This window comes from Meles meles, chromosome 7 (genome assembly GCF_922984935.1).
Source record: "Meles meles chromosome 7, mMelMel3.1 paternal haplotype, whole genome shotgun sequence".
NCBI lineage: Eukaryota > Metazoa > Chordata > Mammalia > Carnivora > Mustelidae > Meles > Meles meles.
This window is the reverse complement of record NC_060072.1, coordinates 94,752,420-94,896,598: the sequence shown is the minus strand read 5'-3', so window position 1 is coordinate 94,896,598 and position 144,179 is coordinate 94,752,420. Positions and strand designations below refer to the sequence as shown.

At 37.2% G+C, this 144,179-nt stretch overlaps 3 pseudogenes; all 3 read right to left on the bottom strand.

Annotated features, from left to right (window-relative positions):
* Positions 1-32,171: 32,171 nt before the first annotated feature.
* Positions 32,172-33,186, bottom strand: LOC123946447 (annotated as a pseudogene).
* A 21,812-nt stretch (positions 33,187-54,998) lies between these two features.
* On the bottom strand, positions 54,999-55,939 carry LOC123946069 (annotated as a pseudogene).
* Positions 55,940-58,704: 2,765 nt separating this feature from the next.
* On the bottom strand, positions 58,705-139,389 carry LOC123946446 (annotated as a pseudogene).
* Between the last annotated feature and the right edge of the window lie 4,790 nt (positions 139,390-144,179).

Genomic DNA, 144,179 nt, shown 5'->3' with positions numbered 1-144,179 from the left:
GCTTTTTTTTTTCCATTTTATTTATTTTTTTCAGCGTAACAGTATTCATTGTTTTTGCACAACACCCAGTGCTCCATGCAAAACGTGCCCTCCCTATTACCCACCACCTGTTCCCCCAACCTCCCACCCCTGACCCTTCAAAACCCTCAGGTTGTTTTTCAGAGTCCATAGTCTCTTATGGTTCGCCTGCCCTCCCCAATGTTCATCTTTGATCTCCTGGTTGATCCAAGCATTCTTAAGCAAGGTGGTCTTTAGCTTCCAGGTGTTTCAGTTCCTTCTGAACTATTCCTTGTGATTGAGTTCCAGTTTCAAAGAATTGTGATCTGAGAATATGCAGGGAATAATGTCAGTCTTTTGGTATCGGTTGAGTCCTGCTTTGTGACCCAGTACGTGGTCGATTCTGGAGAAGGTTCCATGTGCACTTGAGAAGAATGAGTATTCTGTTTTTTTAGGGTGGAATGTTCTGTATATGTCTATGAGGTCCATCTGGTCTAATGTTTCATTCAATGCTCTTATTTCTTTATTAATTTTCTGCTTGGATGATCTGTCTATTTCTGAGAGAGGCGTATTAAGATCTCCTACTATTATTGTATTCATATCAATATGACTCTTTATCTTGATTAATAGTTTTCTTATGTAATTGGGTGCTCCCATATTGAGGGCTTAGATATTCACAATTGTTAGATCATCTTGGCGGATAGTCCCTTTAAGAATTATGTAGTGTCCTTCTGTATCTCTGACTACAGTCTTTAGGTTAAACTCTAATTTATCTGATATGAGAATTGCTACCCCGGCCTTCTTTTGAGGCCCATTGGCATGAAAGATGCTTCTCCATCCCTTCACTTTCAGTCTGGGTGTATCCTTAGGTTCAAAATGGGTCTCTTGTAGACGACATATGGATGGGTCCTGTCGTTTTATCCGGTCTGCAACCCTGTGTCATTTTATGGGCGCATTTAGGCCATTCACATTGAGAGTGATTATTGAGAGATAGGTTTTTATTGACATCGTGTTGCCTTTGAAGTCTTTCTGTCTGTAGATTGTTTCTATATTTCTGTTCAATGATATTCTTAGGATTTTTTCTCTTTTATACGACCCCCCTTAATATTTCCTACAGTGTCGGCTTGGTGGTTGCATAGTCTTTTAAGCCTTGCTGGTCTTGGAATCTCTTTATCTCTCCTTCCATTTTAAATGTCAGTCTTGCTGGATAGAGTATTCTTGGTTGCATGTTCTTCTCATTTAGTACTCTGAATATATTTTGCCAGCCCTTTCTGGCTTTCCAGGTCTCTGTGGAAAGGTCTGACGTTATTCTAATGGGCTTTCCTCTGTATGTAAGGAGCTTCTTGTCCTAGCTGCTTTTAAGAGGGTCTGTCGTGAAACATAATTCCTCATTCTAACTATAAGGTGTCGTGAGGACTTTCAAGAATCTAAAATCTTGGGAGGAAATCTCTCTGCCTCTAGTACATGAACGTTGTTTCCATTCGTGCAATTGGCAAAATTTTCATAGACAACTTCTTCCACTATATCTTCTAGACTTCTTTCTTTTTCCTCCCCTTCATGGATTCCAATAATTCTGATGTTGGAACGTTTCATGGCATCATTTATTTCCCTGATTCTGTTTTCGTGGCTTCTGAGCTGTTTGTTCCAGGCTTCCTCCTGATCCTTTCTCTCTATCTGTTTGTCCTCCAGATCACTAATTCTCTCTTCTGTCTCAGTTACCCTAGCTTTTAGAGAATTTAGATTAGATTGGAACTCATTGAGAGCATTTTGAACATCATCCCTGGTGGCTTTCAGTTCTGCCCTAATCAATTCTGTTTGGTCATCTATGGCTTTCTCCAACCTAGCTATTGCCTGGATAGTTGTTAGTCTGAATTCCTTTTCTGATATATTGTCTATGTCGATAGCCATTAGGTCTGTTGCAGAAGGCCCATCCTCTGTATTTTTCTTCTGTTGGGTATTCCTCATCCTAGTCATTTTGGTAAGAAATGATTGAACAGATGCAGCTGGACTTATCGATTGTGGTGCAGTCCATCTGCACCCTGGAACGCTTCTGTGCAATCAGGATTCCCCACCCAAATGAGAGAAAAAAGGATAGAAAAAGAAATAGAGAAGAAGAAAGAAAAAAAAAGGGAAAAGGATAAAAAAAAAAAAGAGAGAGAGATAGGAAACAATGGGAAGATAAAAGAGAAGACTCAGCCCAAATGGGCCACAAGGTAAGATTTGTGAAGTATACAAACAAAAAGAGACAAACAAAAAGACTGATAAAAGTATATGACAAGAGAAAAAACAATTTATATAAGCAAAAAAAAAAAGGGAAGAACCTCATCAGAAAGAAACCCAAGTATAAGATTTATATATTATCAGGACAAACACAAATTCACAGAAACATTGACAGAAGGAAAAATTGGGAGAGTGGTTATAAATTCTCAGTGTGGGTGAAGAAGATTATTTTGATTCTTCCTGAATTTATCTTGATGTTTTTGTTAAGGGACTCAACTTTCCTAAGTTACAGGGTGATTTGAAACTGGTTTGCCTATAGGGGTAGCATTGATTGGGGAAAGGGGATTACCTTGAAGTTTAACTCTATGTGTATAGCAGAAAATAAAAATTAAAAAAGAATAAACTGGACTAAACTATGTTAAAATTAAAAAAGAATTAAAAAAGTAGAAAAGCAAAAGAACCATGGGTGTATGTATCAAAAAGTTCAGGTTAGAAGGTTATTATAGAATTTGATGTACTGGACATCTCAGTGTGGTGTTAAATAGGTTAAAAAATTATCTGTACGTATAAAAAAAGAATCAGAATATTGGTGAAGAGTTAAAAATAAAAGTTGTATTTATGAAGTAGTGGTGGTTGTTCTCTTGTAGTCTTTTTTTTTTTTCTTCCTTCCTGGTTGGTTTTCTGGGGGAGGGGCCTGCCACATGGGTTTTCAGACAATGATGTTCCCTGAGATAGGTCCTCCTGCTCCCTTCACGGGGGTGGGCTCTGAGGAAAGTGTTTTTTTCAGGCTTTTGTTCTCTGGGGGTTTTTATGTTCTTTCATCTGCTTTCTCGCCTTGACAGCTTCTGATGGTTTTTGGAGGTTTAGAGGAGAGCAAACTGCACCCCGACCTCCCTCTCAGAGAGAAGCCTCAGAATGTTTTGCAAGAACTGCTGGCAGAGTCTGTTCTGAGTCACTGTCCCTGGGGGTGCAGGAGCTGCTCCTTATACCCAAAACCAGGGCAGCAGTGGCTGTCTGGGCAGCTCCAGACCACCAGAGAGGTTCGGAGCAGAGATCGCACACTGAGATTTTCCCGCTGTCCTGGGCTGGGAATGTCTGGTTTTTCTGGATGCCAGAGCTCCAGACTAGCACCTATGAGCACCTATCCCAAGGGAGGGTGTGGGACGTGTGTGTTTCAGGATTGCCATTTGGCCAGGCTCCCAGCCCCTCACGGGAGCCAGACCCCACTCGTTCTCGGGCACGCTGGCGTTCAGGCGCACTGGCGGCTCAGGGACGGAGACCTGATTTCTCTGCCACACTCTCTCTGGCTCAGCACCAGCGGAGGCTGTCCTGGGTCCGGGGACTTAGGTTCCCACTATTACCCCCCGCGATCCTTTGCTCTTTGTTTTTTGAGTGCTTTCAACCAGACTCCAAGTTAATGCTGGTCCCCAGACGCAGGGCACTCTCGTATTGGGGTATTACTTTCCAATCCGTCAGCTCTGGTAGCTCCCTCCCCCTTTTGCTTATCTTCCGATATCAGTCTGACGCTCCCAGTCAGCTTTACTTGCTACTGGTGTCTTCTGCTCCTGTAGAGATCCACACGAGTATAATTCTGATCTCAGGCTGATTTCATGGTTGTTCGGAGTTCTTTGGTAGGTAATCAGCTCCCTTTAGGGTACAGGTTGAAATGGTGCCTCCTCCTATTTCCCCGCCATCTTGACTCCCCCTCAAAATCAGGACTTTTAAAAGTCTGTTCCACTGAGGGACACTGCTCCAGAGGCTAAACCAGGGTGAAGCCCAGGCAGGCCCCAGGTCCCGCAGGGTCACAGAAGGATTGGGGGTGTTGGAGTGTCACAGAGCTCGCAAGTATTAGAACAGAGAAGTTGGCTAAAGAGACAGAACTGAGGACTCAGCTCTCAGCTCTTGGTTACCTTGAACTGGTCGCAGTCTGGGGGAGCTCCGATCGCGGTTATAGGCTGGGGATCCGGGAGTGATTGGGTGCCGTCCTCTGGGGGCGCACTGAGGAGTGGGTGGCCGGGCTCTCGGCTCCTCCGGGCCGGGGACTAGGAGGCCGCCATTTTCATTCCCGTCCTCCGGAACTCTACAGAAAGCATTCAGGGAACAGAAGATCCCAAAGGGAACCTGAGCGGATTACTTAGATCGGCCCCCGTAAGAGCGGTGCAATCCCGCCTCGGGCAAAGACACTTGAGAGTCACTACAACAGGCCCCTCCCCCAGAAGATCAACAAAATATCCAGCCAGGATGAAGTTCATCTATCAAGGAAAGTAGGTTCAATTCCTAAGACAGCAACGGAATTCAAGAGGAGGAGAAAGCAAAACACGGAACTCATGGCTTTCTCCCCATGATTCTTTAGTCTTGCAGTTAATTCAATTTTTTTTCTTTTTTCTTCTTCTGCTAAAGTTTTTAAAACTTTTTCCCTTTGCTTTTTTAACATTCTTTGACTAGTTTATCTAAATATATATATTTTTTCTTTCTTTTTTATATTTTTTCTTTATTTGTTTTATTTTTTAAATTTTTTTCTTTTTTTTTTCTGAACCTCTTTTTATCCCCTTTCTCCCCCCCACAATTTGGGGTCTCTTCTGATTTGGTTACAGCACATTTTTCTGGGGTCTTTGCCACCCTTTTAGTATTGTATTTGATCCTTCATATCCTCTTATCTGGACAAAATGACAAGGTAGAAAAAATCACCACAAACAAAAAAACAAGAGGCACTACCAAAGGCTAGGGACCTAATCAACACAGACATTGGTAATATGTCAGATCAAGAGTTGAGAATGACGATTCTGAACGTTCTAGCCGGGCTCGAAAAAGGCATGGAAGATATTAGAGAAACCTCTCTGGAGATATAAAAGCCCTTTCTGGAGAAATTAAAGAACTAAAATCTAACCAAATAGAAATCAAAAAAGCTATTAATGAGGTGCAATAAAAAATGGAGGCTCTCACTGCTAGGATAAATGAAGCAGAAGAAAGAATTAGTGATATAGAAGACCAAATGACAGAGAATAAAGAAGCCAAGGAAAAGAGGGACAAGAAGCTACTGGACCACAGGGGGAGAATTTGAAAGGTATGTGACACCATAAGACGAAACAACATTAGAATAATTGGGATTCCAGAAGAAGAAGAAAGAGAGAGGGGAGCAGAAGGTCTATTGGAGAGAATTATTGGAGAGAATTTCCATAATATGGCAAAGGGAACAAGCATCAAATTCCAGGAGATGCAGAGAACCCCCCTCAAATTCAACAAGAACAGGTCCACACCCCATCACCTAATAGTAAAATTTACAAGTCTTAGTGACAAAGAGAAAATCCTGAAAGCAGCCCGGGAAAAGAAGTCTGTAACATACAACGGTAAAACTATTAGATTGGCAGTAGACTTATCCACAGAGACCTGGCAGGCCAGAAAGAACTGGCATGATATATTCAGAGCACTAAACGAGAAAATCATGCAGCCAAGAATACTCTATCCAGCTAGGCTATCATTGGAAATAGGAGGAGAGATAAAAAGCTTCCAGGACAAACAAAAACTGAAAGAATTTGCAGACACCAAACCAACTCTACAGGCAATATTGAAAGGGGTCCTCTAAGCAAAGAGAGAGCCTAAAAGTAATAGATCAGAAAGGTACAGAGACAATATACAGTAACAGTCACCTTACAGGCTAATAATGGCACTAAATTCATATCTCTCAATAGTTACCCTGAATGTTAATGGGCTAAATGCCTCAATCAAAAGACACAGGGTATCAGAATGGATAAAAAAGCAAAACCCATCAGTATGTTGCCTACAAGAAACTCATTTTAGACGCGAAACACCTCCAGATTTAAAGTGAGGGGTTGGAAAATAATTTACCATGCTAATGGGCATCAGAAGAAAGCTGGGGTGGCAATCCTTATATCAGATCAATTAGATTTTAAACCAAAGACTATAATAAGAGATGAGGAAGGACACTATATCCTACTCAAAGTGTCTGTCCAGCAAGAAGATCTAACAATTTTAATATCTATGCCCCTAACGTGGGAGCAGCCAATTATATAAACCAATTAATAACAAAATCAAAGAAACACATCAATAATAATACAGTAATAGTAGGGGACTTGAACACTCCCCTTACTGAAATGGACAGATCATCCAAGGAAAAGATCAACAAGGAAATAAAGGCCTTCAATGACACACTGGACCAGATGAACATCACAGATATACTCAGAACATTTCATCCCAAAGCAACAGAATACACATTCTTCTCTAGTGCACATGGAACCTTCTCCAGAATAGATCACATCCTGGGTCACAAATCAGGTCTCAACCGGTATCAAAAGATTAGGATCATTCCCTGCATATTTTCAGGCCACAATCCTCTGAAGTAGAACTCAATCACAAGAGGAAAGCTGGAAAGAACCCAAATACATGGAGACTAAACAGCATCCTGCTAAAGAATGAATGGGTCAACCAGGAAATTAAAGAAGAATTGAAAAAATTCATGGAAACAAATTATAATGAAAACACAATGATTCAAAATCTGTGCGACACAGCAAAGGCAGTCCTGAGAGGAAAATATATAGCGGTACAAGCCTTTCTCAAGAAACAAGAAAGGTCTCAAGTACACAACCTAACCCTACATGTAAAGGAGCTGGAGAAAGAAGAAGAAAGAAACCCTAAACCCAGCAGGAGAAGAGAAATCATAAAGATCAGAGCAGAAATCAATGAAATAGAGACCAAAAAAAAAAAAAAAAAAAAGAAAAAAATCAATGAAACTAGGAGCTGGTTCTTTGAAAGAATCAATAAGATTGATAAACCCCTGGCCAGACTCATCAAAAAGAAAAGAGAAAGGACCCAAATAAATAAAATCATGAATGAAAGAGGAGAGATCAAAATTAACACCAAAGAAATACAGATAATTATAAGAACATACTATGAGCAACTCTACGCCAACAAATTTGACAATCTGGAAGAAATGGATGCATTCCTAGAGACATATAAACTACCACAACTGAACCAGGAAGAAATAGAAAACCTGAACAGGCCCATAACCAGTAAGGAGATTGAAACAGTCATCAAAAATCTCCAAACAAACAAAAGCCCAGGGCCAGACGGCTTCCCAGGGGAATTCTACCAAACATTTAAAGAAGAACTCATTCCTATTCTCCTGAAACTGTTCCAAAAAATAGAAATGGAAGGAAAACTTCCAATCTCATTTTATGAGGCCAGCATCACCTTGATCCCAAAACCAGACAAGGATCCCACCAAAAAAGAGAACTACAGACCAATATCCTTGATGAACACAGACGCAAAAATTCTCGCCAAAATACTAGCCAAAAGGATTCAACAGTACATTAAAAGGATTATTCACCACGACCAAGTGGAATTTATTCCAGGGCTGCAGGGTTTGTTCAACATCCACAAATCAATCAATGTGATAGAACACATTAATAAAAGAAAGAACAAGAACCATATGATACTCTCCATAGATGCTGAAAAATCTTTTGACAAAGTACCGCATCCCTGTCTGATCAAAACTCTTCAAAGTGTAGGGATAGAGGGCACATACCTCAATATTATCAAAGCCATCTATGAAAAACTCTCCGCAAATATCATTCTCAATGGAGAAAAACTGAAAGCTTTTCTGCTAAGGTCAGGAACACGGCAGGGATGTCCATTATCACCACTGCTATTCAACATAGTACTAGAAGTCCTAGCCTCAGCAATCAGACAACAAAAAGAAATTAAAGGCATCCAAATTGTTAAAGAAGAAGTCAAACTATCACTCTTCGCAGATGATATGATACTATATGTGGAAAACCCAAAAGACTCCACTCCAAAACTGCTAGAACTTGTACAGGAATTCAGTAAAGTGTCAGGATATAAAATCAATGCACAGAAATCAGTTGCATTTCTGTACACCAACAACAAGACAGAAGAAAGAGAAATTAAGGAGTCCATCCCATTTACAATTGCACCCAAAAGTATAAGATACCTAGGAATTAACCTAACCAAAGAGGTTATGAATCCATATGCAGAAAACTATTAAGTACTCATGAAAGAAATTGAGGAAGACACAAAGAAATGGAAAAATGTTCCATGCTCCTGGATTGGAAGAATAAATATTGTGAAAATGTCTATGCTACCTAAAGCAAGCTACACATTTAATGCAATCCCTATCAAAATACCATCCATTTTTTCCAAGCAATGGAAGAAATAATCCTCAAATTTATATGGAACCAGAAAAGACCTCGAATAGCCAAAGCAATATTGAAAAAAGAAAGCCAACGTTGGTGGCATCACAATTCCGGACCTCAAGCTCTATGACAAAGCTGTCATCATCAAGACAGCATCTTACTGGCACAAAAACAGACACATAGATCAATGGAACAGAATAGAGAGCCCAGAAATGGACCCTCAACTCTATGGTCAACTAATGTTCGACAAAGCAGGAAAGAATGTCCAATGGAAAAAAGACAGCCTCTTCAATAAATGGTGCTGGGAAAATTGGACAGCCACATGCAGAAAAATGAAATTGGACCATTTCCTTACACCACACATGAAAATAGACTCAAAATGGATGAAGGACCTCAATGTGAGAAAGGAATCCATCAAAATCCTTGAGGAGAATGCAGGCAGCAACCTCTTCGACCTCAGCCGCAGCAACATCTTCCTAGGAACATCAGCAAAGCAAGGGAAGCAAGGGCAAAAATGAACTATTGGGATTTCATCAAGATCAAAAGCTTTTGCACAACAAAGGAAACAGTTAACAAAACCAAAAGACAACTGACAGAATGGGAGAAGATATTTGCAAACGACATATCAGATAAAGGGCTAGTATCCAAAAATCTATAAGGAACTTAGCAAACTCAACACCCAAAGAACAAACAATCCAATCAAGAAATGGGCAGAGGACATGAACAGACATTTCTGCAAAGAAGATATCCAGATGGCCAACAGACATATGAAAAAGTGCTCCACATCACTCGGCATCAGGGAAATACAAATCAAAACCACAATGAGATATCACCTCACACCAGTCAGAATGGCTAAAATTAACAAGTCAGGAAAGGATAGATGCTGGCGAGGATGCGGAGAAAGGGCAACCCTCCTCCACTGTTGGTGGGAATGCAAGCTGGTGCAACCACTCTGGAAAACAGCATGGAGGTTCCTCAAAATGTTGAAAATAGAACTACCCTATGACCCAGCAATTGCACTACGGGTATTTACCCTAAAGATACAAACATAGTGATCCGAAGGGGCACTTGTACCCAAATGTGTATAGCAACAATGTCTACAATAGGCAAACTATGGAAAGAACCTAGATGTCCATCAACAGATGAATGGATAAAGAAGAGGTGGTATATATACACAATGGAATACTATGCAGCCATCAAAAGAAATGAAATCTTGCCATTTGCGACGATGTGGATGGAATTAGAGGGTATCATTTTTAGTGAAATAAGTCAATCGGAGAAAGACAACTATCATATGATCTCCCTGAGATGAGGACATGGAGATGCAACATGGGGGGTTAGGGGGATAGGAGAAGAATAAATGAAACAAGATGGGATTGGGAGGGAGACAAACCATAAGTGACTCTTAATCTCACAAAAGAAACTGGGGGTTGCTGGGTCAGGTTGGGTTGGGAGAGGGGGAGGTGGTTATGGACATTGGGGAGGGTATGTGCTATCGTGAGTGCTGTGACGTGTGTAAACCTGGCGATTCACAGACCTGTACCCCTGGGGATAAAAATACATTATATGTTTATAAAAAAAAATTGGAAGGGGAGGCTAACCATAAGAGACTATGGACTCTGAAAAACAACCTGAGGGTTTTGAAGGGGCGAGGGTGGGAGGTTGGGGGAACAGGTGGTGGGTAATAGGGAGGGCACGTATTGCATGGAGCACTGGGTGTTGTGCAAAAACAATGAATACTGTTACACTGAAAAAAATAAATTAATTAAATTAAATAAAAAAAAGAATGAAATCTTGCCATTTTCAACAACATAGATGGAGCTAGAAAGTATTATGCTAAGATATATATATGAGTCAGAGAAAGAGGAATACCAGATTATTTCATTCATATGTGGAATTTAAGAAACAAAACAAATGAACATAGGGAAAGAAAGAGGCAAGCCAAGAGACAGTCTCTTAATTATAGAGAACAAATGGATAGTTACTAGAGGGAATGCGGGGAGGGGGATGGATTAAATAGGTGATGGGGATTAAGGAGGGCATTTGTGATGAGCACTGGTTGTTGTATGGCAATGTAAATCAAAATACTGTACATCTGAAACTAATATTATACTGAATGTTAACTGACCAGAATTGGAATAAAAATTTGGAGAAGAAAAAAAAAAAAGATAAAGATTACAATCTGAAGCTGTGGGTCATCTGAGTGCCCAAGAGAATGAACTCTGTAATCATTGTATGGTTTCTCATGCTGCCTTTTATTTTTTTTTTTTAAGCAAAATCTACTGTTGGGAAACAAGACAAAAAGGAAGAGTATGTGAATAGTGAAGGAATTGAAGATTTAAAGATTTTAATGTTTGTATTAGTAGCTTCAGTGAAATGAAGCAATGGAACTTTTTTCCCTGTGTGCAGTTTTGCAATATCCACTCAGTCTGTTAAAGCACATATATTTTACACATCCTCTTTTGAAAAGGAAAACCATATTCATAGGTCTATATTAAAAGTCCCCCATGAGTGACTTTACATAACACCTGTACCTGTAAGCAAATTGTCTATATATTAACATATTTCTTAATTTTTATTTCTTAATTTTTATTTTATTTTAATTCCAGTGTTGGTAACACACACTGTTATATTCAATTCACTTGTACAATATAGTGATTCAACAATTGCATACAACACCCAGTGCTCATGAGGACCCATGTACTCCTTCTTAATCCCCATCCCCTATTTCTCCCTTTCCCCCTCCCATCTCCCCTCTGGTAATCATCAGTTTGTTCTCTACAGTTAAGAGTGTCTTCATTCCATAAAGGAGGAAAGAACATCCAATGGGAAGAAAGAGAGTCTCTCCAACAAATGGTGGTGTAAACTGGTCAGCTACATGCAGAAGAATGAAAATACACCACTCTCTTACACCATCCACAAAACTAAACTCGAAATGGATTAAAGATCTAAATGTGAGGCCTGAAAGTATAAAAATCCTAAAAAAGGGCACAGGCAGTAATCTCCCTGAAATTGGCTACAGTAACATTTTTCTAGATATGTCTCCAGAGGCAAAGGAAAATCATTCTTGCAATACTCGTTATCACATCTGTAATTTAGATATTGAAGCATTGTTTTTCAGTTTCCAAGACTGTGTGTTCTTAGGACTGAATTACCTAATTCTGAGTTTTAACTTTGATTCCACTTACAAACTTCATCTGATTTCATCTTCTGATGTCTCTGTTATAATTCCTGAGCTTAATAAGAACATGATTTTTGTTATTCTTAACATATATACTTTTTAAAAGTGACCAGAAGAAATAAGTGTATTTCCTGTCTTAGATATATGAGCCTAGAATTGCCTTGGTTGTAAATGAGAGTAAAATTCTTTATTTGTGTGAGAGAAAAAAGAAGCCAGAAATATCATTTAATACATGGAAGAAGCCATATAAATAACATAGTTTTTACAACATAGTGATCCATTCATATCATCTTCATGTTCTTTATTTAAATTAACAATTGATTTCCTTTTTTTTTTCATTTTAAACTATGTTCACTTTGTTTTGTTACTCTCCAAATTTGAGGACAAGAGGAGTTTGTAAGGGAATTTTTTGATCACAAAATATCTCGTTGTCTTCTTTCCAGAAGAGTAAATAAGAAGAATTAATAAAATTCTCTGTAAAATTTACTTTATAGAATCTATAAATTATTAAAATGTAATCAGTATAGGGCACATGGGTGGCTCAGTCAGTTATACATCTGCCTTCGGCTCAGGCCATGCTCACAGGGTCCGAGGATATAGTCTGGCATCAGACTCCCTGCTCAGTTAGGAACCTATTTCTCCCTCTGCCTACAGCTCCCTCTTCTTGTGCTCTGTCTCTCTGTCAAATAAATAAATAAAATCCTTAAAAAAAGGTAATCTATATGTTGGCTAACTGAACATAAAAAGAAAATTAAAAAAATTATTAAAAAATGAAGCTAATTTTGTTTCAATTAAAAAAAAAACAGTTAACCAAAATAACTAAGTTTCTTTTTTAGTAAATTCAGTGAATTTGGTTTTGGAGAAATTTTCAATGCAGAAAACCATAAAATCTTTTTATGATTAAAAAAAATGTAACCACTTTTTAAAAAAAAATTTCTTTACAGTGTAACAGAATTCATTGTTTATGCACCACACCCAGTGCTCCATGCAACATGTGCCCTCCACCACCTGGCTCCCCCAACCTCCCACCCCCCCACCCCTTCAAAACCCTCAAATTGTTTTTCAGAGTCCATGGTCTCTCAAGGTTCATCTCCCCTTCCAATTTCCATCAACTCCCTTCTCCTCTCCATCTCCCCATGTCCTCCATGTTATTTGTTATGCTCCACAAATAAGTGAAACAATATGATATTTGACTCTATCTGCTTGACTTATTTCACTCAGCATAATCTCTTCCAGTCCTGTCCATGTTGCTACAGAGGTTGGGTATTCTTCCTTTCTGATAGACGCATAATACTCCATAGTGTATATGGACCACATCGTCCTTATCCATTTGTCCGATGTCTTGCCAAGAAGGGCATCTTGGTTCTTTCACAGTTTGGTGACCGTGGCCATTGCTGGTATAAACATTGGGGTACAGATGGCCATTCTTTTCACTACATCTTTATCTTTGTGGTAAATACCCAGGAGTGCAATTGCAGGGTCATAGGGAAGCTCTATTTTTAATTTCTTAAGGAATCTCCACACTGTTCTCCAAAGTGGCTGTACCACTTGCATTCTCACCAACAGTGTAAGAGGGTTCCCCTTTCTTCACATCCTCTCCAACACACGTTGTTTCCTGTCTTGCTAATTTTGGCCATTCTAACTGGTGTAAGGTGGTAATCTCAATGTGGTTTTAATTTGAATCTCCCTGATGGCTAGTGATGATGAACATTTTTTCATGTGTCTGATAGCCATTTGTATGTCTTCATTGGACAAGTGTCTGTTCATGTCTTCTGCCCATAAAAAAAATGTAATCTTATATGACTTTTATCCATCATGTTCTGTTTTTATTCTTAGAAGCCAATATTTTATCTATGCTATAAGTTCTCAATAATATTTGCTGTATTATTTTCTTCCTGTAGGGGATAAGTGTCAAGCTTATATTGTGCCTCTTTTTTTCTTTTAATTTTTCCTGACAATCAACATTTCTTTCTTTAGGAATAAACACACTTATGTTATAAGACACCAGCAAAACTGTCAGATCAAAAGACAGAGATTGCTTTCATATTTGAAAAATGACTGAAATATTAAATCATAAAATTAGTAATTATAAATATACTAATGTGATAACTTGGAGATCCCTGCAATTTATTTCAATAAAATAACCTCTGGAATGGGAGGTAAGCACATTCACTGACAGGTATGGAACATACTTACTTTTTGTTATGTCTAATGATTCAAATCATAAATATAACCCCAGATTTTCTTAATTTACTTAAAATGTGAGAGGCAGTGCACTCATAATCTACTTCAGGAGGTTTCTGTCATGAGTTTACCCTTGCCTCTGTCATGTAAAGCCTCTCACACTGAGAAAATGCAGGCTTGATTGCACACAAGCTTTCTATAGCCTCTGCTCTAATCAAAGGAATTTATTTTTATCACTTTCATCTTTCCATATTACCATAAACATCGTTCTGAACTGAACTCCAAGAAGTACTATTGTAAGCCTGTGAGTTCTTTAAGAGATTTCCAGGGGGTAAAACCCTATGACTGGAAGGTAAAATATTTCACAGCTCCCTTGATAAGATGAAGATTGACTGAATACTATCCAAATACTAAACAATCTTACCTTCTCTGGTCCTTGTATAAATCCCTGAGAGACCAGAGTGAAGAAAGGAAAAGTTGCAAAAAGAGATAAACTCAAGAAGTATAGTGATGCCATGACACGCATCTTCCTAGAAAGCCAGCAATGCAGTGATATAAAAGCAAAAGTGTACTTACCAGCAACACAATCAGACTAGTTTCCCTTTGTCTGTACTTATTTTTCCTCAGTCTACACTCAGGAGATAGTTTATTCTCAATTCCTTTGAGACTGGTTAAATAAATAGCTGAGGTACACAGTAGTGGACCCTTCTCCAAAAGTAGTAGCCAGACTTTATTAATTGATACACCTCCACCTGTGAAAAGTAGAATGAATAAGCATATTATTTTATTTATTTATTCTTGTTGTGTATTTTTGTTACTAAGTTTAAAGTTAAAGTAGGGCTTTGAAATGAAAATGTCTCAATTACCAAGTTCATTGTTAAAAAAAACCCCCAAAAGCTTCTGCACAGCAAAGGAAACAGTCAACAAAATAAAAAGGCAACCCACTGAATGGGAGAAGATATTTGCAAATGACAGTACAGACAAAAGGTTGATATCCAGGATTTACAAAGAACTCCTCAAACTCAACACACACAAAACAGATAATCATATCAAAAAATGGGCAGAAGTTAGGAACAGACACTTCTCCAATGAAGACATACAAATGGCTATCAGACACATGAAAAAATGTTCATCATCACTAGCCATCAGGGAGATTCAAATTAAAACCACATTGAGATACCACCTTATACCAGTTAGAATGGCCAAAATTAGCAAGACAGGAAACAACGTGTGTTGGAGAGGATGTGGAGAAAGGGGAACCCTCTTACACTGTTGGTGGGAATGCAAGTTAGTGCAGCCACTTTGGAGAATAGTGTGGAGATTCCTTAAGAAATTAAAAATAGAGCTTCCCTATGACCCTGCAATTGCACTACTGGATATTTACCAGATACAGATGTAGTGAAAAGAATGGCCATCTGTACCCCAATGTTTATAGCAGCAATGGCCACGGTCGCCAAACTGTGAAAGAACCAAATGCCTTTCAACGGACGAATGGATAAGGAAGATGTGGTCCATATGCACTATGGAGTATTATGCCTCTATCAGAAAGGAAGAATACCCAACTTCTGTAGCAACATGGAAGGGACTGGAAGAGATTATGCTGAGTGAAATAAGTCAATGTGGTTGAATAAGTCAACCACAAAATGGTTTCACTTATTTGTGGAGCATAACAAATAACATGGAGGACATCGGGAGATGGAGAGGAGAGTTGAGGGAAATTGGAAAGGGAGGTGAACCATGAGAGACTATGGACTCTGAAAAGCAATCTGAGGGTCTTGAAGGGGCGAGGGGTCAGAGGTTGGGGGAACAAGGTGGTGGGTATTAGGGAAGGCACGTACTGCATGGAGCACTGGATGTGGTGCAAATACAATGAATACTGTTATTCTGAAACAGTAAAGAAATAAAAAAAAAAAAACACCCAAAAAACCAAACCCAAAAAACATTTTCAGACTTTACTATTAGGCTTTGCCTACTTTCTTCCAAAAGCCATTCAAGATTAGATCCTCTGCCAGATCTAAAAGCCTCCTTTATCTTGTCAACTCTCAGTCCCAACCTTCTTACTATATCCACAATCCATGGGACCAGTTCTGGATCTCATTATTCCCTTGAAAATGTCTGCTCTGTGCTCAACAAACTTACCTATTCTTTCTTTTTTGTTATTAATTTTTTTTAAGAAGCATGAGTATAGTTGACTTACACTGTTACGTTAGTTTCAGGTACACACTTAGTGATTTGACAAGTTTATACATTATGCTATGTTCATCACAAGTCTAGCTAACATCTGTCCCCTTACACTGGTATTACAATATCATTGATTGCATTCCTTCTATTGCGTGTTTTACTCCCATGCTTACTTATTTCATAACATCTCCCTCTCCCCTTCACCCATTTTACCCAACCCCCCACCCACCTCTCCTCTGACAACCATCAGTTTGTTCTCCATATTTACATGTGTGGTTCTGCTTCTTGTTGTTTGTTTGTTTGTCTATTTAAAATATTTTATTTATTTATTTGAGAGAGAGAGAGAGTGAGAGAGAGCAAGAGCAGGGGCAGGGGAGAAGGAGAAGCAAACTTCCCACTCAACAGGGAGTCCCATGTGGGCCTCCATCCTAGGTTCTTCAGATTATGATCTGAGCTGAAGGCAGACACTTAACTGACTGAGCCATCCAGGTGTCCTGTTTATTCATTTTTTTTTAAAGTAGCCACTATGAGGAGAATCATATGGTGTTTGTCTTTCTCAGTCTGAGCTATTTCACTTATGATAATACCTTCCACAACCATCCATGTTATTTCAAATGCAGAATCTCACCCTTTTTTATGGCTGTGTATTATTACATTATATATATATATACATACATATATGCATATGTGTATATATACACATACACATGTATGTATACACATACATATATACAGAATATATACACAATATATGTATATCACCTTATTTTATATACATGTATATACATACACACAATTGTATATATTATATACACAATTGTATATAATTATATTTTATATATATATATATAAAATCACCTCTTCCCTGTCTATTCATCTATTGACAGACACTTAAGTTGTCTCATATCCTGGCTCTTGTAAACAATGTTGCAATAAACACAGAGGTGTGTATATTATTGAAATTAGTGGGTTTTGGGGGCACTGGTAAATACCCAATAATAAAATCATTAGGGAAAAAGTACTTTTGACCTAAATTCTTTAAATTCTTAATTTTCTGAGGAAACTTCATAATGTTTCCTACAGTAGGTGTAACAATTTACATTCTCACCAACAATTCATGTGGGGTCTTTTTTCTCCACATCTTATCAGCATGTGGTTTTTTTGTCATTTTGACTTCAGCAATTCTAACTGGTATAAGGTAATATCTCAGTGTGGTTTTGATTTGTATTTCCTTGTTGATTCATGATGTTGAGCATCTTTTCATGTGTCTGTTGGCTACCTATATGTCTTTGGGGAAATAGCTGTTCAGATCTTCTGCCCATTTTTTAAGCAGATTGTTTGCTTTCTTGGTGTAGATTTCATAAGTTCTTTATGTATTTTGGAATTAAACCCTTATCAGATATATCGTTTGCAAATATTTTCTGTCGTTCAGTAGGTAAACTTATTGTTTTGCTGATAGTTTCATTTTTTATGTAACAACTTTTTATTTTTCTGCAGTCCCAGTAGTTTATTTTTGATTTTATTTCCCTTACCTTAGGGGATATATCTAGAAAATTGTTGTTACAGTCGATGTCAGAGAAATTACTGCATATGATTTCTTCTAGGATTACTTATGGTTCCAGGTCTCACATTTAGGTTTTTAATCCATTTTGAGTTTATTTTTTTTTAGAATTTTTTTTTTTTTAGTTTCAGTACTTGGTATTGGAAAGTGGCCAATTTCATTCATTTACGTGTAATTGTCCAGCACTGTTTACTGAAAATAGTGTTCTTTCTCCACTGTATTTTCCTATCTCCTTTTCATAGATTAATTGACCCTATGATCACAGGTTTATTTCTTGGATCTATAGTTTGTTGTAATGATCTATGTGTCTACTTTTGTACCATAGTGTTTTGATTATTATACCTTTGTAATATATCTTGAAATCTGGGATTGGGATACCTCCGGCGTTGTTCTTTCTCAGGGTTGTTTTGGCTATTGGTGTCTTCTGTGGTTCCATACACATTTTATGATTATCTGTTCTTGTGAAAAATGCTATTCGTATTTTGATAGGGATCGCTCACTGAGGTCTCAGGCCACTGGATGCAGATCCTAGTCCAGTCTGGGCTTTTAAGGTAGATGAGAGACAGCAACACTGCAGCTCTTTAGTGTTTTTAAATTACATCTTTTTTTTTTCTTCCCAAGGACAGAAGAATCTATTCCCAGTCCCTCAGTACTATCCCTCCCATTTAAGTTCCCAGTAAGGTGGTGGGGGCTCCCTTTGTTACTGTGTCTCCCTGTTTATTCTGTGATCTTGCCTTTGTCTTTGTCATTGGTTGCTCAGAAGCTGTTCAGTCAGCCTTAGTTCTTCAGGATGAACTGTACTACTAATAGGCATAATTTGATGTGGTCTGTGGAGGAGGCGTGTTCAGGGTCTTCCCACCACACCATCTTCTCCTATCAAAGAAGCATTTTAAAATCTTGAAAACTCAGAAGAGTACTTGAAACTTTAACTTTTCATTTTTAATTATAAGTGTGAATTGCAGAGAATACCAGAGGAGACTTATATATAACTTAGCAGTTTCACTGTTGGTTAAGTTTTAGGAAATCAGTTGCTACCAATATCACATCATTAGCTGCAATGCTAAATCCATTTGCATGCATTCCTTTGCATAGGTACAAGTACTGGTAGAACATATATGTGAGTACTAAATTTTGATAGATATTTCAAAATTTCCCTCCCACAGACAAGAATAAACTCTATTGCAAGCCAAGCATCACAGACATTAGAAATCACATATTTTACAAATGGAAAGATGAAACGAAGCCACAATACACTTACTACTAAAGACAGTCATGTAAAGACCAGATCACAGAGCCCAGATATTAAGGGAAAAGAGACACTATATCTTTGTAAACTTGGAAAAATTAATTAACCTTTCTGAACAGTAATTACTCTACTCATAAAATGAGAAGACTAATAGTCTTAACTCCTAGGATATCCTAAAGATAAAATGAAATAATGAATGAAAGTGCTTATAGACTAGTTAGGATACAGGAGGTTCTTAACCATAAAATGTTTACTCTTTTAATTTTATATCCCCCAGTTGTTAGAAAAGTTGAACATTCTTTTAAAATATATTATTTATTTATTGGAGAGAAAGAGACAGAGACGGGTGCCTGGGTGGCTCAGTCATTAAGTGTCTGCCTTCGGCTCAGGTCATGAACCCAGGGTCATGGGATCGAGCCCCACATCAGGCTCCCTGCTTAGCAAGGAGCCTGCTTCTCCCTCTCCCACTTCCCCTGCTTGTGTTCCCTTTCTATTTGTGTCTCTATAGAATAAATAAATAAAAATAAAATCGTAAGAAAAAAAAAAAAAAGAAGAGACTGAGATAGCGGGAGAGAGCACCAGCAGGGAGTAGAGGGAGAAACAGACTCCCGCTGAAAAGGGAGTCCAAGGTAGGGATCTATCCCAGGACCCTGAGATTATGATCTCAGCCAAACTCAGACACTTAACTGACTGAGCCACCCAGGCTCACCCAAAGGTGAAAATTTTTTGTACCTACTGTAGTTTTAGTGAGTTAAGCACAGGGGTAATCCACATGCTCCTACAGATATGTTTACAAACACATATATTTTAATGAAAGAAGATTTTACTTGAACAATTGATCAAACATAGAGCCATTTCAATGAGTTAAGCATAAGGCAATCTCCATATGCTTTTACACTTAAGTTTACAGACACACATCTTAATGAAAGACATGTTACTTGAAAGAATGATTATACGGTGTATAATAAGCGCAGGGCTCTTCCCATATGTGTCTACACTTAAGTTTACAGACACTTATAGCATAAAGAAGATGGTGCTTGAGAGAAAGATTATAAGCAGTGGAGTTTTGATGGCTAAAGCACAGCAAAATCCCCATATGCTTCTATACTTAAGTTTATAATCACATCTTCTTTTTTAAACTTTTTATTTAAATTCCAGTTAGTTAACATACAGTGTAGTTTTAGTTTCAGGTGTACACTAGAGTAACTCAAAACTTCCCTACAACACCTGGTGCTCATTCCAAGGAGTGTTCGCCTTAATCTGCATTAACTATTTCACCCACTCCCCTACCCACCTCTCCTTTAGTACATATCAGTTTGTTCTCTAAAGTTTAATAGTCTCTTTCTTGGTTTGTCTCTGTCTATTTTGTTTACTTTTGTACATTTGTTTTGTTTCTTAAATTCCACTTAGGAGTTGAAATCATATGGCATTTGTCTTTCTCTGACACACTTATTTCAGTTCGCATACTTTAGAGAGATAGAACGTTTTTAAAAATTCTATATCTTATCCATGACTTGTCTATTCCTATCTCATGTTCACTTTTTGGGGATTATGTCTTATTTAATAGTAGGAGATATTTATGTACTTGGATATAGACCCATGGTGAATTTCTTTTCTTGAATCAACTTTTCAGAACCTCTCCTTATTTATGAGGTGTTTCTACTTAGAAAAAAATGTATAATGAATTCTTGGTGACTTATTCTTCTTAGAGCACCTTTCCACACATTCATGTGCTCATTGTTTCTATGGTTCTGCTGTTCCCATTTGCTTCCTAATCCATCCAGAATTTATTCATATGTAAGATATGAATCTTTTTTTTTTTTTTTGCTTTTTAAATACATGGTCAACTTCTCTAATATCATTAGGATAGGGACAATATGAGAGGTTGGACAGTGAGTCACTTAAAGCACCAAAGCCATGGTATCCCCTGCAAGTAATATTTCTAGCTCAGAGAACATGGGTCTGAGAAATTCATACTTCTCATTTTTCAGGAAAAGAAGAAAGGTTTCTTGGTATCCTCAATATAAGTGTCTAATTTTAGCAAGGCCATAGCACAGTAGTAGTTGACCCTTTTCTGCAATTTCACTTCACCCCATCCACCCTCACCTTTTCCATTCCAGAATAACTGTGGTTTTCTTTCCTTATTGTTTTAATGATCTTACTTTTTCTTTTCCTTTAGGATGTTCATAGTCACATAAGGTCTTTCCCCTTTGGCACCTCAGTTCAATTCTACTCATTCATCAATGATGCTTTATTTGTTTGTTTGTTTTTATTGAGTATTGCTGACACACAATGTTACAGTAGCTTCAGATTTATGATGTTGCAATTCAGCAAGTCTATACATTGTGCTATGCTCACCATAGAAGTAGTTATCACCTGTCACCATACAACAGGATTACAATAACATTGACTACATTCCCTATGAAGTACCTTTTATTCCTGTGACTTATTTATTCCATAACTAGAAGCCACCCTTCTAGAAGCCACCCATTGTGCCCATCACTCCAACATCTTTCATCTGGCATTTGTGATTTTGTCATAATATGTGTTCTCTGTATTGTTCTCTGTACTGATGGTCTGTTTCTGCTTTGTTTTCTGGTTTACTTCTTCATTTTACTTTTTGGATTCTACATATAAGTGAAAGCATATGGTATTCATCTTTCTCTATCTGGCATATTTCACTTGGAATAGTATCCTCTGTGTCACTTGATACTGTAAATGGCAAGATCTTATTCCTTTTTTGAATAGCTGAGTAAAATCCCATGGTGTGTATATGTATATGTATATGTATATGTATATGTATATGTATATGTATATGTATATTTCTTCTTTCTCTATTCATCAATAAACATACACTTAAGCTGCTTGCATATTATTTATTTATTTATTTGACAGAGAGAGATCACAAGTAGGCAGAGAGGCAGGCAGAGAGAGAGGAGGAAGCAGGCTCCCTGCTGAGCAGAGAGCCCGATATGGGGCTCAATCCCCGGACCTTGGGATCATGATCTGAGCCAAAGGCAGCGGCTTTAACCCTCTGAGCCACCCAGGCCCCCAGCTGCTTGCATATTTTGAGCATTTTGAATACTGTAAAAATGTATGGGTAAATATATCTTTTGGAATTAGTGTTTTTGATATATTTTTATTATTTATAATAGTAAGCAAAATGATTGATGTTTTATAACTACTGACTTTATATTTATAATTATAAATCACTTACACGGAACCTACAGATACTTTAAAGGAAGACACAACTCAGCCATGATGCAAAGAATGTTTAACAAATAATCTCAGCATTTCCTATAGGTGTGACTTTGATACAAGAAGATAGCAGATTACATATTTTAACTTTCGTTTTTCTCTTGTTAAATCTTCACAATAACACTAGTTCATATTAATCAGAACTTTGATTTCTTTGTATGAGACAGTACTATAAGGGTCAAATCTTTGAAGGTTTGTATCTTTCTGGCTCTTAGGGAGTAAATGAAGGCGGTCAGCATGGGGTCAACAGAGTTATTGAGAATAGCTACTTTTTTGGTCAATGAAGCCCCTTTTCTCCCTGCTGAGTAATTAGCATATATGGAAATGGCAATGACAATCAGGCGAGAAATATAAGTGGAATAAAACTTTTTCTCTCACTGGTGTGTGTGATATATATTTGGACAAAATCACAATGCTAAAGTCAATAGCAAAGTAACCAAAATGAGGGAAAAACAGATTACTTCTAGGAATCATGTCTCTGAGAAGATAGTTACACACGCAAAAGGTATGCACAGGTAGTTATCCATGATATTGGATGCACACTTCTCCAGCTGGAACAGAAAAATAACACCTGGAGAAATGGCCAGGAACCTTCCCAGCCATGCATAGAGCACAAACAGGATGTATAGTTTCCTGTTAATGATGGTGATGTAATGAAGGGGTTTACAAATAACAACAGAGGGGGGCACCTGGGTGGCTCAGTGGGTTAAGCCTCTGCCTTCAGCTCAGGTCATGATCTCAGGTCCTGGGATCGAGTCTCACATCGGGCTCTCTGTTTGGCGGGGAGCCTGCTTCCTCCTCTCTTTCTGCCTCCCTCTCTGCCTGCTTGTGATCTCTCTCTCTGTCAAATAAATAAATAAAATATTTAAAAAGAAAAAAAAAACTGGGGCACCTGGGTGACTCAGTGGTTTAAGTCTCTGCCTTCGGCTCAGGTCATGATCTCAGGGTCCTGGGATCGAGCCCCACATTGGGCTCTCTGCTCAGTGGAGAGCCTCTTTCTCCCTCTCTCTCTCTCTCTGCCTGCCTCTCTGCCTACTTGTGACCTCTCTCTCTGTCAAATTAAAAAAATAATAAAATAAAAAGAAAAAAAAAACAAATAAAAACAGGGGGGGGGGGGCGCCTGGGTGGCTCAGTGGGTTAAAGCTTCTGCCTTCAGCTCAGGTCATGATCCCAGGGTCCTGGGATTGAGCCCCACCTTGGGCTCTTTGTTCAGCAGGGAGCCTGCTCAACACCCCTCTCTGTCTGCCTCTCTGCATACTTGTGATCTCCATCTGTCAAATAAATAAATAAAATCTTAAAAAAAATAATAACAACAGATGGGTCAAGGGACATGGCAATTAGAATGGGAAATTCATTCACCTCCATGAAGATACAGAAAAATTGTTGGATGGTACAGCTGTTATGAGAAAGGATTTTATCCTTGGTGATGATTGTCCCCAGAAATCTACAGATACATAGAGTAGTAAATGAGATTTCTAATATAGAGTAGTTTCAGCTAAGAAACACATAGGGGGCTGTAGATGGAAGTCTACCAAGTAATGATAGCCAGGTTGCCAAAGACACATAATATGTATGTGATAAATAAGAAAGGTAACACCTCAACCAGAAGATCAGGATCATCAGAAAGGCTCAGCAGGAAAAGCTCTGATCATATCATTGTTCATTTCCCTCTTTGTCTTTTTTCTTTTGTAAAGATAAGAGACAACATTGATGAGTATAAACATATTGAAAATAATACAACAATCAGAGGGAACTTTAACACCCCACTGGTTGCAATAGATAGATCATTTAGTAGGAGATCAAAAAGGTAACAAAGGTTTTGAATGACATATGGGACCAGATGGACTTCACAAATATATTCAGGGCATTCCATCCTAAAACATCAGAATACACACTCTTCTTGAGTGCACATGGAACATTCTCCAGAACAGATCATATTACTGGTTCACAAATCAGGTCTCAGCTAGTACCAAGTGATTGGGATCATTCCCTTTATATTTTCAGAGCACAATACTTTGAAACTTGAATTCAATCACAAGAGGAAATTTAGAAAGAACTCACATACATGGAGACTAAAGAGCATCCTACTAAAGAGTGAATGGGTCAACCAAGAAATTAGAGAAGAATTTAAAAAATGTGGAAACTAATGAAAGTGAAAACAGAACTGTTCAAAACCTTTGAGATGCAGCAAAGGTGGTCCCAAGAGGGAAGTATATAGCAGTACAAGCCTTTCTCAAGAAACAAGCAAGGTCTCAAATACACAATCTAACCTTACACCTAAAGGAGCTGGGGAAAGAATAGCAATAAAGCCTAAAGCCAGGAGGAGAAGAAAATTAATAAAGATTAGAGCAGAAGTCAACGAAATAGAAACCAAAAAGAATGGTGGGACAGATCAATGAAATTTGAAGCTGGTTCCTTGAAAGAATTAAGAAGATAGATAAACCCCTGACCAGTGTTATCAAAAGACAAAGGACCCAAATAAATAAAATCATGAATAAAAGAGAAGAGAGCACAACCAACACTGAAGAAATACAAACAATTATAAGAACATATTATGAGCAACTGTACGCCAGCAAATTAGGCAATCTGGAAGAAATGAATGCATTCCTAGAAATGTACACACTATTAAATGTGAACAGGAAGAAATAGGAAACCTGAACAGACCCATAACTAGCAAGGAAATTGAAGCAGTAAAACAAGAGTCCAGGACCAGATGGTTTCCAGGGGAATTCTAATAAAACGTTTAAAGAAGAAATAATACCTATTCTACTGAAGCTCTTTCAAAGAACTGAAATGAAGGAGAGCTTCCAGACTTTTTCTATGAGGCCAGCATTACCTTGATCCTACAAGCAGACAAAGATCAAAAAGGAGAATTACAGACCAATATCCGTGATGAACATGGATGCAATAATTCTCACCAAGATAGAACAGTACATTAAGATATAACCAAAAGGTTCTGCCAAAAGGATCCAAAAGTATACATTAAAAGGATAAATCACCATGATCAAGTGGGATTTATTCTTGGACTGCAAGCGTGGTTCAACATTCACCTATCAATCTAAGTGATACACTACATTAATAAAAGAAAGGACAAGAGTGATATTATCTTCTCAATAGATGCAGAAAAAGTACAGCATTCTTTCTTTCTTTTTTTAAAAAATTTTAATTTATTTCTTATTTTTTAATAAACATATAATGTATTTTTATCCCCAGGGGTACAGGTCTGTGAATCACCAGGTTTACATACTTCACAGCACTCTCCATAGCACATACCCTCCCCAATGTCCATAACCCCCCTCCCCCTCTCTGAACCCCAACTCCCCCCAGCAACCCTCAGTTTGTTTTGTGAGATTAAGAGTCTCTCTTTGCTTAGAGGACCCCTTTCAATATTTCCTGTAGAGCTGGTTTGGGGTTTGCAAATTCTTTCAGTTTTTGTTTGTCCTGGAAGCTTTTTATCGCTCCTATTTTCAATGATAGCCTAGCTGGATAGAGTATTCTTGGCTGCATGTTTTTCTCATTTAGTGCTCTGAATATATCATGCCAGCTCTTTCTGGCCTGCCAGGTCTCTGTGGATAAGTCTGCTGCCAATCTAATAGTTTTACCATTGTATGTTACAGACTTCTTTTCCCGGGCTGCTTTCAGGATTTTCTCTTTGTCACTAAGACTTGTAAGTTTTACTATCAGGTGACAGGGTGTGGACCTATTCTTGTTGACTTTGAAGGGGCTTCTCTGCACCTCCTGGATTTTGATGCTTGTTTCCTTTGCCATATTAGGGAAATTTTCTCCAATAATTCTTTCCAATAGACCTTCTGCTCCCCTCTCTCTTTCTTCTTCTTCTGGAATCCCAATTATTCTAATGTTGTTTCATCTTATGGTGTCACTTATCTCTCGAATTCTCCCCTCGTGGTCCAGTAGCTGTTTTCTCTCTTTTGCTCAGCTTCTTCATTCTCTGTCATTTGGTCTTCTATATCCCTAATTCTTTCTTCTGCCTCATTTGTCCTAGCAGTGAGAGCCTCCATTTTTTATTGCACCTCATTAATAGCTTTTTTTATTTCAACCTGGTTAGATTTTAGTTCTTTAATTTCTCCAGAAATGGCTTTTATATCTCCAGAGAGGGTTTCTCTCATATCCTCCATGCCTTTTTCGAGCCTGGCTAGAACCTTCAGAATCGTCATTCTGAACTCTTGATCTGACATATTACCAATGTCTGTATTGATTATGTCCCTAGCCTTCAGTACTGCCTCTTGTTCCTTTTTTTGTGGTGAATTTTTCCGCCTTGTCATTTTGTCCAGATAAGAGTGTATGAAGGAGCAAGTAAAATACTAAAAGGGTGGCAAAGACCCCAGGAAAATGTGTTTTAACCAAATCAGAAGAGACCCCAAATAATGCGGGGAGAAAGTGGATAAAAAGAGGTTCAGAAAAGAAAAAGAAAAAAGTTAAAAAAAGAAAACAAATAAAGAAAAAATATAAAAAAGAAAGAAAAAAAATATATCTATTAGATATACTCTTCAAAAAATGTTAAGAAAAAAGGATAAAAGTTTAAAAAATTTTGCAGACGAAGAAAAAAGAAAGAAAAAAAATTGAAAAAAAAATTGAATTAACCGCAAGTCTAAAGAATCGTGAGGAGAAAGCCATGAGTTCTGTGCTTTGCTTTCTCCTCCTCTGGAATTCTGCTGCTGTCCTAGGTATTGAACCTGCTTTACTTGGTAGATGAACTTCGTCCTGGCTGGATTTTTTGTTGATCTTCTGGGGGAAGGGCCTGCTGTAGTGACTCTCAAGCGTCTTTTCCCAAGGCGGAATTGCACCACCCTTACTGGGGGCCGGTCTAAGTAATCTGCTTGGGTTCACTTTTGGGAGCTTTTGTTCCCTAAATGCTTTCCATAGAGTTCTGGATGACAGAAATGAAAATGGTGGCCTCCCAGTTTCTTGGCCTGGAGGAGCCGAGAGCCTGGGGCCCCACTCCTCACTGTGCCCCCAGAGAACAGCGCCCAATCACTCCCGTATCCCAACATCCAGCCTCACTCCGAGCTCACCCAGCCTGAGAGCAGTTCAAGGTAACCCCGAGCTGAGAGCTCAGCCCTCAGCTCTGTCTCTGTAGCCAGCTTCCCTGTTCTAAAAGCTGTGAGCTCTGTGACACTCCGACACCTCTGATACTTCTGTGACCCTGCGGGACCTGGGGCCACGCTGACCCTGCGTAGGCTTCACCCCAGTTTAGCCTCTGGAGCAATGTCCCTCAGTGGAACAGACTTTTAAAAGTCCTGATTTTGTGCTCCGTTTCTCTGCCTCTTGCCGGGAGCTGGCCCTCCCCTGCAGTCTATCTTCCCGTCATTTTGGATTCACTTCTCCACCAGTCCTACCTTTCAGAAAGTGGTTGTTTTTCTATTTCTAGAATTGCTGTTCTTCTTTTCTTCAATCTCCAATTGGATTTGTAGGTATTTGCGTGTTTGCAGTGTTTAGATAAGCAATCTAGCTGATCTCCTGCTACCTGATGTAGTCTCAGCCTGCTACTTCTCCGCCATCTTGACTCCTCCTCCCCATTCTTTCTTGATTAAAACCATTCACAGAGTAGGGATAGAGGGAATATACCTCAATATTATAAAAGTCATACACAAAAAATGCAGGCAAAAATCATTTTCAATGGGAAAAAACTGGGAGATTTTCCCCTAGGGTCAGGAACATGGCAGGGATGTCCACTCATACCACTGTTGTTAAACATACTCCTAGAAGTACTAGCCTCAGCAATCAGACAATGAAATGAAAAGCATTCATATTGAAAAGGAGTAAGTCAAACTCTCTCTCTTCACAGATGACATGATAGTTTACATGGAAAACCCAAAAGACTCTACCCTCAAATTACTAGAACTCAAACAGGAATTCAGCAAAGTGGCAGGATAGAAAATTGATACACTTAAGTCAGTTGTATTTCTATACACTAACAATGAGACAAGAAAGAGAAAAGAAGGAGTTGATCCTATTTACAATTGCACCAAAAATAATAAGATATCTAGGAATAAACCTAACCAAAGAGGCAAAGTGTCTATACTCATAGAATTATAGAACACTCATGAAAGAAATTGAGGAAGACACAAAGAAATGGAAAACCACTCTGTTCATGGATTGGAAGAATAACTACTATTAAAATGTCTATGCTACCTAGAGCAATCTATATGTTCAACACAATCCATGTCAGAATACCATCAACTTTTTTCACAGAGCTGAAAGAAATAATCCTAAAATTTGTATGGAACCAGAAACGTCCTTGACTAGCCAAAGGAATGTTGAAAAAGAGAACCAAAGCTGGTGACATCACAATTCCAGGCTTCAAGTTTATTACAAATCTATACTCATCAATACGGTATGGTACTGCCACAAAAACAGAAACATAGATCAAGGAACAGAATAGAGAACCCAGAAATGGACCCTCAACTCTGTGGTCAACTAATCTTTGACAAAGTAGGAAAAATATGCAGTGGCAAAAACAGAGTCTTTTCAACAAATGGTGTTGAGAACATTGGACAGACATATGCAGAAGAATGAAACTGGACCATTTCCTTACATCACACAAAAAAATAGACTGAAAATGGATGAAAGACTTCAATGTGAGGCAGGAATCCATCAAAATTCCAGGGGAGAACACAGGCAGCAAACTCTGTGACCTCGGCCACACAACTTTTTTTTTTTAAAAGATTTTATTTATTTATTTATTTATTTATTTATTATTTATTTATTTTTTATTTTTTTCCCATTTTATTTATTTTTTCAGCGTAACAGTATTCATTGTTTTTGCACAACACCAGTGCTCCATGCAAAACGTGCCCTCCCCATTACCCACCACCTGTTCCCCCAACTTCCCACCCCTGACCCTTCAAAACCCTCAGGTTGTTTTCCAGAGTTCATAGTCTCTTATGGTTCGCCTCCCCTTCCAAATTTTTTTTTTAATAAACATATAATGTATTTTTATCCCCAGGGGTACAGGTCTGTGAATTGCCAGGTTTACACACTTCACAGCACTCACGATAGCACATACCCTCCCCAATGTCCATAGCCCCCTCCCCCTCTCCCAATCCCACCTCACCCCAGCAACCCCCAGTTTATTTTGTGAGATTAAGAGTCATTTATTGTTTGTCTCCCTCCCAATCCCATCTTGTTTCAAAGACAGCCTCTTCAATAAATGGTGCTGGGAAAATTGGACAACCACATGCAGAAAAATGAAATTGGACCACTTCCTTACACCACACACGAAAATAGACTCAAAATGGATGAAGGACCTCAATGTGAGAAAGGAATCCATCAAAATCCTTGAGGAGAACGCAGGCAGCAACCTCTTCGACCTCAGCCGCAGCAACATCTTCCTAGGAACATCGGCAAAGACAAGGGAAGCAAGGGCAAAAATGAACTATTGGGATTTCATCAAGATCAAAAGCTTTTGCACAGCAAAGGATCCAGTTAACAAAACCAAAAGACAACTGACAGAATGGGAGAAGATATTTGCAAACGAAATATCAGATAAAGGGCTAGTATCCAAAATCTATAAGGAACTTAGCAAACTCAACACCCAAACAACAAACAATCCAATCAAGAAATGGGCAGAGGACATGAACAGACATTTCTGCAAAGAAGACATCCAGATGGCCAACAGACACATGAAAAAGTGCTCTACGTCGGCATCAGGGAAATACAAATCAAAACCACAATGAGATATCACCTCACACCAGTCAGAATGGCTAAAATTAACAAGTCAGGAAATGACAGATGCTGGCGAGGATGTGGAGAAAGGGGAACCCTCCTCCACTGTTGGTGGGAATGCAAGCTGGTCCAACCACTCTGGAAAACAGCATGGAGGTTCCTCAAAATGTTGAAAATAGAACTACCCTATGACCCAGCAATTGCACTACTGGGTATTTACCCTAAAGATACAAACATAGTGATCCAAAGGGGCACGTGTACCCGAATGTTTATAGCAGCAATGTCTACAATAGCCAAACTATGGAAAGAACCTAGATGTCCATCAACAGATGAATGGATAAAGAAGATGTGGTATATATACACAATGGAATACTATGCAGCCATCAAAAGAAATGAAATCTTGCCATTTGTGATGACGTGGATGGAACTAGAGCGTATCATGCTTAGTGAAATAAGTCAATCAGAGAAAGACAACTATCATATGATCTCCCTGATATGAGGACATGGAGGAGAAGAATAAAAGAATAAATGAAAGATTTTATTTATTTATTTGACAGAGAGAGAGATCACAAGTAGGCAGAGAGGCAGGCAGAGAGAGGAGGAAGCAGGATCCCTGCGGAGCAGAGAGCCTGATTCAGTGCTCGATCCCAGCACCCTGAGACCATGACTTGAGCCAAAGGCAGAGGCTTAATCCACTGAGCCACCCAGGTGCCCCGGCCACACAACTTCTTGCTAGACATGCCTTCAAAGGCAAGGGAAACAAAGGAAAAAATGAACTATTGTGACTTCATCAAGATAAAAAGCTTTTGCACAACAAAGGAGACATTCAACAAAACCGGAAGACAAGCAACATAATTGAAGAAGATATTTGTAAATGACATATCAGATAAAGGGCTAGTATCCAAAATCTATAAAGAACTTATCAAACTCAACACCCAAAGAACAAATAATCCAATTAAGAAATGGGCAGAAAACATGAACAGACACTTCTCCAAGGAAGACATACAAATGCACAAAAGACACATGAAAAAATGCTCAACATCCCTTGGCATCAGGGAAATACAAATGAAAACCACAATGTGATACCACTTACACTGGTCAGAATGGCTAAAATTAACCACTGAGGAAATGACAGTTGTTGGCGAGGTGGCAAAGAAAGGGGAACCCTCCTACCCTCTTCGTGGGAATGCAAGGTGGTGTAGTCACTCTGGAAAACAGTATGGAGGTTCCTCAAGAAGTTAAAAATAGAGCTACCTTATGACCCAGTAATTGCACTACTAGGCACTTAGCCAAAGATACAAAGGTAGTGATCCGAAGGGGCATCTAGACCCCAATGTCCATAATAGTGAAACTATGGAACGAGCCCAACTCCACAAGTCCTGTGCTGTATTTCTCAGTTGAATATATTGCATAGAGATCATTAGGAATGGTGCAGCACTAATTAGGATTATAGTATAATTTATATTACTAAATAATGTCTTATATTATTTAGAATACCTTATTATATCCATAATCTTCTTTCACTTTCTCACACACACACACCCACACACACACATGCACACACACACATCATCCAAAATACTTTAGGCACCTAATACTTTAAGTTGAATGAGTGGATGAGTATTTTAACTGCTGAAATTCTAAGTTTTGCTCTGTTATGAAGTTTTTATTTTCTACAAAACTTAAATGATTTTACTGTTTAGGCATTTAAAATTTAAATACATGCCCAGTTTCAAACTAGTCCAAAGCTAAGAAAGGAGCTATACATATATATTCCATTGTAGTCAGAAAGCAGAGCTTACATTCCATGGAAATACAGAAAGTGAACTTCCTACACATCTAAAACAACTATTTCTTCACTAATTTCTACAGTATTTGTATATCTGTGGATGTATGCATGCATGAATTTACCCTGTATATCTGTCTATATCTACTGAGTCATTATGAAATTTGGAAATATGGAGGTCCATTTACATTTTTAAAGATCTATGCTTCTTTTAAATTTTAGCAATAGGTAAATTATATGGACATACTCTATTAGGCAAGCAATATTTTGGGGTTTTAAATGAAAACATTCACAATTTTCAAAAAAATATATGGCATTTGAAAAATTTTTCCTAGAGGAACTGCAAGACGGTGAAGGGATTTCTGAAAAAGATCAATGAAAATCACAAATTATATTGTCTGTATAGAATAAGGAAAATATCATGTCAATAATTATATAACATCCCTTGCATTCTTGGTGATGGTTGTTTTCCCAAATAAATCTCAAAGTACACCTTTCCGAATTAAAATAATTACTGTTCAAGAAGTTTCAGCTAACAATGTGTTCAGAAGAATGAGAACCAGACAGGCATATGAAGTTATATTAATTGAATGGGAAGTATATTAGATGTGCTTGTGAACTGTTAGAAAGAAGTAATGAATAGGATGACAGGAAGGTCATTGTAAATCGAAGAAGTTGCGCACAGTTCATTTTTGCATATTTTAATATATGTGCTGCCGAAACGAGCACATCATTTTTGTATATTTTAAATTGCCTGCAATGGGTGTGTCTAATTCATGTACCGTAGCATTCCATTTGCTTGAGAAAAATACAATCTTCCTTGCCCTGTCCATGAAGGCTCGCTTGACTTTCTCATTCCTTAGACTGTAAATAAAAGGGTTTAACATGGGGGCTACTGAGGTGTTTAGCACAGTAACTCCCTCTGTCTTTTGCTGAGGGTGTAATATAAATAAAATGCAGCTGCCATAGGAGATGGAGATGGAGATGACAATCATGTGGGATGAACAGGTGGAAAAGGCCTCTGTCCTCTGACTAGCAGAAGGAATCCTCAAAATTGTTCTGATGATATATATGTAGGATAGAAATATTAATGCCAATGTGAACATTAAATAAACACAGCACAGGAAAACCCTGTTATCTCTAGGAATTTTGTGTCTGTACAAGAAGTTGCAGTAGGGGAAAATAATCACAGGTAAAATGGTCAATAATATTAGAACTACAGTAATTAAGGTGTAAGAGCAACATGAGAGCAGGCAATATGATTAAGAATGAAATCAGCGATGAAGAGAAGACAAAGAGTTTGCAGACTCTGGGATTCATGATGTTCATGTAATGCAAAGGTTTGTAGATATCAATAAAATGGTCATAGGACACCACAGCCAGGAGGTAAAATTCAGTGACTCACAACAGAATGAAAAAAAATAACTGAGCAATACAATCATTAAAGGAAATGGTTTTATCTCCTGTAATCAGGGTGCCCAGGAACTTGGGTATGCTGACAGTGGTGAATGAAACCTCTAATAAGAAGTTTCTGAAGAAGAAATATATGGGTGTCTGGAGGTGAGCATCAAGCAGGGTAAGATTGATAATGGTCAGGTTCGCAGTGATGCTGAGCATGTTGGTGATGAACAGAAAGACAAAGATCACTCCCTGAAGCTGCGGGTCATCTGACAATCCCAGGATGATGAACTCTCTTAGTTCTGTGTGGTTTCTCATTCTCCAAATAAGTTGCTTATTTGTTGTTCTCCTGTTGTTTCTCCTCCTAGACCTCTAGGAGAAAACACAAGGAACAAATTTGAAGAGAGGGTTAGCAAAGGTCTAAGTGTGGAGCCAGAATTTGGCTGAAATACACCATGTTTCCATCTACAGATGAGAATTTACTTGAATTGATAATAACAAGAATCCATTAATTTCCTCTCTTTTACCAGTGAAATCTTCAGTTAAGGCAAGTTTGAAAATATTCAATATCACAGAGCTAAAATTGCTAGAGCAAGGAGTTTTCTCAGGCTTTTCTGACTCCAGATAACACATGGTAGGTTTAAAGATGTGCCTCTCTGCTCTTAAATTCCTCATATCAAAGAGACCAAATGATAATTGTCTTTCTCTGTTTGAATTATTTCACTCAGCATAATACCCTCTGGTTCCATCCATATCTTTGCAAATGGTGAGATTGCGTTTCTCTTGATGGCTGCATAGTATTCCATTGTATATAGTATTCATATATATATATATATATATATATATATACCACTTCTTCTTTATCCATTCATCTGTTGATGGACATCTACCCTCTTCCCATAGTTTGGCTATTGTGGACATTGCTGCTATTAACATTATTAACATTTGGGTGCATGTGCCCATTCCTTTTTGAGGGACCTCCATACTATTTTCCAGAGTGACTGCCCCAGCTTGAATTCCCACCAACAGTGTAGGAGGGTTCCCCTTTTTCCGCATCCTCGCCAGCATCTGTCGTTTCCTGACTTGTTAATTTTAGCCATTCTGACTGGTGTGAGATGGTATCTCATTGTGATTTTGATTTTCATTTCCCTGATGCCAAGTGATGTTGAGCACTTTTTCATACGTCTGTTGACCATCTGAATGTCTTCTTTGCAGAAATGTCTGTTCATTCTTCTATGTAGGCCTTTCTTATAAAGTTATTGTGAGTATTAAATGAGTTGATATGTGAAGCATTTGGGGAAATGCTTTACATGAAAATAAAGCTATATAAGGATTAGGGCGCCTGGGTGGCTCAGTCAGTAAAGCATCTGCCTTCAGCTCAGGTCATGACCCAGAGTCCTGGGATCAAGCCCCACATCAGGCTCCTTGCTCAATGGGGAGCCTGCTTCTCTCTCTCCCTTTGCCTCTCCCACTGCTTGTGCTCTCTCTCTCCCTCCCTCTCTTTCTCGGTTTCAAATATATAAAGAAAGAAATATTTTTTAAAAAGCTATATAAGGATTGCTCAATGGAGAAATCCCTTGGTGAAAAGCTTCAGGATTAAGATGGTGTCCTGTATTAAAAGCTTTGCCTTAAAGCAATAGTAATGAATAAAGGAACAGCAAGAAAATCACGTAGGAGCAATGACAAAAACAAAAAAGTGAGGTGGAATCATCTTGTTGTACAGTATCTGGGAGGCTCTGGGCAAGTGAATTTTAGCTTTGCTTTTCCACTTTGTGAACATGGTGACCTCTCCCCACTATGGTTTGTCTGTGTCCTGCACTCCATCACACCCTCAACAAATCACCGCTTTCATTCAGCTAGGATATGGTCACCCCATTTGAGGCATGTTAGATATTTGTAACACTTCATCATTGCTACTAAAGGCTACTGATATCTACTTTGATTCTCTGCTGTTCCTCTGTGAGAGTAACTTTTCTGACAATGACTGTGAAACTTGCATTAAATAGAATATGTGTATGTAAGTAGCCTTGTGGGTAGCAGATTTCAGTGACACTCCAAAACCCCTTCTTCCTTATTCCCACAACAATAGGTTTATTACTCTTTGTGTGAGTCTCATAAAAATCTTTCAGTGATTCTTCCTAGTCCGTGACACATCTGTGCTGAAATATCCTGTGAATACCCCCACTATGTTGTGCATGTCTGAAAGTTAGGACAGAGTCTGACCTTCAAAGCCTTTGCAACACAGTTAAGTGTCTGGAAGAGTCATATCATAGAAGAATTAAAATAAACATTTGTCTTCTTCATTCATTCATTCGTTTTGAGTTTGTTCTTGCATCACAGACACCCATCAGGTGAAGTTCTCTATTGTATGCCCAATTCTTGGCTGTGTAATATGTAGGTTGAATCTTTGTTTTACAAGATCTGTTCACATACACAATGAAATATTACTCAGTCATCAGAAAGGATGAATACCCAGTTTTTACATCAACATGGATGGGACTGGAGGAGATTTTGTTAAGTGAAATAAGTCATCAGAAAAAGTAAATTATCATATGGTTTCACTTATTTGTGGATCATAAGGAATAGCATGGAGGACATTAAGAGGAGGGAGGGAAAAATGAAAGGGGAGAAAATGGAGTGGGAAATGAACCATGAGAGACTATGGACTCCAGGAAACAAACTGAGGATTTTAGAAGGGACAGGGATAGGAGGATGGGTGAGCCTGGTGATGGGTATTAAGGAGGGCACAGATTGCATGGAGCACTGGGTGTTATACAAAAGTAATGAATCATGGAACATTACATCAAAACCTAATGATGTACTGTACGGTGACTAACAAAACGCAGTTAAAAAAAAGAGATGTGTTTTCTTAGTTTACCTACTTTTCAAGATGTATATATTCACTGGGCCTAAAATCCCCATATCAAATAAATTATCACAAAGGACATATAGAAGAAGCCATTTTTGATATATAATTAAAAGTTTATAAGACATTATTTTAAAATTACTTTCATTAAATTTCTTTAGCATTCATTCCTTTAATTAATTGTATTTTGCTCACCAGCATCTCTCTTCCTTCATCAGGGTTTTTCATTGATAGCACTACCTTTTCATAACAACTTGAAGTCTTAAAATACATTTTTAATAAATAGGCAATTTTTGGTTTAAATCTCAAGATTGAAATTTCTGCATTATTTTATTGAAATTGGAGATCCAGTTTAAAAATAAAAAGTATATTATAACTCTTCCATAGGTAATAATGTGTTACTGCACTGTATTTTTACCCTTATTTCATTTTTTTTTGCATATTCTTTTTTCCTTTTAGATTTCCTATCAATTTTAAGACTGTTCTGAAAAATAATACCATGACTGACTTACATATTTTGGTTACTGATAAAACCTTTGAGGGAATATATGAAAATCTAAGAAAGAAGGTATTAATAGATAAGGAAAGGTTCATGTGAACAACACTGAAAATCAGTACTAATAGGTCAATTTTTTTTAAAGATTTTATTTTTTTATTTGACAGAGAGAGAGATCACAAGTAGGCAGAGAGGCAGGCAGAGAGAGAGGAGGAAGCAGGCTTCCTGCAGAGCAGAGAGCCCGATGCGGGGCTCGATCCCAGGACCCTGAGATCATGACCTGAGCCGAAGGCAGCGGCTTAATCCACTGAGCCACCCAGGCGCCCCCTAATAGGTCAATTTTGTAGGAGCAGAGAACATAGTTAAAGAAACTGTCAGAGAAAATGGTCCAATATCACAGAATTGGGGGAGGTATACTATAATACTTGTGTATAAATGTTTATGAAAATTCAATGGACAGTATTCATTTACCAACATCAACTAAGCCTGATGGATGTTATTCATTCATTCTTTCATTCAGCAGGCTTTGGGGAGAAAAAAATCTCAATGTTTAACAAAGTGCGTATGATTCCTCAAGCCTGAAGCCACCCCAAGGATGTACTCATGCAGAGTATGAAAGATATCTCTAAGCATTTAGTTCATCTTTTTATTTCTGAACACAGATCCATATTTCCCTTGGAAGAACATGGTTTAGGGTCAACTTAAATTATCCTCCACCCATTTGGTCAAAATCAAGGACCGCTTCTAAGAACCCCTGAGGCATATACTTTGAGCTATTCCAAATGAAAGTTAGCAATAATACTTCATATTTGTTAAATAAGATAGCCACAAAGTACCTTCAAGGTTTCATTCTGAAAATACCACTGTTCCATTCTCTATTTAGTCATCAATAATCAAATAAAAAGGAAAAATACATAAACTCATAATAAGATCATGGCATAAAAATCCTATTTATTTCTTACTTATGACACTCTAAGGTAAATTGCTATTGCAGAAAGTATATGGTCTCCACAGTTATAAAAATGTGGGTTAAAAATATAAATAGGCCATTTAATAGATTTGTGATTTTGAATGGTACTTCATTTCCTTAGGCATCCATTTTCTCCCTTTACCTTGTACATGAAATTTCAAGCATGTTTTGGGAATTAATTGAAATAATATAAATGAAAGTGCTGTATAAACCATGTGGCACTAACTATGCTTTAAGAAGAGCTGGTTTATTTATCTTCTTATAGTTAGAATTGATTTCCAACTTTGGGCAGAATATTCTTAGTAACTGTGTTTAAGAAAGGCATTATGTATTCCAGTGACATACTAGGGATTTATATATTCTACCTCATTCAGCCTTCATGACACACTTATGCAACTTTATCTTTTTTAAAATTAATTTATTTTTTTCAGTGTAATGGTATTCATTGTTTTTGCACAACACCCAGTGCTCCATGCAATATGTGCCCTCCCTATTACCCACCACCTGGTTCCCCCAACCTCCCAACCCCGCCCCTTCAAAACCCTCAGGTTGTTTTTCAGAGTCCATAGTCTCTTATGGTTCGCCTCCCCTTCCATTTTTTTAATAAACATATAACGTATTTTTATCCCTAGGGGTACAGGTCTGTGAATCGCCAGGTTTACACACTTCACAGCACTCACAATAGCACATACCATCCCCAATGTCCATAACCCCCTCCCCCTCTCCCAACCCCACCACCGCCCATCAAACCCAGTTTGTTTTCTGAGTTTAAGAGTCATTTATGGTTTGTCTCCCTCCCAATCCCATCTTGTTGCATTTATTCTTCTCTTATCCCCCTAACCCCCCATGTTGCCTCTCCACATCCTCATATCAGGGAGATCATATGATAGTTGTCTTTCTCCAATTCACTTATTTCACTAAGCATGATATCCTCTAGTTCCATCCACGTCATCACAAATGGCAAGATTTCATTTCCTTTGATGGCTGCATAGTATTCCATTGTGTATATATACCACCTCTTCTTTATCCATTCATCTGTTGATGAACATCTAGGTTCTTTCCATAGTTTGGCTATTGTAGACATTGCTGCTATAAACATTCGGGTACACGTGCCCCTTCGGATCACTACGTTTGTATCTTTAGGGTAAATACCCAGTAGTGCAATTGCTGGGTCATAGGGTAGTTCTATTTTCAACATTTTGAGGAACCTCCATGCTGTTTTCCAGAGTGGTTGCACCAGCTTGCATTCCCACCAACAGTGGAGGAGGGTTCCCCTTTCTCCGCATCCTCACCAGCATCTGTCCTTTCCTGACTTGTTAATTTTAGCCATTCTGACTGGTGTGAGGTGATATCTCATTGTGGTTTTGATTTGTATTTCCCTGATGCCGAGTGATGTGGAGCACTTTTTCATGTGTCTGTTGGCCATCTGGATGTCTTCTTTGCAGAAATGTCTGTTCATGTCCTCTGCCCATTTCTTGATTGGATTGTTTGTTCTTTGGGTGTTGAGTTTGCTAAGTTCCTTATAGATTTTGGATACTAGCCCTTGATCTGATAGGTCATTTGCAAATATCTTCTCCCATTCTGTCAGTTGTCTTTTGGTTTTGTTAACTGGTTCCTTTGCTGTGCAAAAGCTTTTGATCTTGATGAAATCCCAATAGTTCATTTTTGCCCTTGCTTCCCTTGCCTTTGCCGATGTTCCTAGGAAGATGTGGCTGAGGTCGAAGAGGTTGCTGCCTGCATTCTCCTCAAGGATTTTGATGGATTCCTTTCTCACATTGAGGTCCTTCATCCATTTTGAGTCTATTTTCATGTGTGGTGTAAGGAAGTGGTCCAATTTCATTTTTCTGCATGTGGCTGTCCAATTTTCACAGCACCATTTATTGAAGAGGCTGTCTTTTTTCCATTGGACATTCTTTCCTGCTTTGTCGAAGATTAGTTGACCATAGAGTTGAGGGTCGATTTCTGGGCTCTCTATTCTGTTCCATTGATCTATGTGTCTGTTTTTGTGCCAGTAAGATGCTGTCTTGATGATGACAGCTTTGTCATAGAGCTTGAAGTCCGGAATTGTGATGCCACCAAATTTGGCTTTCTTTTTTCAATATTCCTTTGGCTATTCGAGGTCTTTTCTGGTTCCATATAAATTTGAGGATTATTTCTTCCATTGCTTGGAAAAAATGGATGGTATTTTGATAGGGATTGCATTAAATGTGTAGCTTGCTTTAGGTAGCATAGCCATTTTCACAATATTTATTCTTCCAATCCAGGAGCATGGAACATTTTTCCATTTCTTTGTGTCTTCCTCAATTTCTTTCATGAGTACTTTATAGTTTTCTGCATATGGATTCATAGCCTCTTTGGTTAGGTTAATTCCTAGGTATCTTTTTGTTTTGGGTGCAAGTGTAAATGGGATTGACTCCTTAATTTCTCTTTTTTCTGTCTTGTTGTTGGTGTACAGAAATGCAACTGATTTCTGTGCATTGATTTTATATCCTGACACTTGACTGAATTCCTGTACAAGTTCTAGCAGTTTTGGAGTGGAGTCTTTTGGGTTTTCCACATACAGTATCATATCATCTGCGAAGAGTGATAGTTTGACTTCTTCTTTGCCGATTTGGATGCCTTTAATTTCTTTTTGTTGTCTGATTGCTGAGGCTAGGACTTCTAGTACTATGTTGAATAGCAGTGGTGATAATGGACATCCCTGCCGTGTTCCTGACCTTAGTGGAAAAGCTTTCAGTTTTTCTCCATTGAGAATGATATTTGCAGTGGGTTTTTCAAAGATTTCTTTGATAATATTGAGGTATGTGCCCTCTATCCCTACACTTTGAAGAGTTTTGATCAGGAAGAGATGCTGTACTTTGTCAAAAGCTTTTTCAGCATCTATGGAGAGTATCATATGGTTCTTGTTCTTTCTTTTATTAATGTGTTCTATCACATCGATTGATTTGTGGATGTTGAACAAACCCTGCAGCCCTGGAATAAATCCCACTTGGTCGTGGTGAATAATCCTTTTAATGTACTGTTGAATCCTATTGGCTAGTATTTTGGCGAGAATTTTTGCGTCTGTGTTCATCAAGGATATTGGTCTGTAGTTCTCTTTTTTGGTGGGATCCTTGTCTGGTTTTGGGATCAAGGTGATGCTGGCCTCATAAAATGAGTTTGGAAGTTTTCCTTCCATTTCTATTTTTTGGAACAGTTTCAGGAGAATAGGAATGAGTTCTTCTTTAAATATTTGGTAGAATTCCCCTGGGAAGCCGTCTGGCCCTGGGCTTTTGTTTGTTTGGAGATTTTTGATGACTGTTTCAATCTCCTTACTGGTTATGGGCCTGTTCAGGTTTTCTATTTCTTCCTGGTTCAGTTGTGGTAGTTTATATGTCTCTAGGAATGCATCCATTTCTTCCAGATTGTCAAATTTGTTGGCGTAGAGTTCCTCATAGTATGTTCTTATGATTGTCTGTATTTCTTTGGTGTTAGTTGTGATCTCTCCTCTTTCATTCATGATTTTAAAGAGAGAGCCTAAAAGTAGTAGATCAGAAAGGTACAGAGACAATATACAGTAACAATCACCTTACAGGCTAATAATGACACTAAATTCATATCTCTCAATAGTTACCCTGAATGTTAATGGGCTAAATGCCCCAATCAAAAGACACAGGGTTCAGAATGGATAAAAAAACAAAACCCATCAGTATGTTGCGTACAAGAAACTCATTTTAGATGCAAAGACACCTCCAGATTTAAAGTGAGGGGGTGGAAAACAATTTACCATGCTAATGGGCATCAGAAGAAAGCTGGGTGGCAATCCTTATATCAGATCAATTAGATTTTAAGCCAAAGACTATAATAAGAGATGAGGAAGGACACTATATCCTACTCAAAGGGTCTGTCCAACAAAAAGATCTAACCATTTTAAATATCTATGCCCCTAACGTGGGAGCAGCCAACTATATCACCCAATTAATAACAAAATCAAAGAAACACATCAATAATAATACAATAATAGTAGGGGACTTTAACACTCCCCTCACTGAAATGGACAGGTCATCCAAGCAAAAGATCAACAAGGAAATAAAGTCCTTAAATGACACACTGGACCAGATGGACATCACAGATATATTCAGAACATTTCATCCCAAAGCAACAGAATACACATTCTTCTCTAGTGCACATGGAACCTTCTCCAGAATAGATCACATCCTGGGTCACAAATCAGGTCTCAACCGGTATCAAAAGATTAGGATCATTCCCTGTATATTTTCAGACCACAATGCTCTGAAGCTAGAACTCAATCACAAGAGGAAAGCTGGAAAGAACCCAAATACATGGAGACTAAACAGCATCCTTCTAAAGAATGAATGGGTTAACCAGGAAATTAAAGAAGAATTGAAAAAATTCATGGAAACAAATGATAATGAAAACACAACAGTTCAAAATCTGTGGGACACAGCAAAGGCAGTCCTGAGAGGAAAATATATAGTGGTACAAGCCTTTCTCAAGAAACAAGAAAGGTCTCAAGTACACAACCTAACCCTACACATAAAGGAGCTAAAGAAAGAACAAGAAAGAAACCCTAAACCCAGCAGGAGAAGAGAAATCATAAAGATCAGAGCAGAAATCAATGAAATAGAAACCAAAAAAAAAAAAAGCAATAGAAAAAATCAATGAAACTAGGAGCTGGTTCTTTAAAAGAATCAATAAGATTGATAAACCCCTGGCCAGACTCATCAAAAAGAAAAGAGAAAGGTCTCAACTCACTTCTAATCACTCATCAATGCTAATTTATTTGCTTGTTTATATTGAGTATAACTGACACACAACTGTTAGTTACATCCATATATTAGTTACATTGTTATATTAGTTTCAGGAGGAAACATAAGGAATAGACAAATTTACATATTATGCTATGTTGATCACAGTGTAGTTATGATCTGTTACCAATCCTATTACAATAGGATTGGCTGTATTCTTTGGGCTGTATGTTTTATTCCTGTGACTCATTTATTCCATAATTAGAAGCCTGTATCTCCAACTTTTCTTCAGTCATTTTGTACCCTCTCCGCTCTGGCAACCACATGTTTGTTGTCTGTAATTATGGTCTGTTTCTGCTTTTTGTCTGTTTGTTTGTTCATTTGTTTTTGTTAATATTAGTTAAATTGTACCTTTTAATGCAGTCTTCTTGATTCTCTGGTTTTCTCAAATATATGTAATTCCCTGTGTTACATCTTCATAGTAGTAAGTGTATTTTAATTGTTAATGAGTGTCATTCTTACTAGAATAATTTTCATGTTACAAATGTGAAATTTAAGTGTGAATCCAACAAATGAGGTTTAAAGGGAATATATCTCAACTTAATAAAGGAAATATATGAAAAACCTACAGCTAATATCATCTTAAATGTTGAAAAACTGAGAGCTTTTCCGCTACAGTTAGGAGCAAGAAGGAATGTCCACTCTCACCACTTTAATTTAACATAGTACTGGAAATCCTTTCCACAGGAATCAAACAAGAGAAATAAAAGGAATTGAAATCTGCAAGGAAGACGTAAAACTTTATTCACAGATAACAAGATGCTCTATGTACAAAACCTGAAGGACCCCGTGAAAAACTTCCTAGAACTGATACACAAATTTCTAGACAAAGTCTCAGGATAAAAAAAACAAAATCAATGTCCAAAAATCTTGCATTTCTAGAAACCAATAATGAATCAGCAGAAAGAGAAATCAAGGGATAAGTCCCAGTTACACTACTTATTAATATTATAATTTGTTACTAACGTTTTCACTTTTCTTCTTCTTTCCTTCAAGAGAAGCTCTTGAATATATCCTATATATAGGATATATTTTATCCTGTAATGTAATGTAATTTTCAACCAGGTTGCCAAATGTATTAGAAATAACATGAGAGGGTTACATGCATTTAAGCAGTCATAATGTCAGGATCTTGACATAGTGTCCTACATAGTGGGGGTAAATTGAACAAGAGGGTGCAAGATGAATCTCTTCTCTAAATTTTTTTTATTTTTAAAGCTTTATTTATTTAATTTAGAAAGAGGTAGAGGAAGAGAGAGCACAGGTGGGGGGAGGTGCAGACAGGGAGGATCTTCAAGCAGTCTCCCCACTGAGAGCAGATCCTATGGGGATTGATCCCAGGACCCATTGGATCATGACCTGAGCTAAAACCGAGTTGGATGCTTAATTGATTGAGACACCAGGGGTCTGCATCTCATTTCTGCTACATTGCCCCCAATATTGATATCACATTTTGGTAGATCCAGTGAAAAAAGCACTTGTTTGCAATTTCTGAGATTCCTTTTTTGGTTATTTTCAAAGTATCTGCATTGAACTGTCTGTTGCCAACTCAACATCACATCACATTCTCTCAGTTGTTCTCAGTGCTGTGGAGAAACTGGGATGCTATTTCTGAGAGTTCCCCTTCCTCTATTTTTCTAATTTATGATTTGTCAGTGATAGGATCTGGTGAAAAATTTGGAGGTTGGAAGGGAAGCAGAGGATATTGCTTTCCACTTTGTACCCAGATTGGTGCATATAACACAGATTCATAGTGAATTTTCAAAAGAACTTGAAAACTACCAACTTTATTGCTAACACTATTCGTAGATGCTTTCTCAGAAATAACTGAGTCACTGTGATTTCCCATTAAGCTTTTTTGAAGCATTCTCTCAGGGCTTCAACATACTTTGACATTAGTTTCCTCAACATTCTCTCTGGTGCTCAAAGTTTTCCTTCCATAGCTATCTCTTTCATTATTTTTAAAAGCTAAAATTCCTCCAATATCTTCTTTCTTTCCAAAGGACTTACAGAAATCCTACCTTTACCTGAATCCTGGCTGACAAGTGATCCATGCTGTAAGAATTTGCAAATTTATGATTTCTTATAATTACATCATTTTGTGATTCCATATATAACTGGCAGTATAGCCTTAAACCAAACATACTGATTCATGAGAAGGTAGCAAAGACAGGAGGTAAGACAGTGTATTATTCCACAGCAACTCCTTGTGGGTGTAAACCCAAAAAGATCAAGTAGCTACTAGCACAAAGGAGAAAAGTAGGTTGAGTATTGCAACATGCTGCATCAGAAAGAAGAGCAGAAGATGTTAATTAGCAGTTGGGATAAACAAAATGGTGAATGGTGTTCCTCTTCATGTATCGTTCTTACTTTTCTCCAAAAACAGTTCCTGTAATTCTGTAATTCCAATTGCCATGGAGAATGGGAATTGAGGAGTAGAGTCACCAAGGCATAGGGGACTAACCTCCCTGCCCCAATTAATTTTCCTTTGGCAGACACTTATTTCAGAAGACAATTTGGGAGGATACAGGCTTTTAGGGATTGGCATTTCAGAATATGGTGTGTACTTGATATTACACTGATCAAATCAAAATATTCTGTCTTGTGGAGAGATTCCTCAGAGAATAAGAACACCAATGTGTGGGAATAGGGGAGGGAAAGCTGGCTAAGACAGAAGGATGCCAAAGATTCTGAATTTGCTAAGCCAAATATGCTAAATGTAAATTTGGTCAAATTGCATGAGCAAAAAGCAAAGAACTTAAGGATGCACGCAATAAAATGGGTGAATCTCCAAAATATGGCTGAGCAAGAGAAACCAGACTTCAACATTCACAATTTGTGATTTCTTTTATAAGAAATTCCAGAAAAGGAAAAGTGATTTCTGTGACCAAAAGACATCTGTGTTTATCTGAATCCACTAGCAGGCATGGAGACCAGAGGGAATGGCTGGGAAGAGGCCAAAGAAATTAATAAGCATGATGCAGATATTCTATATATGCTTTGTCAATAGTTGTACAGATTTGTTAGATTCAAATGATTATATTTGCTTTTATGTAAGACATACTTAATACATATAAGTAGTATATGGATAGTACAGCAAAGCAAAAGACAATAAAATGAAAATGAATGAAATTTACCTGTATCACATTTTGTTTATACATTCATCACTTGAAGTTTACTTGTTTTTTCTTTCTATTTTTTTACTCTTATGCATGATGTGTTTATGAAAATGAGTGTTGAAGTTCTTGTGTGAACATATATTTTTTGTTCCTAGAAGTAGAATTTCTGGGATATATAGTAACTCTATATTTATCTTCTTGATGAGTTGCCAAATTTTCCAAGTAGCTGCACATTTTACATATGCACTAGCAGTGTGTGAAGGTTTCAAATTCTGTACATCATCACTTGTTATTCTGTACAGTAGCACTTGTTATTTTTTATGATATTTATAACCAAAATATATGCACACACACACACACACACACACACACAAGCAGACACCCATACAAATACATATTATAACTGTCTTACTGTCTGTAAAGTGGTATGTCTTACCGGCTGTAAAGTGGTAGTACTGTTCTTGGACATCTTTTCATGTGCTTTTTTTCCTGTGTTTATATCTTCCTTATGTCTCTTGTCTATGTTTTGCTGAGTGTTTGTTCTTTTTTATCATTCAGTTGTAGGAGTTATTTTATGTGATTTTAACCAGGTTAGTGCAACATTGTACAAAGAAATTAACAAAATTTAAAAAAAATTAAAGAAAAAAAAATTAAAGAAGTCCTAACTAAATAACACAAACTATGTATGTGTTGGAGAGTAGACCTGATATTGAATTAGATGGTAATAGTTCCCAAACTAACCCACAGATTCAACATAATTGTTATTAAATTTTCAGCTGCTCTTTTTATGTAAATGAGCAATTTGATCCTAAAATTCATATGGAATTGCAAGGGACCCTGAATAGCCAAAAAATAGTGAAAAAGGAAGAAAGTTAAAAGAGTCATCTTTTCCAATTTCATAACTTATTATAAAAGTACAGTGATAGAGAGTGTGGTACTGGCATAGCAACTGACCAATAGCACAAAGGAATAAAACTGAGAGTCCTATAATAACCTATACATTTATGATCAATTGTTTTTTAACAAGTGTCCCAAGATTATTGAATGGGGAAATGATAGCCATTTAGCAAATCATGTTGTGATAACTATTTTCATGCAAATGTGCTTTAACCTCTACCTGAAACTATATGGAAAGATTAACTCAATAGAAACCAAAGACCTAATTGTCAGATACAAAACTAGAAATTTCTTAGAATAAATGGTAGGTGTACCTCCTTGCAACTTTGGGTTAAGCAATGGTGTTTTAAATATGATACCAAAAGCAAATTCAACAAAATAAAAACTAAAAAAAAAATGACTTCATCAAAATTAAAAATTCTGTAACCAAAGGACACTGTAAGGAAAATGAAAAGACAACACAAAAAATGAGGAAAATATTCTCAAACAATATCTAATAAATGTCTAGTATATATATATATATATTTTTTTTTTTTACAACGCAATAAATTTGATGCAATTCCTAAAGGCCAACCCAGTTTTTTCTTTCTCTTTTTTTAAGTCCTTTTTACATTTCCAGAATTATACTTTAATTAGCATAAAATTTAAATTAGTGAATGGAATCTTAATTAGAGGAAGAAATAGACTTTTGTTGGAGTGGTAACTAAAACAAATAAATCCACTTCCTCTTTCAAGAGAAGTTTGCTTATGGCGCATTTAATAGCCTAGTGTACCATAAACAATTTGAGGGAAAGATAAGTAATTATTTATTTATTTATTTATTTATTTATTTATTTATTTATTTTTTCAGCGTAACAGTATTCATTCTTTCTGCACAACACCCAGTGCTCCATGCAAAACGTACCCTCCCTATTACACACCACCTGTTCCCCCAACTTCCCACCCCTGACACTTCCAAACCCTCAGGTTGTTTTTCAGAGTCCATAGTCTCTTATGGTTCGCCTCCCCCTCCAATTCTTTTTTTTTTTATAAACATATAATGTATTTTAATCCCCAGGGGTACAGGTCTGTGAATCGCCAGGTTTACACACTTCACAGCACTCACGATAGCACATACCCTCCCCAATGTCCATAACCCCCTCCCCCTCTCACAACCACACCTCCCCCCAGCAACCCCCAGTTTGTTTTGTGAGATTAAGAGTCATTTATGGTTTGTCTCCCTCCCAATCCCATCTTGTTGCATTTATTCTTCTCCTATCCCCCTAACCTCCCATGTTGCTTCTCCATGTCCTCATATCAGGGAGATCATATGATAGTCGTCTTTCTCTGATTGACTTATTTCACTAAGCATGATATCCTCTAGTTCCATCCATGTCATCGCAAATGGCAAGATTTCATTTCTTTTGATGGCTGCATAGTATTCCATTGTATATATATACCACCTCTTCTTTATCCATTCATCTGTTGATGGACATCTAGGTTCTTTCCATAGTTTGGCTATTGTAGACATTGATGCTATAAACATTCGGGTACACGTGCCCCTTCGGATCACAACGTCTGTATCTTTAGGGTAAATACCCAGTAGTGCAATTGCTGGGTCCTAGGGTAGTTCTATTTTCAACATTTTGAGGAACCTCCATGCTGTTTTCCAGAATGGTTGCACCAGCTTGCATTCCCACCAACAGTGGAGGAGGGTTCCCCTTTCTCCGCATCCTCGCCAGCATCTGTCATTTCCTGACTTGTTAATTTTAGCCATTCTGACTGGTGTGAGGTGATATCTCATTGTGGTTTTGATTTGTATTTCCCTGATGCCGAGTGATGTGGAGCACTTTTTCATGTGTCTGTTGGCCATCTGGATGTCTTCTTTGCAAAAATGTCTGTTCACTTCTTCTACCCATTTCTTGATTGGATTGTTTGTTCGTTGGGTGTTGAGTTTGCTAAGTTCCTTATAGATTTTGGATACTAGCCCTTTATCTGATATGTCGTTTGCAAATATCTTCTCCCATTCTGTCAGTTGTCTTTTGGTTTTGTTAACTGTTTCCTTCACTGTACAAAAGCTTTTGATCTTGATGAAATCCCAATAGTTTATTTTTTCCCTTGCTTCCCTTGCCTTTGCCATTGTTCCTAGGAAGATGTTGCTGCGGCTGAGGTCGAAGAGGTTGCTGCCTGCGTTCTCCTCAAGGATTTTGATGGATTCCTTTCTCACATTGAGGTCCTTCATCCATTTGGAGTCTATTTTCGTGTGTGGTGTAAGGAAGTGGTCCAATTTCATTTTTCTGCATGTGGCTGTCCAATTTTCCCAGCACCATTTATTGAAGAGGCTGTCTTTTTTCCATTGGACATTCTTTCCTGCTTTGTCAAAGATTAGTTGACCATAGAGTTGAGAGTCAATTTCTGGGCTCTCTATTCTGTTCCATTGATCTATGTGTCTGTTTTTGTGCCAGTACCATGCTGTCTTGATGATGACAGCTTTGTAATAGAGCTTGAAGTCTGGAATTGTGATGCCACCCACTTTGGCTTTCTTTTTCAATATTCCTTTGGCTATTCGAGGTCTTTTCTGGTTCCATATACATTTGAGGATTATTTGTTCCATTTCTGTGAAAAAAATGGATGGTATTTTGATAGGGATTGCATTAAATGTGTAGCTTGCTTTAGGTAGCATAGACATTTTCACAATATTTATTCTTCCAATCCAGGAGCATGAGACATTTTTCCATTTCTTTGTGTCTTCCTCCATTTCTTTCATGAGTACTTTATAGTTTTCTGCGTATAGATTCTTAACCTCTTTGGTTAGGTTTATTCCTAGGTATCTTATAGTTTTGGGTGCAATTGTAAATGGGATTGACTCCTTAATTTCTCTTTCTTCTGTCTTGTTGTTGGTGTACAGAAATGCAACTGATTTCTGTGCATTGATTTTATATCCTGACACTTGACTGAATTCCTGTATAAGTTCTAGCAGTTTTGGAGTGGAGGCTTTTGGGTTTTCCACATATAGTATCATATCATCTGCGAAGAGTGATAGTTTGACTTCTTCTTTGCCGATTTGGATGCCTTTAATTTCTTTTTGTTGTCTGATTGCTGAGGCTAGGACTTCTAGTACTATGTTGAATAGCAGTGGTGATAATGGACATCCCTGCCGTGTTCCTGACCTTAGTGGAAAAGCTTTCAGTTTTTCTCCATTGAGAATGATATTTGCGGAGAGTTTTTCATAGATTTCTTTGATAATATTGAGGTATGTGCCCTCTATCCCTACACTTTGAAGAGTTTTGATCACAGGGATGCTGTACTTTGTCAAAACTTTTTCAGCATCTATGGAGAGTATCATATGGTTCTTGTTCTTTCTTTTATTAATGTGTTCTATCACATCGATTGATTTGTGGATGTTGAACCAACCCTGCAGCCCTGGAATAAATCCCACTTGGTCGTGGTGAATAATCCTTTTAATGTACTGTTGAATCCTATTGGCTAGTATTTTGGCGAGAATTTTTGCATCTGTGTTCATCAAGGATATTGGTCTGTAGTTCTCTTTTTTGGTGGGATCCTTGTCTGGTTTTGGGATCAAGGTGATGCTGGCCTCATAAAATGAGTTTGGAAGTTTTCCTTCCATTTCTATTTTTTGGAACAGTTTCAGGAGAATAGGAATGAGTTCTTCTTTAAATGTTTGGTAGAATTCCCCTGGGAAGCCGTCTGGCCCTGGGCTTTTGTTTGTTTGGAGATTTTTGATGACTGTTTCAATCTCGTTACTGGTTATGGGCCTGTTCAGGTTTTCTATTTCTTCCTGGTTCAGTTGTGGTAGTTTATATGTCTCTAGGAATGCATCCATTTCTTCCAGATTGTCAAATTTGTTGGCGTAGAGTTGCTCATAGTATGTTCTTATGATTGTCTGTATTTCTTTGGTGTTAGTTGTGATCTCTCCTCTTTCATTCATATTTTATTTATTTGGGTCCTTTCTCTTTTCTTTTTGATGAGTCTGGCCAGGGGTTTATCAATCTTATTGATTCTTTCACAGAACCAGCTCCTAGTTTCATTGATTTTTTCTATTGTTTTTTTGGTTTCTACTTCATTGATTTCTGCTCTGATCTTTATGATTTCTCTTCTCCTGCTGGGTTTAGGGTTTCTTTCTTGTTCTTTCTCCAGCTCCTTTACATGTAGGGTTAGGTTGTGTACTTGAGACCTTTCTTGTTTCTTGAGAAAGGCTTGTACCACTATATATTTTCCTCTCAGGAATGCCTTTGCTGTGTCCCACAGATTTTGAACTGTTGTGTTTTCATTATCATTTGTTTCCACGAATTTTTTCAATTCTTCTTTAATTTCCTGGTTAACCCATTCATTCTTTAGCAGGATGCTGTTTAGTCTCCATGTATTTGGGTTCTTTTCAGCTTTCCTCTTGTGATTGAGTTCTAGCTTCAGAGCATTGTGGTCTGAAAATATACAGGGAATGATCCTAATCTTTTGATACTGGTTGAGACCTGATTTGTGACCCAGGATGTGATCTATTCTGGAGAAAGTTCCATGTGCACTAGAGAAGAATGTGTATTCTGTTGCTTTGGGATGAAATGTTCTGAATATATCTGTGATGTCCACCTGGTCCAGTGTGTCATCTAAGGCCTTTATTTCTTGTTGATCTTTTGCTTGGATGACCTGTCCATTTCAGTGAGGGGAGTGTTAAAGTCCCCTACTATTATTGTATTATTATTGATGTGTTTCTTTGATTTTGTTATTAATTGGTTTATATAGTTGGCTGCTTCCACGTTAGGGCATAGTTATTTAAAATTGTTAGATCTTCTTGTTGGACAGACCCTTTGAGTAGGATATAGTGTCCTTCCTCATCTCTTATTATAGTCTTTGGCTTAAAATCTAATTGATCTGATATAAGGATTGCCACCCCAGCTTTCTTCTGATGCCCATTAGCATGGTAAATTGTTTTCCACCCCCTCACTTTAAATCTGGAGGTGTCTTCGCGTCTAAAATGAGTTTCTTGTAGGCAACATTTGGATGGGTTTTGTTTTTTTATCCATTCTGATACCCTGTGTCTTTTGATTGGGGCATTTAGCCCATTAACATTCAGGGAAACTATTGAAAGATATGAATTTAGTGCCATTATTAGCCTGTAAGGTGACTGTTACTGCATATTGTCTCTGTACCTTTCTGATCTACTACTTTTAGGCTTTCTCTTTGCTTAGAGGACCCCTTTCAATATTTCCTGTAGAGCTGGTTTGGTGTTTGCAAATTCTTTCAGTTTTTGTTTGTCCTGGAAGCTTTTTATCTCTCCTTCTATTTTCAATGATAGCCTAGCTGGATAGAGTATTCTTGGCTGCATGTTTTTCTCATTTAGTGCTCTGAATATATCATGCCAGCTCTTTCTCGCCTGCCAGGTCTCTGTGGATAATTCTGCTGCCAATCTAATTGTTTTACCATTGTATGTTACAGACTTCTTTTCCCGGGCTGCTTTCAGGATTTTCTCTTTGTCACTAAGAATTGTAAATTTTACTATTCGGTGACGGGGTGTGGATCTGTTCTTGTTGACTTTGAGGGGGGTTCTCTGCATCTCCTGGATTTTGATGCTTGTTCCCTTTGCCATATTAGGGAAATTCTCTCCAATAAGTCTCTCCAATAGACCTTCTGCTTCCCTCTCTCTTTCTTCTTCTTCTGGAATCCCAATTATTCTAATGCTGTTTCGTCTTATGGTGTCACTTATCTCTCAAATTCTCCCCTCGTGGTCCAATAGCTGTTTGTCCCTCTTTTGTTCGGCTTCTTTATTCTCTGTCATTTGGTCTTCTATATTACTAATTCTTTCTTCTGCCTCATTTATCCTAGCAGTGAGAGCCTCCATTTTTTATTGCACCTCATTAATAGCTTTTTTGATTTCTATTTGGTTAGATTTTAGTTCTTTAATTTCTCCAGAAAGGGCTTTTATATCTTCAGAGAGGGTTTCTCTAATATCTTCCATGTCTTTTTCGAGCCCGGCTAGAACGTTCAGAATCGTCATTCTGAACTCTTGATCTGACATATTACCAATGTCTGTGTTGATTAGGTCCCTAGCCTTTGGTACTGCCTCTTGTTCTTTTGTTTGTGGTGATTTTTTCCGCCTTGTCATTTTGTCCAGTTAAGAGGATTTGAAGGATCAAATAAAATACTAAAAGGGTGGCAAAAACCCCAGAAAAATGTGCTGTAACCAAATCAGAAGAGACCCCAAATTGTGGGGGGGGGGAGAAAGGGGATAAAAAGAGGTTCAGAAAAAAAAAGAAAAAATTTAAAAAAGAAAACAAATAAAGAAAAAGTATAAAAAAGAAAGAAAAAATATATATAGATAAACTAGTCAAAAAAACGTTAAAAAAGAAAAGGGTAAAAGTTTTAAAAAATTTAGCAGAAGAAGAAAAAAGAAAAAAGAAAAAAAATTGAAAAAAGAAAAAAAAATTGAATTAGCTGCAAGACTAAAGAATCATGGGGAGAAAGCCATGAGTTCCGTGCTTTGCTTTCTCCTCCTCTGGAATTGCGCTGCTGTCTTAGGAATTGAACCTGCTTTCCTTGATAGATGTACTTCGTCCTGGCTGGATATTTTGTTGATCTTCTGGGGGAGGGGCCTGTCGTAGTGACTCTCAAGTGTCTTTGCCCGAGGTGGGATTGCACCGCCCTTACCAGGGGCCGGACTAAGTAATCTGCTAGGGTTCGCTTTTGGGAGCTTCTGTTCCCTGAATGCTTTCCGTAGAGTTCTGGAGGACGGAATGAAAATGGCGGCTTCCTAGTCTCCAGCCTGGAGGAACCGAGAACCCGGGGCCCCACTCCTCAGTGTACCCCCAGAGGACAGCACCCAATCACTCCCATATCCCCAGCCTCTAGCCGCGTTCCAAGCTCACCCAGCCCGCGACCAGTTCAAGGTAATCCCGAGCTGAGAGTTCAGTCCTCTGCTCTGTCTCTGTAGCCAGCTTCTCTGTTCTAATACCTGCGAGCTCTGTGACACTCCGACACCCCCGATCCTTCTGTGACCCTGCAGGATCTGGGGCCACGCTGACCCCGTGTGGGCTTCACCCTGGTTTAGCCTCTGGAGAAATGTCCCTCAGTGGAGCAGACTTTTAAAAGTCCTGATTTTGTGCTCCGTTCCTCTGCCACTTGCTGGGAGCCGGCCCCTCCCCCCGTGGTCTATCTTCCCGTCGTTTTAGATTCACTTCTCCACCAGTCCTACCTTTCAGAAAGTGGTTGATTTTCTGTTTCTAGAGTTGCTGTTCTTCTTCTCTTCGATCTCCCATTGGATTTGTAGGTGTTTGCAATGTTTAGATAAGCTATTGAGCTGATCTCCTGCTACCTGATGTAGTCTCAGCCTGCTACTTCTCCGCCATCTTGACTCCTGGGATGAAGAGCAGGGCAGTTGTCATGCAGAAGATGATCCAGCAGGTGGGGTGGTACATCTTGAGGCTGTGGTGTCTCAGCTGCTGGGCTTGCTACTCAATATCTAGTATATTTTAAAGAGCTTATTGGAAAGCTTTGGGGCTTGAATATCATAATATGAACTTATTCCCTTGTAGTTACCTTAGAAAAGAAGATGCTTAATAGTGTGGCTTAAAATAGTAAAATAAATTGTAACACAAATGTGAACTTAGATTGTATTCTTCTCAGAGTCACATGGATAGGAAATACAGCATTAAATACCGTAATGAGTCTTGCACTCATAATTCTCAGGTGGCATAATATACCCAATATGGAACTCTATATATTTCATGGATTTCGTTGTAGGTACTTTTTTTTTTTTTTAATCTGACCAGATACCAGTAATACTGCCTTCTTTAAAAATATTGAATATATAAGGGAGTATGTGCAGGAATGGGTAGAATGAAGGTTTAAGGAAGCTACATTTTAGTTTTTAAAATCTTTTTCCATTTATCCCATATAGCCAAATGTTCAACCATTCCTCTCCGTTTGTTTTCCTAATATCTATGGAACCATTTCCCAGAGCTTCAGATTCATTGACACTATTGCATTTCAATTCTCAAGTAACTCATTTAGTTTGAAGTATTAGCCATTTAACTTGTCTTCCTGACTCTAACATCCAAATACCCATCCTCAATAAATTTAACATAATAATCTTAATAAAATAAAAATCTGCTCACATAGGTTTTTATATCAAAAAAGAAAACTCTCATAGGAACCACCTACAATAGAAAATCCTGTAGTCCATGTTTCTATACTTTACTCCAGCTAAGTTAAAAAGACATGTTAGGGGGGCACTTCGGTGGCTCACATGGTCAAGCATCTGCCTTAAGCTTAGGTCATGATCTCCTGGTCCTGGGATTGGCCCAATGTCCTGCTCAGCAGTGAGTTTGTTTCTCCCTCTCCCTCTGCCTCTTCCCCTGCTTATTCTCATTTTCTCTCTCTCTCTTTCTCTCTGTCAAATGAATAAATGAAATCTTAAAAGAAAAGGACATTTTAAGGATGAGAATATTGTCTTTGATATTAAATAAGCTAACCAGGTGTGTGATTCTTACTCACTCCAAATTTTCAGGTCTACTGACATACCAGATAAAGAAAGTTCTGTTACATTTTAGAACATATGAGCTATTTATGACTTGAAGCCTACCTTCTTTTCTTGCTTTGTTGAAAACATTTGTGTGACATTTGAAGAACTTCCTAGAGTTCCAATAGTAGTGCGTGTTATTATATTGATGTCTGTATACTTATTTAAAATTTTTATAATGAATATCTATTTAAAATCATTTTTTGAGGAGGTCAGAACCATGTTTTGTAGAGTGAAAGAAATTTCACATTTGTGTTGATAACTCAAGTGAATACTCATACTTTAGCACAGGACTGTTAATCATAGAGTAGGAGGAAAAAGATGAATTGTGGTGACAGGTGTGGTTAAATATTATGAGGTATAAATATTAGATGGACTATTTGAAGAATAGATTAAGTAAGCTTATAAAATGAGTCAAAATTTTTATTTACTTTTTCACTAAAAATATAAAATTAATTTTCCTCTTCATTTTTTTAAAAAAGAGAAAATCTTTTGTATTATATCCTTGAAGGCTTCTTGCACTTGCTGGTTTCTGAGAGCATAAATGAAAGGGTTTAATAAAGGGGCAGCTGAGGTGTAAATAACAGTTACACCTTTGGATAAAGTCACTCTTTCCTTCACTGTTGATTTTATGTAATTAAAGATACAGATACCATGAGTAAGGGAGACTACAATCATATGAGAAGAACACGTAGAAAAAGTCTTTGTTCTTTTCTGAGCAGAGGGGAGTTTTAGAATGGTCTTGATAATGTATGTGTAGGAAAGAATTACTAAAGGCAATGTGATCAGGAGTGTTACAATAGCTAAGGCAAATGAAAGCAATTCCAAGAAATGAGTGTCAGTACAGGAAAGCTGCAGCACGGGGGAAATGTCACACACGAAATGATCAATTACTCTGGAAGCACAGAAATCCAGTGTCAATCCCAAGGCCACTGGTGGAAATGTAAATAGAAAGCCAGTTGTCCATGAGCTGAATAGTAGTTGGTAACACACTCTGTTGTTCATAATGATGGGGGTAATGCAGGGGTTTGCAGATTGCTACATACCGGTCAAAAGACATGGAAGCCAGTAAGTAAAATTCTGTAATTTCTAATAAGGGGAAAAAGAATAACTGAGATGCACAAGTATTATAGGAAATTATTTTGTTTTTAGTCATGGTGCTTATCAGGTATCTGGGAATACAGACTGTTGTCAATGAAGCTTCCAAGAAGGAGAAATTTCGGAGGAAAAAATACATGGGAGTCTTGAGGTGGGGATCTAGCAAGGTAAGAAGGATGATGGATATGTTCCCAATTACACTGAACACAGTTTAGAAAGAAAAATATAAAAATCACAATTTGCAATTGTGGGTCATCAGTCAATCCTAGGAGAATGAACTTGATCTCTCTTGACTGATTCCTCATTTCTGATTTGAATATGAAAATAGATATAGGAAAACAACTCCAGAAGTGGACATAAGAGGAGTTTTTAAGAAGGTACAGAAAGAAAACAAAAAACAAAAAACACAAAACACATAGAAGTGGACATAAGAGGAGTTTTTAAGAAGGTACAGAAAGAAAACAAAAAACAAAAAACAAAAAACACATAGAAATGTAAATAAGTTTAAAAAATGATCTAATTTCACAAGACAGTTGATACTTAAAACTATAGCATAGATCAACCTATAACAGATGATTCCATTTAAACCTTAGTTATGGTAGCAAAACTACTTAATTTTTTTCTTGTTTTTTTTTGGAACTTAAAAGATAACTTAAATTTTAGCTGATCATTTCCAAATGAGCTGATTTCTGTTTTGGTGTTCTAAATAGAACATAAACTTGACTTTAAATTTATTTTCTATGTATATCTTAAAAATTATTGAAAAAATTATTGTAACATCTAGAAAATTAATACCAATATTTATATGCAATATTCTTCAAAAATTCTTAGCTTATTGAAACACTTAAAAATTTGTAATATATAGAAATAATCACAGTTACATATTTTCTCTATGATTGAAATATTCTGATATGTATTATTATTTTGTTTTTGTGCAGTATTTCTGCATTGTTCCTTTATTTTGTTTCACTTAATTATTCTTTTTCTTTGGTTTCAAATGCATCAGTCTTCTCATTTCAGTTGCATTTAATCATGGAGCTTTGACTATTGCATCTACATAAAAACAGAAAAATAAATGACAGTTCAGAAGTCAGTAGATTACCTGACTTATATTTGTGAGAACACTTTCATTTATGAGCTAGATATTTATTGCAAATTTTAAGTGACTTACCATATCTCAAATACATTCATATAATTTTCCCCTTATGGATATATGGTAGAAACAGTGGTCAAAAATAAATGATGACTATTCTCTCTCAAGAAGGATTCTAAAAACATATGCATTCTCAAAATTATATGCATCTGTTAACTACTTTCACTTCCACTGCTACTCATTAAAATGACAGAATCCAGATATTACATATAATTAGAATCCTCTTTCAGGCTAGGTAAGATTCATTTTCTGCCTTCTTTTTTTATATATTAAAATAAAGCTGAATGTCTCCATAAAAAATTCTAAATGGATAATCTCTTCCAGTCCCATCCATGTTGCTACAAAAGTTGGGTATTCATCCTTTCTGATGGAGGCATAATACTCCATCGTGTATATGTACCACATCTTCCTTATCCATTCGTCCGTTGAAGGGCATCTTGGTTCTTTCCACAGGTTGGTGACCATGTAATGCTGTAAATGAAAAGATGTTTTGGAAAATCCCTCATATGAAAGGAACCCAAATTTTATAACAAAGAACTCTTGCTTCATATTGTGCACTAACAAAAGGCACAGTTTTATCATTTTTCTCAAAAGAGACACAAGGGATTAATTAAAAAAAGAAGAAGAAGAAGAAAAGAAAAGTAAATGACCTCTGGAGACTCATGTCAGGAATATCATTTATGTAAGAAACAAAACAACCACCAAAACAAACAAACAAAAAAGGAAAGAAAGAAAAACTGAATTGCTTTAAGCACAAAACTGAATTTCTTTAACTACAAAACAAAACAGATATGCTCCCAAAAGAGAACTAGAAATATTTTAAACTCTATACTTAATGCCAAAAGAATTTCAGATATTCCATTTCCCTGGGACAGTTTGGTCATTTCTACACATTAAGGTGGTTTATCCCAAAAGGAAACTCTCTCTTGCTTTCTTAGTCAATGTTAGGATTTCACTAACTTGTGACTTATGCCCCAAATTGGAGGTTGATAACAATACTTAAATATTTTGCTATATTTTAAATTTTGAAACAATATAAAATATAACCAAAAAAACCAACAAATAGACAATGAATATCTTTTATTCCTGCACCATTTGATGCTCTGTCAATATAGTAGTATGTGTTTATATCAAAAAAGTATATTCTACTAGCAATACATGCCAGAACCATTAGTGTCAGGACATTAACAATGATACATTATCAACATGAAGTTCTCCAATCCTATTTAAGTTTCACCCGTTACTAAAAATTTTCCTTATAGAAAACATATAATTTAAAAGTACATGTTTATTTAATTACCATAATGTTGTAGTCTCCTTTAATTTGGAAATCTCCTTAGTCTTTCCTTAATTTTCAAGAACGTTGGTTAATAAATTACTTTTTTCTTTTTTCCTTTTTCTATGTTTTCTTCTTTAAATTGACTCTAAGTACATTTTTTAAAAATTTAAATCCAGTGTAGTCTACATATACTGTTATATTAGCTTTAGATGTACAATACAGTGATATATCAATTCTATGCATTACTCAGTGCTCTTCAAGGAAAGCATGGTCTTTCTCCCCTTCACCTATTTCAGCCATCCCCTCACCCACCTCTCCTCTGATAACCATTGCTTACTTGGTTCTTGTAAGTTAAGATCAGTTTTTTGGTATCCCTCTCTCTTTTTTTCCTTTGTTCACTGGTTTTGTTCCTTAAATTCCACACGTGAATGAAGTCAAATGAAGTTTGTTCTTCTCTGACTTATTTTGCTTAGCATAGTACACTCTATATCCATCGATGTTGATTCAAATGGCTGGATTTCATTCTTTTCTATAGCTAAGTAACACACACACGCACGCACACACACACACACACTATATCTTCTATTGTATTTTTCTATCTTCTTCCTAATCCATTCATCTTCTGAATCTTCTTTATCCATTCAAATCTTCTTCAGCACATCTTCTTTATCCATTCGCCTATTCATGCACACTTGAGCTTCTTCTATATTTTGGCCATTGTAAATAGTGCTGCAAAAGCATAGAGGTGCACATATCTTTTCAAATTACTGTTTTCATATTCTTTGGGTAAATGCCCAGTAGTGGAATTAATGGATCATATGGTAGCTCTAGTTTTAAATTTTTATGAAACCTCCCTACAGTCTTCATCAGTGGCTGCCCCAATTTGCATTTCAACCAACAATGCATGATAAGGGTTCCTTTTTCACCACATCCTCATGAACACATTGTTCCTTTAGTTTTTGATTTTAGATATTCTGACAGGTGTGAGATCATATATCCTTTTAGTTTGATTTACATTTCCTTAATGATGAGTGAAGTTGAACATCTTTTCATATGTCTGATGACCATCTGGATGTCTTTGAAGAAATGTCTGTTCATGTCTTTTACCCATTTGTTGACTGAATTGCTTGTTTTTCAGTGTTGAGTTGTGTAAATTCTGTGTATACTTTAGATACTAACCCTTTATTCATATGTCATTTGTAAATATCTTATCTCCTTTGGTAGATTGTCTTTTAGTTTTATTGATTATTTCCTTCACTGGGCAGAAGCTTCTAATTTTGGTGAAGTCTCAATAGTATTATTTTTGCATTTGATTCTGTGCCTCAAGAAACACATCAGGAAAAATATCATTATAGCCAATGTCAGAGAAATTACTGCCTATGCTCTCTTCTAGGATTTTTATGGTTTCAGGGTCACATTTAGGGCTCAAATCCATTTTTTTTTGTTTGGTGAAAGAAAATCCTGTGTGTGTGTGTGTGTGTGTGTGTGTGTGTGTGTAAGAAAGTGGTTTCCTTTCCTTCTTTTGCATATGGTTTTCCAGTTTTCCCAACCTGCAAAGACTTTTCCCATTATGTATTTATAAAAGAATAATTGAATAAATAAGAATAAATCATGGGTTTATTCTGGGATTCTTTATTCTGTTCCATTGATCCATATGTCTACTTTACTGCCAGTACAATACTGTTTTGATTACCACAGCTTGATAATATAACTTGAAGTCTGGAATTGTGATAACTCCAGTTTTGTTCTTTTTCAAGTTTGCTTTGGCTGTTAGGTTTGTGTGTGTGTGTGTGTGTGTGTGTGTGTGTGGTTCCATACAAATTTTAGGTTTTGTTTTATTTTGTGTTTTTCTGGTTTGTGAAAATGCTGTTACTATTTTCATAGGGACTACATTAAAATGCTTAGATTGCTTTGGGTAGTATAAGACATTTTAATAATATTTGTTATTCCAATCCATGAGCATGGACTGTCTTTTCATTGATTATGTCATTTTCAATTACTTTCATCAGTGTTTTATAGTTTTCAGAGTAGGTCTTTCACCTCTTTGGTTGAGTTTCTTCCTAGGTATTTCATTATTTTCAGTGTAGTTGTAAATGGGATTGTTTCTTAATTTCTCCTTCTGCTGTCTCATTATTGGTATATAGAAATATAGATATACAACATACTTCTGTACATTGATTTTGTATCCTTTGATCTTAGTAAATTCATTTATTGGTTCTAGTCATACTTTGGTGGAGTTCTAAGGGTTTTCTCTGTGTAGTATCATGTCATCTCCAAGGAGTAAGTTTCACTTCTTCTTTACCAATCTACATGAATTTTATTCCTTTTTCTTGTCTGATTGCTGTAGCTAAGACATCTAGTACTATATAGAATAAATTGTGGATATTCTTGACATCATCCTGACCTTAGGGGAAAAGGTCTCAGTTTTTCCCCATAGAGTATGATGTTAGCTGTGGGTTTTTGAATATGGTGTATTGTGGGAGGCTGCGATAAGGCTTGAGACGAGAACCAAACCAGGCCCTGACTTGTGGTCGTCTATTGTCTAACTGGCTGATTAAAGACAGAAGATAATGGAGTTGAGTTGCACTGAGAAAGGGTCTGTGCTATGTGTTTTGAGCTCACCCACGTGACTTCCCACATGCAGTTAGCTTTGAATACAATTCTGATGGGGCTATAAATCCTTAACTGGTCCTTACTGTCCCAGCACAAACTTGTAGATTACTCTGGGATTGTTGTTACTTCTTGAATCAATATTGAAACAATGTCTTAGCTCCAGCCTTTTGGAGTCGTGAAGTCTGTGTGTGATCATTTACAAGATTGATTAGGGGAACTGATTACGGGAATTTGTGGTTGTTTAACTAGACATGGGTGTATTGCTTCTCTTATTTTATAACTACTATATATATGGCCATAATGCCCCTAATAAACTCTGCACTGTTGGGCATCCTCCTCAGTGTCACTCTTGCCCCCATCTCTTTGTCTCTTTAACTTCTTTTCACCATCCTCTTACCCTCACGTTTCCTGGTTGATTTGTCACGCCAGCCGCGACAGTGTATGTTTTGTTGAGGTATGTTCCTTCTACATCTATTTGTTGAGAGTTTTATCATGAATGGATATTATACTTTGTCAAATGCTCTTTTTGCATCTATTGGAAAGATCTTTTGATTTTTATTCTTTCCCTTGTTGATGTGATGTATGATGCTTGACTGACTTGCAAATATTGAATCATCCTTACATCTCAGGTATAAATCCCACTTGATCATGTTGAATGATTTTTAAAATATATTTCTGGATTTGATTTGCTAATATTAATGTTGAGGATTTTTGCATCTGTGTTCATCAGAGATATTGGCCTGTAGTTTTCTTTTTTGTAGTCTCTTGATCTGGCATTGGTATCAGCATAATGCTGGGCTCATAGACCGAATATGGAAGCTTTCCTTCTTCTTCTGTTTATTCAAAAAGTTTGAGAAGAGTAGGTCCTAACTCTTTGTTAAATATTTTCTGGATTCACCTGTAAAGCCATCTTTTCCTGGACTTTTCATTTGTTGGTATTTATTTTATTGATTCAGTTTTGTTACTTCTAATTTGTCTGTTCAAGTTTTCTAATTCTTCCGGTTTCAGTTTTTGTAGTTTATATAGTTCTAGGAATTTATCCATTTCTTTTAGGTTTCCCAATTTTTGGGCATATAATTTTTCATATATTCCCTTGTAATTCTTTGTATTTCTGTGGTGTCAGTTGTAATTTCTCCTCTTTCATTTGTGATTTTATTTGAGTCCTTTTTTAATGATTAATCTGGCTAAAGGTTTTTTTTTAAACATTATTGATCTTTTAAAAAACACAGCTCCTAGCCTGCATGCCTGCTTTCCTTCCTTCCTTAACTTCCTTCCTTTGCTCCCTCCTTTCCTCTCCCTCCCTCCCTCCCTCCCTTCTTCCTTCCCTTTCTTTTCCTTTCCTTCCCTTCCCTTCCTTTCCTTTTCTTTCCTTCTTTCCCTCCCTCCCTTATTTCCTTTCTTCATAATTTACTTATTTCTGTTTTATTTTTGCTCTAATCTTTATTATTTCCTTCCACAGAGTTTGAGTTTTACTTATGCTTCCTTTTCTGGTTTCTTTACATGGAATGTTAGGTTGTTTGAGATTGTTCTCACTTCTGAGGTAGGCCTGTATTGATCTAACTTTTCCTCGTAGAACTACTTTCACTGCATCTAAAAATTTGAAACAGTGATTTCTGTACATTGACTTTGTATCCTGCCATGTTACTGAATTGCTGTATGAGTTCTAGTAGTTTGGGGGTGGAGTCTTTGGGGTTTTCCATATAAAGAATCATGTCATCTGTGAAGAGAGAGAGTTTGACATCTTCCTTGCCAATTTGGATACCTTTTATTTCTCTTTGTTGTCTGATTGCCATTGCTAGAACTTCTAATACTATGTTGAACAAGAGTGGTGAGAGTGGGCATCCTTGTCATGTTCCTGATCTCAATGGGAAGGCTGCAAGCTGTTTCCCATTGAGGATGATATTTGCTGTGGGTCTTTCATAGATAGATTTTATGAAGTTCAGGAATGTTCCCTCTATCCCTAGATACTTTGAAGCGTTTTCATCAGAAACGGATGCTGGATTTTGTCAAATGCTTTTTCTGCATCAATTGAGAGGACCATGTGGTTCTTCTCTCTTCTCTTATTGATTTGTTCTATCACATTGAATGATTTGCGAATGTTGAACCAACCTTGCAACCCAGGGATGAATCCCACCTGGTCATGGTGGATAAGCTTTTTAATGTGCTGCTGGATCCTGTTTGCTAGGATCTTGTTTAGAATCTTTGCATCCATGTTCATCAGTGATATTGGTCTGAAATTCTCCTTTTTGGTAGGGTCTTTGCCTGGTTTGGGGATCAGGGTAATGCTGGCTTCATGAAAAGAGTCTGGAAGTTGTCCTTCTGCTTCAATTTTTTGGAACAGCTTCAGGAGAATTGGTGTTATTTCTTCTTTGAAAGTTTGGTAGAATTCCCCAGGGAATCCGTCAGGTCCTGGGCTCTTGTTTTTTGGGAGGTTTTTGATCAGTGCTTCAACCTCGTTACTAGATATCAGGCTATTCAGGTTGTCAATTTCTTCCTGGTTCAATTTTGGGAGTTTTTAGTTTTCCAGGAATGCATCCATTTCATCTAGGTTGCTTAGCTTATTGGCATATAACTGTTGGTAAAATTTCTGATGATTGTTTCTATTTCCTTGGTGTTCGTTGTGATCTCTCCCTTTTCATTCATAATGTTATTAATTTGGGCTTTCTCTCTTTTCTTTTGGATTAGTGTGGCCAATGGTTTATCGATCTTATTGATTCTTTCAAAAAACCAGCTTCTAGTTTCATTGATATGTTCTAGTGTATCTCTGGTTTCTACCTCATTGATCTCTGCTCTAATCTTGATTATTTCCCTTCTTGCATGTGGAGTTGGTTTGATTTGTTGTTGTTTTTCCAGTTCTTTAAGGTGTAGAGACAGCTGGTGTATTCTGGACTTTTCAATTTTTTTGAGGGAGGCTTGGATGGCTATGTATTCCCCCCTTAGAACCGCCTTTGCTGTATCCCATAGGTTTTGTACCGAATCGCTTCCATTTACTATAGCACGAAGAACCATAAGATACCTGGGAATAAACCTAACCAAAGAGGTAAAGGACCTGTACTCGAGGAACTACAGAACACTCATGAAAGAAATTGAAGAAGACACAAAAAGATGGAAGACTGTTCCATGCTCTTGGATTGGAAGAATAAACATTGTTAAAATGTCTATACTGCCTAAAGCAATCTATACTTTTAATGCCATTCCGATCAAAATTCCACCAGTATTTTTCAAAGAGCTGGAGCAAAGAATCCTAAAATTTGTATGGAATCAGAAGAGACCCCGAATTGCTAAGGAAATGTTGAAAAACAAAAACAAAACTGGCGGCATCACGTTACCCGATTTCAAGCTTTACTACAAAGCTGTGATCACCAAGACAGCGTGGTACTGGCATAAAAATAGACACATAGTCCAGTGGAACAGAGTGGACAGCTCAGATATGGACCCTCAACTCTATGGTGAAATAATCTTTGACAAAACAGGAAAAAATATACAGTGGAAAAAAGGCAGTCTCTTCAATAAATGGTGCTGGGAAAACTGGACAGCAATATGTAGAAGAATGAAACTCGACCATTCTCTTACACCGTACACAAAGATAAACTCGAAATGGATAAAAAACCTCAACGTGAGACAGGAATCTATCAGAATCCTAGAGGAGAACATAGGCAGTAACCTCTTCGATATCAGCCACAGCAACTTCTTTCAAGATATGTCTCCAAAGGCCAAGGAAACAAAAGCGAAAATGAACTTGTGGGACTTCATCAAGATCAAAAGCTTCTGCACAGCAAAGAAACAGTCAACAAAACAAAAAGGCAACCCACGGAATGGGAGAAGATATTTGCAAATGATAGTACAGAGAAAAGGTTGATATCCAGGATCTATAAAGAACTTCTCAAACTCAACACACACAAAACAGATAATCATATCAAAAAATGGGCAGAAGATATGAACAGACACTTCTCCAATGAAGACATAGAAATGGCTATCAGACACATGAAAAAATGTTCATCATCACTAGCCATCAGGGAGATTCAAATTAAAACCACATTGAGATACCACCTTACACCAGTTAGAATGGCCAAAATTAGCTAGACAGGAAACAACGTGTGTTGGAGAGGATGTGGAGAAAGGGGAACCCTCTTCCACTGTTGGTGGGAATGCAAGTTAGTGCAGCCACTTTGGAGAACAGTGTGGAGATTCCTGAAGAAATTAAGAATAGAGCTTCCCTATGACCCTGCAATTGCACTGCTGGGTATTTACCCCAAAGATACAGATGTAGTGAAAAGAAGGGCCATCTGTACCCCAATGTTTATTACAGCAATGGCTACGGTCGCCAAACTGTGGAAAGAACCAAGATGCCCTTCAACGGATGAATGGATAAGGAAGATGTGGTACATATACACAATGGAGTATTATGCCTCCATCAGAAAGGATGAATACCCAACTTTTGTAGCAACATGGATGGGACTGGAAGAGATTATGCTGAGCGAAATAAGTCAAGCAGAGAGAGTCAAGTATCATATGGTCTCACTTATTTGTGGAGCATAACAAATAACATGGAGGATGTGGGGAAATGGAGAGGAGAGGGAGTTGAGGGAAACTGGAAGGGGAGATGAACCATGAGAGACTATGGACTCTGAAAAACAACCAGAGGGTTTTGAAGGGGCGTGGGGTGGGAGGTTGAAGAACCAGGTGGTGGGTAATAGGGAGGGCATGTACTGCATGGAGCACTGGGTGTGATGCCAAAACAATGAACACTGTTATGCTGTAAATAAACAAAAAAAAAAAAAAACCCAAAACAAAACCACAAACAAAAAAAAGATCTCTCTGTGAAATAAATAAATAAATAAAATCTTTAAAAAAATTTGAAACAGTGTTTTCATTTTCATTTGCTTTCTTGTTTTTTTGATTTCCTGTTTTATATCTTGGTTGTACTATTTATTGTTTAATAGCATGTTATTTAACCTCCATGTATTTATGTTCTTTCTATGTTTTTTCTTGTGGTTGATTTCTTGTTTCATAACATTGTGTTCAGAAATGATGCATGATATGACATCAATCTTTCTGAATATATTAATATCTGTTTTCTGGCCTAAAATGTGATCTATTCTGGAGAATATTCAATGTGCTCATGAAGACCATGTGTATTTTGTGTTGGAATATTCTGAGTACACCTGTTAAAAATCACCTGGTGATTTGGGTAGTCCCTGGTACAACTTATCATCAAAGCTAGTGTTTCTTTGTTGATTTTCTGTCACTGATCTATCTGTTGATGTAAATGGGTTGTGAAAGTCCCCAACTGCTATTGTCTTACTACTGATTAGTTTGTTTATATTTCTTACTAACTGCTTTATGTATTAGGTGTTCCCATGTTGAGTGCATAAATATTTGCAGTGTTATTGTTTCTTGTGAGTTTGTTACCTTTAGAATTAAATAATGTCCTTTGTCTCCTGTTCCAGTCTTTTTTAAAAGTCTATTTTGTCTGATATAAATATTGCTACCCCAGATTTCTTTTCACATCCATTTGCATGATAATTTTTTCCCATCCCCTCACTTTCTATCTGTATTTGTCTTTAGGTCTGAAAGGAATCTTCTCCTAAGCACAGCATATAGATGGGACTTGCTTTTTTATCCATTCCATTACTCTACATTTTTGATTTGAGAGTTTAGTCCATTTATACTTAAAATATTATTGATAGGTATGCACTTATTGTCATTTTTACTTGCTGATGGTTGTATTTGTAGTTCTTCTCTGTTCCATTCTTCTCTTATTTTTTCTCATTGTCTGCTTGGTTTCTTTAGTGATGTACTTGGATTCCTTCCTCTTTATTTTTTTGCATATCTATTAATGGCTTTTGATTTGTGGTTACCATTAGGTCTGCATATAACATCTTCTGCATATAGCTCTCTATATTAAGCTGATGGTCGCTTAAGTTTGAACTCATTTTTGAATCCTCTCCCTCCCATGTTTTAAGTGTAGGGTATCATACCTTACGTCTTTTCATTTGTGAGTCCCTTGACTGAAGTTTACAGATACACTTTTTTTTTTTATTGCTTTTGTACTTTCCACCATTTTCCTCTTACTTATGGACTTTCCTTCTCATTCAAAGAGTCCCTTTTAACATTTTTTCTAGGGCTGATTTAGTTGTCATGACCTCCTTTAACTTTTTTTTTTTTTAACCTGGCAAACTGTTTATCTCTTCCTCTATTCTGAATTTTAGCCTTGATGGATAGAATATTGTTGGCTGCAGGTTTTCTTTTAGCACTTTGAATATATCATGCCATTTCTGGCCTGCAAAATTTCTGCTGAAAGATCACCTGATAGCCTTTTAAGAGTCCTTTTGTATGTAATGGCCTTCTTTTCTCTTGATGCTTTTAACATTCTTTCTTTATCCCTACTTTTTGCAATTTTATTTAGTATGTGCCTTGGTATAGACCTCCTTAGGTTGATTTTGTTGGGGCATCTCTGTGCCACTTGGGTACGGATTTCTGTTTCCTGCCCCGGATTCAGGAATTTCAGGATTTCAGCTATTATTTCATCAAATAAATTTTCTGTCCCCCTTTCTCTCTTCTCCTTCTGAGTTTCCTATACTGCGAATGTGACTACAATTGATGAAGTAACTGAGTTCCCTAAGTCTATTGTCATTTTGCATATTTTTTTCTCTCATTTGCTCAGCTTGATTACTTTCTGTTACTCTGTCCTTCAGGTTGCCCATTTGTTGTTACACTTCATCTTGTCTATATATTCCATCTCATGTGTTTTAACTTCATTTATTGTGTTCTTCAACACCAATTGTTTCCTTTTAATCTTTTTGTTAAGGGTCTCACTGAGGTTCTCCACTCTTTTCTCAGGTCTAGTGAGGATCTTTATGATCATAAATTGAAATTCTATATCATGTATATTACTTACCTCCATTTCACTGAGGTCTCTTGCTGCAGTTTTGTCCTGGTATTTCCTCTGGGATATATTCTTCTGACTTATCATTTTTTCTAACTCTCCGTGTGTGTGTGTGTGTGTGTGTGTGTGTGTGTGTGTGTGTGTGTGGAAAATCAGCTATGTCTCCTGCTTTTGTAAGTAATAGCTTTATGAAGAAGAGATCCTGTATGCCCTGCAGGGAAGTGTCTCTTATTCACCAGAACCTGGTACTTAAGGGATGTCTCTTATGTGTGCGCTCTGTGCCTTGCTATTGTATATTGGCCACTTTTACCTTCATTCTGATCATCTTAGTGGCTTTATTTGCCTCTTGTGGGCAGTGTTGTGTCCCTGTGGTATTACTGGATCAATTGGGGGCTTCCTTGGGCTGAGTTTAGTCAGATAAGGTATTTTCCAGAGATGCAGTAGCACTAGACTGCATGCTGCTTCTCCCATGTTGTCCCCTGAGAAGCTTTCACTGGTGGGTGGATGTGCAATCAGTCCAACTGTCTTCCCCCAGCCCACTGCTAGGGCTGCAGTCTGACTGGTATGTAGTTATCTTCCCCTCACCCCAGGGGCACTTTGGAGCGGTGCTGGCTCCTGTCAGGGCTTCTTGCACCCTGCCGGCTTGTTCCTGAAGTGAATGGGCTCTGCCCAAGAACATATTGGAGGAATGGGGCACAGAATGCCTGGAAAGTCTGCATGCTAGTGAGGGGGGACATGTTGACATCACTGGGGCTGGGTTGGTGAGGGAGGGTTTTGGCAAGGAATGTGCAAGTCTTCCATGACTGGGACCACCAGCACCAGTAGGACTGCCCAAAGTGCAAAGATCCATTGATGCAGTGTTGACAGGGTTTGTAGTGGTACTCTTGGAAGGGTACTTGCAGCACCAGGACTGAGGCAACTGTGATTGAAAAGAGCAGATCTACTGAAGATGGAAGGATGGTCAGTGTGGGCTCTGTAAGCACAGTGTAAGCAAGTTACATAGTGAATGTTGACACTGCACTGGTTCCCACAGGTAGAAAGTGTTTATGCTGCAGGGTAGGGGAGAAAAGTGTTGCCTGTCAACTCCTTTGCTCCTGGAGAGTCTCCCAGGGATCTCTATCTCTCCAGGATATGCTCCTAGATTAGTAAATAGCACTTCACATATGCCCAGGTACTTTTCTTGTAAGCAGCATATCAATGGGTCTTTTGTTTTTTTTTTTAATCCATTCTGATACCCTACATCTTTTGACTGGAGCATTAATCCATTTTCAATTGGTAATTACTGAAAGATATGAGTGAATGCCATTGTATGACTTATAAAGTCTCTCTTTCTTAGATTGTTTCTGTTTCTTTCCAGCCTTTGTAATTTTTGGTCTCTCTTTCTGCTCAAACATTCCCTTTTAATCTTTCTTGAAAGGTTGGGCTTTTTTTTTAAAGATTTTATTTATTTGACAGACAGAGATCACAAGTAGGCAGAAAGGCAAGCAGAGAGAGAGAGAGAGAGAGAGAAGAGGAAGCAGGCTCCCTGCTGAGCAGAGAGCCCGATGTGGGACTCGATCCCAGGACCCTGAGATCATGACCTGAGCTGAAGGCAGAGGCTTAACCGACTGAGCCACCCAGGTGCCCCTCTTGAAGGGCTGGTGTAGCGGTCATGATCCCCTTTAGTTTTTGTTTTTCTTGGCAACTCTTTATTTCTCCTATTCTGAAGGACAGTCTTGCTGGATAAAATACTCTTGGCTGCTTATTTTTTTAATTTAGCATGTTGAGTATATCATGTCTTTCCTTTCTGGTCTGCCAGGTTTCTGTAGACAGGTCTGCTGCCACCTTTACATGCCTATCCTTAGAGATTAAGGACATTCTCTCCCTCACTGCTTCCAGAATTCTCTGTTTTGCATGTTTCACTATGCTATGTCATTGTGTTGACCTGTTCTTGTTTATTTTGAGGGGAATTCTCTGTGACTGGACTTGAATGCCTGTTTCCTTTTCCAGATTAGGGAAGTTCTCAGGTATAATTTGTTTAAATAAACTTTCTGCCCCATTTTCCCACTGTACTTCTTCTGGTACTCCTATGCTATGGATATATTATTTTGGTTCATGGAATTGCTGAGCTCCCTAAGTCTACTGTTGTGGTCTAATAGTTTTCTTTCCCCTTATTTTCAGTTTTATTATTTTCCATGCTTTTATATTCCACATCACCTATGCCTTCCTCTGCTTCTTCAGTTTTCATAGTGATTATATCCAGTCTGTTTGAATCTCTGCTTTAGCATTTTTTAAAATTTCAGCCTGACTAGTTTATAGATTTACATCTGCAACAATGTCTTCTTTGTTTTTTTTTCAAGTCCAGCTAGTAGTCTTAGAACTTAGGTACTCCTATGCTATGGATATATTATTTTGGTTCATGGAATTGCTGAGCTCCCTAAGTCTACTGTTGTGGTCTAATAGTTTTCTTTCCCCTTATTTTCAGTTTTATTATTTTCCATGCTTTTATATTCCACATCACCTATGCCTTCCTCTGCTTCTTCAGTTTTCATAGTGATTATATCCAGTCTGTTTGAATCTCTGCTTTAGCATTTTTTAAAATTTCAGCCTGACTAGTTTATAGATTTACATCTGCAACAATGTCTTCTTTGTTTTTTTTTCAAGTCCAGCTAGTAGTCTTAGAACTGTTGATCTAAATTCTTGTTCAGATATATTGCTTGTATCTGCTTTGAATAAGTCCTTGGCTGTGATATTTTCCTGATCTTTCTTTTGGGGAGAATTCCTCCATCTTGTCATCTTGGCCAAGTTTCTATCTTTTGCATATTATGAAACGTGGTTATATTCCCTGTACCTCAGGGTACTGCTAAATTAAGAAGAGGTCATAGAATGTTCAGGGCCTGGCACTTCAGGAAGTGTTTCTGGTGTATGCTGTGTACTCAGCTGTTGCATTTTGGCTGTTCTTTCCCAAGGTCACTCCTCTGCAGAGTTCCTCCATGCTGGCAGTGGGGATTGCTTGGACCTTGATCCAGATGAACTTTGATTTGTTCATTAAACAAAGCCTAGAAAAACAAAAGGAAAAAAATGAAAAGGAGGGGGGGTGGTTCTGAGAACAAAAGCCTGCTCCCAAAATAGAAGGAAATGAATAACAACCAAAAAGACAATTAAAAGAAAAAGAACCCTACAGCTTGATTCCAGAGAGAAAGGGAAAAAAAAGAAAAAAAAGAAGAAAAAAAAAGTTTGATTTTAAAAAGATAAAACATATTAAAGAGAGAAAAGGTATGAAAAAAAATGAGCAAACAATCAAAAATTTTAAACCTGATTATAAGGGGGGGTGGGAAGAATAAGGCAAAAAAAAAAAAAAAAGAAAGAAAAAAAGAAAAAGAAAAGAAAAGAAAGAAAGAAAGAAAGAAAGAAAAGTAATTCTGCCTGTCCTATTTCCACAAGAACTGAAGGGGATCATGTGGGACACTGTAGATCAGCAAAGCATGAATGCAGCTTCCTGCCTATACTGCTCTTTTGGGTGAGAGGTCTACTGTGCTGTCAATCCTGCTCCAGCAGAGAAAGGACTTAATCAAGCACAGGGGAGCAGGGTTTGATGTAAGTGGTTTCCACCTCCAGTGGGGACTGCTGTGTGGCTCTCTGATGTACGACAGTGTGGTAGCAGGGTTAAAATGGTGACAATTCATTGTCTAGTCCTGGACAGGGGCTCTTAATTCCCCTCTGTTCAGGAAGCCCTCACACTAAAGCAAGGGCCGTCTTGTCCAAAGATACAGCTCTCCTGCATTTGTCTCTGGTGTGGATGGGGTTCAAAATTCCAAATCCCATCCACTCCCTCCTCTGTGTTAGAGGGTCACTGTGCTTTTTGTCCCAGAAAACCAGTCCCCTGGCTGGTCAGTTCACAGATTATATGCTGTGACTCCTCGAAAATCAATAACCAGTTTATCCCCCCTCAGGACACCTTAGTTCTTTACACTTGGAAGTCCATTTGCTGGCACCTGAAGGATCTTTGTCCTTAGAGAGGATATATACCCTCTTCCAAATGTACTCTGGAAAGGGGAATGGTCTCTCCCAGTGAGACCCTTGAGATCCCTACACCACTTTGTGCACTCTCCTTGGCCAAAGCAGTCCTTTTTTCCAGGAGCAGAAGATACAGTTCTGCTCTGGTAAAAGCCTAGCACTTCCAGAAACTCAGAATTTGAGCTATGCTCACTTTTTGGAAAACAAACAAACAAACAAAAAACAAAAAACAAAAAACAAAACAAATAAACAAACAAAAAACACTGTGTCACTCAGTTCCCCCAGCTCCTAATCTGTGGTCTGAGGGGTTTCTTCTTGTGAAACCACAATGCTGCACTCTCTCAACCTCCCTCTCCCTCTCTCTCTTTTCTCTTCCCATGGAAAGTGTTCCCTCCCCTTTGTAGCAGGACAGGTTTTTCTCTCCAGCAACTCACTTCTACTCACCTCATGCCTGCCATGCTGTTTCCCTCCAACTATGGAAATCTTTCTTTCAATCCTCAAATCATTTTCATGAGTGTTCCAAGTGATCTGACTTCAATATAGCTGTGTTCCGGGGATGAGAAAAGCCCAGATCTCCCTACTCTCTGCCATCCTAACTCCTGAACAACCCCCCCCTCCCCCGCAACCCTGGCATTTTTCAAATTGCTGCTAATCTGTAGGGCTAATTGTTGTGCTGTCTCTTTAAGGACAGGAATTTAGCTTTCTATTATCCTCTAGGCTCTCCCACCACCTAGCCACTGATTTTTAAAATTCCAGGTTGTAAGAACTCATGAAATTCAGTCCCTCTGGTTTTCATAGCCAAATATTGTAGGGATTTCATCTTCTCCTTCCAGGCACCCTAGTGTGATAGTCTATTTCTCTCCTTTCTCCCCACCTATGGGTCCCAGGGTCTGTTTAGCTCCCCACCTGTCTTTGCCCTTCCTACTCTCTTCCATATGATCTCTTCTCTACCTTGTTGTGGAGTTTGTTCTGCCAGACTTGGGGTCATTCTGGAATATTTACATGATGCCAGTGTTACCTAATTTTTATTCATGGAATGAGGTGAGTTTAGAATCCTCCCACTCTGGCATCTTTCTTGCCTTTTGAACCACGTTGTCTTAATAACATTTTTTTCCTTATTCTAGGTAATTTCTCCTTCTAATATCCAATCAAATATATGTCAGAATATCTCATATGTACATTGTTTTGTGAACTCTTTCTTGTTTATATTATCTTGCCTTTCTACACTGTATTCAAAACAATTCATTCAGAAGTATTTTCCTGTTGACACATTAATCCCTTGAATACATCAATCAGTGGTTTAAACTATACATAAAATTGCATTTCAATTATTTTAAATCTCATTTCATAAGCCCTATTTTTCCAAAATGTTTTATTTAAAAAAAATAGAAGTTTCAGGGATGCCTGTGTGGCTCAGCTGGTTAAGTGTCTGTCTACCTTTGGCTCAAGACATGATTCCAGGGTCCTGCAATCCAGGTCTGCGTCTGGCTCCTTGTTCAGTGGAGAGCCTCCTTCTCCCTCTGCCTGCTCTTCCCCCTGCTTGCAGTCTCTCTCTCTCTCCCTGGTAAATAAATAAATAAAATATTAAAAAAAAAGAAGTTTCATGTCTTTGGAAAGCTAAGAGTTTGAAAGATACAGGTTACTGAGTTGTGTTTTAAACCAATGAAAGAGGGTTGAGGAGAGAATGGAAAGTAAAAGAGTAGTGATGGTAATAATAGCTAAATGTAGGCAAAAATTGATGCTTTTTCAAATTCAGATTAAGAAACAAGCAAGGAGACATTTAGTAGGAATAGAATATTTTTAGGAATGTTATCTCAATGGAAACATTAGTCCAACTTTTAGTCAATAATATCCTGAACAATTTAAAAGGCCTAACAAATAAGAGTGCATTTGCTACTACAATTTTTAAATTATGGCCAGCTAATTAAAAATAAATAAATAGAGATCTGTTAGACAACCTGAAAATCTGATTATGCCATACTTAGAAAAAGAGAGCACTAAAAATGAGAAATAGAGTCCATAATTAGGAAATTTCTTTTGAGATATTTAGGAAAAAAAATTTCTGCCAAGAACTTATTATTATAGGAGAATTATCCGTACCTTTTAGAGACTCTAATCATAGGTTAATGCCATAATCATGTAACCTAAAATAATGTTGAACTTAATAACATGGATGTCATATTCATAGTACAACAATGATAAACATTTTTAGTGGAGAAAGGATTTTATACTATTTTTTAATTGACCAAAAGTTGAGATGTTTCTTGAGACAAAGCATGGGAGTTTCCATGGATTCTTTTGAATAACAAATAAAAACCTTTCAGTCATGGGAATTTTATTTATATTCTGGAAGACTAAATTGTTAAATGAACACAAGTAAGACTAAGACCAAAATCAGATACAGAAGTCCATACTATTTTAATTTATTTTGGAAAAATTAATTTAAACCTACTAAATTCATGGGCAAACCAACTGGTAAGTTTGGCACAACCTTAGTAATTTTAAGCCAAGAAGATATTAAAAAACAGAAGATTACAGGAACTTTGGGTAAGGATGATTACAAGCAGGGGTAAAAGAGTACTGTTAGTACTCCTACTTTGTATTCAGAGTGCTCAAAATGTAAACCACATCTCAGGACTGTCCAGAGATTAGGCTTAAAACATAGGTTTAGAAGATATTAAGATTACTCATTGGAGTAATGAATACTAATGCTTTCTGAGTTTACATTTTCACTAATCTTTTTAGCTATACATCTCTCAAACTGATTTTAGCTTCATTGACCTAGCTCTTCTACTGTGCATAATGAATGATAATATCTTCTATGGTAAATAACTACTAGTAGTTATATCACTAAAGTGCCACTTCTTGATGGTGCACAGGAGAAGAATGGGGCACAAACAAGTCAGCTGCGAGAGAATGGGAGCAGGGGATGACAGCAGAAATGACTGTCGCCCCAAACAACTCCTCAGTCTCATATTTATTAGAAAGTGGGTAACAACCAACAAAGCTAGAGTAGATTACACATTGACCATGAATCTTGTAAATACATAAGAAGAAAGGCAAAATATGTCTGGTTACATAGTACATGACCTACAGTGAGCAAGCCCAAACCAAAGGATTGTCTGACTAACTGCTAATGCTCTCTGGGGCAGGGGACATAACAGAAAAATGAAGCAGGAGGCATTCTGCCCTAGGGGCCAGGCATTCCCAACTGCTAGGCTTCCATGAAGCAGGCCTTGATCTGACCTGAGTGAGCCATGCATCCCAGCTGCTGGGCTTCAAGGATGGATATCGTCCTCTCTCCCAGAGGCCTGTTGTTAGTACACGTTTTTCTTAAGGGTATACCTAAGCATGCTTGGTAGCTAGTATAATTTATCATAGGTTATATTTTAAGCAGTACTTTGTTCTGAGGGATGGTTACACTAAAGCGTCTTAGGATGGCTTAATGATAAAATAATGGCTTAACTTGGAAGTATATTTAAAGCAAAGTCATTCGGGTTGACCCATAGCAGGGCTGAAAAAAAAAAACCAAAACAACACTTTGAGAGCCTTGGGTTTTAATCTTATTAAATTGTCTCAATATATGTATCTTGTATTCTTTTCTGTGCTTTTTTAAAAATGTCTAAATTTTTTTAATTTAATCTAACATTTAATTTAATGTTCCTGGATCATTAGATTTATTTCTCAACATATAAAAGGTACACATATAAAGGATCATGGAAAAATGTAATCAATGGTTTATCTGTTATTCCTGAAATCATTCATGATTCAAATATCTTTTAAGATCTAGTCCATTAATGAACTATACAGAGTATTTAGATAATAATTTTCAAACATATTCAAATCAAGACCCATAGTTAAGATAAAAAGAAATAAAAATGGCCTAATATACATATATTTTTATTAAAAGTGAAGTATGATATAGACATATGAAGATGTTTTTATTATATTTAATATTATAACACTCTGTTCATGACATAGAAAGTTTTTGAAAATCCTAGATTGAAATCCTAGATTATGATCTATGGTTCAAAAATCCACAAGTAAATATTTATTTTAATTCTACTAGTTTGGTTTTACTGGGGTAGATATATATGTATATATTCAAAAACTGATGTTGGAAAAACTGGTCAGCTAATGCAGAAGAATGAAATTAAGCCACACACAAAATTAAACTCAAAATAGATTAAAGATCTATAGGTGAGACCTGAAAGCATAAAAATCATAGAAGAGAGCACAGGCAGTAGTCTCTCTGAAACTGGCCAAAGCAACATTTTTCTAGATATGTCTCCAGAGGCAAAGGAAATATGTTTCTGCAACAATCGTTATCATGTCTATAATTTAGATATCTAGACACTGTTCTCCAGTTTCAAGGATTGCGTGCTCTTAAGCCTGAAACGCCTAATTCTGAGTTTTAAATTTGATGCCATTTACAGACTTCATTTTCTTCCTAGATTTTGGTGGAAGCTGATGACCCAGTCACTATTCCTGAGCTTAATAAGAGCTATGATTATTGCTATACTTAATATATATTCTTTCAAATGTGGCCAGAAGAAATATAAGTGTTTCCTGTCTTAGAAATATAAGACTAGAATTGCCATTGTTGTAAATAAAAGCAAAGTTCTTGTTTTGTGGGAAAGAAAACAGAAGCCAGAGATACTAATATTCACATAGATAGATCTATATCAGTATATAATTTGTACAGCATGCTAATCCATTTACATCATTTTCATATTTCTTATTTAAAATAGCAATTGCCTCTTTTATTGTTTTTCCTTTTCTTTTTCTACTATGTTCACCTTGCTTTTATTTTGTTTATTTTTAGCGTAACTGTGTTCATTGTTTTTGCACCACACCCAGTGCTCCATGCAGTACGTGCCCTCCCTATTACCCACCACCTGGTTCCTCAACCTCCCACCCCATGCCCCTTCAAAACCCTCTGGTTGTTTTTCAGAGTCCACAGTCTCTCATGACTCATCTCCCCTTCCAGTTTCCCTCAACTCCCTCTTCTCTCCATCTCCCCATGTCCTCCATGTTATTTGTTATGCTTCACAAATAAGTGAGACCATATGATACTTGACTCTCTCTGCTTGACTTATATCGCTCAGCATAATTTCTTCCAGTCCCATCCATGTTGCTACAAAAGTTGGGTATTCATCCTTTCTGATGGAGGCATAATACTCCATTGTGTATATGTACCACATCTTCCTTATCCATTCATCCGTTGAAGGGCATCTTGGTTCTTTCCACAGTTTGGCGACTGTAGCCATTGCTGCAATAAACACTGGGGTACAGATGGCTCTTCTTTTCACTACATCTGTATCTTAGGGGTAAATACCGAGCAGTGCAATTGCAGGGTCATAGGGAAGCTCTATTCTTAATTTCTTCAGGAGTCTCCACACTGTTCTCCAAAGTGGCTGCACTAACTTGCATTCCCACCAACAGTGTAAGAGGGTTCCCCTTTCTCCACATCCTCTCCAACACATGTTGTTTTCTGTCTTGCTAATTTTGGCCATTCTAACTGGTGTCAGGTGGTATCTCAATGTGGTTTTAACTTGAATCTCCCTGATGGCTAGTGATGATGAACATTTTTTCATGTGTCTGATAGCCATTTGTATGTCTTCATTGGAGAAGTGTCTGTTCATATCTTCTGCCCATTTTTTGATATGATTATCTGTTTTGTGTGTGTTGATGTTGAGGAGTTCTTTATAGATCCTGGATATCAACTTTTTGTCTGTACTGTCATTTACAAATATCTTCTCCCATTCTGTGGGATGCCTTTTTGTTTTGTTGACTGTTTCCTTTGCTCTGCAGAAGCTTTTGATCTTGATGAAGTCCCACAAGTTCATTTTTGCTTTTGTTTCCTTGGCCGTTGGAGACATATCTTGAAAGAAGTTGTTGTGGCTGATATCGAAGAGTTTACTGCCTATGTTCTCCTCTAGGATTCTGATGGATTCCTGTCTCACGTTGAGGTCTTTTATCCATTTCGAGTTTATTTTTGTGTACGGTGTAAGAGAATTGGCGAGTTTCATTCTTCCACATATCGCTGTCCAGTTTTCCCAGCACCATTTATTGAAGAGATTGTCTTTTTTCCATTGTATATTTTTTCCTATTTTGTTGAAGATTATTTGACCATAGAGTTGAGGGCCACATCTGGGCTCTCCACTCTGTTCCACTGGTCTATGTGTCTGTTTTTATGCCAGTACCACGCTGTCTTGGTGATCACAGCTTTGTAGTAAAGCTTGAAATCAGGTAACGTGATGCCGCCAGTTTTGTTTTTGTTTTTCAACATTTCCTTAGCAATTCGGGGTCTCTTCTGACTCCATACAAATTTTAGGATTATTTGCTCCAGCTCTTTGAAAAATATCGGTGGAATTTTGATCGGAATGGCATTAAAAGTATAGATTGCTCTAGGCAGTATAGACATTTTAACAATGTTTATTCTTCCAATCCAAGAGCATGGAACAGTCTTCCATCTTTTTGTGTCTTCTTCAATTTCTTTCATGAGTGTTCTGTAGTTCCTCGAGTACAGGTCCTTTACTTCTTTGGTTAGGTTTATGCCCAGGTATCTTACGGTTCTTGGTGCTATAGTAAATGGAATTGATTCTCTAATTTCCCTTTCTGTATTTTCATTGTTAGTGTATAAGAAAGCCACTGATTTCTGTACATTGACTTTGTATCCTCCCACGTTACTGAATTGCTGTATGAGTTCTAGTAGTTTGGGGGTGGAGTCTTTGGGGTTTTCCATATAAAGAATCATGTCATCTGCGAAGAGAGAGAGTTTGACTTCTTCCTTGCCAATTTGGATACCTTTTATTTCTCTTTGTTGTCTGATTGCCATTGCTAGAACTTCTAATACTATGTTGAACAAGAGTGGTGAGAGTGGGCATCCTTGTCGTGTTCCTGATCTCAACGGGAAGGCTGCAAGCTTTTTCCCATTGAGGATGGTATTTGCTGTGGGTCTTTCATAGATAGATTTGATGAAGTTCAGGAATGTTCCCTCTATCCCTATACTTTGAAGCGTTTTCATCAGAAACGGATGCTGGATTTTGTCAAATGCTTTTTCTGCATCAATTGAGAGGACCATGTGGTTCTTCTCTCTTCTCTTATTGATTTGTTCTATCACATTGAATGATTTGCGAATGTTGAACCAACCTTGCAACCCAGGGATGAATCCCACCTGGTCATGGTGGATAAGCTTTTTAATGTGCTGCTGGATCCTGTTTGCTAGGATCTTGTTGAGAATCTTTGCATCCATATTCATCAGTGATATTGGTCTGAAATTCTCCTTTTTGGTAGGGTCTTTGCCTGTTTTGGGTTCAGTGTAATGCTGGCTTCATGAAAAGAGTCTGGAAGTTGTCCTTCTGCTTCAATTTTTTGGAACAGCTTCAGGAGAATTGGTGTTATTTCTTCTTTGAAAGTTTGGTAGAATTCCCCAGGGAATCCGTCAGGTCCTGGGCTCTTGTTTTTTGGGAGGTTTTTGATCAGTGCTTCAATCTCGTTACTAGATATCGGTCTATTCAGGTTGTCAATTTCTTCCTGGTTCAATTTTGGGAGTTTTTAGTTTTCCAGGAATGCATCCATTTCATCTAGGTTGCTTAGCTTATTGGCATATAACTGTTGGTAAAATTTCTGATGATTGTTTTTATTTCCTTGGTGTTAGTTGTGATCTCTCCCTTTTCATTCATAATTTTATCAGTTTGGGCTTTCTCTCTTTTCTTTTGGTTTAGTGTGGCCAATGGTTTATCGATCTTATTGATTCTTTAAAAAACCAGCTTCTAGTTTCATTGATACGTTCTACTGTATCTCTGGTTTCTACCTCATTGATCTCTGCTCAAATCTTGATTTTTTTCCCTTCTTGCGTGTGGAGTTGGTTTGATTTGTTGTTGTTTTTCCAGTTCTTTAAGGTGTAGAGACAGCTGGTGTATTCTGGATTTTACAATTTTTTTGAGGGAGGCTTGGATGGCTATGTATTTCCCCCTTAGAACCGCCTTTGCTGTATCTCATAGGTTTTGGACCGAAGTGTCTTCATTCTCATTGGTTTCCATGAATTGTTGAAATTCTTCTTTATCTCCTGGTTGATCCAAGCATTCTTAAGCAAGGTGGTCTTTAGCTTCCAGGTGTTTGAGTTCCTTCTGTACTTTTCCTTGTGATTGAGTTCCAGTTTCAAAGCATTGTGATCTGAGAATATGCAGGGAATAATATCAGTCTTTTGGTATCGGTTGAGTCCTGCTTTGTGACCCAGTATGTGGTCTATTCTGGAGAAGGTTCGATGTGCTCTTGAGAAGAATGAGAATGAGTCTTCTGTTGTTTTAGGGTGGAATGTTCTGTATATGTCTATGAGGTCCATCTGGTCCAATGTTTCATTCAATGCTTTTATTTCTTTATTAATTTTCTGCTTTGATGATCTGTCTATTTCTGAGAGAGGCGTATTAAGATCTCCTACTATTATTGTATTCATATCAATATGACTCTTTATCTTGATTAATAGTTTTCTTATGTAATTGGGTGCTCCCATATTGAGGGCTTAGATATTCACAATTGTTAGATCATCTTGGCGGATAGTCCCTTTAAGAATTATGTAGTGTCCTTCTGTATCTCTGACTACAGTCTTTAGTTTAAACTCTAATTTATCTGATATGAGAATCGCTACCCCGGCCTTCTTCTGAGGCCCATTGACAAGAAAGATGCTTCTCCATCCCTTCACTTTCAGTCTGGGTATATCCTTAGGTTCAAAATGGGTCTCTTGTAGACAGCATTAGGATGGGTCCTGTTGTTTTATCCAATCTGCAACCCTGTGTCGTTTTATGGGCACATTTAGGCCATTCACATTGAGAGTGATTATTGAGAGATAGGTTTTTATTGACATCGTGTTGCCTTTGAAGTCTTTCTGTCTGTAGATTGTTTCTATATTCCTGTTCAATGATATTCTTAGGATTTTTTCCCTTTTATAGGACCCCCATAATATTTCCTGCAGTGTCAGCTTGGTGCTTGCATAGTCTTTTAAGCTTTGCCGGTCTTGGAAACTCTTTATCTCTCCATCCATTTTAAATGTCAGTTTTGCTGGATAGAGTATTCTTGGTTGCATGTTCTTCTCATTTAGTACTCTGAATATATTTTGCCAGCCCTTCCTGGCTTGCCAAGTCTCTGTGGAAAGGTCTGACATTATACTAATGGGCTTTCCTCTGTATGTAAGGAGCTTCTTTGTCCTAGTTGCTTTTAAGAGGGTCTCTCTTGAAACATAATTCCTCATTCTAACTATAAGGTGTTATGAGGACTTTTGAGAATCTAAAATCTTGGGAGGACATCTCTCTGCCTCTAGTACATGAATGTTGTTTCCATTCGTGAGATTGGGAAAATTTTCATAGACAACTTCTTCCACTATATCGTCTAGACTTCTTTCTTTTTCCTGCCCTTCAGGGATTCCAATAATTCTGACTTTGGAACGTTTCATGGCATCGTTTATTTCCTTGATTCTGTTTTCGTGGCTTCTGAGCTGTTTGTTCCAGGCTTCCTTCTGATCCTTTCTTTCTATCTGTTTGTCCTCCAGATCGCTAATTCTATCTTCTGTCTCAGTTACCCTAGCTTTTAGATAATTTAGATTAGATTGGAACTCATTGAGAGCATTGTGAACATCATCCCTGGTGGCTTTCAGTTCTGCCCTAATCAATTCTGTTTGGTCATTCATGGCTTTCTCCAACCTAGCTATTGCCTGGATAATTGTTAGTCTGAATTCCTTTTCTGACATATTGTCTATGTCAATAGCCATTAGCTCTGTTGCAGAAGTTCCATCCTCTGTATTTTTCTTCTGTTGGGTATTCCTCCTCCTAGTCATTTTGGTAAGAGATGACTGAACAGATGCAGCTGGATTTATCGATTGTGGTGCAGTCAAGGTGTACCCTGGAACGCTTCTGTGCAATCAGGGTTCCCCACCCAAATGAAAGAAAAAAGAAAAGAAAAAGAAATTGAGAAGAAGAAAGAAAAAAAAAAGGAAAAGAAAAAAGGAAAGAAAAAAGAGAAAGAGAGATATAGGGGAAAAAGGGAAGATAAAAGAGAAGACTCAGCCCAAATGGACCCCAAGGTAAGATTTCCGAAGTATACAAACAAAAACAGATGAACAAAAAGACTGATAAAATATATGACAAGAGAAAAAAATATATATATAAGCAAAGAAAGGTAAGAATCTCATCAGAAAGAACCCCATGTATAAGATTTATATTCCATCAGGACAAACACAAATTCTCAGAAACACGGGCAGAAGAAAAAATTGGGAGAGTGGTTATAAATTCTCAGTGTGGGCGAGGAAGTTTATTTTGATTCTTCCTGGATGTATCTTGATGTTTTTGTTAAGGGACTCAACTTTCCTAAGTTACAGGGGGATTAGAAACTGGTTTGCCTATAGGGGTAGCATTGATTGGGGAAAGGGGATTACCTTGAAGTTTAACTCTGTATTTATATTAGAAAATAAAAATTAAAAAAGAATAAACTAGACTAAACTAAGTTAAAATTTAAAAAAGAATTAAAAAATAGAAAAGCAAAAGAAAAACACGGGTGTATGTATATGAAATTCAGGTTAGAAGGTTATTAAGGAATTTGATATACTGAACATCTCTGTGTGATGGTAAATAGGTTAAAATATTATCTGCATGTATTAAAAAAAAAAGAACCAGAATATTGGTAAAGAGTTAAAAATATAAGTTGTATTTATGAAGTAGTGGTGGTTGTTCTCTTGTAGTCTTCCTCTTCTTCTTTTTTTTTTTCTTCCTTCCTGGTTGGTTTTCTGGGGAAGGGGCCTGCCACATGGGTTTTCAGACAATGATGTTCCCTGAGTTAGGTCCTTCCGCTCCCCTCAAGGGGGTGGGCTCTGAGGAAACTGTTTTTTTTCAGGCTTTTCTTCTCTGGGGGTTTTTATGTTCTTTCATCTGTTTTCTCTCACCTTGATAGCATTTGATGGTTTTTGGAGTTTTAGAGGAGATCAAACTGCACCCTGACTTCCCTCTCAGAGAGAAGCATCAGAATGATCTGCAGAGCTGCTGGCAAAAGTCGGTTCTGAGTCATGGTCCCTGGGGATGCAGGAGCTCCTCTTTGTACCTAATACCAGGGCAGCGGCGGCTGTCTGGGCAGCTCCAGACTGCCAGGGAGGTTCCAAGCAGTGATCACACACTGAGATTTTCCTGCTGTCCCGGGCAGGGAATGTCTGGTTTTTCTGGATGCCAGAGCTCCAGGCTAGCACCTATGAGCATCTCTCCCAAGGGAGGGTGTGGGAGGCGCGCCTTTTAGGATTGCCGTCTGGTCAGGCTCCCAGCCCCTCATGGGAGCCAGACCCCACTCGTTCTTGGGCGCGCTGGTGGCTCAGGCGCACTGGCCGCTCATGGACCTAGACCCGATTTCTCCGCCGCACTCTCTGACTCAGCGCCAGGGAAGGCTGTCTTGGGTCGGGGGTCTTAGGTCCTGTCCCTAACTGCCCTGATTTCCACTATTTCCCCCCACAATCCTTTGCTCTTTTTGTTTTTTGAGTGCTTTCAACCAGACTCCAAGCTAATGCTGGTCCCCAGATGCAGGGCACTCTCGTATTGGGTATTACTTTCCAATCAGTCACCTCTGTTCCCTCCCTCCCCCTTTTGTTTATCTTCTGATATCAGTCCGATGTTCGCACTCTGCTTTACCTGCCACTGGCATCTTCTGCTCCTGTAGAGATCCAGATGTGTGTAATTCTGATCTCAGGCTGATTTCATGGGTGGTCGGAGCTCTTTGGTAGGTAATCAGCTCACTTTAGGGTACAGGTTGAAAGGGTGCCTCCTCCTACTTCCCGCCATCTTGACTCCACTCGCCTTGCGTTTTTACTCTCAAATTTCCCTGAGACAAGAAGGAATTCATAAAGGAGATTTTTTTTTAAAGATTTTATTTACTTGTCAGAGAGAGAGAGAGAGAGCAGGGGGGAAATAGGGAGGGGGAGAATCTGACTCCCTGATATCAGCTGAAAGCCCCACTCAGGTTTAGATCTCAGGACCCAAGGATCATGACCAGAGCTGAAAACAGATGTTTAACCATCTGAGCCATCTAGGTGCCCTATAATAAGGGAGGGTTTTGATGACAAAATATCTCAATATCTTCTTTCTAAAAGACTAAAACATAGAATCAATAAAAATTCTCTCTAAAATTAACTGTGTAAAAACCACAAATTGTTAAAATGTAATCTATATGACATTTATCCATTATGTTCTTTCTTCATTCTTAGCAACAGCCTTTTGTCTATGCTATAAGTTCTTAATAATATTTGCTGTATTATTTTCTTCCTATGGGATGAATTTGGCATGTAAGTAGGGGCTAAGTGTCAAACTTGCACTGTGACTCTTTTTTTCTTCTATATTTTTCTGACAACCAACATTCTTTTCATTTAGGAATAGACACATATTTGTTATCAGACACAAGCAAAACTGGATCAAAAGGCAGAGATTATTAGTGTATTTTAACAATGACTGAAATGTTAAATTATAAAATTAGTGATCCTAAATATACTGATGTGATAACTTGGAGACCTCTGTAATTTATTTCAGCAAAATAACCTTTGGAATGGGGGAGAGATAAACACATTCATTGACAATATGAAACATACTTTCTTTTTGCTATTTTAATGATTCAAGTCATAAATATAACCCCAGATTTTCTTAATTTACTTAAAATGTGGGAGGTAGTGCACTCATAATCTACTTCAGGAGGTTTTTGTCATGAGTTTACCCTTGCCTCTGTCATGTAAAAGCCTCTCACACTGAGAAAATGCAGACTTGATTGCACCCAAGCTTTCTATAGCCTCTGTTCTAAGCAAAGGAATTAGTTTTCATCACTTTTATCTTTCCATATTACCATAAACATTGTTGTGATGGAAACTCCAAGAAGTACTATTGTAAATCTATGAGTTCTAAGAGAATTCCAGGGAGTAAAACCCTATGACTGGAAGGTAAAACACTTCACAGCTCCCTGAGTAAAATGAAGATTGAATACTATCCAAAGACAAAACAATTTTACCTTCTCTGGTCATGGTATAAATCCCCGAGAGACCAGAGTAAAGAAAGGAAAAGGTGCAAAGAGAAGTAAACTCAAGAAGCATTGTCATGCCATGTCAGGTATCTTTCCAGACAGCTAACAAAATAGTGAAATAAAAGCAGAAGTGTATTCACCAGCAATCCAATCAACAGGGTTTCCCTTTGTCTGTATTTATTTTTCCTGATATTCCCATGGAGCTCAGTCTACACTCAGGAGATAGCTTATTCTCAGTTGCTTTGGGACTGGTTAAATTCAGGGCTGAGCTGCAAAGTGGTGGACCTTCCACAGAAGGTAGCACCCAGGCTTTTTACATTTATACATCTCCATTATTATAAAATAGAATGAATAAATAAACAATTCATTTTTGTTGTGTATTTTTAGTATTAGCTTTAAAGTGAAAACAGATCTTTTAAATGAAAATGTCCCAAATAGTTACCAAATTTATTGCCCCAAAAAACAAAAAACAAAAAACATTTTCAAACTTCAGTGTTAGGCTGTTGCCCACCTTTCTTTCTTTCTTTCTTTCTTTCGTGGTAATTTTTCTTTTTTCTTTTCAAAAATTTTTTATTTATTTTTAAAATTTCTTTTCAGTGTTCCAGAATTCATTGTTTAGGCACCACACCCAGTGCTCCATGCAATACGTGCCCTCCACAATATCCACCAGCAGGCTCACCTAACCTCCCACCCCCTCCCCTACAAATCCCTCAGTTAGTTCCTCAGAGTTCACTGTCTCTCATCGTTCTTCTTCCCCTCCAATTTACCCCAACTCCCTGCTCTCCATTTCCCAGGTCCTCCGTGTTATTCCCTATGCTCCACAAAGAGGCAAAACCATATGATAATTGACTCTCTATGCTTGACTTATTTCACTCAGCAAAATCTCTTCCAGTCCTGTCCATGTTAATTTGAAAGTTGGGTGTTCATCCTTTCTGATGGAGGCATAATACTCCATAGTATATATGGACCACATCTTTATCCATTCATCCATTGAAGGGCATCTTGGTTCTTTCCACAGGAGACTGTGGTCATTGCTGCTATGAACATTGGGGTACAGATGGTCCTTCTTTTCACTATATCAGTATTTGTGGGGTATCTTATCTTGTCAATACTCAGTAGTGCAATTGCAGGGTCATAGGGAAATTCTATTTTTAATATCTTTTTTTAAGATTTTTATTTGTTTGACAGAGAGAAAGAGAGAGAGAGAGAGAGATCACAAGTAGGCAGAGAGGCAGGCAGAGAGAGAGGAAGGGAAGCAGGCTACCTGCCGAGCAGAGAGCCCAATGCAGGGCTCGATCCCAGAACCTTGAGATCATGACCTGAGCCAAAGGCAGAGGCTTAATCCACTGAGCCACCCAGGTGCCCCACTATTTTTAATTTCTAAAGGAATCTCCACGCTGTTTTCCAAAGTGGTTGCACCAACTTGCATTCCCACCAACAGTGTAAGAGGGTTCCCCTTTCTCCACATCCTCTCCAACACATGTTGTTTACTGTCTTGTTAATTTTGGCCATTCCAACTGGTGTCAAATGGTTAACAGACGCATGAAAAAATGTTCATCATCACTAGCCATCAGGGAGTTTCAAATAAAAACCACATTGAGATACCATCTTAGACCTGTTGCTCACTTTCTTTCAAAAACCATTCAGGATTAAATCCTCTGCCAGATCTAAACTCTCATTAAAAATCCTTTATCTTGGGACGCCTGGGTGGCTCAGTGGATTAAGCCGCTGCTTTCAGCTCAGGTCATGATCTCAGGGTCCTGGGATCGAGCCCCGCATCGGGCTCTCTGCTCCGCAGGGAGCCTGCTTCCTCCTCTCTCTGCCTGCCTCTCTGCCTACTTCTGATCTCTCTCTCTCTGTCAAATAAATAAATAAAAAATCTTAAAAAAAAATCCTTTATCTTGTCAAGTCTCAGCCCCAACCTACTTAGTATATCCATACTCCATGTGACCAAATCTGGATCTCATTATTCCCTTGCAAAATACCTGCTCTGTACTCAACAAACTTACCTATGCTTTCTTTTTTAGGTTACTAATTTTTTTAAAAAGTGAGTATAGTTGAGACACAATGTTATGTTATCTTGAGGTGTACCACTTAATGATTTGACAAGTTTATATTACACTATGTTCACCACAAGTGTAACAACATCTGTCCTGTTACACTGGTATTATAATATCATAGATAGTATTCCTTCTGTTTTGTGTTTTACTCCCATGACTTATTCATTCCATGACTGAACGCCTATATCTTCCTTTCCCTTCACCCATTTTACCCAACCCCTCACCCACCTCCCCTCTGGTAACCATCAGTTTGTTCTCCATATTTACACATCTGTTCCTTCCTTTTGTTTATTTATTATCTTTTTTAAAGAAATCACTTATGAGGAGAATCATATAGTATTTGTCCTTCTCAGAGTTATTTCACTTAGTATAATACTCTCTTTGTCCTCCCATGTTGTCTCATGTGGGGGGAAAAAAAAAACCAAAAAACCCTCATCCTTTTTTATTGCTGCATTCATGTACCTATCTATATCTCACCTCTTCCTTTTCCATCTTTCTACTGATATTGATTTCTATTATAATAATACTGATTTCTATTATAAATAATGCTGCAGTAAACATAGAGGTGCATATATCTTTTCAATTTAGTGTGTGTGTGTGTGTGTGTGTGTGTGTGTGTGTGTGTGTGTGTGTTTTCCTCATGGGGAGTGTCTCAATACCCTGTATGGAATCATTAGATAATAAGGCATTCCTATTTTTGAATTTTGAGGAAATTCTATAATGTTTTCCACAGTGGCTGTACCAATTTACATTGTCACCAAGTACATTTTGGCCCTTTTACTCCACATGCTTGTCAATGTGTGTTACTTTTTGTCATTTTGATTTTAGCCATTCTAACTTGTATAAGGTAACATCCCAGCATGGTTTTGATTTTTATTTCCCTGATAATGAGTGATGTTAAACATCTTTTCATATGTCTGTTGGACATCTATATGTCTTCTTTGGAGTGATGTCTATCAGATCCTCTGCCCATTCAATGAGACTGTTTGGGTTTTTTGGTGTTTGGTTGTGTAAGTTCTTTATATATTTTGGATATTAACCCCTTATCAGATATATCATTTGCAAATATCTTCCCCCTTTCAGTACATATTATTTTTTGTTGTTGTTGTGCAACAACTCTTTATTTTGATGTAGTCCCAATAGTTAATTTTTGCTTTTGTTTGCCTTGCCTTAGGGGACATATCTAGAAAATGTTGCTATAGTTGATGTCAGACAAATTACTGCCTGTGATTTCTTCTAGGATTATTCATGGTTCCAGGTCACACATTTAGGTTTTTAATCCATTTTGAGTTTGCCTTTTTTTTTTAAAGATTTTATTTATTTGTTTGACAGAGAGAGATCACAAGTAGACAGAGAGGCAGGCAGAGAGAGAGGGAAGCAGGCTCGCTGCTGAGCAGAGAGCCCGATGCGGGACTCAATCCCAGGACCCTGAGATCATGACCTGAGCTGAAGGCAGCGACTTAACCCACTGAGCCACCCAGGCACCATTGTGTTTGCCTTTTTGTGTTGATTTTTTCACATTTTTTTTTTTTTTTAGATTGAATGTGTGGTGTTAGTGGTCCAACTTCATTGTTTTACATGTAACTGTCCAGGTTCCTAGCATTGCTGTTTGAAAATATTGTTTTCTACCCATTGTATTTTCTTGTCTCCATTGTCATCGATTAATTGATCATGGAATCATAGCTTCTACTTCTGGGGTCTCTATTCTCTTGCACTGATCTATGTTTCTAGTTTTGTCAAAACAGTGCCATACTGTTTTGATTACTATACTTTTGTAGTATATCTTGAAATCTGGGATTGGGATGCTTCCAGCTTTGTTTTTTCTCAGGATTGCTTTAGCTATTTGGGGTATTCTGTGGGTCCCTATGCATATTAGGATTATTTGTTTTTGTGAAAAATGCTTTGGTATGTTCATAAGGATTGCTCACTGAAGTCTCAAGCCACTGACCCAGATCCTACTCTAGTCTTGGCTTTTTGGATAGATGGGGACAGAGGGTACCTGCAGCTCTTCAGGTCAGAGGAATCTATTCCCAGTCCCTCAGTAGTATCCCTCCTCACTTATGTTTCAGTAAGGGTGGGGGGGAGTGCTCCCTTTGTTACTGTGTCTCCCTGTTTATTCTGTGCTCTTGCCTTTTCTTTGTCTTTGGTTGTTCAGAAGCTGTTCAGTCAGCCCTTCAGGATCTTCTTCAGGAGGAATTGTACTACTAATAGGTGTAATTTGATGTGGTCTATGGAGGAGGTGTGTTCAGGGTTTTCCTATCTTACCATCTTTTCCATTCAAAAGAACAATTTAACATCTTGAAAAGCCTCAAGAGCACTTGAAACTTTAGTATTTCATTTTTGATTTAAGGATAATATATGCCTAATGTAATGAGAAAATGATGTCAAAGAATGAAGTATCAATAGTATTTGGGATATATAGAATGGCCCTTTGATTTTCGACCAATCCTCACTCACATTTTCACTACAACTGGGATTAAACATTTATAGTATATTCTACCAGAGTTTTCTTTCTGCCAGATGTTTTTACATATATTCCCTCACACAGTCACATTCATACACTCAGACTTGTCTTTTTCCTTACATAATATGGTAATACATATTTGCTATAGGAAATATTCTGCAAGTTTCCTTTTTTTAGTTAACAAATTGTAGTAGATATCATTCATGGTCAAATTATCATCCATTTGTAATTCCATAAAATAACAGAGGAGATTTTTGTATAATTTAGTAGTTTCATTGTTGGTTGTATTTAAGGAAAGCAGGTTGGTACCAATGCACATTATTAGCTACAGTGTTAAAGCCTTTTGTATGCATTCACTTGCAAGTATATAAGTATTTGTACAGCATTTATGTGAGGACTGACTTTTTTTTATTTGTTTATTTACAGCATAACAGTGTTCATTGTTTTGGCATCACACCCAGTGCTCCATGCAGTACGTGCCCTCCCTATTACCCACGACCTGGTTCCTCAACATCCCAGGGTGCACCTTGATTGCACCACAATCGATAAGTCCAGCTGCATCTGTTCAGTCATCTCTTACCAAAATGACTAGGAGGAGGAATACCAAACAGAAGAAAAATACAGAGGATGGACCTTCTGCAACAGAGCTAATGGCTATCGACATAGACAATATGTCAGAAAAGGAATTCAGACTAACAATTATCCAGGCAATAGCTAGGTTGGAGAAAGCCATGGATGACCAAACAGAATTGATTAGGGCAGAACTGAAAGCCACCAGGGATGATGTTCACAATGCTCTCAATGAGTTCCAATCTAATCTAAATTCTCTAAAAGCTAGGGTAACTGAGACAGAAGAGAGAATTAGTGATCTGGAGGACAAACAGATAGAGAGAAAGGATCAGGAGGAAGCCTGGAACAAACAGCTCAGAAGCCACAAAAACAGAATCAGGGAAATAAATGATGCCATGAAACGTTCCAAAGTCAGAATTATTGGAATCCCTGAAGGGCAGGAAAAAGAAAGAAGTCTAGAAGATATAGTGGAAGAAGTTGTCTATGAAAATTTTCCCAATCTCACGAATGGAAACAACATTCATGTACTAGAGGCAGAGAGATTTCCTCCCAAGATTTTAGATTCTCGAAGTCCTCACGACACCTTATAGTTAGAATGAGGAATTATGTTTCATGACAGACCCTCTTAAAAGCAGCAAGGACAAAGAAGCTCCTTACATACAGAGGAAAGCCCATTAGCATAATGTCAGACCTTTCCACAGAGACCTGGCAAGCCAGGAAGGGCTGGCAAAATATATTCAGAGTACTAAATGAGAAGAACATGCAACCAAGAATACTCTATCCAGCAAGACTGACATTTAAAATGGATGGAGAGATAAAGAGTTTCCAAGACCGGCAAGGCTTAAAGGACTGAATTTTTTTTAAAATATATTATTTGGGGCGCCTGGGTGGCTCAGTGGGTTAAAGCCTCTGCCTTCAGCTCAGGTCATTATTCCCAGGGTCCTGGGATCGAGCCCCGCATCGGGCTCTCTGCTCCACAGGGAGTCTGCTTCCTCCTCTCTCTCTGCCTGCCTCTCTGCCTAGTTGTGATTTCTCTCCGTCAAACAAATAAAATATTAATATATATATATATATATAATTTATTTATTTTCAGAGAAAGAATGAGAGTGAGAGTACAAACAGGGGGAGCAGCTCACAGATGGAGAAGCAAGTTCCCCACTGAGCAAGGAGCCTCAATCCCAGGATGCTGTAATCATGACTTGAGCTGAAGCCAGATGCTTAATCACTGAGCCACACAGGTATCCCTGTGAGTAATAAATTTTGATAGATACTTCAGAATTTCTCTTCCACAGACAAGAATAAAGACGTTTCATTGCATGCTAACCATCATGGATATTGAAGATCATTTGCACATTTTAAAAATGAAAAAGCAAAAATGATGTCATAGCTCACCTAATAATAAAGATAGTATTGTAAAGAACAGATCACATTGCTGAGATTTTTAGGTTAATGAGATCCAATACCTTTGTAAACTTGCAAAACTTATCCAACCTGTCTTAGCATCAATTACTCTTCTCATAAAATGAGACCAACCATCTTCCCTCCTAGGATATTGTAAAGATTAAAGCAGATAATGAATGCAAGCACTTACAGACTAGTTAGGATACAGGAAGTTCTTAGTAGATGAATGTTAGATACTCCTTTAAATTTCATATTCTCCAATTATTAGAGAGGTTGAATTTTGTTAACCTAATGTAGTTTTAACGACTTAAGCACAGGGTTATTACTTATGTTCCAATACATATGTTTAGAAACACATATATTTTAACAAAAGAAGGTTTTACTTGAGAGGTGGATCAAACAGTGTCATTTCAATGACTTAAGCGTAAGGCAATCTCCGTATGCTTCCCCACTTAAGTTTACATACACTTATAGCTTAATAAAAGAAGATGTTGCTTGAAAGAAAGATTATGAACAGTGGAGTTTCAATGAGTTAAGCACAGTGATATTCCCATTTACTTCTATACTTAAGTTTACAACACTTTTATCTTACTAAAAAAGTTTTTATTTTGATTCCAGTTAGTTAACACACAGAGTAGTGTTAGTTTCAGGTGTACACTATAGTGATTCAAAACTTCTGTACAAAACCTAGTGCTCATCACAAATGCACTCCTTAATCCACATCACCTATTCACCTCATCCCCCTACCCATCCACCTCTCTTCTGGTAACCATGTTTGTTCTATATTATAAGAGTCTGTTCCTTGGTCTGTTTCTCTCTCTCTCTCTTTTTTTTTTTTCCCTTTGCTCATTTTTTTCCCTTAAATTTCTCATGTCAAAAAAAATTTCACATGTCAGTAAAATCATATGGTATTTTTCTTTCTCTGACACACTTATTTCAGTTCGCATAATATTTAGAGAGATTGAATATTTTAATAATTGTATTTCTAATCCATGAATTGCTTATTCATAACTCTTGTTCACTTTGGGGGGTTATGTCTTCTCATTTACTAGTTGGAGATATTTATGTATTTGAATATAAACTCATGGTGAATTTCTTTTGTTGAATCAAGTTTTCAGAACCTCTCCTTAACTTATTTATGAGGTGCTTCTACTCAAAAAATTGTATCATATGTTCATGGTGACCTATTCTTTTTAGAGCACTTTTTTACACCTACTTCAAAATCATGTCAATATTCATTCATGTTTACTATTTCTATGGTTTTGCTCTTCCCATTTGTCTCTTTAATCTGCCCAGAATTTGTTCTTATATAAGATATGAATCTGGTTTTTGTTTCTTTTAAATAAATAATCAACTTCTCTAATATCATTAGACTAGAGACAACATGAGAGTTTGGACAGTGAGTCACTTACAGCATCAAAGCCATGGTATCCCCTGCAAGTAATGTTTCTAGCTCAGAGAACATGGGTCTCAGAAATTCATACTTCTTATTTTTCAGGAAAAAGAAAAAAAAAGTTTCTTAGTATCCTCAATATAAGTGTCTATTTTTAGCAAGGCCAAAGCACAGTAGTATTTGACCCTTTTCAATTTCACTTCACCCCATTCACCCTCACCTTTTCCATTCCAGAATAGCTGTGGTTTTCTTTCCTAATTTGTTTTAATAATCATACTTTTTCTTCTTCTTTAGGGTGTTCATAGTCGCATATGGTCTTTTACCTTTGGCAATTCAATTCATTTCTACTCATTCATCCATAACATTTTGTTTTTGTTGAATATTCCTGACACACAATGTTACATTAGCTTCAGGTGTACAATATTGCAATTCAGCAAGTCTATACATACATTGTGCTATGTTCAATGTGAGAGTAAATACCATCTGTCACCACACAGCAGGATTACAATAGCATTGAGTACATTCCTTCTGCTGCAACCTTTATTCCTCTAACTTTTTTTTAACATTTTTTTATTTCTTATTTTTTATAAAAATATAATGTATTTTTATCCCCAGGGGTACAGGTCTGTGAATCGCCAGGTTTACACACTTCACAGCACTCACCATAGCACATACCCTCCCCAATGTCCATAATCCCACTCCCCCTCTCCCAAACCCTCCTCCCCCCAGCAACCCCCATTCCATAAGTAGAATCCTGTACTTCCCAATCCTCTTCATCCATTTGGCCCATTGCCCCAACAGCTCCCATCTGGCAACCATCAATTAGTTCTCTGTATTGATGGGTCTGTTTCTGCTTTGTTTGCTTGTTTACTTGTTCATTTTGCTTTTTTGATTCTACTAGAAGTGAAAGCATATGGTATTTGTCTTTATCTGGTATATTTCACTTGGCATAGTATCCTCTATGTTCATCAAAGTTGTAAATGACAAGATCCCATCCTTTCTATAGCCAAGTAGTATTCCATTGTGTGTGTGTGTGTGTGTGTGTGTGTATACATATATATATATATATATATATATATATATATATATATATATATATCTTCTTCTTTATTACTCTATCAACATACACTTGGATTGCTTCCATACCCTGGATGTTACAAATAATGCTGCAAAAAATGTAGGGGGGAGTGCATATAACTTTTGAAATTAGTGTTTTTATTTTTTACAATAGTAAGCAAAGTGATTTGTGTTCCAAAACCACTGGTTTTATATTCACTTTTATAACTCATTAACATGGAACTGACAATTTTAAAGGAAAACACAACTCAGTCACTTTCATGAATTTGTCCATTTCTTCCAGGATACCCACTTTGTTGGCATATAATTTTTCTTTTTTTTTTTCAGCCAATTTTTCATAGTGTTTTCTTATAATTGTTTGTTCTGTGGTGTTGGTTGTGATCTCTCCTTTATTATTCATGATTTTATCTATTTGAATTCTTTCTCTTTTCTTTTTGGTATGTCTGGCTAGAAGTTTATCAATTTTATCAATTCTTTCCAAGAACCAGCTCTTAGTTTCATTTGTTTGTCTTTATACCATTTTTTCCTGCTCTAATCATTATCTCCATTCTGCTACTGTTAGGCATTATTTGCTGTTCCTTTTTTAGCTCCTTTAGGTATAAGGCTACATCATATATTTAAGACTTTTCTTGCTTCTCAAGGTAAGCCTATACTTCAATACACTTCCTTCTTAGAACTGATTTTAATACATCCCAAAGGTTTTGGGCTTTCATACCTTTAATTTCATTTGCTTCCATGTATTTTTTTAAAGATTCATTTATTTATTTCAAGGGGAGTCAGGCAGAGTGAGAGGGAGGGAATCCTCAAGCAGACTCCCTGCTGAGTGTGGAAGCTGACTTGGGTTTTGATCCCAGGATCCTGAGATCATGAACTGAGCCAAAATCAAGAGTTGAATGCTCAACTGACTGAACCACCCAGGTGTCCCCTGTGTATTTTGTTAAATCATCTTTAATTTCCTGGTTAACCAATTCACTTTTTGGTAGGATGTTCTTTAATTTCCATGTAATTGAGTTCTTGAATTTTTTCTTGTGGTTGACTTCCAGTTTCATAGTGTTGTAGTCTGAAAATATGCATGGTATGACCTCATTCTTTCTGCTCTTGCTGAGGGCAAGATTTGTCAGCCAGTATGTGATGTATTCTGGAGAATGTTCTATGTGCATTTGAGAAGAATGTGTACTCCACTGCTTTAAGATGAAATGTTCTGAATATATCTGTTAAATCCATCTCGTCCAGTGTGTCATTCAAAGCCATTGTTTCCATGTTGATTTGCTGCTGACATGATCGATCTCTTGTTTTAAGTGGGGTGTTAATGTACCCTATTATTTTTGTATTATCATCAATGAGGTTCTTTATGTTTGTTATTAATTGATTTATATAGTCAGTTGTTTCCAAGCTGGGTGCATAAATATTTATAATTGTGAGATATTTTTGATGGTTAGACCCCTTAATTTAGATATAATGCCCTTCTTCATCTATTATTATGGTTTTATTTTAAGATCTAATTTGTCTGATATAAGCATGGTTACTCCCGTTATCTCCTGACATCCATTTGTATCATAGGAGGTTTTCCATCCCCTCACTTTCAATTTGCAGGTGTCTTAAGGTCAAAAATGAGTCTGTTGTAGGAAGCATAAAAATGGATTTTTTAAAATCCATTCTTATAACCTATGTCTTTTGATTGGAGCATTTAGTCCATTTACATTCAGAGTGATTATTGAGAGTTTTGAATTTAGTACCATTGTGTTACCTGTAGAATTGGTATTCCTGGTGATGTTTTTAAGTCCTTTCTAGTCTTTGTTGCTTTTGGTATTTTTTTTTCTCCATTCAAAGAATTCCTCTTAAAGCTTCTTGCAAGACTGGTAAGTGTTTAAGAATGCCTTTAGTTTTTGCCTGGAAAACACTTCATCTTTCCTTCTATTCTGAATGAAATCCTTGCTGGATAAGGAATTCTTGGCTGTAGGTTTTTCCCATTTAGCATATTGCATAAGTCCTTCCATTGTTTTCTGGCCTGCCAAATGTCTGTGGACAGATCTGCTGAGAACCTGGTCTGTCTTCCATTGTAGGATAAGGACATTTTTCTCCTTGTCGTTTCTAGGGTTCTTTCCTTATCTATGTATTTTGTGAATTTGATTATGATATGCCTTGATGATAGCTGGCTTTTGTTGAGTTTAATGGAAGTCATCTGTACTTAGGTTTTGATGTCTGTGTCCTTCCCCAGATTAGTGAAATTTTCAGCAATAATTTCTCTCTCTCTTCATCTTCTGTGAGTCCTATGATATGAATGTTATTATGTTTCACTAAATAACTATATTCCCTAAGTCTACCTTCATTGTCCATTATCTTTCCATCTCTCTTCTTTTTTGTTTCATTATTTTCCATACTTTTATCTTCTGTGTCACTGATTTCCTCCTCTGTTTCATTCATTCTCCTTTTCATGCCCTCCATTTGTGCTTACATTGCAGTTATAACATTTTTAATTTTGGCCTGACTACATTTTAGTTCTTTTTTCTCTGTAGTTAGGGATTCTCTAGTGTCTTCTGAGCTTTTTTCTAGCCCTGTTTGTATCCTTACTATTGTTGTGGTACCTCTCTAAGTAGACTCTCTCCCTACCACTGCAACACATGTCTTAAACTTTCTTGAACCATTCTCCAGGGCTTCAACATTCCATCTTTGGTGTTTGTTTCTTCAACATTCTCTCTGGTGCTCAAACTTTTCCTTCCTTCTTTTATTATTTTTAAAAGCTCTAATTCCTTCATTATCTCCTTTCTTTCCAGAGTCCTTACAGAAGTCCTGCCTTTACTTGAACCCTGAGTGATGTAGGACCCATGCTGTAAGAATTTGCAAATTTATGATTTCTTATAATTGCAAAATGTTGTGATTCCATATATAACTGACAGTATAACTTTAAACGAAATATGCTGATTCATGAGAGGTTAACAAAGATGGGAGGTAAGACAGTGTATTATTCCTTAGCAACTCTTTGCAGTTATAAACCCCAAAAGATCAAGTAGCTACCAGCACAAAGGAGAAAAGTAGGTTGAGTCTTGCAACACGCTGCATCAAAAAGGAGAGTAGCAGATGTTAATTAGGAAGGAGTAGGGTGGGAGTTTGGGTGAGTCTGGTGGTGGGTATTAAGGAGGATGCGTACTGCATGGAGCACTGGGTGTAGTGCATAAACAGTGAATCTTGGAACACTGAAAAAAATTAAATTAAATTTTAAAAAAAGGAAGTTGGGATGAGATGCCAAAAAGAACAACAAAATGGTGAATGGCATTCCTCTTCATGTATCTTTCTTACTTTTCTCTAAAGACAGTTCCTGTAATTCTGTAATTCCAACTGCCATGGAGAATGGGAATTGAGGAGTAGAGTCACCAAGGCATAGGGGACTAACCTCCCTGCCCCAATTAATTTTCCCTTGGAAGACACTTATTTCAGAAGGACATAATGGGAGGATACAGGCTTTTAGGCATTGGCATTTCAGAATATGGTGTGTACTTGATATTAGACTGATCAAATCAAATGATTCAGTCTTGTGGAGAGATTCCTCAGAGAATAACAACACCAGCACGTGGGAATGGGGGAGGGAACGCTGGCCATGACAAAGGATGCTGGAGATTCTAAATTTCCTAAATCAAATATGCTAAATTAAGATTTGGCCAAATTGCATGAGCAAAAATGAAAGAGATTAAGGATGTACACAATAAATTGGGTGAGCCTCCAAAATATGGCTGAGCAAGAGAAACCAGACTTTAAATCTCACAATTTCTGATTTCTTTTATAAAAAGTTCCAGGAAAAGCAAAAATAATGTGTATGGCTGAAGGACATCAATGGATACCTGAATCCAATGGCTGGCATGGGGAGTATAGGGAATGGCTCTGAAGATACAAAGGGAATTATTTAATATGATATGGATATTCTAAATATGCTTTCTCAGTAGTTGTCTAAATATATTGGATTAAAATTATTGTACACACTTTTATGCAAGGTACATTAATATATTTCTTTACATTGACATAACTATAATGAATCAATAATATTTAACTTATAGATGGTTTAAAGTATGGGAAGACCCCCAAACACAGACATAAATAAATCACACCTTGAATTTCTTCCAAGGTTCACTAACATTTGTATAATACAAGTGATTTTGACCAAAGTCTGATGTTCAATTATTTCTACACAAAACAACTGATAAAATTTATAAATATTATATATTGCAATCAACTTCTTCCAAACTCCTGTTCATATTGTCTCTTTTTGACCCCTTCCTATGAATCAAAAAATGTTCTTAGTGACATCTAGAGTGATAAATCCTTACGAGAAAATTTTCAATTTACTTTTCCCACATCCATCAGAGAAATCAGTATCCATAGCATCTCTAGCTTTATGAAATGTAGTTCTAAGATTATAAGACTTGAAAGAGAGAATTATCCCTTAATCCACATACTGCCGAATGGTGGTATTAACAGTCATGAAAACAATATTAATTGTGTTGTACATCTCCATTAGAGCTCTGGAATGGTCAGGTGCTTGTCAATGAACAACAATATTTTGAAAGGAATCTTTTACTGAAGAGTAGGTCTCAACAGTGAGCTTAAAATATTCATAAGCCATGTTTGTTTGTAAACAGAGTACTTTCATTCAGGTCTTGTTATTCCACGTATGAAGCACAGGAAGAATACATTAAGCATAATTTTTAAGAGGCCTAGAACTTTCAGAATGGTCAATGAACATTGGCTTCAATTTAGAACCACAATCTGCAATAGCCTTAACAAGAGTGTCAGCCTAGCCTTTGAAGTTTTGAAGGAAGGCATTAGCTACTCTTTATCTATAAGTCCTAGATGCATCTTCATCCACTATAAGTCTTTTTCATTTGCATTGAGTGTATGGTTTAGTGTAGTCACCTTCATTAATGACTTTAGCTAGATCTTCTGGATAACTCACTTTAGCTACTACATCGATCCTGCTTATCCTGTACTTTGTGTTACATAGATGGCTTCTTTCCTTAAACCTCATGATGTGTGCTTGCTTCAGATTTTTTTTTTTCTGTAGCTTCTTCACCTCTCTCAGTCTTCAAAGAATTGAAGAGAATCAGGACCTTGCTCTAGATTAGGCTTTGGCTTGAGGAATATTGTGCTTGTATTGATCTATCCAGATCAATAAAAATTTCTCCCTATCAGCAACAAGGATGCTTCACTTTCTTATCACTCATGCCTTTCACTGAAGTAGCACTTTAATTTCCTTCAAGAGATATTCTTTGTATTCACAACCTGGCTAAGTGGTACAAGAGAATTAGCTGTTGGTCTATCCTGGCTTTTTATTGTGTCTTCCTCATTAAGTTTGATCATTTCTAGCTTGGCTTAAAGTGAGAAACATGATTCTTTCTTTTACACGAACAGTTCCCGGTCACTTTAGGGTGATTATTTAGCCAAATTTCAATATTTCTGCATGTCAAGGAATAGAGAGGCCAAAAGAGAAGGAGAGAGAAGAGGGGAGAGCTGATCAGTGGAGCAGTCAGAACACACATAGCATTTGCTGATTGTAACTGCTGTCTTATATGGGCAGTGTTCATGGTGTTCCAAAACAATTACAATAGTAATATCAAAGATACAGATCACCATAACAAATATAATGATGACAAAACTTGCAATATTATGAAAATTACTACAGTGTAATACAGAGATGAACAAATGTTTAAAAATGGCATCAGTAGACTTGATTCATGCAGGGTGTCATAAACCTTCAACTTGTAGGAAATGCAGTTATGCAAAGTACAACAAAGCAAAACACAATAAAATGAAAGTGAAAAAAATATATCTGTACCACATTTTGTTTATCCATTCATCACTTGAAAGTTACTTATGTTTTTTCTACTCTTTGACTCATGCATGATGTGTCTATGAAAATGTGTGCTGAAGTTTTTGTATGAACATATGTTTTCAATTCCTAGAAGTAGAATTTCTGGGTTATATGGTAACTCTATATTTACCTTCTTGATGAGATACCAAACTTTTCCTAATGGCTACACACTTTACATTCTCACCAGCAGTGTATGAGGATTCCAAATACTGTACATCATCACTTGTTATTCTGTACAATAGCACTTCTTACTTTTTGTGATATATATAACCAACATATATGTACTCATATATGTACACACACACACATACATATACATACACATACACATATGTAACTGTCCTAGTGGTTGTAAAGTGGTATGTCACTGTGGTTTTGACTTACATTTTCCTAAATACTATTATTCATTTTTTTTGAGATTTTATTTATTTATCTGACAGACAGAGATCACAAGTGGGCAGAGAGGCAGGCAGAGACAGAGAGAGGGGGAAGCAGGCTCCCTCCTGAGCAGGGACCCCAATGCAGGGCTCAATCCCAGGACTCTGGGATCATGACCTGAGCCAAAGGCAGAGGCTTTAACCCACTGAGCCACCCAGGTGCCCCAATACTACTATTCTTGAGCATTTTTTCTTGTGCTTTTACCCATGTGTATATCTTCTTTAAGTCCTTTGTCTAATTTTGTTGAGTGTTTGTTTTTTTACTGTTCAGTTGTAGGAGTTATTTTATGTAAATTTAACCATGGAGGTGCCACATTCTATCCAAGAAAATAACAAAACTTAAAAAAAATTAAAGATGTCCTAAATAAATAAAAAAAATCTCATATTATTTGATAGGAGACCTGACAGTTTAATTAAGATGATAAAAGTTTCTAAACTGACCCACAGATTCAATATAATCCTTATTCAATTTTCAAGTGCTCTTTTTGCATAAATAAGCAATCTAATCCTAAAATTCATATGGAATTGCAGGTGGCCCTGAATAGCCAAAACCATATTGAAAAGGAGGAACAAAGTTGAAACAGTCATACTTTCCAACTTCAAATTTCATATAAAGCTACAGTGATCAAGAAAGACATTATGATACAGGCATAACAATTGAGCAATAGCTCAAAGAAACAGAGCTGAGAGTCTATAGTAGACCCATACATTTATGGTCAATTGATTTTTAACTAGAGTGCCAAGATTATTCAAAGGGGAAATAATAGCTTTTTCAACAAATCATGTTGTGGTAACTATTTTCATGCAAAAGTTGACTTTAATCTCTACCTCAAACCATACACAAACATTAAATCAATAGAAACCAAAGACCTAAAAGTAAGATATAAAACTATAAAGTTCTCAAAATAAGCAGCAGATATACATCCTTGCAACTTTGGATTAAGCAATGATGTTTAAAATATGACACCAGAAGCACAAGCTGGGAAATACAAAATAAATTAAAAAAATTTACTTCATCCTTGGGGCACCTGGGTGGCTCAGTGGGTTAAAGCCTCTGCCTTCAGTTCACGTCTTGATCCCACGGTCCTGGGATCCCAGGGTCCTGAGAGATCCCACATCGGTCTCTCTGCTCAGTAGCGAGCCTGCTTCCCCTCTCTCTCTGCCTGTATCTCTGTCTACCTGTGATCTCTCTCTGTCAAATAAATAAATAAAAATCTTAAAAAGACAATGCTATAGCGTACAACCAGTTATGTAATAAAAGGGGAAAAAAGGAATATAGATTTCTATTTACTTGTCTATTTTTGAGTGAAGCAAAAATAGTAGTAGTCGTTTGCTATGGCAACTGGAAGATGGACTCTAATTTGAAAGTAGATAGTCATAGAAGGTAAACTTTTTACTGCTATGCATTATTTTAAAAATTTAATAAATACAAAACGTGCCCTCCCCATTACCCACCACCTGTTCCCCCAACCTCCCACCCCTGACCCTTCAAAACCCTCAGGTTGTTTTTCAGAGTCCATAGTCTCTTATGGTTCGCCTCCCCTCCCCAATGTCCATAGCCCGCTCCCCCTCTCCCAATCCCACCTCCCCCCAGCAACCCCCAGTTTGTTTTGTGAGATTAAGAGTCATTTATGGTTTGTCTCCCTGGAGCACTGGGTGTTGTGCAAAAAGAATGAATAATGTTACGCTGAAAAAATAAATAAAATGGAAAAAAAAATTAATAAATAAATTTTATTTTAAAATGTTAAAAAATAGAAGTATGACTGTCATAACCCATAAGCAATTCTTAAAGAATACCACAATGCAGGAGAAATATGTATTTACAAGCAACATGAAGGCCAAGAAGATCAAGAACATTAACACAGCATAAGAGAGTAGACAGAGCATTCAAGGAATAAATATACTGTGGAAAAAGACAGTCTCTTCAATAAATGGTACTAGGAAAATTGGACAGCTATGTATGCAGGAATGAAACTCGACCATTCTTGTACACCATACACAAAGATAAACTTGAAATGGAAAAAAGACCTCAACATGAGGCAGGAATCTATCAAAATCTTAGAGGAGAGCATAGGCAGTAACCTCTTCGATATCAGCCACAGCAACTTCTTTCAAGACATGTCCCCAAAGGCAAAGGAAACAAAAGCGAAAATGAACTTTTGGGACTTCATCAAGATCAAAAGCTTCTGCATAGCGAAGGAAACAGTCAACAAAACAAAGAGGCAACCCACGGAATGGGAGAAGATATCAGAAATGACACTACAGACAAAGGGCTTATATCCAAGATCTATAAAGAACTCCTCAAACTCAACACACATAAAACAGATAAACATGTCAAAAAATGGGCAGAAGACATGAAAGACACTTCTTCAAAGAAGACATACAAATGGCTAACAGACACATGAAAAAATGTTCATCATCTTTAGCGATCAGGGAGATTCAAGTCAAAACCACATTGAGATACCACCTTACACCAGTTAGAATGGTAAAAATCAATAAGACAGTAAACAACAAGTGTTGGAGAGGATGTGGAGAAAGGGGAACCCTCTTACACTGTTGATCAGAATGCAAGTTGGTGCAGTCACTTTGGAAAACAGTGTGGAGATTCCTTAAGAAATTAAAAATAGAGCTACCCTATGACCCTGCAATTGCACTACTGGGTATTTACCCCAAAGATACAGATGTAGTGAAAAAAAGGGCCATCTGTACCCCAATATTCATAGCACCAATGTCCACAGTCGCCAAACTGTGCAAAGAGCCAAGATACCCTTCAACAGATGAATGGATAAAGAAGATATGGTCCATATATACAATGGAGTATTATGCCTCCATCAGAAAGGAGGAATACCCATCTTCTGTATCAACATGGATGGGACTAGCAGAGATTATGCTGAGTGAAAAAAGTCAATTATCTTTCGGTTATCATTATCATTCGGTTATCATTCGGTTCACTTACTTGAAGAGCACAAGGAATAACACAGAGGACACTGGGAGATGGAGAGAAAACGTGAGTTGAAGGAAATCAGGGATGGGGGAGACAAACCATGAGAGACTGTGGACTCTGGGAAACAAACTGAGGGTTTTGGTAGGGGGGTTGTGTGAGCCTGGTAGTGGGTAAGGAGGGTACGTATTGCATGGAGCACTGGGTAATGTGCGTAAACAATGAATTTTGGAACACACACACACACACAATAAGTAAAATTAAATTAATAAAAATAAAAAAAAGAAATTTACTTCATCAAAATTAAACATTTTATGAACAAAGGACACTTTCAGGAAACTGAAATGACAACCCAAAGAATGAGAAAAATAAAAACCAAATCTAATAATGGTCAAATAATTTTTAAAGTGCTTATTGGAAAGCTTTGAAGGCCTTGAATATACTAATATGAACTTATTCCCTTGTAATTGCCTTAGAAAGGAAGATGGTTAACAATGTTGGCTTAAGGGGTGTGTGAGTGGCTCAGTGGTTAAGTGTTTGTCTTTGGCTCAGAGATCTAACCCCACAGGATCCCTCTCATCCTTTTCCTTCTGCTGCTCTCTCACTCTTTCTCTCTCAAATAAATAAATAAAATCTTTAAAAACAAAAGAAAAACTGTTGGCTTAAAATAGTAAAACAAATGAGAACACAAACCTGAGCTTAAGTTGTTTTCTTCTCAGGGCCACACGGATAGGATTACAGCATTAAGTGCCATAATGATTTTTTCACTCCTATTTCTCTGATGGCACACTATATCCAATGCAGAACGCATTATATTTCATGGATTTCTTTGCACATCCATTTTTATTTTTATTTTTTATCTGACAGGATACAGGTAATACTCATTTCTTTTCTTTTCTTTTTTTTTTTTTTTTTTCCAGCATAACAGTGTTCATTGTTTTGGCACCACACCCAGTGCTCCATGCAGTACGTGCCCTCCCTATTACCCACCACCTGGTTCCTCAACCTCCCACCCCCGCCCCTTCAAAACCCTCTGGTTGTTTTTCAGCGTCCACAGTCTCTCATGGTTCATCTCCCCCTCCAGTTTCCCTCAACTCCCTCTCCTCTCCATCTCCCCATGTCTTCCGTGTTCTTTGTTATGCTCCACAAATAAGTGAGACCATATGATACTTGACTCTCTCTGCTTGACTTATTTCGCTCAGCATAATCTCTTCCAATCCCGTCCATGTTGCTACAAAAGTTGGGTATTCATCCTTTCTGATGGAGGCATAATACTCCATTGTGTATATGTACCACATCTTCCTTATCCATTCATCCGTTGAAGGGCATCTTGGTTCTTTCCACAGTTTGGCGACTGTGGCCATTGCTGCAATAGACATTGGGGTACAGATGGCCCTTCTTTTCACTACATCTTTGGGGTAAATACAAAGTATTTTTTGTAAAATACAAAGTATTTTTTGTAAATACAAAGCAGTGCAATTGCAGGGTCATAGGGAAGCTCTATTCTTAATTTCTTTAAAAGCATTTTAAGTATGAGTGAGTACGTGTAAGAATGGGCAGAAGGGAAGGTGAAGGGAGACCCAAATCATTTTTTAAATATTTTTTCAATGATCCCATATAACCAAATGTCCAACCATTTCTCTTTTTTTTTTTTTCCTAAATATCTCTGGAATCATTTCCTGGAGCTTCAGATTCATTGACATTATTACATTTCAACTCTCAAATAACCCATTTAAAAGTAGTTTAAAATACTAGCCTTCTAACTTGCCTCCCAGATTCCAATATCCAAAAACCCATCCTCAACACATTTAACATAGTGTCTTTATAAGGTAAAAATCTGCTTGCATAGGTTTTTATATTAAAAAAGAAAACTCTCAAATGTGCCACCTGCATTAGAATCACCTACTATCCATGTTTCTATATTGTACTCCAGGTAAACTGAAAAGGTATTTTAAGAGTGAGAACATTGACTTATGTGTGTGATAAACAAATCATGTGTGTGATTCTCAGTCATTTCACGTTTTCAGGTCTCTAAACCTACCAGATAACGTCCTGCTACATTTTAGAACATCTGAGCTTTTTATGACTTGAAGCCTGCCTTTTTTTCTTTCCGTGTTGAAACAGGTGAGTCACATTTGAAGACTTCCTAGAGTTCCAGTAGTGTATATTGTTATAGTTATGTCTGTATTATTCTTGAAAATTCTAATGATGAATATCTATTTAAAATCATTTTTTGAGGAAGTCAGTACCATGTTTTGTAAAATAAAAGAAATTTCACATTTGTATTGATAACTCAAGAAAATACTCTACTGTAGCACAGAAAGGAATGCATTTAATCATAAAAAGAAGTAGGAAGGAAAAGATGCCCTGTGCTGAAATGTCTATTTAAGGTTTTTGCCATGAGTTCACCCTTGCTTCTATAAGCTTTCTATAGTTTCTGCTCTAAGCAAAGAAATTTCTTTTCATCACTTTTATCTTACCATATTACCATAAACATTACTCTGACCTGAACTTCAAGAATTACTATTATAAGCCTGTGAGTTCTTTAAGAGATTTCCAGGGAATAAAGCCCTCTGAACTGAAGGTAAAATATTTCACAGCTCCTTGGAGAAGATGAAAATTGACTGAATACTATGCAAGACAAAACAATTTTACCTTCTCTGGTCATTGTATAAATCCCTGAGAGACCAGAGTGGAGAAAGGAAAAGGAGAGATAACCTAAGAAGTATAGTGATGCCATGACATGCATCTATCCAGACAGCTAACCATATAGTGACATAAAAGCAAAAGTGTACCTACCAGCTGATCCAATCAGTCTGGTTTCCCATTGTCTGTACTTATTTTTCCTCATATTCCCATGGAACTCAGTTGACACTCAGGAGATAATTTATTCTCCATTCCTTTGGGACTAGTTAAATATAGTAATGAGCTGCAGAATAGTGGACCCTTCAGTGAAGGTAGCAGCCAGACTTATTTAACTTATACATCTCCACCTATATAAAATAGAATGAATAAATAAACAATTTATTTTATTTTTTATATTTTTTTAAAAATTTCTTTTCACCGTAACAGTATTCATTGTTTTTGCACCACACCCAGTGCCCCATGCAATATGTGCCCTCCCTATTACTCACTACGTGGTTCCCCCAACCTCCCACCACCTGCACCTTCAAAACCCTCAGATTGTTTTTCAGAGTCCATAGTCTCTCATGGTTCATCTCCCCTTCCAATTTCCCTCAAATCCCTTCTCCTCTCCATCTCCCCATGTCCTCCATGTTCTTTGTTATGCTCCACAAATAAGTGAAACCATATGATACTTGACTCTATCTGCTTGGCTTATTTCACTCAGCATAATCTCTTCCAGTCCCATCCATGTTGCTACAAAAGTTGAGTATACATCCTTTCTGATAGAGGCATAATACTCCATCGTGTATATGGACTACACCTTCCTTATCCATTTGTCCGTTGAAGTGCATCTTGGTTCTTTCCACAGTTTGGCGACCGTGGCCTTTGCTGCAATAAACATTGGGGTACAGATGGCCCTTCTTTTCACTACATCTGTATCTTTGGGGTAAATGCCCAGTAGTGCAATTGCAGGGTCATAGGGAAGCTCTATTCTTAATTTCTTCAGGAATCTCCACACTGTTCTCCAAAGTGGCTGCACTAACTTGTATTCCCACCAACAGTGTAAGAGGGTTCCCCTTTCTCCACATCCTCTACAACACAGGTTGTTCCTGTCTTGCTAATTTTTGCCATTCTAACTGGTGTAAGGTGATATCTCAATGTGGTTTTAATCTGAAACTCCCTGATGGCTAGTGATGCTGAGCATTTTTTCATTTGTCTGATAGCCATTTGTATGTCTTCATTGGAGAAGTGTCTTTTCCTATATTCTGCCCATTTTTTGATATGATTATCTGTTTTGTGTGTGTTGAGTTTGAGGTGTTCTTTATAGAGCCTGGATATCAGCCTTTTGTCTGTACTGTCATTTGCAAATATCTTCTCCCATTCCATGAGTTGCCTTTTTGTTTTTTGACTGTTTCCTTTGCTGTGCAGAAGCTTTTGATCTTGATGAAGTCCCACAAGTTCATTTTCGCTTTTGTTTCCTTTGCCTTTGGAGACATATCTTGAAAGAAGTTGCTGTGGCTGATATCGAAGAGGTTACTGCCTATGTTCTCCTCTAGGATTCTGATGGATTCCTGTCTCACTTTGAGGTCTTTTATCCATTTTGAGTTTATTTTTGTGTACGGTGTAAGAGAATGGTTGAGTTTCATTCTTCTACATATAGCTGTCCAGCTTTCCCAGCACCATTTATTGAAGAGACTGTCTTTTTCCCACTGTATACTTTTTCCTGTTTGTCGAAGATTATGTGACCATAGAGTTGAGGGTCTATATCTGGGCTCTCTACTCTGTTCCACTGGTCTATGTGTGTCTGTTTTTATGCCAGTACCACACTGTCTTGGTGATCACAGCTTTATAGTAATGCTTGAAATCGGGTAACGTGATGCTGCCAGTTTTGTTTTTGTTTTTTAACATTTCCTTAGCAATTCGGGGTCTCTTCTGATTCCATACAAATTTTAGGATTCTTTGCTCCAGCTCTTTGAAAAATACCAGTGGAATTTTGATTGGAATGGCATTAAAAGTATAGATTGCTCTAGGCAGTACAGACATTTTAATAATGTTAATTCTTCCGATCCAAGAGCATGGAACAGTCTTCCATCTTTTTGTGTCTTCTTCAATTTCTTTCATGAGTGTTCTGTAGTTCCTGGAGTACAGATCCTTTACCTCTTTGGTTAGGTTTATTCCCAGGTATCTTATGGTTCTTGATGCTATAGTAAATGGAATCAATTCTCTAATTTCCCTTTCAGTATTTTCATTGTTAGTGTATAAGAAAGCCACTGATTTCTGTACATTGACTTTGCATCCTGCCATGTTACTGAATTGCTGTATGAGTTCTAGTAGTTTGGGGGTGGAGTCTTTGGGGTTTTCAATATAAAAAATCATGTCATCTGCAAAGAGAGAGGGTTTGAGTTCTTCCTTGCCAATTTGGATACCTTTTATTTTTCTTTGTTGTCTGATTGCTGTTGCTAGGACTTCTAATACTATGTTGAACAAGAATGGTGAGAGTGGGCATCCTTGTTGTGTTCCTGATCTCAACGGGAAGGCTACAATTTATTTTTATTGTGTACTTTTATTACTAACCTTAAAATGAAAATAGAGCTCTGAAATAATAATGTCCAAACAGTTACCAGATTTGTTAAATACAAAAAAACAAAAAAAAAAAACCCAAAACATTTTCAGACATCAGTGTTAAGCTATTGCCCATCTTCTTCCAAAAACCATTCAGGATTAAATCCACTGCCAGACCTAAAGGCCTCTCCAGAAATCCCTTATCCTTTTAACTCTCAGCCCCAACCTGCTTATTATATCCACACCCTATGTAACTAATTTTGGATCTCATTATTCCCTTGAAGAATGCCTGCTCTGTGCTCAACAAATTTACCTATGCTTTCTTTTTTAAGTTATTGCTTTAAAAAATGTGAATATAATTGACACACAATGTTATGTTAGTTTCAGGTATACACTTAGTGATTTGACAAGTTTCTACATTATGCTATGTTCGCCACAAGTTTAGTTACCCTCTGTCCCCTTACACTGGTTTTATAATATCATTGATTGTATTCCTTCTGTGTGTTTTACTCCCATGACTTATTCATTCCATAACTGAAAGTCAGTATCTCCCTCTCCCTTTCACCCCTTTTACCAACCCCCCACCTCTCCTTTCACAACCATCAGTTTATTCTCCATATTTAAATACATGATTATGATTATTATTTCTTTATAAATTTTTAAAAATAAGTCACTTATGAAGAGAACCATATGGTATTTGTCTTTCTCAATCTGAGCTATTGCACTTATGATAATGCCCTCTGTGTCTATCCACATTGCCTGAAATGGCAGGATCTCACCCTTTTTTATGGCTGTGTATTTTTTCATTACATGTATTGCATATACTTACACACACTAATATATATATATGAATATATATGTACACATATACATATATATGTACATATATGTGTGTATAGATATGGATATAGATATATCACCTCTTCCTTATCCATTCATCTATTGTCAGACACTTGGGTTGCCTTCATATCTTGGTTATTGTAAATAATGTAAAATCATGTCAGCAAGTATATGGATGTGTATATTATTCAAATTGGTGGGTTTTAAGGGGGGTGGAAAATATCCAATAATAAAATCATTGGCTCCTAAGGTATTTCTATTCTTAATTTTCTGAGGAACCTCCATCATGTTTTCTACGGTGGGTGTAATAATTTACATTCTTACAAACAGCATATGTAGGGTCCTTTTTCTCCACATCTTCCCAACATGTGTTATTTTTTGTCATTTTGGTTTTAGCCATGCTAAACTGGTGGAAGGTCACATCTCACTGTGGTTTTGATTTGTATTTCCTTATTGATTCATGATGTTGAGCATCTTGTCACGTGTCTATTGGCCATCTGTATGTCTTGTGTATTCAGGTCATCTGCTCATTTTATTTTATTTTATTTTTTATTTTTTTTTAAAGATTTTATTTATTTATTTGACAGAGAGAGATCACAAGTAGGCAGAGAGGCAGGCAGAGAGAGTGAGAGGGTGCCGAGCAGAGAGCCCGATGCGGGACTCGATCCCAGGACCCTGAGATCATGACCTGAGCCGAAGGCAGTGGCTTAAACCACTGCTTGGTGTTGAGTAGCACAAGTTCTTTATATATTTTGGAATTAAACCCTTATCAGATATATTGTTTGCAAATATCTTCTCCCATTCAGTAAGTAGACTTATTATTTTGTTGATGGTTTCATTTGTTATGCAACAACTTTTTGTTTTGCTGTAGTCCCAGTAGTTCATTTTCACTTTTGTCACCATTGCCTAAGGGAACATATCTAGAAAATTGTTCCTATAGTCCCTGTCAGGGAAGTTACTGCCTTTGATTTTTTTCCTAGGATTATTTATGGTTCCAGATTTCACATTTAGTTTTTTAATTCATTGAGTTTATTTTTATTTATTTATTTTTTAATTTGAGTACACTGGGTTGGAAAGTAGCAGGTTTCATTCTTTTATATGTAACTCTCCAGTTTTACTAGCACTTTTTATCGAAAATACTGTTCTTTCCCCATTGCATTTTCTTAAATCCTTTTCATAGGTTAAGTGACAATATGATCATAGGTTTATTTCTTGGGTCTGTAGTCTGTTCTATTGATGTATGTGTCTGTTTTTGTGCCAGTTTCGTACTATTTTGATTACTATACCTTTGTAGTGTAATTCGAAATCTAGGATTGGGATACCTCGAATTTTATTATTCTTTCTCAAGATTGCTTTGGCTATTTGGGGTCTTCTTAACATTTTATGATTATCTGTTGATTATGATTATGATTATCTGTTCTTGTGAAAAATGCTATTGGTATTTTGACAGGGATTGCTCACTGAGGTCTCAGGCCATTGGATGCAGATCCTAGTCCAGTCTGGGCTTTTAGGGTATATGGGGAGACAGCATCCCTGCAGATCTTTGGTGCTTTTAAACTGCAGCTTTTTCTTCTGTGCCCAAGGACAGAGGAATCTATCCCTAGTCCCTTGTATTAACCCTCCCACTTATGTTCCTAGCAAGGCGGTGGGGGCTCACTTTGTTACTGTGTCTCCTGTTTATTCTGTGCTCTTGACTTTGTCTTTGTCTTTTGGTTGTTCAGAAGCTGCTCAGTCAGCCCTGGTTCGTCAGGAGGAATTGTACTACTAATAGGTATAATTTGGTGTAGTCTGTGAAGAAGGTGTGTTCAGGGTCTTCTAGCCACACCATCTTCCCCTATCAAAGATGCATATTAATATCTTGAAAAATCAGAAGAATATTTGAAACTTAAGCTTTTCATTTTCAATGTAAATGCATAGAATACCAGAGGAGACTTGTATGAAATTTAGCAGTTGCTTTGTTGGTTAAGTTTTAGGAAATCAAGTTGCTACCAATATCGCATCACTAGCTATAGTGCTAAATCCATTTGAATGCATTCCTTTGCATATATACAAATACTTGTAGAATATTTATGTGAGTCTAAATTTTGATAAATATTTCAAAATTTCCCTCGTACAGACAAAAATAAAAACTCATTGCATGCTAACAATCACAGGTATTAGAAATCACATATTTCATAAACGGGAAGACAAAATGAAGCCACACTTCACTTAGTAATAAAGACAGTCTCATAATGACCAGATCACAGTGTCCAGGTGTTGAGGTTAAAGAAACCCAATATCTTTGTAAACTTGCCATCTGTGACCGTACAACAGGATTACAATAGCATTGACTACATTCCTTCTGCTGTACCTTTTATTCTTGTGACTTATTTATTCCATAACTAGAAATCTGTATCTCCCACTCTTCTTCACCCATTGTGTTCATCACCCCCAACACCTTCCATATGGCATTTGCGATTTTGTCCTAATGTATGTTCTCCATATTGTTCTCTGCATTGATGGGTCTGTTTCTGCTTTGTTTCCTGGTTTACTTGTTCATTTTGCTTTTTAGAGTCTACATATAAGTGAAAACATCTGGCATTTGTCTTTATCTGGCATATTTCAATTGGCATAGTATCCTCTTGTCTATCAATGTAAATGGCAAGAACTCACCCTTCTTTATAGCTGAGTAATATTATATTACACACACACACACACACACACACACACACACACAACCACTTCCTTCTCTATTCATCTCTCAACATACACTTAGGCTGCTTCCATGTGTTGACTATTGTGAATAATGCCACAGAAAATGTGAGGGTGCATAAATCTTTTGGAATTAATGTTTCTGATAAGATATTTTAATTATTTATAACACTAAGCAAATGATTTGTGTTCCCTAACTACCAGTTTATATTCACAATTATAAATCATTTACATGGAACCTACAGATACTTTAAAGGAGGACACAACTCAGCCACTTTCGTGATATATAGAGTGTTTAGCAAATGAGCTCAGCATTTCCTATAGCTGTGACATGAATGTGGGAAGATAGCAGAATAGAAGTTTAAAATTTTTTCTCTTGTAAATCTTCATGATAACGTTAGTTCATAATAATCAGAACTTTTTGATTTCTTTGTATGAGACAGTACTTCAAGGACAAAACCTTTGAAGGTTTGTGTCTTTCTGGTTCCATAAAGAGCAAATGAAGGAGTTCAGCATGAGCTACTTCTTTGGTCAATGAAGTCCTTTTCCCCCCTGCTGAGCAATTTGCATATTTGGAAGTAACAATGACAATCATGTAAGAAATATTAGTGAACTAAACATTTTTTTTCTTTCACTAGCAGATATGATGTATTTTGGACAATATCACAAATACAAAAGTAAATATCAAAGTAAACAAAACAAAGGAAAAGCCAATTACTTCTAGGAGCCATGCATCTGAGAAGATAGTTGTACAAGCAAAAGATAGGCACAGACAAAGTTATGACATTGGATGCACATTTATCCAGCTGGAACAGAAGCATAAGGTGTGGGGAAATGGTCAGGAACTTCTTACACACCCATGCATAGAGCACAAACAGGATGTATAGTTTCCTGTATGATGGTGATGTAATGAAGGAGTTTACAAATGGCAACAGAGTGGTCAGAAGACAGAGCAGTTAGAATGGGAAATTCATTCACGTCCATGAAAATAAAGAAAAATTATTGGAGTATATAACTGTTATGAGAAAGGATTTTGTCCTTGGTGATGATTATCCCCAGAAATCTACAAATACATAGAGTGGTAAATGAGATTTCTAAGATAGAGTAGTTTCATCTAAGAAACACATAGATGTCTGTAGATGGAAGTCTATGAAGTTTAGAGTAATGACAGCCAGATTGCCAGTGACACATAATATGGATGTGATAAATAAAAAGAGTAAAATCACAAGCAGAAGATCAGGATCATCAGAAAGGCAGATCAGGACAAACTCTGACCATTGTATGGTTGTTCATTCCTCTCCCCCCTTTTTTTTTCCTTTTTTGAAAGATATGTGACAACATTGGTAAGTCTGAGGGAGTTTAGGTTAAGTGAAATAAGTCAGTCACAGGAGGACAAAATTGCATAATTTTACTTATATGAGGTGTTATAATTAGTCTAACTCATGGAAATGGAGAGTAGAAAATTGGTTACTTTGGGATGGATCAGGGTGGGCAATGGGGAATTGTTGTTAACTGGCAGGAGTCCAGTTCCTTATGGTAAATAAGTAGCAAAGATTTTGAAGATGAATATTGTTGAAGAACGCTGTTTTCTGTACTACATTTTGCTTAAAGTTACCAGTACTGTATTGTAGATAGTACAAGATGGTCGATGAGTAGGAGACATTAGTTTTGTCTGTCCCCAGGAATTCAGCTAGATAGCTTTCAAAGCATTCTGAACACATGTGAACTCAACTGAAGATATACTAAAAGAAGAGCTGCAACTCTACAAATAGAAAAGTGACCAATTTCTGCAAGGTAAGAGATGTGGAGAAGTGAATCTGAGGTGATCTATGGGTTGATAAACTGAGGAGGGAAGGAGACTTCATCAGCCAGCTACTGGAAAACAATATAGCAGAGAGCCTAAAATCATAACTTTTAGAAGTCTGCTCCATTGAGGGCCATCCCTGTCGGAAAGGTGCTCAGGTGGTAGAAATGGGTAGGATACTTGGTGGCACAGTGTGGTCTCAGGATCCCCAGAGTCACAAGAAGACAAGGATGTGGCAGAGTTCCCAAACAACAGAGCAGGAAAGCTGGCAGCAATCAGTGAGCCCAGGAATGGACTCTCAGGTCAAGTTGCCATATACCATGAAGAGCAGCATGGCTGACCCACCACTATTCAACCAGGGGCCCAGCAAGAGGCAGAACTGTAGTGAAACCCCCTTTCCACCTGTGGAAGGAGTGGCATGAGTGTGAACCACAGGAGCCTGCAGGGTTTGGAGACTCCAAATGGGGTTACATGCCTGGGGTAGAAATGCACTCTCACAGACTGGGTGGGCACTAAGAGTGCATAGAGACCAGGGAGATGGGAGTGATTGCCTACTTTTACCTGAGGGCACACTTTAGTCTCTGGGAATGGAGACTGTGAGGCTGCCATTTTCATTCATATCCTCTAAAGAGGCAGGGAAAGCCTTCAGGGAACAAAAGCCACAGGAAGCAATCAGAGCAGATTACTTAGCCTGATCCATTGGCAAGGACAGTGACTGTCTGGGGCAAAGACACTGGAGAATCAGTGATCTCAGGAAGATCAGCAAGAACATCTGGCTAAGACCAGGTTTACAGATCATAGGAAATTGCAAAACTCCAGTGCTAGGTGAAAATAGTATATAGAATGCATGGTCTTTCCCCCACAATTCTTTTATCTTTCAATTTTAATTTTTTCTCCTTCCCTGTTCAATCAATTTCTTATTTTGTAAACTCTTTTTTCTTAAGGACTTTATTTATTTATTTGACAGACAGAGATCGCAAGTAGGCAGAGAGGCAGGCAGAGAGAGAGGGAGGAAGCAGGCTCCCTGCCAAGCAGAGAGGCTGATGCAGGGCTCCATCCCAGGACCGTGAGATCATGACCTGAGCCAAAGGCAGAGGCTTAACCCACTGAGCAACCCAGGCACCCCTTACAACTCTTTTTAAAAAATCTTTTTAACCTTCTTTTTCACACTTACATTCTATCCTTTTATATATTTAATTTTATTTTTGTGTGTGTATACACACACACACATATATGTGTATATATATTTCTTTTTTACAATTTTGGGATGCAATTTCTTCTAACAAACAGGCAACAAACAGATACACCAAGAATCTAGTATATAGTAATACAAGCCTTTCTCAAGAGACAAGAAAGGTCTCAAATATATAATTGAACCTTACACCTAATGTTGCTGGGAAAAGAACAGAAAATAAAGCCTAAACCCAGGAGGACAATAAAATTAATAAAGATTAGAGCAGAAATCAATGAAGTAGAAACCAAAAGAGCAGTACAATAGATCAGCAAAACTTGCACCTGGTTCTTTGAAAAAATTAATAAGATTGATAAGGCTCTGACTAGACTTATCAAAAAGAAGGAGAAAGGACCCAAATCAATAAAATCATGAACGAAAGAGAGAGATCTCAACCAACACTGAAGAAATACAATTATAAGAACACTTTAGGAGAAACTATATGCCAATAAATTAGGCAATGTGGAAGAAATAGATGCATTCCTAGAAATGTATATCCTACAAAACTGGAACAGGTAGAAACTGAATAGACCCATAATTGAAGCAGTAATCAAAAATCTCACAACAAACAAGGGTCCAGGACTGGATGATTTTCCAGGGGAATTCTACTGAACACTTGAAGAAACACTATTCTTCTGAAAGAAAGCCTATTCTTCTGAAGCTTGTTCAAAAAATAGAAATGGAAGGAAAACTTCCAAACTCTTCCTATGAGGCCAGGATTACCTTGATCCCCAAATCAGGTAAAGACCCTACTAAAAAGGAGAATTACAGACCAATATCCCTGATAAACACAGATGCAATAATTCTCACCAAGTTACTAGCCAATACCATCCAAAAGTGCATTAAAAGGGTAATTCACCTCAACAAAGTGAGATTTATTCCTGAGCTGCAAGTGTGGTTCAACATCCACAAATCAATCCACATGATATACTACATTAATAAAAGAAAAGACAAGAACTGTATGAGCCTCTTAATAGATGCAGAAAAAAGTATTTGATAAAATACAGAATGCTTTCTTGATTAAAACTCTTCACAGTATAGGGATAGAGGGAACGTACCTCAATATCATAGAAGCCATATACAGAAAGCCCAGACAAATATCATTCTCAATGGTGGAAAACTGACAGCTTTCCCCCTAGGGTCAGGAACATGGCAGGGATGACCTCTTTCACCACTATTGTTCAACATAGCCCTAGACGTCCTAGTCTCAGCAATTAGACAGCAAAAGAAACAAAGGACATCCTAACTGGCAAAAAAGTCAGACTCTCACTCTTCATATATGGCTTGATACTCAATGTGTAGAACCCAAAAGACTCCACCCCCAAATTACCAGAACTCATGCAGGAAATCAGAGTGGCAGGATATAAAATAAATGCACAGAAAACAGTTGAATTTTATACACTAACAATGAGACAGAAAAAAGAGAAATTAAGGAGTGGATCTCATTTACAATTGCACTAAGAACCATAAGATACATAGGAGTAAACCTAACCAACAGGCAAAGTGTCTTTATTCAGAAAACTATGGAATACTCACAAAAGAAATTGAGGAAGACACAAAGAAATGGAAAAACACCCCATGCTCATGAACTGGAAGAATAAATATTGTTAAAATGTCTATGCTACCATAAATGACTCAATCTCACAAAACAAACTGGGGGTTGCTGGGGGGAGGTGGGATTGGGAGAGGGGGAGGGGGCTATGGACATTGGGGAGGGGAGGTGAACCATAAGAGACTATGGACTCTGAAAAAACAACCTGAGGGTTTTGAAGGGTCAGGGGTGGGAGGTTGGGGGAACAGGTGGTGGGTAATAGGGAGGGCACGTTTTGCATGGAGCACTGGGTGTTGTGTAAAAACAATGAATAGTGTTACGCTGAAAAAAAGAAATAAAATGGAAAAAAATGTCTATGCTACCTAGAGCAATCTACACATTCAATGCAGTCTCTATCAAAATACCATCAACTTTTTTCACAGAGCTGAAAAACAATAATCCTAATATATATATGGAACCAGAAAAGACCCTGAATAACCAAAAGAATGTTGTAAAAGAAAACCTATATCACAAATCTATAATCATTCAGATGGTATGGTAGTGGCACAAAAACAGACATATATGTTGTCTTTTTGGTTGTTATTGGCTATTGGAAGAAAATAGAGAACTCAGAAATGGACCCTCAACTCTATGGTCAACTAACCTTCAACAAAGCAGGAAAGAATATCCAGTGGCAAAAAGACTTTTGTTGAAAAAGTCTTTTCAGCAAATGGTGTTGGGAAAATTGGACAGCCACATGCAGAAGAATAAAACTGGACCATTTTTGCACACCATACATAAAGAAACTCAAAATGGATGAAAGACTTGGATGTAAGACAGAATCCATCAAAATCCTTAAGGAGAACACAGTCAGCAACCGCTGTGACCGCAGCCACCACAACTTCCTGCTAGACAAATCTCCAAAGGCTAAGAGAGACAATGGCAAAAATGAACTCTTGGGACTTCATCCAGATAAAAAGCTTTTGCACAACAAAGGAAACGGTCAACAAAACTGAAAGAGAACCTACAGAATGGGAGAAAATATTTTGCAAATATCTTATCAGATAGAGGGCTTGTATCCAAAATCTGTAAAGAAATAATCATACTCACACCTAAAGAACAAATAATCCAATCAAGAAATGGACATGGACTCTGAAAAACAACTAGAGGGTTATGAAGGGGCGGCGGGGGGGTGGGGGGGTTGGGAGGTTGAGGGACCAGGTGGTGGGTAATGAGGAGGGCACGTACTGCATGGAGCACTGGGTGTGATGCCAAAACAATGAACACTGTTATGCTGTAAATAAACAAATAAAAATAAATAAATTAAAAAAAAAAAGAAATGGACAGAGGACACAAGTCAACATTTCCCTAAAGAAGACTGTAAAATGGCCAACAGACACATGAGAAAATGCTTCACATCACTCGGCATCAGGAAAATACCAGTCAAAACCACAAAGAGATACCATCTACAGCAGTCAGAATGGCTAAAATTAACCATTCAGGAAATTACAGATGTTAGGGAGGATAGAGAAAGGGGAACCCTCTTACACTGTTGGTGGGAATGTGAGCTGGTGTAGCCATTCTGGAAAATAGTATGGAGGTTCTTCAAAAAGTTAAAAATAGAGGTAACCTATAACCCAGAAATTGCACTACTAAGAATTTACCTCCAAAGATACAAATGTACTGATCCGAAGGGGCACCCGTACCCTAATGTTTAAAGCAGCAATATCCACAAAGCCAAACTATGGAAGGATCCCAAATGTCCATCAAGAGATAAGTAGATAAAGAATACGTGGTGCATTTATACTATGGAATACTACTTAGCCATCAAAAAACATGAAATCTTGCCATTTGCAATGACATGGATGGAACAAGAGGGTATTATTCTAAGCAAAGTAAGTCAATCAGAGAAAGACAGTTAGCATATGATCTCACTCATATGTGGAATTTAAGAAACAAAATGGAGAATCATAGGGAAAGAGAGGAGAATATAAAACAAAGTGAAATCAGAGAGAGACACACAAACCATAAGAAACTCTTAATCATAGGAAACAAACTAAGGGTTACTGGAGGGGAAAGCACTCATATGTGGAATTTAAGAAACAAAATGGAGAATCATAGGGAAAGAGAGGAGAATATAAAACAAAGTGAAATCAGAGAGAGACACACAAACCATAAGAAACTCTTAATCATAGGAAACAAACTAAGGGTTACTGGAGGGGAAAGGGGTGAGGGGATGGGGTAACCAGGCAATGGACATTAAGGAAGACATGTGATGTAATGAATACTGGGTATTATATAAGACTGATGAATCATTGACCTTACCTCTGAAACTAATGAAACATTTTATTTCAATTAACTGAATTTAAATAAAAATGAAAGAAAACATTATTGTATTGTACCTTTAAAAATACAAATGTGTAGATCTTGTGTTCTCACCACTTTACAAATATAATTTGTACTTATTCACAACCATAGCAATTAGCTATATAATCCCATATTATTAATAATCACTATTTATTGATAACTAATTGCACTATGTACTTGACAGACACATTTCCATCCCTATAGTACATTATGTGTGCCAGATTTATCTGACATCTGACTTACCAGTTACCATCTGACTTACCAGAGGGAAGCCTCTATTGAGAGAGGCTATAAAAACCCCATTTGTCAACTATTTACCTTCTTTCACATGTAAATTATACTTCAGTCAGGATGAAATTGAGAAACCATTCATACATTTTCTCTTATATTATGAGTTCCCTTTAATTTTTTATCACTTTTTTATTTTTTTCTTAACAAATCCTGTGCTGTATTTCTCAATTGAATACATTGTATAGGGATCATTATGAATGTTGAACAACTAATTAAGATTGTAGTATATTTTTTATTAAAAAAGTGATTTCTATTATTTAGGAAACATTTTATTATCCACAATTCTTATTTAACCTACATATGTGCGCATGCGCACACACACACAAACACCAAACATACATATCATCCAAAATACTTGATGCATTTAATACATTCAGTTGAATGGAAAAGTATTTTAACGATGAAATTCCAATTTTATATGAGATGGAAAATTTTGTTCTGTTATGAAGTTTTTATTTTCTAAAAACATGAGTGATTTTGTTTAGGCATTAAATAATTTACATACATGCCCAGTTTTAAACTAGTCTAAAACTAGAGAAGGAGCTATATACATCTATATTCTAGTGTAGTGAGAAAACAGAGGTTAAATTCCATGTAATTAGAGAAAGTGAATGTATTCTATTGATCTCAAACAGCTTTTTCCTCACTTTTTCTGCAGTATGTATTTATGCATGTATGTATGTATGTATGCATGTATCTACCTATATACCTATATATTACAAGAGTCATTGTGGGATTTGGAAATATGGGGATCTTTATACTGTTAAAGATCTATGCTTTTTTGTTTGTTTAAGTATTTATTTATTTATTTGGCACAGAGAGACTCAGTGAAAGAGGGAACACAAACAGGGGGAATGGGAGAGGCAGAAGCAGGATTCCTGATGAATAGGGAGCCTGATGCTGGGCTCCATCCTGGGACCCTCGGATCGTGACCTGAGCTGAAGGCCGATGCTTAATGAATGAGCCACCCAGGCACCCCAGATCTATGCTTAAAAAAAAAAAATCAATAATTAAATTATATGGATATACTCTATTAAGTATGCAATATTTTTTTATTTTAAAATAATAGCATCCACATTTTTCAATAAATCATATGGCATTTGAGGAATTTTTTTTTCCTAGAGAAACTGTGAGATATTGAAGGAAGTTTCTGAGAAAGATCAATGAAAATGACAAGATTATATTGTCTGTATTGTGTAAGAAAAACATCACATCAATATTTATACAGTGTCTCATCTATTCCAAGTGATAACTATTTTCCTAAAAAAACTCAAATACAACTTTCTGAATAAAACAATTATTGCTCAAGAAGTTGCAACTAACAATGGGTTCAGAAGAATGGGAGCCAGAAATTATTTCAGTTGAATTGGAAATATATTAAATGCGCTTGTAAACTGTTAGAAAGAAAGAAAGAATGAATGAATAAGGATAGCAGGAAGACCACTGTGATTTAAAGCTGGCTCAAATTTCATTTTGTATATTTTAAATTTCCCTGCAATGTATCTAATTTGTGACACCGCAGCATTTCATTTGCTTGAGAAAAATACAATCTTCCTTGCCTTGTCAATGAAGGCTCGCTTGACTTGCTGCTTCCTTAGGCTGTAAATAAAGGGGTTCAGCATGGGGGCTACTGAAGTGTTTATCACAGCACTCCCTTGCTCAGAAACACTTGGTCTTTTGCTGAAGGTTTAATATATATAAAAATGCAGCTTCCATAGGAGTTGGAGATGACAATCATGTGGGATGAACAAGTGGAACAGGCCTTTGTCCTCTGACTAGTAGAAGCAATCCTCAAAATTGTTCTGATGATATATACATAGTACAGTAATATCAATGCCAAAGTGAACATTAAATAAAATAGAGACCAGAAAAAACCCACTATCTCTAGGAATTTTGTGTCTAAACAGGAAAGTTGCAGTTGGGGAAAATAATCACAGTTGAAGTGATCAGTAATATTAGACCGACAATAATTAAGTTTTAAGAGCGACATGAGCACAGGGAATATGATTAAAAATGAAATCAGCATGAAGAGAAGACAAGGAGTCTAAAAACTGTAGGATTCAAATTAGCAAAGTTCTAAATATGGAGCCAGAATTTGGCTGAAATAGTATGTCATTTCATCTACAGGTGAGATTTTAAGTGAACTGAACATAGCAGTGATCCATTAATTTCCTCTCTTTTACTGGTGAAATCTTCAGCTAAGGCAAGTTTGAAAACATTTAGTATCACAGAGCTTGAAGGGCTAGAGCAGGTAGTTTTCCCCATCCTTTCTGACTCCAAATAACACCTGTTAACTTTCGGGAATGTGAGCATGGGTTTCTTCCTAGTGAGAATAACCTTTGTGCTCTTACTCCAATTGTTTTCTAGTTTCCCATACTCTGTAAGTTAAAGCTTAATTACATCGAGAATACTCAGAAATGGGAAAGGTCCTGTATTTTTTTTTTAAGATTTTATTTATTTATTTGACAGAGAGAGATCACAAGTAGGCAGAGAGAGTGAGAGGGAAGCAGGCTCCCTGCCGAGCAGAGAGCCTGATGCGGGACTCGATCCCAGGACCCTGAGATCATGACCTGAGCCGAAGGCAGCGGCTTAAACCACTGAGCCACCCAGGCGCCCCAGGTCCTGTATTTTTTAATGGTGTGTGAGTGTTTTAACCTTAGCCATTGATCAACTTTTGCTAACACTCTGTTTTTCCAACGCCTCCTACTATCTCACGTGTCAGAAGTCCTTGCCTCCAGCAACCTTAGAAGTTAGAGATAGAGGGGAGAAAGAAGCGGAAATAATCTAAGCTGGAGACCTTAGAATAGAGTTTGATCACATCTGAATTCCTGGTCATATTTTATGTTGTTTCAGTCTACATGTAATTATTATGACCTGTATATCTATACACATATTTATACTATTTCATGTTCTCTTTCTATTTAAAATCATATGAATTACTGCTATTAGTATGGAAGAATTTCCCCAAGTTAAAGAGGTAGGAAAGCACTCTCCTAGAAAACTTGTGTGAATAATTTCTTGTATGTGTTTTCAAAGTAGTAGGTTTTAATTTCTTTTTTATTTTCATTTTTTTGTTTTTCATTATTATTACTTATTGAAGATTTTATTTCTTTATTTCACAGAGAGAGAGTACAGTAGGCAGAGCAGAAGGCAGAGGGAGAGGGAGAAGCAGGCTCTCTGCTGAGCTGCAAGCCCTATGCGGGGCTCGATCCCAGGACCATGAGATCATGACCTGAGCTGAAGGCAGCCGCTTTAACCAACTGAGCCACCCAGGTGCCCCATAATTTTTCTTTTAAAAAATATTAAATGATATAACCATAGATGTTTCCATAAGGAAGAGTGAAGATATCTGGGTTCAAATCCAAACCACTTAACTGGTCTGAAACCGTGTATTATTTGTACAGCATGAACTGGACTGGTCAGTAGGTGATAAGTGTCAAAGCTTGTATTGTACCTTAATTTCAGTCTCTTATTTTTTTTTCTGATGATCAGATTTGTCTTCCGCTAAAAAAAGACATCTTGTTGTGACACATTTCAGCAAAATTTGCATATCAAAAAGCAGAGTCTGTTACAATATTTTGAACAAACTGAAATACTAAAATATTAAAATATTAAATTAGAAGTAGTATGTATGTTAAAGTGATAATTTAGGGATTCCTGCAATGTATTCCAAAAATAACCTTTTGAATGAGAGAAAGATAAAAATATATTTATTGACAGATAAGAACATACTTAATTTTGGATATGTCTAATGATTCCAGACAGAAGTGTAATCCCAGATTTTCTTAATTTACTTAAAATGTGAGAGGTGATGCATTCATAAGCTACTTCTGGAGACTTTTTGTCAGGAATTCACCCTTCCTCTCTTATGTAAGTGCCTCTCACACAGAGTAAATGCAGGCTTAATTACATACAAGTTTTCTACATCCTCTAAGTATAGAAATTTTTCTTTATCTCTTTCATTTTTTCATATAAACATAAACGTTATTCTGACCTAAATTTTAAAAAGCTACTCTTGTAACTCTGAGAGTCCTTTAAGTAAATTTCCAGGGAGCACTGCTTTGTGACTAAAATGTAAATGGTTTTAAAGCTCTCTGGATAAGATGAGGATTGAATACTATCCAAAGATGAAACAAATTTACCTTCTCTAGTCACTGTATAAATGAATGAAAGGACAGAATAAAGAAAAGCCAGATGCAGGAGAGATGGGCCTAAGAGGCATAGTGATGTCATGAAGTACATCTTTCAGAAAACTAAGCAATATAGTGAGATAGAAACAAAAGTATACCTACCAGCATATCCAATCAACTTAGTTTCTCCTTGGTTGTATTTAATTTTTCTCAAATGCACATGGCACTTAGTCTTCACAGAGGAGATGATTTATTTTCAACTCTTTTGTGTTCATTAAATACAGAGCTGAGCTCCAACTCTTCATTGAGGGTAGCACTCAAGTTTTATTCATTTATACATCTCTACGAGCATAAAAAAGAATGAATATATCAAGAAAGAAATGCAATAATTTAAAAATCAGAAGGGTATTTGAAACTCAGTTTTTAATATTTTAATTTTAAGAGTGTATAGACTTAATACCATGAGAAATAAATGTCAGTGAATTAATTATAAGTCAATAGTGTATAAAGAGGGATGGAATGGCCCTTATGTTTCTAAGTGATTCACCATTTGCCCTCAAATCTTCAAATTAACCAGTATTAAATATTTACAGTCTATTATATCAGAAATTTTATTCACAGTCATATTCACACACTCAGAGAGCACATTTTTAATATGTAATATGTAATGCAATTTTACTACAGAAATATTCAGCAATTTTTTTTCCAGTTAACAATATGTCCTAGCTATCATTCCTTGTCAACTTACAGAGCTGGGACTCATCCTTTTATAATAAATTCATAGACTACCAGAGGAAACTTATAATAATTTAGTAGTTTCATTATTTATTAAGATTCAAGGAATTAGCTTGCTATCAATTTCACATCATTAGCCAAAATGCTAAGTCTATTTTTATGCATTCATTTGCATATATACAACTACTAGAATAACATATATACAAGCACCACATCTTGATAAGTACTTCAAAATTGTCCTCCTATTGGGAGACAAACCATAAAAGACTCAGTCTCAAAAAAACAGACTGAGGGTTACTAGGGGAAGTGGGATCAGGAGAGGGTGGTAGGGATATGGACATTGGGGAGGGTATGGCTATGATGTGTGCTGTCAAATGTGTAAACCTGATGATTCACAGAACTGTACCCCTGGGGATAAAAATACATTATATGTTTATTAAAAAAATTTAGTCAATCGGAGAAAGACAACTATCATATGTTCTCCCTGATATGAGGACATGGAGAAGCAACATGGGGGGGTAGGGGGATAGGAGAAGAGTAAATGAAACAAGATGGGATTGGGAGGGAGACAAACCATAAATGACTCTTAATCTCACAAAACAAACTGGGGGTTGCTGGGGGGAGGTGGGATTGGGAGAGGGGGAGCGGGCTATGGACATTGGGGAGGGGAGGCGAACCATAAGAGACTATGTACTCTGAAAAACAACCTGAGGGTTTTGAAGGGTCAGGGGTGGGAGGTTGGGGCAACCTGAGGGTTTTGAAGGGTCAGGGGTGGGAGGTTGGGGGAACAGGTGGTGGGTAATGGGGAGGGCACGTTTTGCATGGAGCACTGGGTGTTGTGCAAAAAGAATGAATACTGTTACACTGAAAAAATAAATAAAATGAAAAAAAAAAAGAAAAAAAAATAAAAAATAATTAAAAAAAAGAACTGATCATTTAAAAAAATTGTCCTTCTACCAACAAGAATGAGCCCTTTTCATTGGGTCCTAGCCATCACAGATATTAGAAATCATTTCCATATTTTATAAACAGAGACAAAAATGAAGCCACAATTCACATAATGAGATATCATAAGGCCATGATCACAATTCTTGATTTTGAGGTTAAAGAGACCGAATGATTTTGTAAAGTTGCAAAATTTATTTAACTTGCAAAATCTATTCAACCTTTCTATCAGTTTCTGAGGGCTAGTACTCTTAACTCATATTTTATTATAAAGATTAAGTGAAATAAATCATGAGTAAAAGTCATTCACTCTCACATATGTTGTTTTCCCTGCTAGAAGTGGTTTCTTAGGCATCTCAACTCATTTCTTTTTTTTTTATTATTAATTTTTATTTTAATTTCTTTTCAGCGTAACAGTATTCATTGTTTTTGCACCACACCCAGTACTCCATGCAATACGTGCCCTCCCATTACTCACCACCTGGTTCCCCACCCCTTCAAAACCCTCAGGTAGTTTTTCAGAGTCCATAGTCTCTCATGGTTCATCTCCCCTTCCAATTTCCCTCAACTCCCTTCAATTCATTTCTAATCATTCATCAATGCTCATTTATTTGTTCTTTTTTTAATATATTGAGTATAACTGACACACAACTATTAGTTACATTAGTACTTTAGTTATATTGCTATGTTATGATCAGATGGAAAGCATAATGAATTGACAAGTGTATACATTATGCTATATTCACCACAAGTGTAGCTATGATCTATTACCAAAGAAACTGGACCACTTTCTCACACAATACACAAAAATAAATTCAAAATGGATGAAATACCTACATGTGAGACCTGAAACCATGAAAGTTCTGGAAGAGAGAATAGGCAGTAAACTTTTTGACATTGGCTATAGCAATATTATTCAATATATATCTCCTGAGGCAAGGGAAACAAAGCCAAAATACACTATTGGGACTACACCAAAATAAAAAGCTTCTGCACAACAAAAGAAACAGCCAACAAAACTATAAGGCAATCTATGTAATGAGAGAAGATATTTGCAAGTGTCATATCCAATAAAGGGTTAATATTCAAGGTATATAGAGAACTTATAAAACTCAAAACACTAAAAATGAACAGTCCAATAAAATAATGGGCAGAAGACATGAATAGACACTTTTCCAAAGAAGGGATCCAGATGGCTAACAGACACATGAAAAGATGCTCAACATCACTCATCATTAGGGAAATACAAATCAAAAATACAATGAGATATTATTTCACACCTGTCAGAGTGGCTAAAATAAATAATATAAGAAAAAACAAGTGTTCATGAGGATGTGGAAAATGAGGATCCCTCGTGCACTTTTGTGACGAATGCAAATTGGTGCAGCCACTCTGGAAGACAGTATGGCAGTTCCTCAAAAAGTTAAAAATAGAACTACCCTGTGATCCAGCAATTGCACTACTAGATATTTACCCAAAGAAGACAAAAAATTCTAACTCAAAGTGCTACATGGACCTATATTCGTAGCAGCACTAGCTATGATAGCCAAATTATAGAAAGAGTCTAAATTTCCACCAAATGCTGAATGGATAAAAAAATGGTATAGAAACACAATGGAATATTACTCAGTCATAAAAAAGATTGAAACATCCCCATTTGAAATGACAGGAATGGAACTAGAGAATATTACGTTATGTGACATAAGTCATTCAGGGAAAAACAAATACCATATGATTACACTCATATGTGGAATTTAAGAAACAAAACAAATAAGCAAGGGGAAAAACAGATGGAGGGAAGTAAACCAAGAAACAGACCCTCAACTGTAGAGAACAAAGTGTTGTTTACCAGAGGGGAAGTGGATTGGGGGGATGGGTGAAATAGGTGATGGGGAATAAGGAGTGCATGTCTGATTAACAACAGTTGTTGTATGAAAGTGTTGAGCCACTGGGTCGTACACCTGAAACTCATATTAAGATATATGTTAACTAACTGGAACTTAAATACAGACTTAAAAAGAAAACATATAAACAAATAAACATAAATACAAAAAATAATTAATTGATTTACTAATGAATAAATGAACAACAGTTCTCCTTCAGGATTTGGGATTTACTAAGATAATTGATTTCCTAAATTACTGTAGTGGCCTTATTCTCCTTGGACATTCTAGAGCTTAAAATATATTTTTAAAAGATTTTATTTATTTGACAGAGAGAGCACACAAGTAGGGGGAGCAGCAGGCAGAGGGAGAGGGAGAAGCAGGCTCCCCACTGAGCAGAGAGCCTGATGCAGGGCTCAATCCCAGGACCTGGACTCATGACCTGAGCCAAAGGCAGATACCTAAGTGACTGAGCTACCCAGGCACCCCTAGAGCTTAAAATTTACACCTGTGCTAGCCTCATGGAAAATTATACTACATTAGTAATAATATAATTTATTACCCTATTTTTATCACTTTACTGATCATTCTTCCTTTAACAGAAACTCATCTATTCTACCCTGTAGAGATGTCATTTTCAACCAGATTGCCAAAGGTATTGGAAATAACATGAGTGGATAACACGCATTTAAGCATTTATAATGTCAGGATCTTGACATAGTGCCCTAAATAGTGGAGGTAAACTGAACAAGGAGATGTAAAGTCTCTATTTCTCTTTTTTCCCTAAAGACATTTATTTATTTATTTATTTATCTATCTATCTATTTATTTATTTATTTGTTTGTTTGTTTGTTTGTTTTTAGAGGGAGAGAGAGTTGGACAGAGTGAGGTTAGGGACAGAAGGAGAGAATCTTCAAGTAGACTCTCCACTGAGTGTTGATCCTGCATGGGGCTCAATTCCACAATGCATGAGATCATGACTTGAGTTAAAACTCTTGGTCCCTGAGCCACCAAGGGACCGTGCATCTCATCTCTACTAAGCTGCTCCCAATACCGATATAGCACTTCAGGCAGAGCCAGTGGAAAAATAAATAATTGGCAATAGAAGGACTTGACTTTGGTTGTTTTCAAAGCACTTGCATTGAGCTATCTGTTGCCAACTCAACATCACATAATACATTCTTAGTTGTTCTCTCAGTGCTGTAGAGAAAGTGAGATGCTATTTCTGATGGTTCCCTTCCCTGTATGGTCTTAATTTATGATTTGTCATTGATAGGACTTGGCACAAAATTTGGAAGTTGGAAGGGGAGTGGAGACTATTGCTCTCCAGTTTGAAGCCAGGCTGGTGCTTGCACGATAGATCATAGTGGATTTTCAGGAAGTGTCTGAAAACTACCAACTTTATTGCTAAGATATAGGTAGATGCTTTCTCAGAAATAACTGAGACTCACTGTGATTTTCCATTAAGGTTTCTTGAAGTATTCTCACAGGGCTTCAACATGAGATCTTTGGTGTTAGTTTCCTCAACATTCTCCTTGGTGTTCAAACTTTTCCTTCCATAGCTACCTCTTTCATTATTTTTAAACACTATAATTTCTCCATTATCTCCTTTCTTTCCAAAGTGCTTACAGAAATCCTACCTTCACCTGAATCCTGACTGATATAGGACCCATGCTGTAAGAATTTGCAAATTTATGATTTCTTGTAGTTACACCATTTTGTGATTCTATATATAACCAGCAGTATAGCCTTAAGCCAAATATGCTGGTTCATGAGAGGTTAACAAAGATGAGAGGTAAGACAGTGTATTATTCTATAGGAAGTCTTTGGGTATAAAGCCCAAAAGATCAAGTAGATACTAGCACAAAGGAGAAAAGTAGGTTGTCTTGCAACATGCTGCATCTAAAAAGAGAGTAGAAGATGTTAATTAAGAAGTTAGGATGAGATGCCAAAAAGAGCAACAAAATGGTGAATGGTGTTTCTTTTCATGTATCCTTCTTACTTCTTACATGTATCTTGTCCTCTAAAGACAATTGGTGTAATTCTGTAATTCAAACTGCCATGGAGAATGGTAATTGAGGAGTAGAGTCAACAAAGAATAGAGGAATAACCACTACCCCCAATTATTTTTCCTTTGGCACTTATTTCAGAAGGACATTATGGGAGGATATATGCTTTTAGGGACTGGCATTTCAGAATATAGTGTGTACTTGATTATGACTCTAATTGAAACAAATCATTGAGTCTTATGGAGAGATTCCAAAGAGAAAAAAACACCAATGTGTGGGAATTGGGGAGGGAAGGCTGGCTATAACAAAAGGATGACAGAGATTCTGAATTTGTTAAATCAAATATGGTAAATTCAGATTTGCCAAATAGCATTAGCAAAAAGGAATGAATTTAAGCATGTATGGAAGAAAATGGGTGAAGCTCCAACTGTGAAATTAAATGTCCCAATTTGTGATTTCTTTTATAGGAAATTCCAGAAAAAGTAAAAGTAATTGATGTGGCCAAAAGACATCTGTGTATATCTGAATCCATTAACAGGCATGGAGAGTAAGGGAATGGCTCTGAAGAGACCAAGGAAATTGTTAAGCATGATGCAGATATTCTAAATATGCTTTGTCAATTGTTGTCCAAATTTATTGGATTAAAATGATTGCATATGCTTTTATGTATGGTAAATTAATAAATTTCTTTACATTGACACAATGAGAATGAATCAGTAATTTTTAATTTATAAATGGTTTCAAATATGGAAAGATCCCCAATCACAGAAATAAGTAAATTATACTTTGAATTTCTTCCAAGATTCACTCTCATTGGTATAATAGAAACAATTCTGATGAAAATCTGTGGTTCAATTTTTTCTACACAGAAAAATAACTGATATTTATAAATACTATGTGTTGCAATCAACTTCTTTTTTTTTTAAAGATTTATTTATTTGACAGAGAGAGATCATGAGTAAGCAGAGAGGCAGGCAGAAAGAGAGGAGGAAGCAGGCTCCCTGCTGAGCAGAGAGCCCGAAGTGGGGCTCGATCTCAGGACCCTGAGAGTTGAAGGCAGAGGCTTAACCCACTGAGCCACCCAGGTGCCCCAGCAATCAACTTCTTCTAAACTCCTGTTCATGTTGACTCTTTTTGGCCCCTTGCTATGAATCTTGAATGTTCTTAGTGGCATCTAGAGTGGTAAAGCCTTTCCAGAAAATTTTCCATTTATTTTGCCCGGATCCATTAGAGAAATCAGTATCTATGGCATCTCTAGCCTTATGAAGTGTATTTCTAAAATTATAAGACTTGAAAGTCAGAATTATCCCTTGATCCATGGGCTTCAGAATGGTTGTTTTGTTAGCAGTCATGAAAACAATATTAACCATATTGTACCTCTCCATCAGAACTCTTGAATGCTCAGGTGCATTGTCAATGAGCAGCAATATTTTGAAAGGAATCTTTTACTGAGGAGTAGATCTCAACAGTGGCTTAACATATTTAGTAAACCATGTTGTAAACAAAGGTGCTGTCATCCAGACTTTGTTATTCCATTTATTGAGCATAGGCAGAGTAGTGCTAGCATAATTCTTAGGCCTAGGTCTTTCAGAATGATCAATGAGCATTGGCTTCAATTTAGAGTCACTGGCTGCCTTAGCCTTCACAAGAGAGTCAGCCTAGACTTTGAAGCTTTGAAGTCACTCATTAGCTCCTCTTTTCAATCTATAAACAGCCTAGATGGCATCTTCATCAACTATAAGTCTTTTTCATCTGCATTGAAAGTGTGTGGTTTAGTACTGTCAACTTCATTTATTATCTTAGCTAGGTCTTCTGGATAACTCACTTCAGGTACTACATCAGTCCGTGCTGCTTCACTGCATACTTTAATGTTATGGAGATGGCTTCTTTCCTTAAACCTTATGAGCTGTTCTCTGCTTGCTTCAGACTTCTTTTTCCCTGTAGCTTCCTCACCTCTTCCTGACTTCACAGAATTGGAGAAAATTAGGGCTTTCCTCTGTGGTAGGCTTTGGTTTGGTATTCAATCCATACCACTAAAACTTTCTCCACCATAAAAAATATAATAATAATGAAAAAGCTTGAAATATTGTGAGAATTACCAAAATGTGATACTGAAAAGAACAAATGCTGTTGGAAAAATGGCACCATTAGAACTGTTTGATGCAGGATTGTCACAAATGTTCAACTTGTGAGAAATGTAGTGTATGCAAAATACAACAAAGCAAAGCACAATAAAGTGAAATACACCTGTACCACATTTTGTGTATCCATTCATCACTTAAATGTTACCTGTGTTGTTTCTGCTTTTTGGCTCTTATGCCTGATCCTCTGTGAAAATGTGTGTTGAAATTTTTGCATGAACATATGTTTTCAATTCTTAGAATTTCTGGGTTATATGGTAACTCTGTGTTTACCTTCTTGATGAGCTGTCAAACTTTTCCAAGTGGCTGCGTGTTTTACATTCCAACAGCGGCGTATGGTGTTCTTAATTCTGTACATCATCACTTGTTATTATGTACAATAACACTTGTTGTTTTTTGGGTTATATATAAATAACATATATGTACTCACACCCACACAGTCACACACACACACATACTTAACTGTCCTAGTAGCTGTGAAGTGGTATGTCATTGTAGTTTTGAATTACATTTTCCTAAAGACTACTGTCCTCGAGCATCTTTTCAAGTGCTTTTTGTCTGTTTGTATATCTTCTTCAAGCCCTTTGTCTATATTTTCTTGAGTGTTGGTCTTTTTTATTGTTCAGTTGTAAGACTTATTTTATGTAAATGTAATCATGAAAGTGCAACACTTGTAGCAAAACAAACAAACAAACCACAACTTAAAAAAAAAAAAGAAGTCCTAAATAAATAAAGACATCCCATGTTATTGGATAGTACACTTGACATTGTTAATTAAGATGATAACAGTTCCCAAAGTGATCTGATTCAATGTAATCCTTATTAAATTTTCAACTGTTCTTTTTGCATCAATAAACAATCTAATCCTAAAATTCATATGGAATTGCAAGGGACCTTGGTAGCCAAAACAATATTGAAAAAGAGGAGCAAAATTGAAAGAGTCATACTTTCCAATTTCAAAAATTAATATAAAGGTACAGTGATCAAGACAATGTGATACTGGTATAGCAACTGAGTTTTTTTTTTTATTTTTTTATTTTTTTTTCAGCGTAACAGTATTCATTCTTTTTGCACAACACCCAGTGCTCCATGCAAAACGTGCCCTCCCCATCACCCACCACCTGTTCCCCCAACCTCCCACCCCTGACCCTTCAAAACCCTCAGGTTGTTTTTCAGAGTACATAGTCTCTTATGGTTCGCCTCCCCTCCCCAATGTCCATAGCCCGCTCCCCCTCTCCCAATCCCACCTCCCACCAGCAACCCCCAGTTTGTTTTGTGAGATTAAGAGTCATTTATGGTTTGTCTCCCTCCCAATCCCATCTTGTTTCATTTATTCTTCTCCCATCCCCTACCCCCCCATGTTGCTTCTCCATGTCCTCATATCAGGGAGATCAAATGATAGTTGTCTTTCTCCGATTGACTTATTTCACTAAGCATGATGCCCTCTAGTTCCATCCACGTCGTCGCAAATGGCAAGATTTCATTTCTTTTGATGGCTGCATAGTATTCCATTGTGTATATATACCACATCTTCTTGATCCATTCATCTGTTGATGGACATCTAGGTTCTTTCCATAGTCTGGCTATTGTAGACATTGCTGCTATAAACATTCGGGTACACGTGCCCCTTCGGATCACTATGTTTGTATCTTTAGGGTAAATACCCAGTAGTGCAATTGCTGGGTCATAGGGTAGTTCTATTTTCAACATTTTGAGGAACCTCCATGCTGTTTTCCAGAGTGGTTGGACCAGCTTGCATTCCCACCAACAGTGGAGGAGGGTTCCCCTTTCTCCACATCCTCTCCAGCATCTGTCATTTCCTGACTTGTTCATTTTAGCCATTCTGACTGGTGTGAGGTGATATCTCATTGTGGTTTTGATTTGTATTTCCCTGATGCCGAGTGACGTGGAGCACTTTTTCATGTGTCTGTTGGCCATCTGGATGTCTTCTTTGCAGAAATGTCTGTTCATGTCCTCTGCCCATTTCTTGATTGGATTGTTTGTTCTTTGGGTGTTGAGTTTGCTAAGTTCCTTATAGATTTTGGATACTAGCCCTTTATCTGATATGTCGTTTGCAAATATCTTCTCCCATTCTGTCAGCTGTCTTTTGGTTTTGTTAACTGTTTCCTTTGCTGTGCAAAAGCTTTTGATCTTGATGAAATCCCAATAGTTCATTTTCGCCCTTGCTTCCCTTGCCTTTGCCGTTGTTCCTAGGAAGATGTTGCTGCGGCTGAGGTCGAAGAGGTTGCTGCCTGCGTTCTCCTCAAGGATTTTGATGGATTCCTTTCTCACATTGAGGTCCTTCATCCATTTGGAGTCTATTTTCGTGTGTGGTGTAAGGAAGTGGTCCAATTTCATTTTTCTGCATGTGGCTGTCCAATTTTCCCAGCACCATTTATTGAAGAGGCTGTCTTTTTTCCATTGGACATTCTTTCCTGCTTTGTTGAAGATTAGTTGACCATAGAGTTGAGGGTCGATTTCTGGGCTCTCTATTCTGTTCCACTGGTCTATGTGTCTGTTTTTGTGCCAGTACCATGCTGTCTTGATGATGACAGCTTTGTAATAGAGCTATAGCAACTGAGTTTTACCTCAAAGTAATAGACCTGTGCATTAATGGTCCATTGATTTTTAAGAAGGGTGTTGTTTAATGGGGAAATAATAGCCTTTTCAACAAATCACGTTGTGGTAACTATTTACATGCAAATTGTGACTTGAATCTTTACCGCAAACCATACACAAACATTAACCGAAGACCTAAATGTAAAATATAAGACTATAAATTTCTTAGAATAAGTGGTAGGTATACATCTATGCAACTTTGGATAAAGCAAAGGTTCTTTTACATATGCCCCTGAAAACACAAGCAACCAAATAAAAAATAGAAACAACTTGACTTCATCAGAATTAAAACTTTTGTGACCAAATGACTCTACCAGAAGAGTGAAATGACAACCCAAAGAGTAAGAAAAATACTCATAATCCAAATCTAATAAGGGTCTAGTAGTTTTTAAAGAGCTTAATGGAAGGCTTTGAGGGCCTTAAATATAATAACATGAACTTATTTCCTTGTAATTACCATCAGAAAGAAGAAGGTTAACAGTGCTGACTTAAAGTAGTAAAATAAATCAGAATACAAACCTGACTTGTTAATTTTAGCCATTCTGACTGGTGTGAGGTGATATCTCATTGTGGTTTTGATTTGTATTTCCCTGATGCCGAGTGACGTGGAGCACTTTTTCATGTGTCTGTTGGCCATCTGGATGTCTTCTTTGCAGAAATGTCTGTTCATGTCCTCTGCCCATTTCTTGATTGGATTGTTTGTTCTTTGGGTGTTGAGTTTGCTAAGTTCCTTATAGATTTTGGATACTAGCCCTTTATCTGATATGTCGTTTGCAAATATCTTCTCCCATTCTGTCAGCTGTCTTTTGGTTTTGTTAACTGTTTCCTTTGCTGTGCAAAAGCTTTTGATCTTGATGAAATCCCAATAGTTCATTTTTGCCCTTGCTTCCCTTGCCTTTGCCGTTGTTCCTAGGAAGATGTTGCTACGGCTGAGGTCGAAGAGGTTGCTGCCTGCATTCTCCTCAAGGATTTTGATGGATTCCTTTCTCACATTGAGGTCCTTCATCCATTTGGAGTCTATTTGCGTGTGTGGTGTAAGGAAGTGGTCCAATTTCATTTTTCTGCATGTGGCTGTCCAATTTTCCCAGCACCATTTATTGAAGAGGCTGTCTTTTTTCCATTGGACATTCTTTCCTGCTTTGTCGAAGATTAGTTGACCATAGAGTTGAGGGTCGATTTCTGGGCTCTCTATTCTGTTCCAAAGAAGATGTGGTATATATACACAATGGAATACTATGCAGCCATCAAAAGAAATGAAATCATGCCATTTGCGACGACGTGGATGGAACTAGAGTGTATCACGCTTAGTGAAATAAGTCAATCGGAGAAAGACAACTATCATATGATCTCCCTGATATGAGGACATGGAGAAGCAACATGGGGGGGTAGGGGGATAGGAGAAGAGTAAATGAAACAAGATGGGATTGGGAGGGAGACAAACCATAAATGACTCTTAATCTCACAAAACAAACTGGGGGTTGCTGGGGGGAGGTGGGATTGGGAGAGGGGGAGCGGGCTATGGACATTGGGGAGGGGAGGCGAACCATAAGAGACTATGTACTCTGAAAAACAACCTGAGGGTTTTGAAGGGTCAGGGGTGGGAGGTTGGGGCAACCTGAGGGTTTTGAAGGGTCAGGGGTGGGAGGTTGGGGGAACAGGTGGTGGGTAATGGGGAGGGCACGTTTTGCATGGAGCACTGGGTGTTGTGCAAAAAGAATGAATACTGTTACACTGAAAAAATAAATAAAATGAAAAAAAAAAAAAGAATACAAACCTGAACTTAATTTTTTTTCCCTTAGAGCCACATGGATAGAAGTTACTGCATTAAATGCCATAATTATTTTTCTCATTCATATTTCTCTGATGGCATATTATATCAATATAGAACTCATTATATTTCATGGATTTCATTGTAGGCTTATATTTTGTTTTTATCTGAGGGAATACCAGTAACACTCCTTTCTTTAACAGCATAAAAAACATGAGTGAGTCCACACAGGAGTAGGCAGAAAGGAAGTTGAAAGATGATGTAACTCATTTTTATTTTTTTATTTATTTTTTTTCCATTTTATTTATTTTTTCAGTGTAACAGTATTCATTCTTTTTGCACAACACCCAGTGCTCCATGCAAAACGTGCCCTCCCCATTACCCACCACCTGTTCCCCCAACCTCCCACCCCTGACCCTTCAAAACCCTCAGGTTGTTTTGCAGAGTCCATAGTCTCTTATGGTTCGCCTCCCCTTCCAAATTTTTTTTTTTAAATAACATATAATGTATTTTTATCCCCAGGGGTACAGGTCTGTGAATCGCCAGGTTTACACACTTCACAGCACTCACGATAGCACTTACCCTCCCCAATGTCCATAGCCCCCTCCCCCTCTCCCAATCCCACCTCCCCCCAGCAACCCCCAGTTTGTTTTGTGAGATTAAGGGTCATTTATGGTTTGTCTCCCTCCCAATCCCATCTTGTTTCATTTATTCTTCTGATGTAACTCATTTTTAAAAATCTCTTCCATTTATCTCATATATCCCATATATCCAAATGTTCAACCATTCCTCTCAGTTTGTGTTCCTAAATTTCTCTGGAACCATCACCTGGAGCTTCAGATTCATTCACACTATCACATTTCAACTCTCAAATAACTCAATCACACTATCGTGTTTCAATTCTCAAATAACTCACTTAGTTTAAAATATTAGTCCTCTAACTTGTCTCTCAGATTCTAATACCCAAATACCCATCCACAATACATTTAACATAGCACTGTCTATAAAATAATAATCTGCTCACATAGGTTTTGATATTAAAAAAGGAAACTGTCATGGAAACTACCTGTATTACAATTACCTAGAGTCCATGTTTCTACACTGTACTACAGGTATATTGAAAAGACAATTTAGGAATGAGAACTTTGACTTTGTTTTGAAGTAATCCAAACAGGTGTGTGATTCTTATTCACTCCAAATTTTCAGGTCTATAATAGACCTACCAGATGAAATCCTGCTCCATTTTAGAACATATGCACTTTTTAGGAAAGAATGCCCAATGGAAAAAAGAGAGCCTCTTCAACAAATGGTATTGGGAAAATTGGACAGCCACATGCAGAAAAATGAAATTGGACCATTTCCTTACACCACACAGGAAAATAGACTCAAAATGGATGAAGGTCCTCAATGTGAGAAAGGAATCCATCAAAATCCTTGAGGAGAACACAGGCAGCAACCTCTCTGACCTCAGCCACAGCAACTTCTTCCTGGGAACATCGCCAAAGGCAAGGGAAGCAAGGGTAAAAATGAACTATTGGGATTTCATCAAGATCAAAAGCTTCTGTACAGCAAAGGAACCAGTTAACAAAACCAAAAGACAACTGACAGAATGGGAGAAGGTATTTGCAAATGACATATCAATAAAGGACTAGCATCCAAAATCTATAAAGAGCTTAGCAAACTCAATACCCAAAGGACAAATAATCCAATCAAGAAATGGGCAGAGGACATGAACAGACATTTCTGCAAAGAAGACTTCCAGATGAACGACAGATACGTGAAAAAGTGCACCACATCACTTGGTATCAGAGAAATAAAAATCAAAACCACAATGAGATACCACCTCACACCAGTCAAAATGGTTAAAATTAACAAGTCAGGAAATGACAGATGCTGGCGAGGATGTGGAGAAAGGGGAACCCTCCTCCACTGTTGGTGGGAATGCAAGCTGGTGCAACCACTCTGGAAAACAGCGTGGAGGTTTCTCAAAAAGTTGAAAATAGAGCTACCCTATGACCCGGCAATTGCACTACTGGTTATTTACCCTAAAGATACAAACATAGTGTTCTGAAGGGGCATGTGCACCTGAATGTTTATAGCAGCAACGTCCACAAAAACCAAACTATGGAAAGAACCTGGATGTCCATCGACAGATGAATGGATAAAGAAGAGGTGGTATATATACACAATGGAATACTATGCAGCCTTCAAAAGAAATGAAATCTTGCCATTTGCGACGACGTGGATGGAACTAGAGGGTATCATGCTTAGTGAAACAAGTCAATCGGAGAAAGACAACTACCATATGATCTCCCTGATATGAGGATGTGGGGATGCAACATGGGGGGTTAGGGGAGTAGGAGAAGAATAAATGAAACAAGATGGTATTGGGAGGGAGACTAACCATTAGTGACTCTTAATCTGACAAAACAAACTGAGGGTTGTTGGGGAGGGTGTGATTGGGAGAGGTTGGTGGGGTTATGGACATTCGGGAGGGTATGTGCTGTGGTGAGTGCTGTGAAGTGTGTAAACCTGGCGATTCACAGAGCTGTACCCCGGGGATAAAAATACATTATATGTTTATAAAAAATAAAAAAAAATAATTATAAAAAAGAATACATGTGCTTTTTATAACTTGAAACCTGCCTTTTTCCTTCCTTATTGAAAACAATTGACATATTTGAAGTGCTTCCTAGAGTCCCAGTGGTAGTCCATGTTGTTATATTGATGTCTGTAAAATTCTATTAAAATCTTACGATACATATCAATTTAAAATTGTTTTGTTTTTTTTTTTTTTTTTTTTGGGAGGTCAGTACCATGTCCTGGAGAATAAAAGAAATTTCATATTTGTGTTGATAACCTAATAGATGACACACCTTGATCTTTGAAAGGAATTATGATAATAAAGAGAAGTAGGAAGGAAAAGATGCACTTCACTGAAAAGTTTGGTTAAAATATTGTGAGGTGAAAAAATATTATGAGGTGAACTAATTGAAGAACAGATTAAGTAAACTTGTAAGTCAAAAATTTTATTTACTCTTTTATTCTTTTATTCTTCTCCTATCCCCCTACCCCCCCCATGTTGCTTCTCCATGTCCTCATATCAGGGAGATCATATGATAGAATAAATGAAACAAGATGGGATTGGGAGGGAGACAAACCATAAATGACTCTTAATCTCACAAAACAAACTGGGGGTTGCTGGGGGGAGGTGGGATTGGGAGAGGGGGAGCGGGCTATGGACATTGGGGAGGGGAGGTGAACCATAAGAGACTATGGACTCTGAAAAACAACCTGAGGGTTTTGAAGGGTCAGGGGTGGGAGGTTGGGGGAACAGGTGGTGGGTAATGGGGAGGGCACGTTTTGCATGGAGCACTGGGTGTTGTGCAAAAAGAATGAATACTGTTACGCTGAAAAAATAAATAAAATGGAAAAAAAATTTTATTTACTTTTTTATCTAAGATTTTTTAAAATTGAATTTCCTCTTCATTTTTTGAAAAAAGAGAAACTTTTGGAGTGTGTCCTTGAAAACTTGCTTCACTTGCTGGTTTCTGAGAGCATAAATGAAAGGTTTTAATAAAGGGGCAACCTAGGTGTAAATAACAGTTACACCTTTGGATAAAATCACCCTTTCCTTTGCTGTTGGCTTTATGTAATTAAAGATACAGCACCCATAAGTAAGGGAGACTACACTCATATGAGAAGAACAAGAAGAAAAAGCCTTTGTTTTTTCTGAGCAGAGGGGATTTTTAGAATGGTCTTGATAATATATGTGTAAGAAAGAGTCACTAAAAGCAAAGTGACCATGAGTGTTACAATAGCTAAGACAAATACAAGCAATTCCAAGAAATGAGTGTCAGTGCAGGAAAGCTGCAGTACAGGGAAAATGTCACACATGAAATGATCAGTTACTCTGGAAGCTCTGAAATCCAGTGTTAGTCCCACAGCCAGTGGTGCAAATGAAAGCAGAAAGCCAACTGTCCATGAACTGAGTAGAAGTTGGTAACACATTTTGTTGTTCATAATGATGGGGTAATGTAGAGGTTTGCAGATTGCTACATACCGGTCAAAAGACATGGCAGCCAGTAGGTAAAATTCTGTAATTTCTAGTAAGAGGAAAAAGAATAACTGAGATGTGCAACCATTGTAGGTAATTATTTTGTTTTTAGTCACGATGCTTATCTGGGAATACAGACTGTTGTCAATGAAGCTTCCATGAATGAGAAATTTCGGAGGAAAAAATACATGGGAGTCTTAAGGTGGGGATCTAGCAATGTAAGAAGAATGATGGTTAAGTTCCCCATCATACTCAATACGTAGTTTATAAAGAGAAATATGAAAATCACAATTTGCAGTTTTGGGTCATCGGTCAATCCTAGGAGAATGTACTCCATCCCTCTTGACTGATTCCTCATTTCAGATTTGAGTCTTATGAAATACACATAGGAAAACAACTCCTGAAGTGGAAATAAGGATTTTTTTAAAAAGCTACAGAAAAAAAAAAGTAAAAAATGTAAATGAGTTAAAAGGTTGATCCAATTTAGTAAGACAGATAGTACTTAAAATTATAACATAGATCAACCTAGGCAGCCTCTAACATATTGTTCCATTTAAGTAACAGCTATGTTAACAAAACTATTAATTTTTTTCTTTTTCTCTATTTGAACTTAAAAGATAATGTAAATTTTAGCTGATCATTTCCAAATGAGCTGAGCTCTGTTAAACTGTGCTAAATAGAACATAACCTTGACTTTAAATGTATTTTCTATGTATAGCTTAAAAATTTTTGAAAAGTTCTTGTAACACCTAAAAAATTAAACCAATGTCAATTCTCAATGTTTATTCAAAAATAATGCTTAAATATATGTGATATTTAGAAACAATGAGTTATATATTTCTCCATGATTGAAATATCATGATATATAATATTATTTATTTTTCCACGATGCAGCCCCATTGTTTCTTTGTCTCATTTCACTTAATATTATTTTTCTTTTGTTTCTAACACATCAGTGTTCTCATATCAGTTGCATTTGATCATGAAGTTTTGATGATTGAATCTATGTAAAAATAGAAAAATACATAACGGTTCAAAAGTCAGTGGATACGACCTGTCTTGTACTTGAATTACTGCTTTCACTTATGATCCAGATATTTATTGCAAACTATAAGTGATTTACCATATCTGGAGACATTGGTATAATTTTTCTCCTATGGAAATATGATAGAAATGGGTCAAAAATAAATGATGAACATTATCTCTCTTATAACATTATAAAAATTCAATAATTTAAGAGGAAAGTTAATTCCTTCTTAGAAGGAGTCTAAAAAATAATATGCATTCTGGACATGATATGCATCTGTTACTATCTTTCACTTTCACTTACACTCATTACAATGATGACCCAGATATTAAAAATAAATCAATTAGAATCTTCTTCCTGGTCAGGTAAGATTCATTTTCCATCTTCTTTTCTTATATTTAAAATGAAAGTAACTGTTTCCATAAAAAATTGTAAATGAAAATATAATGTTCTAAATGAAAATGGATTTGGGGAAATCCCTCACATGAAAGGAACCCAAATTTTTAACAAGAAATTCTGGCTTCAAATCATGCACTAACAAAAAGGCACGGTGTTATCATTTTGCACATAAGAGACACAGGGGATTAATTAAAATTTTTAAAAAAAGGAAAGAAAAAGAATTGTCCCCTAGAGATTAGTGTCAAGAGGAATACCAGTTATGTAAAAAAATAGAATGACAACAACAACAAACCAAAGAAAGAAGGACATAAAACTATTATGAATTGCTTTAAGCACAAAGTGAATTTCCTTAGCTACAAAACAGATAGTCCCCAAAAGAGAATAAGAAAAAATTTAAATTCTATACTTAAGCCCAACAAGAATTTCAGATATTCCAGTACCCTGGGACACTATGACCATTCTACACATTAAGAGGGTTTATTTAAAAAGGGCACGTTTTGCATGGAGCACTGGGTGTTGTGCAACAAACAATGAATACTGTTATGCTGAAAAAAAAAATGAAATCTAAAAAAATCAAAAAAAAAAAAAAAAAGGAAACCTCTCTCTTGCTTCCTCAGTCAATGTTGGGAGGATTTCATTAACTTGTGACATATGCCCCTAATTGGAGGTACAGGGCAGTACTTAAATTTTTCATTATTTTTAAAATTTTGAAACAATATAAAATATTAAAAAACCAACAAATAATCATGAGGATGTTTTATTGCACCATTTGATGGTCCATCTGCTGTTCAATATAATAGTTTGTGTTTATAACAAAAAAAAGAATATTCTACTAGATAAGCATGCTATAACCATTAGAGTTAGGACATTAATAATGCTATATTATTAACTACAATGCTATTTAAGTTTCACCAGTGACTAAAAGTTTCCTTTATATAAAAAATACAATTTAGAATTACATGTTAATTTAATTACCATAATGTTTTAGTCTTCTTTAATTTGGAAAATTCTGTGGACTTTCCTTAACTTTCAAGAATATTGATTGAAAATTCTTTTTTTTTCTTTGTTCTTTGTCTCTTTTTTTCTTCTTTAAATTGGCAAAACCATAGAGACATTAAAAAAAATCAGTGGTGTCAAGAGTTCTGAAGCAAGAGGGAGAGATGAATAGGTAAAGCACAAGGGATTTTTAGGGTAGTGCAACTATTCTGTATGAAACTGTAACGGTAAACACAAGGCATTATGCATTTGTGAAAACCCATAGAACTGTATAACACAAAGAATGCCTTAATATAAACTATATTTTCCGTATATTGTTTGAAATCACTGATATGATATAAAGGCATATATACTACCTTTGTAATTAGAACCAAAAAACTTGTTTCTTTTGGTCCCTTTGATTCTAAGTATTTTTTAAAAAATTTTAAATCAATGTAGTCTACCTACAGGGCTATATTGGTTTCAGGTGTACAATATAGTGATTCATCAATTCTATACATTACACAGTGCTCTTCAAGATAAGTGTGATTTTTTTTTAAAGATTTTATTTATTTATTTGACAGAGAGAGAGGTCACAAGTAGGCAGAGAGGCAGGCAGAGAGAGAGGAGGAAGCAGGCTCCCTGCAGAGCAGAGAGCCAGATGCGGGGCTCAATCCCAGGAGCCTGAGATCATGACCCGAGCCGAAGGCAGCGGCTTAATCCACTGAGCCACCCAGGCGCCCCGATAAGTGTGATCTTAATCCCCTTCACCGATTTCACCCATCCACTCAGGTTAATGTCACTTTATTTTTATAGTTAAGTGTCAATTTTTTGGTATGTCTCTCTCTGTCTCTTTTTTTTGTTGTTGTTCACTGTTTTGTTTTGTTTGCTTGATTTTGCTTAAATTTCACGTGTGAGTGATATCAAGTGTTATTTGTTCTCCTCTGACTGACTTGTTTTGCTCAGCATTATACATTCAGGATACATCCTGATTTGCATTTCTGTAATGATGAGTGATGTTGAGCATCTTTTCATGTGTCTGATGCCATGTGGATATGTTATTCAGAGAAATGTCTACTCAGATCTTCTGCCCATTTATTAATTGTATTGTTTGTTTTTTAAGTGTTGAGTTGTATAAGTTCTGTGTATCCCTTTAATACTAACCCTTTATCAGATATGTCATTTGCAAATATCTTTTCCCTTTTGGTAGCTTTTTCTTTAGTTTTGTTGATTGTTTCCTTTGCTGTACAGAAACTTTTTATTTTGATGAAGTCCCAATAGTTTTGTTTTGTTTTGTTTTGTTTTTGCTTTTGTTTCCTTTCCTCAAGAAACATACCAGGAAAAATGTTGCTATAGCCAATGTTAGAGAAATTACTTCCTGTGCTCTCTTCTAGGATTTTTTTATGGTTTCAGGTGTCACATTTAGGTCTGTAAACTTTTTTCTTTTTCTTTCTTTTTTTTTTGTAAGAAAATCCATTATTTTTGTTTGGGGTAAGAAAGTCATCCAGTTTCATTCTTTTGCATATAGTTTTCCAGTTTTCACAACCCCCTTGGTAGAAAAGATTGTCTTCCTACTGCATAATTTTGCTACCTTTGTCAAAGAGTAATTGAATCATGGGTTTATTTCTGGGCTTTTTATTGTCTCCCATTGATCTATGTGTCTACTTTCCTGTCAGTACCATATTGTTTTGATTATTAGAGCTTTGTAATATAACTTGAAGTCTGGAATTGTGATAACTCCATTTTTTTGTTTTTCCTTTTCTAGATTCCTTTGGCTATTTGTTTTTTTGTGGTTTCATACAAATTTTAAGACTTTTTCCTAATTTTGTGAAAAATGCAGTTAGTATTTTGATAGAGACTGCTTTAAATGTGTAGATTGCTTTGGGTAGCATAGAGATTTTAACAATATTTAATCTTCCAACCCATCAGGATGGAGTATCTTGCCATTTGTTTGTGTCCTCTTCAATTTCTTTCATCAGGCTTTAATAGTTTTCTGAGTACAGGTCTTTTACCTCTTTGATTAAGTTTGTTCCTTAGTATCTTATTTTTGGGGTAGTTGTAAATGAGGTTGTTTTCTTAATTTCTCTTTCTGTTGCTTCAATATTGATATATAGAAATATGACAGATTTCAGTACATTGATTTTGTATCCTGTGATCTTAGTGAATTCATTTATCAGTTCTAGTAGTTTTGGAGTTTTTTAGGATTTCTCTATACAGTATCATGTCATTTGCAAAGAGTGAGTTTTACTTCTTCACCAATTTATGTGATATTTATTCCTTTTTCTTGTCTGATTGCTGTGATTAGGACATCTAGTACTATGCAGAATAAATGTGGTGAGAGTGGATATCCTTGTCATGTTTTTGACCTTTGGGGAAAAGCTCTCAGTTTTTTCCCATTGAGTGTGATGTTAGCATTGGGTTTTTGTATAGGGCCTTTATTTTGTTGAGGTATGTTCTTTCTACATCTATTTTGTTGAGGGTTTTATTATGAATGAGTATTGTACTCTGTCAAGTGCCTTTTCTGCATCTATTGAAATGACTTTGATTTTTATCTTTTTCCTTGTTGATGTGATGTATGATGTTGATTGCTTTGCAAAAATCAAAACGTGCTTCCATCTCAGGAATAAATTCCACTTGACCACGGTGAATACTTTTTTAAATGTATTTTTGGATTTGATTTGGTAATATGGTGTTGAGGATTTTTTGCATCCATGTTCATCAGAGATATTGGCCTCTAGTATTCTTTT